This window comes from Daktulosphaira vitifoliae, unplaced genomic scaffold (assembly GCF_025091365.1).
Source record: "Daktulosphaira vitifoliae isolate Bord-2020 unplaced genomic scaffold, ASM2509136v1 Scaffold_4, whole genome shotgun sequence".
NCBI lineage: Eukaryota > Metazoa > Arthropoda > Insecta > Hemiptera > Phylloxeridae > Daktulosphaira > Daktulosphaira vitifoliae.
In genome coordinates this window covers 42101251-42229581 of record NW_026099575.1, presented here as the reverse complement: position 1 = coordinate 42229581, position 128331 = coordinate 42101251, and the positions used below count along the sequence as shown (strand labels likewise).

Sequence of the window (128331 nt, the reverse complement as noted above, 5' to 3'; positions counted from 1 at the left end):
GTATACAATATTTGTGGTATGAGTAACTTTTAAATAATATTGAAAGAGGGGTCCTCATTGGCATTTTTCATCAGGCGTCTTATTGGCTTATTAGACACATAATCGGTGTTGCAGAAAGGGATGAAAAATGGTGAATGATTTCTTGACTGTATTTGAGGAACTTTGANAATGGTGAATGATTTCTTGACTGTATTTGAGGAACTTTGAAATTGATTAAATATAAAATAAATGGAGAGTCCACTTTACCATTAAGCAAATTTTCTAAAAACTTAGTATCTAATACATTACGGCGATCAGCTAGTGAATTTAGATTTAGGTGTTGAGAAATGGGTGCATATTCGTGGTCGGGATGAGGAATTTTTAATACAAAGCCAGAAAACCGCAGAAATCTACGCTATACTCTTTCAATCAAGTAGGAGTCCGTAGCTGTATGCGGATTCCAGATGATAGACCCATATTCTAAGATTGGGCGGACTAATGCGCAGTAGAGTGTTTTTATCATATCTTTAAGCTTAAAGTCCGATGATACCCTCATAATAAAACCAAGAACTTTAAACGCCTTACAACAAATCATCTCGATATGGGGCTTAGGATCTAGAGAAGTATTAAATTTGAAGCCAAGGTCAAGAATGGTTTCATTAACACGTGTAATTTTGGTATTGCCGATAAAGTAACAATGTACTATGGGAGATTGAGAGCGTGTAAAAGATATGACTTGGCATTTGGAAATATTTAATGATAAACCCAGCACTTCAAACCAGATTTTAAATCGGTTTAAATCGTGCTGAAGATTAATACATTTTTCAGGTGAATTGATTTGCATGAAGAGTTTCATGTCGTCAGCAAAACAAATCAATTTGCAAATATCTAAGGTACGGCAGACTCCATTTACAAGAAGGGAAAATAAAAGGGGCGATAGATGCCCCCCTTGAGGAACTCCCGATGAGGCCAAAAATAAATTGGATCTAGTGCCATGTACTTTTACCCATTGATATTTATTGAGGAGATATGAGTGAAACCAAGATAAAAGAGGTTCCCCGAAACCTATAGTCTTAAGGACTGTAATCAACACGTTATAATTTATGGAGTCGAACGCCTTTTTGAAGTCAGTATATATGACATCACCCTGCGATCGCTGTTGGAATGCATTAAAAACATAATTTGTAAATACAATATTGCAGGTAGTGGTAGAAAGTCCCGGAAAAAAGCCATGTTGTTCTTCAATAATTACTTTGTTGACAGAAGTTTGAAGTTTAATTAAAATAATTCTGAACCAATGGAAAATTGAACGAAAACTTGCTCAACGTTATTGAAAGAGACATCTAAACGAAACGAGGGAATATCTTTTCTAATGCTAATGAGTACACCTCCACCGCGCAAATGAGTACTACTTTGAGTACATCTATCGAAACGAAATAAATTATAATTAATCATACCAAGTTCATTATTATGGATACCATTAGTAAACCATGTTTCAGTTAAGACAATAAACAAACAATTATAAGAAGACACATTACATTTAAAATTACTTAATTTAGATCGTAGGCCACGACAATTTTGATAAAATCCATTGACAGGTAAGTTGGTAACTGAGTTTGTTATGCTTGAGTTGCTTGTGAACGACTTACTCCGTTTTTTGGAAGCGACTTTGAAACTTTCGGTTCACCATTGACGAAGATAATTTTCAAATTTGACTCGCCATTACAAGTTCTTAAATCAAGTTCGTCATGACAGGAACGTAGGGCTTGTCGTTGCTTATGAGTTTTATCACGTAAAAAACGGAAGTTACCAAAGGAGTGTTGATCAGACCTTTTTTGAGCATTCAATTCAAAAAGAAAACGTGTTATGGTGTCTTTGGTTTATTTTCACAAATAATTTTGATAGGACGATTGGTTCCAGGGCGGGGTTTACCAAGCCGAATTATTTTAGACTTTGCAGGGATCTCCAAACCAATAGGTTGTAGAAAATTACAAATAGACTGCCTATCATTAGTAACTCTTTCGTTAATATTAGCAGACGAGGATTCTGGTACATCATATACAATAATATTAGATGAACATCTTTCACGCTCAAACAACTCTTGCAAGACTGTTCCAATAATAGTAGATGACGATTCATGAGTTTCAAGATTGCTTACTCTATTATTTAATGTCTCGATGTCTTTATTTAGCCTAACNCTATTATTTAATGTCTCGATGTCTTTATTTAGCCTAACATTTTCAATTTTAAGTTGAGTAATTTGAGCAAGATAACTTTTAAAGTCGTTTCTAAGACCCTGTATTAGCTTATCATGGCGATCAGCTATTTCTTTATTAGCTAATAAAATTTCAGATTTTAACTGTATTAATGGTTAAAATTATATCGGCATTGGATATAGATTTCGAACTCAACGCACTCTTTGTAGACCATTTTTTGACGAAGGAATGGGTAAATCCGAATTACCAGACATCACAAAAATTAGATGGAAAAAGTAAAAGATAGAAATACTCCTCAAAAAGTATAAATACCACCAAATAAGCGTTGCTGTATACGCCCACCTTGGAGAATCGAATCAACTAGATTACTTAACTTTAAGTAAAAGCGTTTAAGTCTCCTTAAATATTGGCAAGCACTAAACTAAAACAGATGTTTCTATTCTTGATGATAAGGAGCCGAACTTACAGTTTGTTGTTGAAATGAGTAGTAGTATTATATGAATAGCGGGTATGGGCTCTCAAAGGTGCCGACAAATGACGTCATCTATTGTCCACGGGGAACAATGGGTGCACAGGTAAGATGCATTCCGTCATTGTGACGTCACACCTGACCTACTGTTACCCCCCCTGGCCTCAGCGCCCACGGGGACTGCATCCAAGTGCAGTTCGTGACGACATCCCCCTGGTTGACGACGTCACATCATTGACCAAAGGGGTAAGCCGCTGTGACGTCATACCTGAACCTACTACAGATGGACCGTTAAACACACAATCCCTATGACGACGTCACGCTAACGTAACTTTGTGCTATGATAATGTGAGCCCTAGATGCCCTATCACGTCGTGATTGTGTTGTGCGCAATGACGCTTGTGCCCGACCGATGCGAACGCGCTCCACCGTCGGATATATACGTGTCCTAACAAGTTTTATCATGTTTATATATTTTTTTTTTATCACACTAATGTATTTATTGATGAATCATCATGATTCAACAACATTCCCATGTTGTTGAAGTCGTAGACGACCGTTAGAAATCTCACTATCTAGTGATAGTGTGTAGTTTCATCAGTAGTATTNCATCATGAAACATTCCCATGTTGTTGAAGTCGTAGACGACCGTTAGAAATCTCACTATCTAGTGATAGTGTGTAGTTTCATCAGTAGTATTATTCTACGACGCTTACGAGATGGATCTCTTGGAACGAATTAACATCGAGCTAGATACGATTGTCGACAACAACCCCGCGGTAGAAGTTTATCATCGACTGGCCGAGTTGCGCGGAAATTATTCCCAGTTGCTGGTATTGGCTGATAAATGTGGACGTCAAAGCGCCAATTGGCATTATGTCGGGTGTTATTGATCATCGAATTTGCACGAAATACGAATTAATGGACCACCAAATTGTATGTGTAGGATTGTGAGATGCCTGTAAAGTTATTCGAACGTCTTCAGATTATAAAATATGAATTTATGGTTAATGGTATGGTACAGCAAATTGACGATCAGTTTATCTAAGTAAATACAAATCTAAATATCAATAAAAAAATAAATAGTTTATTGTCGTTATTTATTATTACATTATGTCATTTCTATACAAAAATATCACTTAATATAAAAGTATATATTTTATGCAGATTTTTTTAAAATTTTNTATAAAAGTATATATTTTATGCAGATTTTTTTAAAATTTTATTTTGTATCCTACGATTTTTATATTTACAATTTGCGCACTTCCCCGGTGAATGCATTGTATTCCATTCGACAGTCGTGTATGATGACGCAGTAAAGCGAAGTTTTAGTTGGAAATTGCTCTGCACATTCAAAATCAATACGTAGATCCACTGTGGATGACTTGACGGTATCGTTTTGTTTTGAACAATCTATGACGAATATAAGTCCGATTTTTTTGTAGCTGATTCGATCCAAAAAAGTGTATGGGTTCATCTCTCCATAGTACATTGTTTGAAATTGTGCGTACGAATTATAAAATGTCGAGAATTGGCCTTTGTCGAAATCTGCATTTTGGTTTTCGTACGGGTACTCGTCAGCGTTCAAGTATGCCTTGATGTTACGCAGGAAATAATGATTGAATTCACCGTGTACCCGTTTATTGGCGTCTGTGACCATGGCTTCGAGTAAGTACCTAGGTTTTTCAACACCTGAGAACGTACGCACTGGCTATGTATGAGTGGTTGTTTGTGGCACAAGGGGGTATACAGCAGTGTCCCAATGTTGAAACTCTAACGGTAACCATATTTTGCTGTCGAGTATGCGAATCAGACCCAATTCTGTTTTCACATTTGGTTTAAAGCATTTCACGACCCATTTAATTTTTGTGATATTCACTTTGGTTTGTCTGATCAGCGTAATATTTTCTGCGATTAACACCGAAGCTTTTTCTGCTTCGTCTTTTGCCGGTACCAATCCTACGGCGCAGTGGTCGGCATTCGATCGGATGAGTATGAGTGTTTGCTTACAGTTGATCAGTGTACGCCGATACCGTTCGAAAAATCCCATACACATTGACAACGGACAATGAGCTACAAATTCGGAATGGTCCATAAAGTTTCCATCATCGTATAATTTATTCACGTTTTTCCACCCGGCTGGATGTAACCGTACGACATCGTTGGGCGTGAACGAACAATATCCTTTCATAGTCGTAGTCACACCAACGTTTTTTACCTTATCAATTTCTTTATTGTTGATCTCAAAACGAATTTCATCGAAAAGATTCATCATACAGTTTTGATTCATTACAATGTTACCAACTGCTCCTGTGGGTTTTGCAATACTCCCCTCTATTTGCAAGTAACTTTCACACGGTATGGTGAATTTTTCTTTGTTGCGCAACTCAATGCGAATCTCATCGTTGTTTCCGTACGAGTTGTTGTAGCTTTGGTGTTCCAGGTAATATTCTCGTTTCACGTTATCGTCTTGAGAGGATTTTTCCAAAACTTGTAGATACTCTGTCATTGTTGACGACGCGGCAGCCCAGTGATTTTAGATATGCGATATTATCTTTCGTAAGTTTCCTCGGCGTCACACGGTATGTTCGATTCGCAGTCCAAGACCGTTTGATGGAACCACCACCGTAACGTATCGACTTGGGCTTCACTGTTGTTGATGATGATGATGATGATATGGTCGTACGATTGTTGTTAAAAATCAACGGCATGTTACAACCATTCGCTACCCGGTGTGTTCAGAAAGTGAGAGATGTATCTATTTATGTCTAATGTGCAAGCGTACGGATAATTCTTCGTCTTTGAGATTTATTTGGTATCCTTCTTGATTACATAGAACGATTCGTACCGTATCCAGCACATTTGTGTTCAATGGGTAGTAAACAATTTGCCTGGGAACTTCTATAATGCGGTAGCCTGGTGGCACGCTGGGAGAAAACTCATGTAAGGTGTGTGATTGTTTTCCATTGTGGTACGAACCCACAATAATATTACAATCCACTCGAATAGACGTAATCGGTGTTATTGTCACTGGATAATCCGATACATGAGTCTTACGTGGTTCCAAATACCGAGGATTGAAACCCAATAAACGGCAAAATGATCTTTCATGTGAGAAATCGATGGGATGTTCACACATTATTTCGCAATGCATCGTCACGTGGTTCACTACGATTTTGAACGATGAGGTCACTTTTCTATCTTTAAATTTTTCAACGATTGTATATTCAAAGGAAATTTTCTCGTACTGACTGGCAATATATTTGCTCAAGTCTTCCAATTCGTACGTACCAACGGGTAGTGTTACTTTCAGCAAGGGTTCCTGACCGGGCAATCCAAAAACGATTATATTGTTAGTTTCATCAATGTTTGGCATTATGTTCCAAGTGTGTAAGCTCAACAGCCCAATTTCACAGTTATCGTCAACGTCAATGTGTGGATGAAATCGGCATTCAATTTGTGATCCCCTACCTGTCACGGTTATCGATGACGGTTTTGTGTTGGATGACATTTTTTTTGTTCTATAAGAAATTTTAAACACAAGTGTCCACAATTCGTTTCGTCGAAAGTCTGATAGTTTCTGTAGTTGTATGTGATTTTACAGCCGTTAAAATACCGTAACACTTCCAATGGCGGCGGTAAATTACCAAAACTATCAAAGTACGTAACGTGCTCACCACGTTTACTGTATGCTACCCAATGTGTTCCGCTGTTGCTCGAAACGTCCAGATTAATCACGCCCCTTTACATTTGTATGTGGTTGTGTACGTGGTAATGTGACAAAATACACCACGAAATACACGTGGATCGAGCACATGACGAGCAAAATGCTTCATTATCGTATAATGCACGATTGGGTAGCAGCGGAATTAGTTTTTTTTCACTCTCTGTTTTGAACGACGTTTTTGTGGTTTCTTCTTCTTCTTGATCCGGTAACCGGATCCGTAAGGACGAATGTACATTCCTTTACCCACGTTAACATCACTACGTCCATTGTGATTGAATTCACTTGCAACCTTTACTACGTTTGCAGCTCCGCCAGCTAGTGCTTCAAGTGCTGATAAACCGGCAAAAATTGGAATTAACGGCAACACTTCTCCGCTTTTCGGAATGTTTAATATGTGAGGTACACTTATCGGACTCTTCTTGATGATCACACGTCTAGCAGCGAGCAAAGCTTTTCGTGCAGCATTTTTCAACGATGTCGGAGACGCCGTCACTTTTTTATTATTTTTTTTTTTTAATCCCATACCGAGTTTGCGTTTGAATTTCATTGCGTTTGTCACACCCCAAACTACGGGTCGTTCTGATAATTTTGAGTCCTTTGAACGCACTCGATCCCATGCATGGTGTTCTAGATTTTCATCGGCTCGATGCCGATCCACGATAGAATTACTTTTGAAATACGCGATATCGTGTTCACGGCATGCTGTGTCCAATAGATTGATACCACGGTCTCCACGTGCTAAACATTTCTGTAATTTAGTTCCAGGACCAGCAAACTGGTAACCAGGCACGTGGGCTTCAAAAGGAATGTTGTTTATGTAGTATAATTATTAACACATGTACTAAATATCACATATATATGAATAAAGCCAAAAATCATCTAAGGAATGTTTCCCTTTTAGGGTAATAAAAATAACAATTTATCAACACATGTTTCAAACCAGTCCCCTACAANGAAATTAATTGTTTTAAAATTATTACTGATTTTGATTTTTAATATATTGAAAGTAATCATTTTGAACATACTTTTTTTTTCTTTAAAGTGAAAGTTTTAATAAAAAAAAAAAATGAATTTGTTACCATAACTTATAGTTCAACTTGCAAGTTTGAAATTGACATTATTAAATAGAAAAAAAAATGAAATTTTTAAGATTAATATGCAATTAGGAAATTTTATTATTACTATATTATACAGTATATTTATCAGGAAAATTCGATTTTTTTGCATTTTTATTATAATACATAATTGAAATAGAAATAATAGTAATCATTTCCTAATAATTTTTGGTGTTTAAAAAGATTCTGTAATTGAAATATTCAGAACATAATTAATTTTTATGATTTACTTTAACTCATTTAGTTAAAGTAAATGTTAAATTAGTTAAATTGGTTCATTTAACCAATCAAAACAAAGTTGTTAAAAAGATTTATTCAATTGAGCGTATTATAATTGTAAAAGTCCATCGTTAAATTCAAGTGAAACTAAAAATAATTTTTTTTTAATTTATGATTTTTATAGCAACATGTCAAAAAAATATTATAGACTGTTAGTAGCACACACAAAAAGAGTTAAAAAATTAATAAATTACAAAGTAAAATTATTTACTTTTGTAGTTGAATACTATTATCATATCAAATATCATATCGACAATAAATACTTTAAGAATATTAGAAATTCATGATTTTAATTGTATGTATGAAAAAAGCTGGTTAAGCTACTTTTTATTTGAATAAGGAATATTTTTTTGATTTTTAAGAGTAATAACTTAAACTAAATACGAATTGTAATCATTAGACGTATCGTTGAAAAAAGTAGGTCTAGGTTGGAAAAATAAATCGTAGCCACAAAAAAAAACTACATGGTAAAATAATATTAATATGAATATAAATCTCACAAGGGGAGAAAAGTTAGTTTTTATAAAAATGTTGCCATTTTAAATCCCCCCTATGAGCAGAATAATTGTTAGATTTTCAAAAAAAATGATATCAAATGAAAAGAAATTACCTAAGGTTTCAATATAAAAAAATATTATTTTGATTTGTTAATATTTGAAAAAGTTATGGCAGTTTTAAGTACAAAAAACATATCGATAAAAGGTGATTTTTATCACAAATATTATATTATAATATTTTTAAGTTGAAAATTTAAAATCAAAAATTTTAACACAAAAATAGCGTTTTTTAACTGCGGCAGCCTTTTGTACGTAGAAGATAAAATGTCGAAACAAATTTATTTTTTTTATTTTATAGTTCATAGAGTAAGCTTTAATTTGATATAAGTTTAAAGGACGCAGTATTTCCGGAACATTTTCAAAAATTAATTTGAAAAATTTAGTTTTTGTAAAAAAGTTGCTATTTTAAATCCCCTCAATGAGCAGGTTAAGTGTTAGATTTTCAAAAAAATTATATCAAATAAAAGGAAAATATCTTAGGTTTTAGTATAAAAAAAAATTATGTTGATTTGTTTAATTTTGAAAAACTTATAGAAGTTTTAAGAAAAAAAAAGAAAAAAATTACAGATAACTTAATATGTAATTTTTTTTGGATATTTCCCCCATTTGCGGGAAACAAGGGAAAATTTTTCAATTTTTAAGGATAATGTCTTCAACTAGATACGATTTGTGATCTTTTGACAAAGTTTCTAAACTTAATTTAAGAATTTAAGTTAGGAAATTTGTTTTAAGCAAAGCTTCCTACAATTTACAATATTAATGTGTATTACCGTTACAAAAATGGTCAACAATATGACAACGACAATGTTGAACAGGAATATTAAAATAACAATTTTAGTTTAAGAATGACGAAAAGTAGCGAAAACGTAAACTTCGACAAGTGGACAGCTAAGCGATCCAAAAAAAGAGAGTAATTTTTCAAACGCATAACCGCTACCTCGACAGATTAACTTGACCAGTAATAAGATTGGTATGACTTAAAATGGTATAAAATTGGGTGACCAATAAGTGTAACCACGAATTAAAGATAGAATTTGCTAGGCGCTAACATTATGGTTTTTATAAAATATTACATTTTATAAAAGCTTTTTTGTATAAATTATACCCAAAATATTTTATGAAATATTCTTTGAGTTCTAATAAAATTATTATGTTATACAACTTATGATATAATAATTATTATTGATATAAACATTCAAATAACATTAATTGTGTATTAAATATGTATTAAAATATCAGAAATACTCATTTTTTTTTTTTTTGGAATAACCTGTTAATATTCGATTGAATGTCCTGTGTTTAATTTGTTATAAATCATTGATAACAAGGGAAGAACCGATAACACTAATTACAATTCATTGAATATTTTGTGCTAACTGATAAAAATCAAACAATTCTAGTTAGTGTATCATAGATTAAGTCAAATAGGTATTTCTTCAGCAACTTTAAAATTTACCTTTTATTGTATAATATTACAATATTTTTATTATTTGAATTAATTGTCTGAACATTAGATGGTTGTCATATATGCAGTAAGTGTGTAGTATATTCCCATTATAAAATAACTAATACACAAGTCAAACAGTGTGTCTCCAATATTGTTGTAATCTTCTCAATATACCCGTTCCAAGTTGGCACTACAGCCACCCAACGTTATTACCACCGGCCACTACATGACTGCAACATGAAAAGGGTTTCTCACTACTAGACAACCTAGGTGAAACGACGTCAATTGTTTTTTGATGTGTTTTCCATGGTAAAAACCATTTTATTTTTTGGCTGTAACCAACAACACTTTATTTTTGTGAAACAAAACGTTGAAAAATGATGGTGGAGGCACTAACTATGACTGGTGGTGGGGTGGCACGTTAGGAAAAATGTTAATTGAAAGTAACCTCCAATTAACTGAGCCCTTTTATTATTATTTTTTGTCTTTATAATGTGTTTTTATTTTAATCTGATCATGTGCACGTAATTTTTTTTACATATCTATATCCTTACTAACATTAATATAGAATTGTATATTATGATGATAATAGAAATGTATATTATACATGTACATTTATTTTATTTGTAATTTTAAATTCGACATAGTCATTTAAAACCTACTAGCTCCGTCAAAAATTATGTATTGTTGTTTAGCTCAGCTAGTAGGTTACTGTCTAATGTTCCCTTTAAGCAGTGGGTAATTAGTAAGCTAATACTAAGGGCCCAAATGTTAAAAATTATGAAAAGTCAGCAAACCTATGTGAAGTCACAAAATTACTTGATTTTAATAGTAATATTTTGAACGATTTATAGTTTTATTTAAATAATTTTTTACGACAATATTTTTTCTCGTAGTCATTATAGTATTAGATAAGGAAAAATAGTTTACATATAGTTTCAATAAAATTAATTTTTGATAGGATTATAATTATATTACATAATAATTATTTTAAAAATAATACACTTTTAATATGAGCTATAATGTAACCCATAACATTTCAACCTTCATTTAATAATTTTTTCAAGAACATCACATATTGTAATAAACAAAAAGATGTACAGGGGGTAGGTAGGTTGTGGTAGTCTTGTAATAAACAAAAGGTAAGTAAAAAAGGATATGTTGTGGTAGCAAAGGAATGTTGTTAAGTGTGTTTGGGGTTCGGAGTGCGAAAGGGAAGAAATGTAAAGATATGTAACACAGGTGGCCAATAAGGAAATAATAATCGTAGCGGGCGTAGTGTAAAAAGGATGGGCACCAATGGAAAGTAAAAGTGGCTATAGATACCCGGCAGTGACTACAATAAAATGAAACAGAAAGGGATCTCGGGGTGTGTATGCTTGTGTAAAGACGTCTAATGTATGAATAAGATGGAATTACAAAGAAGGGTCACTACCTAGATCCTGCACAGAAACGCGTACACTAATTTCCGGCGAGTCACAAGTATCGTATTTTTTTATAAAAATATTTTAGTTTATTCTCAATGACCTATCCTAATTGTTTATTACTAAAAAATTCTTCAGTAAAGGATTTATTATAGACTTATTATGTAAACAAATGTTTCACTTACCTATGACTATCCTGATATTCTCTTGAGATGAATGATGTTGTTGATGTAACAGTTATCGATGTATACGTATACGCATTAATGTACGCAATTATATTTATACGGTTTATATTGTTATTAACTCGCGTGTAACTACTTTTCTAGTACAATTCTATATTAAATCTACCCAAGGTGAAGTCTAAGTTTATTATAACTCTGTCTTTTTGTAAAAACCTTTTGTATATTTATGTAGTATAGTTCTTAACCTTGTATATGGTGTTTTACCTTAATATATTTATTATTTAATAATTTATAAAGCAAATAAATACTTATAAGCAACATAACTGTCCTGTGCAACAAACTATTTCCAAGTGGCCTTCGTCTTTTCAGTCGTCCAAAGAGTGATCTAGGGTAGATGCGAGCTCAATTTCAGTTCTTTGCACAATAGATTATACAAGTTTCCTTCACTCCGATTGCCCGCACTGTGGCTGAGATCAGACTAGCTGGTCGATAAGTGGAGAGACACTTTTAGTTGTTTAGTATAATGTTAGTTATAAATATATATTAGTAAAATATTAGTTTTTAGTATAATATTTCGACTCTGATTTATTTGTATTTCGTAGCTGGATATACCAACGCGAGATCTCAAATAATATCTTTGTCTTTATGCAAAGAACCTTATGATATGTGGCCTACTTCTTTTCAATCACCTGTAGGACGACCTAGGTTAGATGCGACTGTACTATAGATTTATGCACGATAAGTTATGTTAGTGTCCTACACTCCGATTGCCCGCACTGTGGCAGAGATCAGACTAGCTAGTCGATAAGTGGAGAGACACTATGAAGAAATCTTATGGTTAACTAAAATTCTAATTATGATATTATTGTACTATTACTCTGTCCAGCCAGGTTGTTGCCCTTCAAAAAGTAATAGATACAATTTAATCAAATTAATAATTCATTAATTTTTATGTTTTATGTTTTTATTAAAATTTTGTTTGTAAAACATTTTACTTAAGTATGTTGTATATGTTCCTATAATTGGCAATCCATTGTGATTTTTATTTTTATATATTTTTATATTTTTTAATGTTTAAAATGAATTATGTTACTTTTTTTATTGCAACTTTTACCTTGTTGAAATTCTGTTAAATTTTATTGCAATTTTAAGCCTGCTTCCACTCCGTCTGGCACTATTGTTTCAGACCTCAATTCAACGGCGCCAATGATCGTCTAAACTATTTTAGACGGGGGGATGATGTTCGCGCCGCAGAATAGGGCGACACTGTGGAAGGCTATCACATTTTTCATGTTGTCCTTTTGTGATAAAAGACTGATACCTTTTTTTTTTTATGGTTATGAATCTACATGTGTCTAGAAGAAATAGGTTCTTCTGAATAAATCCTTTTATGTGGATTTTTTGTTCTAAGCCAATTGTGGGCTACTCAGATACATGTGTTAATGGAAGAAATATGTTCTTCTGAATAAATCCCGTTGTGTGGATTTTGTTCTCGGCCAATTGTGGTTGCTCATTTATGTCGGAATGTGTGTGCCTCACAGCAACATCATCTCAAGTAAAAATTGCTAAATTAAATAAAAGAAGTCAAACCATAAATGTGTTCCTCAGCCACTTATGTATAAGTATTTATTGATGTAAATAACTTGTTCTTTTCTATTGGAAAGTTATAATAATATATTATATCTATATCTATATTTATATACATTTATAATTTTGGTGAATTGAGGTTTAAGTCATTTAATATATTCCTTGAGAAATTAAATATAAATGTTGTTAAATGTTTACTAACTGTTAAGATTATGTATAGTTTAATGTTATAATATATTTTTTTATTAATATTCATCTGTCATTATAGGAAAAATTGTTTCTGTTCTTTTACCAGTTAAGGCCTTGTGAGCCCAGTAGCCCTTTCACGGAGAATAATTACTTAATTAAAGAACTATCAGTAATAGATGTCGATTCTTTAGCAAAATAACACTGGATTTTTAAACATACATTTACAATACAACAATCGGAAAAAAGTTATAATGTGAATAAATAATTATCGCGGAACAGACATTTTTTGTCATTTTTCAACTGAAAAATGACACTGGGATTGATACTTACGCCGGATTAAAAAGACTTGCTGAAGATTGTGATAAATGGAGAGCGAAGTTAAAAACGTTTTGAAAAAAAAATGTCAGAAAATGTTAAACATTTTGAAAGTTCTCTAATTCAGGAGATTTTAAACTCACTGTTNATTAACATTCATCTGTCATTATAGGAAAAATTGTTTCTGTTCTTTTACCAGTTAAGGCCTCGTGAGCCCAGTAGCCCTTTCAGTATGTTTAATTTTAGAAAATACAATTATTTATAAAGTATGGCATTAGTCGTCTTAAAGCTATCACAAGTTTTAACACAATTTTATTCATACAACAGTTCGAACACGATTCATTAATGCTTAATTGAAACAATTCGTTGTCTACTACTAATTACACACTAACCCCACTACATTAATAACATAACAATACGGATGCGTAACACCCCCGCGTAGAATGAAAACATATTATGTTTAATATGTTTAAATATTATCTAACTGAGTACTCTGTTTTCTTGTACATTCTATTGATATTACTTAATTGTATCTCTTTTTTTATTTCTTCCTTACTTAATTGAAATTTAATATTTTTCTCTTTATTATATACTGTAATTAAGATCATTAAACTTACACTGATAAATAAAATTAATAATAGAGAAATATGAGTTTCTGTGAATGAATATTTTTGGTATGGTATTTCTATTTCTAATTGTATCTCATTTAACGTTTTAGATTACTTAGAAAAGCCAATTAAATTAGTTTTTACGTTATCATTTAAATTAATAATTTCCTCTGATATTAGTTTTTAAATTTAGTTTGTATGTCAGAATTCATGCTTAAATTAAAAGTTTGGCTAAATTCTTTGTACTTTTTTGAAGTAATATTACTTGAAGTTATTAAAATTGTTTTGTCATCAGTGTTATTTTCACAGTTATTTTTTAAACTTAAAATACCCGTTACCACATTACAGTTAATTACACTTAATTTTTTACCGAATAAAATTAATTTGAACAATTTTTTTTTGTTACCTTTAGTTACAAATCAGTTTTTATCTATGTAATGCTTTTTAAGTTCATCACTTGTGCCTTGTACCGAGTGTCAATTTTATTTTTTCAAAGAGGAACACATTTTGAAATTAATAATCATTTGAGGTTTTATTTTAATAGTGAATGACATTTTAAGTTTTAATTTATTAATAACATATAAAACTTTAAAGTTTCAAACTTTTGAGTCAATATACATGAATAATATTTGCGGAATTACAAACACAGGTAGTTAATTGTTATTTATATGACGTTGCTATTCACAGCATTTATTGTGAATTATGACTTTATCAAAAGATATACTTTAAGTGAGATCGTAAGGCCCATTGTTGTCGTATATGGTCAATTGCTTGGCATATACGTTTATAATGTAATTGATAAATTATTAATGAAAAATTTATAATCTTTATTTTATATTACTTGTAAACACACAAATAACTTATCTGCTATAACATATACACTGTTTAACACAATTCCTTATTATATATATATATATATATGTCAATTTATCCATTGTTAAATTTACTATCTCAATATAATAATCATGAAATGTATAATTAAATACAATTAACTAAAAATATCACTAAAAGCGCTGACAACAATATTCCTGTATTTGGGGTACTATCATTCCCAATAAAAAGCATTGAAAAAATTTTAGAGAAGAGAGCGATGACAACGACGAGAGTTCGAGTTCTAGTTTACATTAATAAAAAAAAAAAATTGTTAGCCACGACCCCGTGTTGTTGTTGGCTATATTTTTTATGCATCTTGCTTATACACATGTGAAAAGAATTTGTTTTAATTTTTATCTTGTGACGAAATACAAATTAGATCTCTGAGAGTATAAATATATATATATTTAAACATTTATCGAATTATATCACAAAAATTTGCAAGAAGAAATGAAGTAAGTAAATTTATGTTATCCCAATTATTTTAAGTTAAGCCTTATAAGGCATATGGCCCATATTGTATGGGATGAACTTAAAAGTCATTACATAGCTAATAATGGGTACGACTAGTAAAGTTGTATGTACCCTACGCCTGTGTTACATACCCACTCTTTATTATTATAAATCTTATAGCTCTTTGTTAATAACTTGCGCATATGTGGGTTGCCTGCTATACCTAATTTATGCAGGTCTATATTGCAGGGAGTGCTTGCTTTCCAGCACGTCTTTGTACGTCGCTTTGCGCCTAGATAAATTGTACATACAGTATAATCTCAAGAGACTCACTGATCCGTCAAAAAATAGTCGTAGTGTAGATTATCTAAGATCATGGCCGTAAAATTAATCGTCAGATCTGTGATGTTCGCAGTAAAAGTAGTGGTACGTGTTGTGTGGCCGTCTGCGAGTCTAACCACGTGTGTGGGTCCTTTGTGCTCAATTCCATATTTATGGTCTAATTGCTATAATTACGCTTGTGAGTCAAGTAATGTCACCAGAAAGCTGTTGTTAAATTCAAGTTTCACCGTGGAAGTTGTAATTTTACGCGGCCGTATTTGTTTGACAAAACTCGGATGGTTTATGGTTCGAACGGGGAGCCTGTGAACGGTTTTTCCATCGGCAATGTCAATCGAAATAACTCGGAGCAAATGGAATTTGAAGGAAATCTAGCTGACACTTATATGGAAAGTAAAATAATAAAGTAAAAATCAAGTCAGCAATGGTTTTATCACCTTAAACAAATGTTACATCGGTTAAGATCCTTACCGGGGAGCCAGATAATACGACTAACGTCGCAATAATGTAGTCGACACTGGTTTTGACGGTAGACCCGTGCGCACGTTAATTATTAACGAGCAACGACAGATTATTTTAAAAATAACCGAAAACACGAACACAATTAATTAAATTCTTCGCATAATATCTCGACACTTTCGCTGGCATCGACGACGCGATGTCCAACATGATCCTCGAACGTCAAAAAGTTAGCTGCGTTGATGACAATGGTGCGGATGGTTCGTCGAGTTCGGTCGTGCGACAATGTCCGGAGCCGGTGGAGTACATCCTCACCGTTGTCACTTTGACAGCAGGAAGAAGACTCGTATTATTTGCGACGGGTCGTCGTCGGTTGTGCGGCACTTGCTGGACCAACTACCAAGTACTTATAGAATGTCAAAGGCTGATAAAGGTGGGGTGGGTCGGGGGTGCCGTGTATCGTGAAGTGACTCGGGTCAGTATTTACCCTAATGTTGTGTTATCGACTCTTCAACATTTTTTATAAGAAATGGCTATTTCAAAATTTTAAGAAAATTAAAAATTATCTACATTTATATGAATCTGAAATAATTTTTATTTTAAAGTTAAAGTTTTATTTTTTAAATATATGTTATGTTAAAACTAGAATATCATTCGAATTTTAGAAAATTGTGCAAACTTTATCATTTTTCAATACTATTATTTTTCCTGTTGACAAAAAATTTAAAAATAAAGCAGGCTTTAAAAACATTTATGTCAATATATATAATTTAGACAATTCATTTAGATTAATATTATAATTTCAATAACGAACTAAAACAATAATTTATACAATTTTTTTAAATTTTCTTCAAATTGAAGAAAAGAGTTATAGAAAAACTTTGTCTCGGATTTAAATAAAAAATATGATTTTTGAAATTATTGACTCAATCTAATTAAAGAATCAATCTCATAATAAGTAATAAAGTTTTAGTAAAAGTTCATTGAAATTGTAGTTGGTATTAAGTAAGATAAATATTTTTCACTAAATAAAAATGATTTCTGATCAATAACATGGGGAGACGATGTAGTATGTATATTACACTTATGTAGTTCAGTCGGAAATTAATAATTAAGAATAAGGTACCTGAATTGTCGAGGTGTCTTCTACCCGTTGCTGAAGGATATAATAACTCAATTTTATCTTATTGTAATGTGAATAATAGAATATTCTGTTATAACACCTTTTCTTTTTTTTGAACTATTGCTTATGCAATTGTCATAAAAAAAAAAAAAAAATTTAGATTAACCCGCGTGTTTCTTTTCAATTAAATAATTGATAAATATACTGAGTGACTCATTAAGTATAATATACTCATTTTCTTGAAAACAGTTGAATATTTTTAATTTATTAAAAGAAAATATTGTTTGATTCAATATATATAACTTTATAATAATATAATATGTATATTAATAATTTGTTTTCATCCAATCAGGTGATAATTAGATCAACCTTTCGATAGAGTCGACTAAATCTAATTTTCGGTGAGAGTAGATTCAAATAAATTTAATTTGGGTTGTTTTGAATCATAGATGAACAAAATCGATCTAATGAGAGCTGAGCAATCTTATAGATAAATACAATAAAACATTGTATTATGGATAAACTAATACATTCTCGGCTTCAAATAAGTAATGTTGGTAAGTGTTCATAATGCTTAAACTGCCTGATAATTTTTTACCTCCTAGAATATTTTTTATTGACATACCTGGATCTGATAATAACAGCGTACTTTACAAAAAATTTACATTAAATTTTAAAATTAATTTTTAATATCAGTTTCATATTTTATTTAAATACTCTAATAAACAATAAAAAATATGTATATTTCTGTTTTATATGTATTACTCACCAAAGTGAACAAGTAAATGTTTGAAAATGAGAAATTTTTTCATTTTATAATATTTTTGTATTTAAAATGTTTAATTTAAAATACTTTATTTTTTTAAATGACATAACTGTTTTGCAATACAATATTTTTATTCAAAGTTCGTTAACAATAAATTTTACAATTTTACAAATCCTAGATCTAGTATAAAAAGAACGAATCAATCAAAATTGGTATTTTTGGATTATTAGTCTATTTTAATAAAGATATAACTTTTTATGTAACATTTATTGTATTGGAAGGAAATTTTTGTTTTTAAGAAAAATAAAAATATTTCATTAACTTCAATGAAAAATGAATATTTAATATTACACTTTTAAAAAATAAGAATTCAGTTGATACGCTTCTTTAATTGTAAATCCTCAAAATAATAATTAACCAACAAAATGAGAGAAAACTAATAAAAAAGCTAGATATTTATTACAATTGTAAAATATTATGTATAATTAGATAATCTTTATGAGGAAAATTTTCAATTTCACCATATTCTATGGTTTTTTACTATGTGTTTTCCAGACCGATAGTACTTTCAATATTACATCACCCAAGTCGTTATAATAAAGACCTAAAAAATACAAAAACATAATAGAAAAAATCCATTTTTTTTTTTTTAAATTTGTTAAATAATTACTGTTATATATGTTATATTTATTTTTCAAATTAGAGATAATTATCTGGATTTTTTTTTCGTCAACTTTTTCATCTTTTTTTGTCTAAAGTAAGCAAAATAGTTAATCATACATCTTATAAAATCACAAATTATAATTTTACACTTACAAAGAAGCATGTATTTATAGTGAGAAAGAGCAAGTAAAACACTTGCTAACACAAGTAAAGCATTGTATTCAACTAATACAAGTAATCCTTGTATTCAATTATTTAGATATCTTTTTAATAGGAGTTTGTTAGACGTTGAAGTAAACTTAGAAATGTTTCTTCGTAGATAAGACTTTGATAAATTTAGAACAACAACTTTTATTAAACTTTTGGGCTTATCAACAATATCAAACAAATATGATTTAGTGAGGATACATTTAACAAATCGTAGAACTAGTATAAAAAGAACGTATCAATCAAAATTGGTATTTTTGGATTATTAGTCTATTTTAATAAAGATATAAAATTTTTTTTATGTGAAATTATGTAACATTAATTATATTGGAAGGAAATTTTTGTTTTTAAGGACGCGTTCATGAGTTATTGGCATACAGAAAAATCGTTATTTTTCGTCAAAATTTGATGAAAATCAAACGCTCGTAGCGGCATGAGTTTTGGTGGAATCTCGGATTTTCGGATTTTTGGCGCTTACTTAACACGTACAGAACGCCGTGGTATGATTGCGAATCGTAAAAAAAATCGTTTTCATGTCGTAAAGTGTCGCAAGACTTTCGGGCAGCGCACCCTGTCGTCTCGAGCGCATGAAAAAAAAAAAGGTTATACAATGGTGAAAAATTAACGGATTTTCATTATATCTCAGGAATGTCATTGGGCGAGTCTGATGAAAATTTCAAACTTCAAGTCGTAAAACGCTGGCGTAAGCGAACGTTTTTCTCGAAGACGGTCGAAATTTTAAAAGGCTCGCGGTTGGGCGGCAAACATTTTCGGACCTTCACCAATCATTTTTCTTGAGTCTAATGACCGAGTACTTTCGTTGAAAAAAAAAATTTTGAAAATCCAAGCACGCTAAGTAATTTTTCTAGAAAAGCGTTTTTTTTCTTGTTCTATTATATAATAAGATAACACGGCCCTCGGGGATTGACAGCCAGTTATAGCGAGTGTACCGGAAATCGTGTGAAAAAAAGAGGCAAGGTACGGGTTAAGAACCCGTGACCCAAGGCGACTTATAGACAAACCTTACCACTAGGCCACCGCGCACTCATCATTAGGTCCCGATACACTTTCATTTAGGTTGATAACGGTGATGTGTGGCTGAGGGAAACAGGGTACCGTGTCATTTATTATATTTATTAACAATTTTATTGTTTGATTTTCGATTACAAGTAATTCAATTACTGTATTATGACACGACTTACGTTGAAATTATGTAGTCGACACTGGTTTTGATGGTAGAGACTAGGCGTTAAGTATTCAACAACAGCATGTTATTTATAAACAATCAAACCGAAAAAACGAAACACAGTTAATAATTATTTTCGCACAATAACGCGGCACTTTCGCTGGCGTCGGCGACGCAGTGTCTTCAAGCATCAAAAAGTTAGCAGCCTTGACAGAAACAGTGCGGATCGGTTCGTTGAGTCCGGTCGTACAGCGTATATCCTCGACGTTGTCACCTTGACAACGGGAAGAAGACTCTCTCTATCATTTGCAATGGGTCGTCGTCAACCGTGCGGCACTTGCTGGACTTTGTACCGTAGCGTAAGACACGCGGTATTGATCAGTCAAATACTCATAGCAGAGTGACTACTGATAAAGGTACACGAATCGCGGGGAATCGTGTATCACGAAGCGATACGGGACCGAGTCAGTTAAAAGTAATATATCTAAAATCATTGTAATTAGAAAATCAATTTTTTACAAACTGTAATCATGACTATTATTCTTTAACTCATATTTTGTAACCATTTATTTTTAATTTGTTCAAAAATTAAACAAATAATAGAGATAAATGAAATCTAATTAGACTTTAATAAGTTCTAAAGTATTTGTCCGTAAGTTGTTAAGTTATTCGAATAAGAAACTAAGCGGAAAAGGGAAGAATAAAAGACAGTCAAATGCATTATACATTTTATAAGTAATAAATTGTACTTCCCTTAATATTTTCGTTAACGAAAAAAATAACTTAATTCAAGTTCAAAATATATACATAGTGATTTTTTTATCATAACCCACTCATTTACTTACAGAGTAATAATAATTTAAACATTTTTTTTTTTGGTTATCTTTAGTTGTACATTATTCTTGAATTATTAACTATGTAATACTTTTTAAGTTCATCCCTTATGCCTTATAAGGGTGACAACTTTGTTTTTTTAAATGGGAACACATAATTTGAATGAAATAAAATGTTTGAGATTTTAATTTAATAGTAAATGACATTTGAATTTTTAGTATTACTTTATTTGTTTATTAGATATAAACAATTAAAGTTTCAACTTTTAGAGTTAATATAAAAGTATAACACACAAGGGTTTACAAATACAGGTAGCTAATTGTTTTTTTATAACATCAATTTAGCAAGTATACAGCATTGTTATTATCAATGGTAGTAAGGTACATTGTTGTGAGTTTACAAATACACTAACTGACAATACAAAAAGTATATCTATTGATAGTTATAATTGATAATAAACAATCCGTGACTGTGACAGCAATGTCATAAAAATCTAATTAGCTATCTGTATTTATAATCCCTTGTGTATTATACATGTGTATTGACACTACTTACGTCGCGAAAATGTGGTCGACACAGGTTTTGAGGATAGAGATCCGTGGGCCGTTAATTAAATGAGCGACAACAGATTATTTTAACAAAAATAAAACAAATCGAAAAGATAAACACAGTAATAATAATCTTCGCAGTATTAACTCAAACATTTTAAACTTTAAATGTTTATATCTAATAAACTAATAAAGTTATACTAAAAATTCAAATGCCATTTACTATTGAATTGAAAATCCAAACATTTCATTAAATTAAAAATATGTGTTTCCATTTAAAAAAACAAAGTTGACACCCCTACAAGGCATAAGGAATGAACATAAAAAGTTTTAGATAGTTAATAATTCAAGAATAATGTGTAACTAAAGAAAACCAAAAAAAAAAAAAAAAAAATGTTTAAATTATGTATATTCTGCAAGTAATTAAGTGAGTGGGCTATGATAAGAAAATCACTCTGTATATTACGAAATAAATTTTTTTTCTGTTTATTTAACATAAAAACTTTTATATTTTCTAAAACATAAACAGGACATATTTCTATCCTTTTAATTCTGTTTTCAAATATTTTTTTTTAGAAATTTATTTGTTGCTGCAAAACAAAATTACAATTATTTCTTATGACAGTTTATCAACAAATCGACAAAATGTTGTGTATTTTATATTTTTTTAGATAAACTGATGAATTTAACTAAAACGTTGTAAGTACTGTCGTAAGACAAAAGACAAGTTTTTACCCCGGAGGCAGCTTTCCATAGGTAGCCTCTTATGTACCCACACCACTGTCCCATAAGCTAATAAACAAAGGATCGAATAGTTAAAAAATTAATCGTGAGCGAAATGAGCGGCTTTGTGAAATTATTGGCGTATATTATTAAAGAGTCTTTAGCAATAAGTGATTAAATTTGTAACTTTTAGTTGTTGGCCCTTCTTTATTTTTTTATTACCATAAAAAAATAAATTAAGAAAAATTTTGGTAAAATTGCCCGAACCGTTTCCGTTTTCGAACTCCAGGGTTGAAAACAGTAGAAATAGGATACCTTAACAGGTTTTCTAAATTTATTCGAAAAAGATAAGACTTGTCATAAAAATGTACTGAATTATTATTACAGGAAACGTTATTTTCTATGAACATAATAAATATAATAGTTTTCATAAATCTATTATTTTCCAAAATTAATAGTATAACGTAATTTCGTTACATTATTATTCATACATATTTAGTATTAAAAAGTATTTAAATAATAAACTATTACTAATTTAATTCATTTTTATGCTCATTTATATATTTTAATGGTTATATTCTTAAATACTATTAATATAAAACGGCGCACTCAAAGTTTTCTTCGTATGTAGATAATTACGAATAATTTTAATAAATTTATAATTACCTCGCTAAAATAGCTGAGGAGACAGGTTCCAATCAATTGAACGCATTGACTGATATCAATAAGACCAAAATTGTTCTTGTCTAAATCACGGAATTTATTTGCAATTATATTGAAGTTTTTTTGAGTCAGTTTTACTACCTGAAGAATGTAAAATAATTCATTAAATGAAACAAATAAAAAAAAACTAAATTAATATGAATGTCATTTTACATTTTTCGCATCATCACCACACTTTTCAACATTAACTAAAAATTTCAGTAACTTGTAAAGCCTTATTTGTACTCGATCTATAAAATATTAGTACCTTAAATAGAATATGATAAAAATGTTGCACAATTTTTCTCAACAATTTAAAAAACATAAAACATTTTTCCAAATAAATATTTTGGTCAAAACTTATTTAGTTCAATTTTGTTATCACGTATTTAACCCTTATGCAGGCGCGTACCTATTTATAACGTTTACAGTCGCGTGGGGGTCTATTAGACCCCATTTATAAAAAAAGTATAAATTATGTATAAAAAAGTTCCTTTTTTTTAATTCAAAGACATTATTTGTTACCATATGATATATAAATATGGATAACAATTAAAAAATAAATAAATTACAAAATTATGTGCATTACTAAAAATTATATTACGAAAAAAAAAAAAAATTAATTTTCAAAATTTCATTAAAAAATTTTGGTTTGTAAAAAAATTATTTTAACTGCAAAGTCTTATTTTTAAGACGGCAAAAAAAAAACTTTTACTTTTACAAAATGTATTTTTATTAATTTTTCTTGTATTTCTTTGAGCTCAAACATGGCTTATATTTACTAGTTTTATGTGTATTTACATTTACATAATCATTTTTCTGAATTGAATTTTTTTATTATTAATATTACAATACAATTTAATTATTATAATACATGTAGGGTCAGGAGGGGTAAATGTGAATAGTGGTAATTGTAAATGAGGTACCGATAATCAATGTGTCCACATTGCGACGGGATGTATTTATTACATGTTTAGTTCATATTTATTCCGTATCATCAAGTAGTGGAAATTTTCAATAGATTATTTATTTTTAAAACTTAATTGCACAGACGGTGGCAGATCCACATAATCTCAATTCCACAATATTATATCGATTATAACATTGAATTTACGATAAAACGATATTTTAAAAAAATACAAGTCCAAAAAAAAATTATAATGTTCATAGTCGCATGGGGGTCAATATGACCCATTTCAACTTTGATGGATATTTTAAGTCATACATTTTTTTTTCGAAGGTACTTATTTATGAAAATCTATTCAATATTACTATAAAAACTATCTTTTANCTATTCAATATTACTATAAAAACTATCTTTTAAATTTAAATCTATGTACACCTTTTATGCAATATAATACATCCGTTTTTATTTATGTGAGAGTATGCTAGACCCCCACGCGACTGTTTAAGGGTTAAAAAAAAAAAATTTAAGGAGTTAACTTCATAAAAATAATTTGACGAGTACCGCGTTTCCCTCACCACACATCGCGTTATCAACCTATATGGAAATGTATCATGATCTGAATCAGAATTACACAATAGCCTAATGATAAGTGTCGGCAAACATAGAGGCAGGTAGTCCGGACCGGTTGACCAACTGCCTAGCGTGACAGAAGGGATCGGTGCTACCTGCCGGATTGGGAGGGTATGAGGGTTGCCTGTAGTCTCAACAACAGCCAGTGTTTAAGAACCAAGCAAAGGAAGAAGGACGTAGCAGTTATTCTTTTCTATATTCCATATTTATTTATTTGTTGTTGTTTTTTTTTTATTAGTTATTTTTCTTAATAAAGCGATTTATTTTGTGTTTGATCATTCACTATAAGTAAGTTTGTTATTTTATTGCATAGAATAAATATGTCTACCATAGACAAGTTTATAAATATCACAATAGTATTGATAGTAATATTAAGAGCAATTCTAAATACAATACTAACTGCATGAGTCCACCTGCGTGCAGCTACTTTAGGCATAATTCACGTAATCGAAAATGAGTGATTAAAGGATGGTGTCGTCACCTCGCGGGGTACCTTAACTATATTTTAATTATTTCCGTTTCAGGGGCGTCATTTGGGGAGGGTCAGGTTGTGCAACCGCACCCCTTAATTTAAAAACAGTCCCAATTGGCCTGCGCATTAATAATGCGACAATTTTTTATACATCAATTAAAATTTCAAAAATATTGTATTTATTTATTTATAAATTTAACGGGCTCAGCCTTTTTTACAATATCAGATTATTTAACAATTTCATAAAATAATATCAGTATAAATACAATTCACAACGATTCAATAGAATATTTTAAATAATATATTTAAAAAAATTACCGTTATAAAGTACAAAATAAGAAAAAGGAAATGGTTAACAAGATAACATATATGGACCCATATTGGCACTATTTAAAATTCTTCTAATCGTCTCATTTTGTAAGTAATTTGTTGAACTAATTTGGATGAAGAAAGGAAAATGGGAACGAGAATTTCTCTAAGGAACTTTAAAATTAATTAAGTGCGAAAGATACATCGAGTCAATAATATTATCCAGCAATTCATTTAAAACTTAATACCTACAGCAATTCTGCGATCCGCCAAAGACATCAAATTAAGTTTGCTTGCCACTGGAGAATAATTATGAGGATCATGCTGGATACCCAAAACAAATCCAACATGCCTCAAAAATCTCCGTTGCACCCTTTCAATCCAATGAAGAATGAGGATTCCAAACAATAGAACTATATTCACTAATTGGCCGGACCAATGAAGAATATAAAATTCTTAAGGAAGAATTTAGTTTTAATTTAGCTGCTAATCTAATTACAAACCCGAACTTTTTAAACGCTTTACAGCACACCATTTCTATATGAGATTCAGGGTCCAATGTTTTACTGAAATTTATTATTATGGTTCAATAAACAAATATTCTAGTAACAATTAATTAAGTAAACAATAAATATATTATACTAAACTATTGATATGCATACCGGACGCAAGATTTTGATATTGATATTGATGATCGTAATAGTTTTAGCTTCGATGCGAATCTGAGAAGGTATTTTTTAAACTTTTTTTACCTTTATATATGTATATATACTTAAAAGTATTAACTTAACTATGATGTGTTTTTTTTTTGTGTCTGTCATTACTTTTTCCATACTACTGTATATTTTCTTTATCTTTAAATATCGGCTCCACAATACTATTCTCCCATTAATTTGAAATTTTCTCTTCTAATAAGATTTTATTAAAAAGATTCTTCAACCTCCTTATGCCAATATCACCTAATATTTTCCATACTTCTACTGAAACTTCATCTGGCCCTACTGCTTTATTCTTTTTCATTGATACCACAGTCTCCTATAACTCTTTCTCACTAATTAAATCTTCTAGTCCCTCATTTCACATTAAGTATAATTATAGATATATTTTGATTTTTTTACGTCCTTAAAGTTAAGAAAAGTGACTTAAAATTTATGAAAACTTGAAAATTTGTATAAAAAGTAGAACTTTTTCAACTTAACTTTTGAAAATGTTCCGGGAATACAACCTTTTTTAAATATATGTGTAAAATAAAGCTTGTTTTATGTACTAAAGTTTCAAAAAAAAAAAAATTTGCAACAACCCCACTGTGTGCTGGGTTGGTTTTTTTTTATTACTTAAGTAGGTATATCTATCTTTATGTGGCCTGATAAAATTTCAAAATGGCCTACATGAAATCTTGCACATCCAAAAAAAAATCTGAAATGACGGCCCTGTTCCGTTTTACAGTCATCGTTGTCGGCTCACTGCGGTGATCGATTGACGTCTAGGGTACTTGTACAAGGCGGTACTCTACTGTTATGTGCCATGGGTACTCTGCAGATACCACAACATGTTAAGGGCTATTTACACAATATTCACAGATTGAGCTACACTCGTGCAGTTAGGTTATAACGACATTTCACATATTTTACACATGTGAGAGTATCACACTTTGGTTATAATATTTTATAATTACAGTCCATTCACGATTATTAACAATAAGCTAAGTCTCTAAGATGCTTTACGTTGTATGTTCTAATCTTGTACCGTGTGAGGCACGTTTTCATCATTTTCACATGATTTTCGATACACTTTTAATGATTGACCATCAATACTCGGTGGGTTGGGTTTTAAAACTCTATTACTTACTATTAATTTAAAAAATAATATTACATAAAATATATCTGATTTAAATGTTATTCTTGTACCAACTGATCTCAAAATTTATAACAAAATCGCGTAAATATTTTTTACATATTTTGAAAAAAATTATACTATCATTAGTGCTAATTCCATAATAAACATATTTTAGGAACAACGTTATCTATTAGTGTTGCTTTCACCTAGTCGATTGATGAATATGTGTCAATCGACTAGGTGAAAAAATGAATACAATTTTCTAGTAATTTTTGTATCTACTGAGTTATGAAATGTTTTATATATTTTTAATATTAAATAAATATTAATAATTAATATCTTATTTTGTAAAACACAAAATTTTTTTTTGTGTTTTCGTTAACATTTAGTATTTAATGTTTTATTTTTTTAAATAAAATATTAAAGTTGTATATTTTAATTAAAATTTCATTTTAACATCTATAAATTCTTTAAGTTTCGTAGAAATTATAATAATTGGTATTATAATTACTATAAATTTGCATCAGTTTTAACTATTTATTACCATAAATAAAGAAAAACAATTTTTTTATACCAAAATATATTAATCAAAGCTTCTTTTTTTTACTAAATAAAAAAAAAGACAGAAGTGGTCAGGTTTGTATAAGAAGTGCTAAAAATAATGATTCATCATAATTAATAATAAACACATTCAACTATTATATCTAAAGGTATAAAGTATTTTTACTGATGGATATATAAAAATATCTTGGTAAAAATAATTGAAGCTAAAAATTAAACCAATTATAAATTACCTTTATTGTTATAATCGTTGTATATCTCTTTTATACCATTTTCCTTTAAAATACTTTTAATGAATTCAAGATCTGTGTAATCGTATATCAACCTTTGATAATATTTTATTTGGATCTCATTAAGTCCCTTGCTCTTTAAATATTTCAATATAATAATTAATAAAAATAAAAATCAATAAATTAATAATTATTTACTTCTGTATTGTTAAAAAAACCTACTAAACAAAAAATAAATACAGTTTTTAAATACATGACAATAAATTTTCTATTTAAGAAACCAAAAATTTAAAAAATAACTATTTAAATGTTTAAGTTTTATCTAAATAACTTAACGTATGTTTTGCAATTTATACTAAAATAGTGTAAATAGAATTATTTATTTCAAAATCATGTTATTTACAAAAAAGAAAAAGTATAGATTATAATATATTTAACATTATCACTGTCACACTTTAAAAGAATCATTTTTAATATCATATAATTAAACAATAAAGTTTATTGTAATAAAAATTATTTCTAAGGGTGAATTTTAGAAGTAATATTAAATACTTTGTTTGTTATATTGTTTACCACATTTGTGTTCTGGACTTAAATGTTGGTTTATAAATTCAAAATCTCAGAAAACTGTAATCGATAGTTGGATACAATATAAATTATTAAAATTATAACAGAAGTTTAAAATATATACTGACAATAAAATTCGCGTGTCAAATTTTTCTTGATAACTACCGTAATAAATAATTTATGGCCAATCATAACATATTATTGCCGTTACGTTGGCAGCAATAATACCTGATTGACTACCACCTTCATTAAAAAACAAAATCAATGATGAATTTTTACTTGACTTCTAAATCTTTAAATAAATGCGAAACCAAAACGGTTGATCGGATAAAAAAAATTGCAAGAACAATGTTATTTGTAGTTCTTTTTTTTTATCGTATTATAAAGTTAAAAATAAGGATTCCTTTTTAAGAAAATTATAAATAAGGATTTTTGTTCCTAGTGAGACGAAAAAAATTATTTAACTACAAAATTATTGTAGAGTTTTTTGAATCTGACATTTTTTTTGCTACAAAATTTTAAAACTTTCAAAAATTTCTGAGTAAAATGTCTTACGACATTTAATCATATGTATAGTAAAAATATACAAAGTAATCGGTTTATCATAAACAACTCCATTACTCTCAAAATAAATACAATATTAGAAAATCAAATTTTGATTTCTTTTATTTACATATATTTTTTGATTTATCAGTTAATAATTACTATTTAGAATCATCCCAAATAACTTACAGTGAATTTATTTTTTTTAACGGGAACATTCATATTTAACTACCTTATAAAATGTGTAATAATCAACTTATGAAATTTAGTGGTGGATAACAACTTTTGAACCAGTATTATGAAGTTTTTAAAAATTTAGACTATTTATAGATTATAGGGTTAGTTAAATATAAAAAAAATAATTTTTTGAAACGAATTTTCTTTTTTTGTTCATCTTTTAAAGCTGTGAGAGTACGTGAGTATTATAAATTATAATTATAATTCCTATAGGAACTCACAATTGCTCGAGGAAATATTTAACGTTACTACCCCGCTTGTCCTTTTGTTTAAATCTACAAGTGATAATATATTAAAAAATATTATTCAAAACTAGGTGCTTATTATTTCATCTATTTATGAAGCACTCAAATGCGTCATTGGTGTTGTTTGATGATAAATAATCANCGTCATTGGTGACAGATTTATTTTATTATAATTTTTATTTCATTATTGTTCATCAATAAAATTGTATTTCTCCCGAATTATGATAAATAGTTATGTATATTATTTATAGAAAAAAATGTATTCACTAATATTAAAAACTTATACCTTTTTAAAAAATAAAGCATAAGTTTGAGAGGTGACTGCTTTGGCCACGCAACGGATTGTGGAGTCGCCACCCTCATGGCTCCCTTGCAAAAGTAAATCGGGTCGCCAACCACTTAGGCGAGGGTCTTGATCATAAGAAGAAACAAAACCCGGACCATAAGTGGATTTAAAAAAAATAATAAGAAAACCAATAATATTAAATAAAATAATGTACACTTTGATGAAACAAAGTGGATTAAAAAAAAATTATATATACATATACTAAAATNTGCTTTGGCCACGCAACGGATTGTGGAGTCGCCACCCTCATGGCTCCCTTGCAAAAGTAAATGGGGTCGCCAACCACTTAGGCGAGGGTCTTGATCATAAGAAGAAACAAAACCCGGACTATAAGTGGATTTAAAAAAAATAATAAGAAAACCAATAATATTAAATAAAATAATGTACACTTTGATGAAACAAAGTGGATTAAAAAAAAATTATATATACATATACTAAAATATAAAGTGTTGTTGTAGACTATAGTACGCTGATACCTTGTAAATAAAACAGAATATGTTTATTTGATGTCACCAGTGGTGGACATACTTTAGTATGTCGAAGACCGTTACCTTAAAACTAAAGAAAATGATNGTCACTAGCTTGAAAATCATCTTTTTGATCTTTGTGTGCGATTCTTTTGTAAAAATACTTGGCTTTCTCTTTCAAAATTTCGCCGGAAATAGGTGTGTGTCGATTACGTTCTTGCAAAAACCATAAATACAAGGCATCTTCAACTTCAGGAAACTCGCCAGTTTTTAATGTTTTGCGCTTTATTTTCAAACTTTCGTTATTTTTGAAAAAAGATTTTATTTTTTCGCTATTTTTTCTTATATCGTGTATTGTAGCACGGCCTACTCCAAATTCGTTCGCAAGGTTTACTAATTTGTCACCATTTTCTAATTTATTTAAAATTTCTAGTTTCTCGACCAAGGTTAAAGTAGTATGTTTTCGTTTTTGTTGTTGCGACATGTTAATACGTAAGTGATACAACACAATATCAAACCGATACACAATGAACACGCACAACACTTCAACGTTAACTGAATAAAAATAAAATATCGAATAGGTTTATCAGGATTTAATCTGTTATTACTTAGTTTTATCTAAGAGTTTATGGCTTACGATAGTAAATTTATAAATAAATACATACAGGTTTAAAGAGCCGGATTACTGGACGTACCGGATTATCGAACGGCCGGATTACCGAGATTCTACTGTATGTTTATTTGATGTCACCAGTGGTGGACATACTTTAGTATGTCGAAGACAGTTACCTTAAAACTAAAGAAAATGATTTAAAGGGAAAAAAAATAAGATACACGTGAATATTGAAGATATTCACGCAATAAAAAGATTTTTGTTGATTAAGAAAATTAAGAGGACTTTATTAAATTATTAGTTAAGTTAATAGTGGACAAAACCCGAAGGCAAAAACCACTCTGCAAATGAAGGGACAAAAGAGAAAAAAAAACAATTATTAAGACAAAAAAAAATTTTAACCTACAACTTTTAAATATTACACATGAAGTGTCTTCCGCATCGGAACAAGTCCGTGTACTCCGGGCGCGGCGGATAATTTCTGTAATCTGGCCGGCCGGACCGTACTTGGGCACTGCGTGAATAATATGTATTAAATATACATGACACACCACTGACTAATAACCTTATAAATAGCAATGATAAAGTCCATATACAGTTCATAACAAAATAAATTTACAACAGAAAAAGGCTTAAACATTATATTAATTAAAATAAAAAATCAATATACGATATCCAGTCCCGGATGGGACTCATCCTAAGATGGGGATCTCGGCCCCGGAAATGGCCGACGTCTGATTAAATTAGTACATTATTATAATGAACGACACGCACGAAAAATAACAAAAAAATGTTTGCTGTACGCACACAGCCAAAATAACACGACGTTGTTTTAAAGANACCACGACGTTGTTTTTCTAGAAGAAACTCTCTAGAAGAGAGCACAAATTTTTCTTACACACCGGGCGAGACATAATGACGACGACGATTACGTTTGGGTATCGGCTTAACAATTTACAAAATATAAAACGGATAAAAATATGAACAATATTAAAATTATACAGGTATTGACAGTGGTGGCCAGTGTATGTGTCATATAGGGAACGATTATTAAACTGATAAAGAATATTGTGTGTACAGCCCTTCCCGTGGTTGGCGCGTAAACGAAAAATCGGTCGGCTCGTTCTCATATGTATGAGTGCGCGGAATATGTTCGTCTTGCCAACCCGTGCTACAACGGAAGTGTAGCGACGCTTGTCCGTACGACCATCTCAGGTTGCGGGCTTCTTGTGCTTCGATGTCCGCGAGGCGCTCGTGTAATGTTGCGTCGTGTCGCTCCCGATGGACCGAATGTAACGCGATGCGCGTCCGATCGTCGACTATCGTTTCGTTCGACGTTAACTTGACGAATAGTCGGTTGGACAGCAACGTGTGGGGACGGCAGCATATTTTGACTGATTCACTCCAGCATGTTTGAAATCTGTCGCTGTTCCATTGACATACGCGAGAGCGACCTTTCTAATTCAGTCATCCGTGCCTCGATCCGCGCGTTATTCGAAATGTCGCGAATGTTCTGTCGGATCGCCCCGACTTGTTCTGCCGCGTGCGTTATCGAGCGAGCAACGTATACGTAATTTCCCCCGGTTGATCGACATCAGACTCGTCATCTGATGTGTGTAGCGCGAGGTTCACCGGATGTTCCTCCGGTAATGTTGCTACGCCGGGCCGCTGATTATTCGCGTCGAGTTCACAGATACGGTCCGTGGAGTTGTATAAAACCCCTACTTCGGGTTCGCGGACCGGAATTTCGCTATCGAGTGGCGTACGGCGCGGTAAAATTTCGGTAGCTGGATTCCTCCCTTCACTACGTATGTTTTCCTCTAGCATAATTAGCATGTTGGGTTTCGTCGCGTAGCACGGTAGCTGTCTAAAAACGCATTCGCGACGTAATTCAGCGCAATTCATTTGTGCTAATGATTTCCCCGACATATTGACCGTGAATACTATGTTTATTTACAAACCCTAATAATCAAATGTATGCTACGTTAATAGCGGAGATAAACAATATCTCCGTTTACGGTCAAATTTGCTACTGCTGTAGGAAACAAGTGTTATTATTATTGCTATTGTTGTTATAAAGTACCGCGATAAGATGGTACGGGGCCGCCGTATATGATATAGCAGCGAGTGGACAATAATAATAACGGTTACCTGGAAATCGGCCGCTTTGACAAGGTCAGACGAAAATATACTAATTTTATTTACCAAAAGACTGTAACTATCGGCCGGAAATTCACTATTTGTCGATATCAATAAGGTCTTTATAACAAACTTTGTAACCAACACTTTTCAATGACAATACTTACGGTGGATTATATTAGATAAACTGCTCTAACTTTATATTTATAAAAAAAAAATTTTCCCAGNTAGATAAACTGCTCTAACTTTATATTTATAAAAAAAAAATTTTCCCAGAGACCACGCTAAATCTACTTCGGCTAACAAGTAACTGTGAATAACCCAGGTAAAAATTCACTGCTGTCACCAGTGAAATCCGTTCAAATAACTATATGAACAATAAAATTTTTAAGGGAGACTTCACCGTTCCAAGTTAAAACTAAAATCTAATATAATAAGAAATAAAACTGAATCGGCTCAAAGCCTATTACCTTTACTTCATTCGGCCGGTTTGAATTCCTGTTCGGGGAGCCAGTTGTCGCGTATCCAGTATACGGTTAAGCGTGTACAAAATGTACCGATAAATAAATATTAATATATATATATATATATATAGCTCTAGCGGGTACTAAATAAATAACACCAACACTTATGTCGCAGCACAATTGCAGGCTGAGAGTATCCGCACAAGGTGCTGGAAAAAGGCCACAGTAACAGACGTCGAAAAACGTTATAGAAACGAGCCAAAAGGCTGAAGAAAAAATAACACAGAACAGACGGGGCAACCAGTTAAGATATACGTCGGAAACGCAACAGAACGCAATATCCGTTTCATATTCGGCGGCAGCCTTATCTCGGTGTCAAAGGCGGGGAGAAANCGGCAGCCTTATTTCGGTGTCAAGGGCGGGGAGACAACCGATTGTCATATTAATAGCTGGACGGCTGATATCGAGAGAGACATGGGTGAGCGCCAGCCTAGCGCAAAGGGCGGTGCCGTGTCAATCATCAACCGCTAAAGAGGGTTGAAAGTGATGATAAAACCACCAGAGCCATGAGAGCGAGAGCACTTTTACGAGAAAAAAATGGATTTTTATATGCCGGATGAAGTAACCAGCGATCTTTTACGTCAACTGCCTACACTTTACCAAGAGGTAATTTGGCATAGTCCCTTATGTATGGCGGGTACACGCGCAGAAGATATTTCCAAGATGTAGTTTCCTATCTTACGGACTATATATTTGAAAATGAACTCTACCTGGACTACTAGCTCTAGAACTGGCTTGTCGACGGACTTCAAAAATACTCTTCTTATACGTTTAGTACTACTCTGTACCTCAAATGCCTACACTTTACCGAGAGGTAATTTGGCAGAGTTCCTTATGACTGGCGAGTTCACAGGTATAAAGTACTACTACTAAAACTAATTAATAATAATCACAAATTATGCTTCTTCATTCAAGGCTGTTCATAAATGAAGGGTACCATAAGCTTTATTATGAATATACGATAATGTATAAGGCTATTATGCCTATATAAGTAAAATTACGCTTTTTCACTGTTTTAGGCTCATTTGAGGCTGTCCAGAAATAAAGGGCACAATAATATTTAAAACCTTGATATAAAAATAGAAATTATATTTATTTGTCGTGATGGCATTAGGTGATAATAAAAATAAATAAAACTTGTTCCTGGGTAAAATATTAATAAATCATCTAAAACAATGTGTCACCCCTTAGGATGATATATATAAAAAAAAAATTAAGTCACAGGGACAAAATATTTACTTATACTGACGCAGATTCCATGTAAGAGAATATTGACCATCAACCGCTAAAGAGGGATGAGTGTGATAATAGAGCCCCCAGAGCCACGAGAGCGAGAGCACTNGATTCCATGTAAGAGAATATTGACCATCAACCGCTAAAGAGGGATGAGTGTGATAATAGAGCCCCCAGAGCCACGAGAGCGATAGCACTTTTACGAGAAAAAAATGGCTTTTTATACGCCGGATAAAGTAAGCCAGCGATCTCTATTGAAATTCCTAAGATGTTGGATAATTATTTGTGTTTGGTTAATTGTGATAGAAAACCTGGCGTGGGCGTATTAATGAATTGTAGGGGACTGGTTTGAAACATGTGTTGATAAATAGTTATTTTCATTACCCTAAAAGGGAAACATTCCTTAGATGATTCTTGCTTTATTCATATATATGTGATATTTAGTACATGTGTTAATATATATACTACATATAATAGTTATCGCATATCATAAACGCTACAATTAGTTACTTGTATTTATAGTGCTGGTTATTTAATACACGTATATAATCTCGAAAAATCGAAATTTTATAGTGGTGTTGCCTATGAGCAGCACAGAGTCCACAATATAAATACAACTAGATTTAGATTTAGAACTTAAAGCAATAATTATAATTTAATACAATAAATGAGTAAATTTAGATATTAAAAATTTGATAATTTTAGAATATTTCAAGTTTTAGCTAAATATTGTGAGTGTCTAAAGATGAATTGATATTTTGATACATAGCATTCCAGTAAAAAACACCATCTTCAAGTTTTCCAAAAGCGGTATTTTTTAATTGCGTCCTTTGAAATAAGACTCTGAATAATATTTCAGCTAAATTGAAGATCAAAGTAGCTAAAAGAAATACAATAATATTAAAGAAAAAAAAGATTTTTTCAATAGTTTGTTAAATAATTACAGTCATTATTAATATATTTCTTAAAATTAAGCAGAGCTTCATTGCTACTTTCATCGTCAATTTTATTCAATGTCTCAGTCTAAAGTACACAAAATAATTTATAGTAATACGTTTAAGTACAAGAGTAAATTCACAGCTAGTGGCAGTCAAATGGGTCAGAATCAGGGTTATAGTTGAATAGTGGGGTTCTAAATTAATATAATTATATGCTACCATAATGTAACGTGTTACTATTTTTTCTTAAAAATTATACATAAAAAAATTCAAAACTCTTTAGTATACATTAGTTTGAATAAGAATATCAATTAAATAAATGTTTCAATTCATAATTTATTTTTTGTCATAACTAGGGTAAAATTAAATAAATTGATTATCCATATAAGTTGACGTTAACTTTAATTTTCTGGTAATGAGGATTAATAAAAATCGAGAAACAAAATATATAATTATTACAGAGAATTACTAAATTGTTTGTTTATAATTCTACTGAATATACTTCTATTAATTCAATAATTAATTTTTCAAAATCACTCTGAACTATTATTTTTGTATTAGAAGGACAAACATTTTGAGCGATGTAACTTCTATGTAAATAAATTTATAATTACGCTTCCAATAAGATTATTGTAGCCAATCAAATCAATCAATGTATGGCATTGACTCTTATCGATTACACCTTCTCCTTTATTGTCAACCTTAAGGAATTCAATTGAGATTTTTTCAACGTCAATTTCATTCAGTTTCTCTACCTACACAATGTAAAATAATTTACTTATTAATTCATATAAAACAAATATTAAACTAATTAATCTATTATTTTACCTCTTCGGAATCGCCACGCTTGTCAATTTCAACTAAAAAACTCAGAATCTTGTTGACTCTTACGTGGAATGGATCTATAAAATATTAATTCCTTAAATAAAGGGTGACCAAAATTTCATGTTAAATATTTTTCCTCGAAAATGAATGAAAATATAAAAAGATGTTCCAGTAAATAGTTTTTATCATAACTTATTACATTCAATTTTGTTAACTTTTAATATTAAAAAATGTTTCTATTAAAGCTATTAAGGAGTTAACTTTGAAAAATCAAATGAATTTATACTATTGTTTTAGTATAATATTTAAAGCAATTTTGTATTATAAATATTAACGTTGAAAAACGTGACTTTAAAAATAATTTTTGAGCTATAACTTTTTAAATTTGAATTAAGATTTAATTTTATATTATAATTTCAGAATATTATACAATTTCAGGTAGACAGTGTAACATATGTAAATTTTTGTTGCTCGGCATTACTTAATGCCGTATAAACAGTATAGATAAAAATCAAGGTATAAAAAATATAGTATAATAATATAAATGAATACCAGTTCTGGGGTAAATATATTGTAAAGACACCAACAATCTTACGGAACGTAGTTAAGCGTAATAATGAAATTGACCCTGTCTACTTCNGGGTAAATATATTGTAAAGACACCAACAATCTTACGGAACGTAGTTAAGCGTAATAATGAAATTGACCCTGTCTACTTTTCTTTTATTTGCTCCAATACAAATTTAATACAAAATAAAATTTAAAAAAATAATTTACATGTATAATATTATACATGATTATTTTCGTCAATTTTTTAAAATAAATATGGATATAGAAGTAAATTAAGTTACTTATAAGTTAATTTGTAAAACATCATCGTACTGTATGTAATGATATACTATTTATAAAATACAGCTTATTATAAAAAAATTAAAAATTATTTGAATTTCATAATTTTTAATTATAATGAAAAATTGTTAATACTTATTAAACAAAATTTGTCGACTTATTAAAGATATCGGATATAATCAATTGAATTAAAAATTTTATTTGAAAAATCAGTAACTTTGAATTAAATCACCATGTTTTGTATTTTTTTGTTGCGCTATGTCATGTAAGTTTGTTTTAAAATCGGCATATATCGTTTGGATACGATTAAGTTGCAGCACAAATTATAGTGTTATACAGGGTGTTAGTAAATGCTATGTCACGAGTAATAGGGTTATATTCATTAGGACCTAAAAATAGCCAAATCGAAAACTAAAATTTCCTATCTCCAAAATTGGGGGTTTTCCGGTTCCCCCACTTTAAATTTTTTTGTAATAAAAAATAAACATCACAATGGTATTTACCACAAAATTCTCATATAAATTGAGTGGTCAATCGATTTTCGCAACTTTCGTGCCCTCCCATGAACTTAGGGTTCAAAGTTGAAAAAAAATTTCACTTTAGTGTGACCTATCAATTTGTATTGAAATTTTACTGGGAGTTCTGTGATGCAGTTTATTTTTAGTTTAAATGATTACATAACGAGAAAAACTGGAAAAAGCCACAGATAATGTGATATTTTTTTAATTTCACAAGTTTATTTTGTCTTTTATTATTTATTCAAACCGATTATAATTTTTATCATTAAAGCTATTATAAAATTATCATTTTTTTCTTTTTAGATCGCCTCCGATTTGCTGATGATGTCCAAAAATAGTCTTGCTGTGTTTTAGTATTTTAATAGCGGGACGATAAACTAGTGGTATTTTTTTCTCGATGTACTGTCTTTTAAATAAAAAAAAAACACTGTTTATAAGATTAGTCTACTTAAATTTTCATAACAAAAGACTTGAAATAAATGGTGGTTTTGAAAATGAAAAAGTTTAAATTTAAATTACATTATTAAGCAAGTGAAGCACATTAAAAATGTTTTACAATACAGGCTATTTGTTTACTTTAGGTTATTCGTTTTTACTGCAATTAATGTATTTTAAAATAAAATTTAAAGTGGGGGAACCGGAAAACCCCCAATTTTGGAGATAGGAAATTTTAGTTTTCGATTTGGCTATTTTTAGGTCCTACTAAATATCACCCTACTACTCGTGATATACCATTTACTAAAACCTTGTACATGTATAGTAGTGTGTATTTGTATGTGTTGGAATGCGACAAACGTTTGCCGTTGCCCGTGGTAAAGATTTTTTGTAATTTATTCTTAATTCTTTTGAAGTGAAAATTATGTTCTTCAATAATCCACCAATTTTTTAAAATTAAACACTAACTACAGATTTTTATCGAAGCGTTTCTTATGGTAGTAATTTTAATCATTGTCAAATATCTATACTATTCCAACTATGTCACGTTCTTACTATGTCGCGACCCCACTGTGCTACCGTTTTTTTTTTTACGTATATCTCAACCAAACCTAGGTCTTATGGCCAGTTAACAATAATTACCAAAATAAATTTGTAACAATTTTAACCAATTATTACTGTGAAAATATACAATTTTTTATTTGTTTTATAACTGTATTTATCATATTATTAAAATGGAAATAAATAAGTTTGGAGCAAATGATAAAACAATTTATTTTCTGTTCAATAAATGAGTATAAAGTTAATATTAATTGAAGGCAACTAATGTAAAAAATATTCAAATATAAAAGCCCTAAGCATATTTTTATAGTTTTTAAAATTGAGTATTTTATATATAATTTTACGAATTGTAAATTACCTTGTCTGTTATAATCTTTGTAGTTCTCTTTGATATCAAATATATTTAAAATTAGTTGTACTGTTTCAGGACTAGCAGTAGTATACCATGACGAAATATTTATAACGTGCCATAATTGACATGCTGTAAGTCCCTTACTCTTTAAAGAGTTATATATTATTTAAAAATGTAAGTAAAAAAATGAATAAATGCTTACCATTGTGCCAGTAAAAAAACATACTAAACAAATGATAAGTATAATTTTTAAATGCATGACAATGATTTTTCTTTTGAAGAATCCAGCGATTTACAAAATAACTATTCAAATTTTTAAATTTCATATAATTAATATTACATATGTTTTTCAATTTATACTAAAATTATTTTTGTAAAATAGTGTAAATATTCTAAAATTATTCTAAAATGATATTATTCATAAAAAAAAATTATTTTTGTGTATTTATCATTAATACTGTTAGACTTCATTACAATTGTTTTTATAATGACATCATCTACATTAAAAATTTTCTATTTAAAATTACGCCACGCCATGTCATCACTCTAGCACAATTTAGTAATTTTTTTCATACACAAGGATAAAAATTCATAAAAGGAGGCGACATCAATGCAAAAAACACACACTGGAGCTGTCGTACGAACAACTCTCGGGGAATAACTCTCAATCTATTTACTCAAACTCAATACTACAAAATTCATACTCCTCCCTCATTTACTTACTGGCCTACCACACTCAGGAAAATACCAGATATTCTTGGTTTTTTTTGTGTCTAAAATACTAAATGGTCTACACACCTTGACAACTTGTAACGCAACAAAAAGTATCTATTTATTTTTGTTGTCTATTTGTATATATACATATTTGTGTTTAGCCAAATGCGTACTTCAACGGCGTTTGTCAGTAAATAATCATGATAAGATGTTGTGATTTGTTTGTACACGTGTGATAGTCAGCTGTGAATATTTTTATATTTTCTAAAGTTCTTTTCAAAAAATTTCATTTGTTTTAATAATTTAATAATTTAATATATCATATTTTATAGATAAAAAATACTTAGATTAAAAAGAATTTTAGGGGGTTATAAAATGATGATATGACATAAATTCAAATATTATTTATTTATTTTTACATGAATTATTTAATAATATGTTGCAAATTTTACTGAATTTCATATAGCATGACTCAGATCTAACTAATAACATATATCTAATATATTAGGAAAAGATGCAGTTTTGGGATTATTATGACCTTTCTCTCTATCACATAGAAATTTTTCCAACACGAGTTACATGTGCATAGTCCTACAGTGTCACCAACATACAAATGTTAGATTTTTCGGGTTTAAATTATAAAACAATTATGTTCGTCAAGGGAAACACGGATGAAAATGGATACATGGATTAAATGGGTCAGCTAGTAATGTATAAGCGTTACAGTTACATCTGAGACACTTTTATACAAAGAAAAAGCCCTTATATGGGCCTTTTTTTACCATAAAGCTAAATTTTGAGTGTATTGATCAATTTTATCTGAATCAATAGAGGATTCTTTAATTTGTTATATTAATTAATACAAATAAATATATGAGTTTAATTTTTGAAATAAGTAAAATTAGAATTAATATCACAGTTTTGAATTTATCATTGTTAAAAATAAAAGTTACCGAAAATTTTTATATTTATGTTAATTATTGATAATTAATAATTATTGGGGTAAGAATTATTTTTTATCAATTGTTTTAGAATTCACATGTCAAATTTTTTCGTCTTTGAATAAAATTTGTGAAATTTGATATGAAGAATATTTAAGTAAATAATCTAGTATTAATGTGAGATGAGTTAAAATAATACTTTCTGTGGTAGAATAGATTGAGCCATAATCTACAAAGGTGTTTATACATTTTTGAATAAGATGTGTATTTCGTATGTTAATAATGAGGCGAAGAGTAGAAACTCAAAGATTATCTCAGAGATAAATCATTAAATGATGATGAGTGAAAATTTTTGTTTTTTAATTGAAAAGTTACTTTTGTAAATNGTGAAAATTGTTGTTTTTTAATTGAAAAGTTACTTTTGTAAATTTTTCTACCCAAATAAGATTTTGTTTCGTAAAATAAAAATTATTTTATTATAAAAATATAAATAATTTGGCTAAATTTCTGAAGGAAATTTCTAATTATATTTCCTAGTTCCCCATCCTACATCTACAACCCTAATTCCTCCGATTATTTTGACCGCCATTAGCTGTTAATTTACTCTTCTACTTAAGCGTATTACAATAAATTATTTTATGTACTTTAGGTAGAACACTGAACAAAAATACCGATGAAAGTAGCAATAAAGCTTTGCTTAATTTTAAGAAAGATATAGATATCTTCAAGTTACAACACTCCAGCCAGCATTTTCAAACCGTGTATGATCATTCGGAGAAAACGTGACGTATCCTTTTATTTTAAACATTATTCCAGGCATACGCGATCTACCTATTTTATCGAGTTTAATAAATATCTTTAAACTGTTATACATAATTTATGTATTAATTATTAATTTAATCGATGTTTTTTTTTTCAAATTCTTATATTAAAACATTTAAAATAACTCTAAAAAAAACTTAGAAAATCACTGAAAACAGACTATAATTTTTATTTTTTGTTTGAAATTTGAACCAATTTATTCACGTAGAATCATAGAAAATGTATACTAGTCTGTTTGTAGTAAAAAACAATACGGTCTTCATTTCAATTTAAATTAATTTTTTTTTTAGTAACATAAAATATACATTATTAAAAGCTATAATTAATTAAGCTCAGTGATAATTAAGATATTAATTTGGTTATTATAGTAAGAAACTAGCACATACACGCGGTAGTTTTTTCTTTAGGATTATATCATATAATCCTAGTCACAAAATTTATACATTTGAGTTTTTGTCATTATAAAAAGCTTTTGCGGTAACAGTTATGAATAGAATTCCAAATACTAGAGGTGTTATTTGGTAGAACGCTGGTCAGCTATATACGATCCAACTATAGGGAAATTAAAATATATTGTCCGTCTAATTATAGACTTATGTTAAATAATTAACAATGTTTTAGACTTAAGCTGTCGCAGTAATTTTTTCATCCTGTAGTATATTTTTTTATGGGTGTCCTACTCTAAACTAAAGTAATTGACGAATGAAACTTACTACCAATACAATTTTGTATCACTTCGCACACACGGCGTATTGGATAGGCAATACAGTAGCATTTGTGTTCAACCTTATATCGACTTTTTAAACTGATGTAATAGTCTTCTTTTTTTTTACAATGATATAAGCGTTGTTAAAAAATATTCAGTTTAAACTGATTATTATTATTTTTTGTATACATTTATAGACATACGTGAGATATATATGCAAAATATATATATGACAAATATATATATATATGCATAATTGACATTTCATATAATTATATATTCATATAATTTTTTATTTTAACTTTTTGTGGATAGTAATTATATCACGATTACAAGTTTTATGATTTAAAGTGTAATATATGAATAAATATTTATTACAGCAATTAAATATAGAATGAAATTGATATTTAATAATTTAGTATTGTAATTTTTACAGAGAAATTATAAAAAATTATAAAGCAGTTATTTTAATTTTATGGCAAACGTATATAAAAGTTAAAAGTCATTATGCAATACTTAAAAAAATAAAGTCGCTTATTTATAAATAAATTTACTGGTCTACAAGGAATTTTCGTCCGAGACCAAAATATAATTTTCTAAACACATTTTTGCGACGATTTCAAGTTTACAATTAGAGTTTCACATATGGCCTAAATAATAACAAAATCCTTCTAATTAATATAACAAATATTTATGTTTGATTTAGATTACGTGTATTCATACGCATAACTATATTAATAAATATATTTTAATTAAAAATAATTTGAAAAGGTTCTACTTTTTATACGAATTTTTAAATTTTTAACCACCCCTGTATAGAAATGGTTCGATTTAAAAAAAAAATATATCGAATGAGTAACGTATATAAATAGAAGTTATCATAAAAAATTGAAATGATCCATAAATTTTTCAAATTTTTATGGGAGTTTTAAGTAAAAAAATTGAAAAAAAAAACAGTAGCACAGTGAGGTCACGGCATAGTATGGACGTGGTATAGTTGGGACAAGAATAAATGATATCTGATAGTGATTAAAACCACTATCATAAGAAACGCTTCGATGCATATCTGTAGATATTGTTTAATTTTAAGAAATTGGTATATTATTTCAAAAACAACAATAACTCTTATTCCCTTAATTTTTATCCAAATATAAATATTATAATATATTTAATATTTGATTTATAATTATTATATATGAATAAATAATAATTTGAGTAATTAAATATAGTATGAAATTGATATTCAATAATTTTATATTGTAATTTTTGTGGAGATATTATAAAAATAATAAAGTAGTTGTATATTTCTTTACTTTTAATGCGTATAAAATTTAAAGAGCTTCACGCAATACTTTTCAATAAAAAATATTTTACAAGGAACTTTCATCAAAAACAAAAGCGTACTTTTCTAAATCAACTTTTCACGATGTTTTCAGAAAGTTCTATTTTTTTCTATGCATTTTTATGTTTTGAACTTCCCCTGTATTAAGGAAAATGGTCTGATTTAAAAAACAAGTATGTCGAATTAAAGAGGTAAATAAATATTAATTCTTATAAACAAATTGTATTGGTCCATACATTTTTCAAAGATTTATAGCGTTATAAAGTTAAAAATATGAAAAAGAATTTTCTTACAAAAATCGTATTTTTTTAATTAATTTTGATGACTGTTTTCACCATTAAAACAAAATAAAGTCCAATTTTTTTTTTTTTTAATATTAAAGTATATTACATAAGATTTAATTTAAGATATAAATAAAAGTGTCAGTATTTCCGGAACACTTTCAAAAATTAAGTTCAAAAAGTTCTACTTTCTATATGCACTTTTAAGTTTTGAACCTCCCCTGTATTAAGGAAAATGGTCCGATTTAAAAAAAAAAGTATGTCGAATGATTGAGGTATATTGACACGGCCTCGCGTCGTTTCGTTATACACGATGCCTCGCGACTCGTGTTGCCTTTATTAGCCGTAACGACTGTAGCGCAAGTCATACCAACGATATGTTGGTCACCGTGGGGAGGGGAATACGGCAGAAACGGTCTACCCGCTTATGTCAATTAACACCGTCGGCGAACACACCGTTTCAACGCACCCGTTCGAACCGCTAACCACTTGAGTTCTGCCGCACAAACAGGTCCGTGTAAAATTACTATTCCCGCCGTGGAGCTGAAATTTGACAACGGCTTTGTGACTTGACTCATAAGCGCAAAAATCGTATACCACTCGAGTAATAGCTCACAAATTTGGAATTGTGCAAAACGGACAATCACCCCCGGTTAGGTTAGCTGACGGTCACACAACAGACACGGCCGGCACAGCTACCTTTACAACGAAAATTGCGGATCTATAAGTAGAATTCACCGCTGTTATCTTAGATAATCTGTACTGTGACGTACTCCTGGCACACGACTTTCTATCTACACTGGAAGTCTCCTGGGACTACGCTGCAGGTACAATTCACTTCGGGGCAACGCGACGCACTACAGCTTGTTGGAAAGCGAGTACTCGACACACGCTACCTGACGTAGATCTCTCAACACTAGATATAGCAGGCGCCTACATACGCACGAATTATTATCACAGAGAGTGAACAATTGCGTTACGGCTTTAATGAAACGGTGGGACGCACAACAACACTCATTAAACACACATCATGTTACCATCCGACCACAAAGCACGGACCAACTACACACTCACTTTACTAGTGCCAGCCCGTGAACAGAGGCAGACGCCACCATCCTTAGCATCAAACATGGAGGAGACATCGTTTTTAACAACAGTAACAGCAGCAATAGCACAATAGTGGTGATAACGATAAATAATAAGTATATTACATGAGCTTTAATTTAAGATATATATAAAAGTGTCAGTATTTCCAGAACACTATTAAAAATTAAATTGAAAATGTTCTAGTTATAACACGCATGTTTAAAGTTTTGACCCACTTGTATAAAGGGATATGATCCGATTTAAAAAAAAAGTATGTCAGATGAAAGAGGTTTATAAAAATTATTTATAAAAAACTTTCATAACATTTTAATATATTTATTTCAAATTTTTTGACAATGTTTGACGGGTTACAAATATTTTCCATGAAACAAATTCTGCATAATTTTGTTTTTAAATATTAAAATTAACTGGAAAACTTTTTGATACATTTAAATCTGTTAAATTAATTTTTTAATAATTTTAATAAAAATATTATAACACTCATGTTTTCATTTTAGTACTCGAGAAACAATGTTTTTGGTAACAAAAATTATAGTTATAAAGAGTTTTTTTTTCATTTTGCTTAATGCAGTAATGTGTCAGGGCTTCACATTCATACGTAGTGTGAAATGAATCTTCTTTTTCTGTCCCTCACTGCTTGCACATTAGTGATTCTGTGATTTGTGTAAAGATTTTTAATGAAATGACCGTCTCCTATCAGTAATCCAGTCAAATTATTTAATTTTGTAGTTGAAACCTATTATCATATCAAATCTAATTGAAAAAAAAACCGGAACTTGGGTCNCATATCAAACCTAATTGAAAAAAAAACCGGAACTTGGGTCAAGAAGGATTAAACTAAATTTTTGGAGATAATGAGATAAATGGCCTATCCTATAAAATTTTATACATATTTTTTGTGCTAGAAGGGCGTATCTTGGTCAATAAAACTACAAGAAATAGAGAGGCCAATGTTATAAATAAAAATTGTAATGCTATATCAAAAATGACCAATGGTAGTTTAGCCGTTATTGTATTTAATTTCCATGAAACTAAACGAGTCTAATAAAGACTTAAGTCAAATTTCATGAATAAAATAAATAAATGCATTATTTTATAATTGGCCTTATTTAGTTGGATTGATAGTGTAATCAATATTTTTATCAAGCTGCACCTATGAAAAACTTTTTCTTGTAAGGATACGCTATTCCGGAGATTAATATTTAATAATGTTACTATAACATTAATATAATTTAAAGTCTAGTCTGTTACAATGAGTAAGAGATCGAAACTGATGGTTACAATGTGCCAAAATGCAAATAAAGGTATGAAGATGCTTTATTGATCACATTAGAAATATTACATTTATCAGTATATTTTGATCTAAAATGTACAATCGAATCTGAATCCTAAATGTTCTGTTATAAATTCAAAAGGTGGTGGTAGAAAAAAGTTAGATGGTGAAGAAAACGCAAGAAAAATCCGGAAGGTTGGATCAAAAACATCAGGAAGAATATAAAGATGCAAGTAAAAAATTATACAATATTAAAAGGTAAATTAATTCCTGCAAAAACGTTGAAACCCCCATGTTCCTGTAAACGCAAATGCTCTGAAAAAATTGATGCACAACAAATGTGTATTATTTTTAATAATATTTATAAGTTTATATCTGAAGGATAAAACCAGTTCATACCTAATTATATAGAGGAGTACCCAAAAAACTGAATGCGTTAAGCGAAACTCCACACTCAGTAGAAGACAATTTTCAAGAAAATACTTTCTCTCTAATAATAACAATATACAAAATGAAGTATGTAAGGTTATGTTTATTAACACATTGAGTATAACCTTGAAAAAATAAGAGTTGTTATTGAAAAAAAAAGTTAACAGGTGTAGGTATATGTTTAACAATTGGTAGAGAACACCAATTAAATCATTTACAATCATCTGATCATGATAAATATATTATAAGTGACCACATTAAAATGTTTCCATTCAAAGAAAGCCATTATTCTAGAAACAAAACCAATAAAAAGTATTTTTTANGTCTTCTTTTTCTGTCCCTCACTGCTTGCACATTAGTGATTCTGTCACCCCATCGTGTAAAGATTTTTAATGAAATGACCGTCTCCTATCAGTAATCCAGTCAAATTATTTAATTTTGTAGTTGAAACCTATTATCATATCAAACCTAATTGAAAAAAAAACCGGAACTTGGGTCAAGAAGGATTAAACTAAATTTTTGGAGATAATGAGATAAATGGCCTATCCTATAAAATTTTATACATATTTTTTGTGCTAGAAGGGCGTATCTTGGTCAATAAAACTACAAGAAATAGAGAGGCCAATGTTATAAATAAAAATTGTAATGCTATATCAAAAATGACCAATGGTAGTTTAGCCGTTATTGTATTTAATTTCCATGAAACTAAACGAGTCTAATAAAGACTTAAGTCAAATTTTATGAATAAAATAAATAAATGCATTATTTTATAATTGGCCTTATTTAGTTGGATTGATAGTGTGATCAATATTTTTATCAAGCTGCACCTATGAAAATATTTTTCTTGTAAGGATACGCTATTCCGGAGATTAATATTTAATAATGTTACTATAACATTAATATAATTTTAAGTCTAGTCTGTTACAATGAGTAAGAGATCGAAACTGATGGTTACAATGTGCCAAAATGCAAATAAAGGTATGAAGATGCTTTATTGATCACATTAGAAATATTACATTTATCAGTATATTTTGATCTAAAATGTACAATCGAATNGGCCTTACATTACATTTATCAGTATATTTTGATCTAAAATGTACAATCGAATCTGAATCCTAAATTTTCTGTTATAAATTCAAAAGGTGGTGGTAGAAAAAAGTTAGATGGTGAAGAAAACGCAAGAAAAATCCGGAAGGTTGGATCAAAAACATCATGAAGAATATAAAGATGCAAGTAAAAAATTATACAATATTAAAAGGTAAATTAATTCCTGCAAAAACGTTGAAACCCCCATGTTCCTGTAAACGCAAATGCTCTGAAAAAATTGATGCACAACAAATGTGTATTATTTTTAATAATATTTATAAGTTTATATCTGAAGGATAAAACCAGTTCATACCTAATTATATAGAGGAGTACCCAAAAAACCTGAATGCGTTAAGCGAAACTCCACACTCAGTAGAAGAAAATTTTCAAGAAAATACTTTCTCTCTAATAATAACAATATACAAAATGAAGTATGTAAGGTTATGTTTATTAACACATTGAGTATAACCTTGAAAAAATAAGAGTTGTTATTGAAAAAAATAGTTAACAGGTGTAGGTATATGTTTAACAAATGGTAGAGAACACCAATTAAATCATTTACAATCATCTGATCATGATAAAGATATTATAAGTGACCACATTAAAATGTTTCCATTCAAAGAAAGCCATTATTCTAGAAACAAAACCAATAAAAAGTATTTTTTAAATCCAGATCTTTCTATTAGTAGAATGTATAATCTATATAAAAAACATTGTACAGAAAATACTCTAAGTGAATTTATGTATAGGAAAATTGTTGTAGAGGAATTAAATTTGGCTATCAAAAAGCCAAGTAATGATACTGATCAATTATGCGATAAATTTGAAACTATTTTAAAATGTTCCTCGGTAAATGAAGAAATACAAAATACAACCAAAGAAAAAAATGAACATTTACAAATGGCAGATCTGGCTTATGAGGAGAAAAAATAAGATAAAGCTGTAAATAAATTAAATAGCGAAATACTTACCGTGTCATTTGACTTACAAAAATGATGAGCCACTCCATTGTTATCTAGTGGTCTTTCTTTCTACAAAAGGTAATCATGGAATTTTAATTTAACTATGTATGAGACAATGGTAACAAAAGTAATGGATATTGTAATTTATGGGATGAAGCTATAGCAAATCGTGGTGGTCAGGAAATAGCATCTTGTATTTATAAATGCATAAATGATAAACTTGATAAATGTGTTAATATAAAAGAAATAATTTTCTATAGTGATTGCTGCCCAGGACAGAATAGAAATATTTATAGGACTGTAATATTTTCATACTTGGTTGGTTGCTTGAAAGAAAAAGGAAGAAATCTTATTATTCATCACAAATTTTTATTACACAGACATAGACACATGGAAGCTGATACAATTCATGCAGCCATTGAAAGACAAAAAAAACGTACATTGATAGATGTATAACTGCCAAGAGACTGGGCTATTCTTATAAGTTCAGTTCCAAGAAAATCCCCAATAATTGTGATTCAAATGCAGCAAAACAACTTTTTAAATTTTAAAGATTTAATTGGCAAAGTATTTGTTCATAAAAAATGTAACACTGATGGTGAAACTGTGGGTTGGAATAAGATAAGATAGATGCAATGCATGACCAGTAGTTTTAGAAAGGTTTTATACAGACATTCCCTCTCCTGTGATGGTAATAAAAATAATACATTTAAAATATTGGACTTGGAAAAAAAAACAAGAATGTCTTGTGAATTAATTGAATTAAATGCTCTACACACAAATCCTCTATCTATTGAGGCAAAAAAGTTGAAGGACATACAGTCTTTATTACCATTTATTAATGAATCAAGTCGACCATTTTACAATAAATTGATACATAACTCTCAAGTTATTTCTAGATCTAGTGAAGAAGAAAGTTACAAATATATAAATATAATAATATTAAAATATACCAAATTTTCATACAGATTAGTAATTTGTTTGAATTATTTTTTTTATAATAATTAAGGTTCTAGTTTGTGATATTGAAACAAGTTCAAGGCTGAATTTCTTTAAAAATTGTAAAGTTTTTTGTTTTTTTGTTAAAAATGTTTAACCGAAATAGTTTTTATAATTTTAATTAGTATTAATTGTAATTATCCTAAAAATATGTTTTGGGTACTACTATCTAACAAATATTATTAATTTAGTGCAAAAGAATATTCTATTATAATAATATTATATTATAATATGAAAGGTTACAAATATAAAAAAAAATCAAACTAATTGGCCGCAACGAAAATTTGTAACTTTCATGGCACATTGAAAAGAAAGAGTCGCCAACCCACTGGGCGAAACACTGTATTGTCGGACCACAGTAGGATTTAAAAAAAATTAATTATTGTACATTAAAAGCAATTTAAGATAAAAAAAATATAAAAGTAATAAAGATTAAAGTTGAGGTGCGTTGATAGTTGATGTACACCAAAACCTCGTGACATTTGTCACACAACCATATAGATCAGGGTTGATCTTATACAAGGCCGTTGCCCGTACCTTATAAACTAGGGGAGTTGATTTTTGAAAGGAAAAAAAAATACACGAGTCCATTGAAGATGAAACACGCAAAAAAAAGAAAAATATGATAGTTAAGTTAAATTAAGAGGAATTTATTAATTAAAAAAAAAAAAAAAAAAATTTAGTTACTACGAGGCAAAAAACCGAACGGTCAAAACACCTCGTCTACAAATTAAAGGGGAACAGAGAAAAAAAAACAGATATTAATAAAAAAAAATAGTTACACTTACACTTTTAATATTAGAGAATACGATGAACGTCTTTGGGTACCCACCGGCTTATAACCGCGGCAGTACCGCTAAGCACGGCGGGTATACGTCCCAAGTAAGCGACTGGTTTTAGGCAGTTAGACTTAGCTTGCAAGACGTTGGGACACCCCGGAATAAAATGCACTACGTCACCACATTGTACTAATGATATATCCGCACCAGCCCATAAAATATAATATAAAACCTATATATACAATAATCACAAAATATATTTATATGGAACATGGTCTTGTAACACGCCTGCCATTTTGAGGGACCTAAATAATAAAAAAAAAAAAATTGCTAAAGAAAACTGGAGACAGGTTCATCCGACGCCAACAAACAAAGAATTTATATTATAAAAAAAATAGCGGACACCTGTAATAAACAAAAAAAAAGGTAAATGGCTGTGGGTAGGTAGTGGTAGTGGTAGTCTTGTAATAAACAAAAAGATAAACAGGCGGTAGCGGCAAAGGAATGTTGTTAAATGTGTTTGGGGCTCGGAGTGTGAAAGGGAAGAAATGTAACACAGGTGGCCAATAAGGAAATAATAATCGTAGCAGGCGTAGTGTAAAAAGGATGGGTACCAATGGAAAGTAAAAGTGGCTATAGATACCCGGTAGTGACTACAATAAAATGAAATAGAAAGGGATCTCGGGGTATGTATGCTTGTGTAAAAACGTCTAATGTATGAATAAGATGGAATTACAAGGAAGGGTCACTACCTAGCTCCTGCACAGAAACGCGCACACTAATATACGGCGAGTCACAAGTATCGTGTTTTTTATAAAAATATTTTAGTTTACTCTCAATGACCTAATTACCTCTGACTATCCTGATATTCTCTTGAGATGAATGATGTTGTTGATGTAACAATTATCGATGTATACGTTTACGCATTAATGCACGCAATTATATTTATACGGTTTATATTATTATTAACTCGCATGTAACTACTTTTCTAGTACAATTCTATATTAAATCTACCCAAGGTGAAGTCTAAGTTTATTATAACTCTGTCTTTTTGAAAAACCTTTTGTATATTTATGTAGTATAGTTCTTAACCTTGTATATGGTGTTTTACCTTAATATATTTATTATTTAATAATTTATAAAGCAAATAAATAACTTCTAAGCAACATAACTGTCCTGTGCAACAAACTATTTCCAAGTGGCCTATGTCTTTTCAGTCGTCCAAAGAGTGATCTAGGGTAGATGCGAGCTCAATTTTGGTCCTTTGCACAATAGATTATACAAGTGTCCTACACTCCGATTGCCCGCACTGTGGCTGAGATCAGACTAGCTAGTCGATAAGTGGAGAGACACTTTTAGTTGTTTAGTATAAAATAATATCTTTATCTTTATGCAAAGAACCTTATGATATGTGGCCTACTTCTTTTCAATCACCTGTAGGACGACCTAGGTTAGATGCGACTGTACTATAGATTTATGCACGATAAGTTATGTTAGTGTCCTACACTCCGATTGCCCGCACTGTGGCAGAGATCAGACTAGCTAGTCGAAAAGTGGAGAGACACTATGAAGAAATCTTATGGTTAACTAAAATTCTAATTATGATATTGTACTATTACCCTGTCCAGCCAGGTTGTGGCCCTTCAATAAGTAATAGATACAATTTAATCAAATTAAGTACCTTAGAATATGCTTATATATATATAAATAAAAATGTAAATAAAAAGAAATAAATAAACACCAATATTTTATATGTGTTAGAATATTTATATCACCAAAAGTATTCGATCGAAAATAAGATGTATAATATTTTCAGTAATTACGAAAGAAGGTAAAATGATGCAGATTTCATATAGAATTGTAACTAAGAATGAAACATAAACTCACGCACATTCACTTTTTGTATCTTGGTTGAGTATTCCAGAGAGCCGTAGAGATGCATAGATAGAATGGCAAGGCGTCCCAGTGTCCGCTAGAGGGATGTTCAGAAACCGTACATAACCACCGTAGAGGAAACACACGGTAAAAGAACCACTGTAAGAGAAGCGAAGCGCCCGAATTTGGGGGAAATGGCCTTTTTATAGCACGCAAAACTGGTTTAGCGATCTCTGGTGAGATTCTTGAAATATTTTTAATATTTGATTGGTTAAAGTGATAGAATCTTTTACGTGGGCGTTTTATGGAATGCGTAAGAGGGTGGTTAAATCTTGTGTAAGGGTATTATTTTATTATTCATCTTATCCACGGGGGAACACTGATTTGGTGATATATTTTATTAAATATAAGTATTAATTATTACATGTATTAAAATGTGATACTACACAATCTAATAGCTTTCCACTTACTAATTAACTACTATCATAACCAAACTACATTAATACTATAATAATATGAGTTCATAAAAATATTTATATTTTAATATATAGACAGAGTAGGAGTGCGATGAAAAAATGTGAAATGATAAAAAGAGTCATACGAACAACTGACCCCTAATCTATACATATTAGTTGTTATCGATCATAACCTATATTCTTAATTAGATCATTATCTATTCAAAAAAATTCTTAAATTTAAATATCATTAAAAAAAAAAAAACGGTATCACAGTACGGACGTGCAATAGTTTAGACAAGTATAGATGATATGTGTGATATGTTTTGTTTAGAAGGTTAGGATAGAAATATGACAAAACTTATCCAGTGACGCAGCGAACAATCAATATCAATATAGTAGGTGACACTAATTGTTATAAATACTAGACTGAAAAAAGAAAAGGATAATTACAATGGCAGCGGGGTGTACTTTAGACTGTTTACTTGAGTCTTGTAGCTTAATTGTTTATCATTTTTTAATTATTAATTTGTAGTAAATAAATGTGTTTTATTGTATCTTTTTAATTGTATGTTCCTGTTTTAAATAAAAGTACATTATACTATAGATCTTTCAAGTAACTGAAAAAACAGCAATAAAGCTGTAGATTATTACAACTTGTATTCAGGATATAATTAAGGATATAGGAATTGACGTTGCTTTTGGAATAATTAACGATTTCTTATAGAATAAATACTATCTACAAACAAAGGAGTCACACTTTTTTTTTTATTTTAATTACTAAAAATAAGAATTTTATTTGGTGTCTTACTTAGGAATTATAAAAACTAAAAATAAATAAAACTATAGTATTTTTCACAAAATTCTCGTGCAAAAAGAGGAACCCTTCGATTTTTATGAATATCTATAATGGTGCAATAGCATGTAAAACCCTCTCAGCCGTCTAAGGTCGGATTCAAATCATATTCACTAACAAATGATTTTGTAGTATTTTTTAAAATATTAAATTACATTTCTGAGTAAGTTTGTTCAGTTTTACTCTCATATTAATGCGCCTAAAGAACTTTAACTTCAAAAATATTTTTAGAAAGGTCTAAGGTCTAATTATCTAAGATATAGTAAACGTGAATTTCTTATTGTACCCTCAGTTCCTTAAATAGTTAGAGCAAAATCAAACTATATCAGTAAATCTCATTAAAATTATTATATTTTACTTAAACCTGTATTTGTAAGCTCTCGTATATAAATGTATACATCTATATTAAAACTTTGAAATTTTAAAGTGTTATATCTTGACACGGCCCGCGTCGCTTCGTTATACACGATGCCCCGCGACTCGTGCCACTTTTATCAGCCGTCGCCCTACTATGAGTATTTGACTGACCAACACCGCGTGTTATACGCTACGGTGCAAAGTCCAGCAAATGCCGCACGGCCGACGACGACCCGCCGCAAATGGTGCGAGAGTCTTCCTCCCGTTGTGAAAGCGACAACGTCGACAGCCGAACCGCACCCGCGCACCGTCGCCTACAACGCTGCTACCCATTTTGCCGTCCAAGGATTACGCCGAACATCGCGTCGTCGACGCCAGCGAAAGTGCCGCGATATTATGCGAAGATTATTATTACTGTGTTAATCTTTTCGGTTTGTTTTATTTTTGTTAAAATAATCTGTTGTCGCTCATTTAATAAACGGCCCACGGGTCTCTACCCTCAAAACCAGTGTCGACCACATTTTTGCGACGTAAGTCGTGTCAATTTAATAAAATAATAAAGTAATGTTTAAAATTCAAATGCCATTTATTATTAAAATAAAACCTCAAAGATTTTATTAAATTCAAAATATGTGTTCCTATTTGAAAAACATAGTTGACATGCTTACAAGGTATATGGGATGAACTTAAAAGTTTTACATAGCTAATAATTAAAGAATAATGTGTAACTAACGGAGATAAAAAAAAAAAATGTTTACATTTTTTTTTATTGAGTAATTGAATGGATTATGATAAAAAAAACGCTCTGTATAACTTATATAAAATTTTGTATATAATTGTAAAATATATGTATTACTATTACAAAAACCCTCACGTTAACACAAGCTACATCTGCGTCTGATAAGTGGGTACATAACAAAGGTGAATACAGATAAATATAATGGTATATGTGTCACACAGCTGTGTTACATACCCACTCTATGTATTAAAATGCTTATAACTAAATAAATACATATAATTAAAAGTTGTTTTTAATGTAGTCCAAAACTGTAAAAATTATTTTTAAAAAATGCAATGCAAAATATTTACTAGTTCAAAAATGATGAAGTCAAAATATTTTGTATATATATTTAAAGAGTTTTTCATTAAGAATTGATTGAATCAGGTTTTTTTTCAACTAAATAATCGTCATTATTAACAAACATAGAAAAATTGATGAAATTACGTTATATTTTAAGAATACCAATATACTAATGTTAAAATACTGTAGGGTTACTATATTTGATTACACTATAACCCCATAATTCCATTTCCCCCAAGTCAAACAAAACAGTTCATCTCAGGCAATTTGTATCAATGCAAATTTATATGGATGTTCATTTTGTTATGGGGTTATATGATAATAGACTTATGGTAACGCGGTATCATGGGGTGATTGTGTTATGATCTCAAAAGGTTAAGGGTTTGATGTGAAGGGTTTATCGTTATATGGCTCGATGAAGGGTTTTTTTGAGGTTATGAGAAACCCTGACACGATGGGATGATTACAACCTCAGATTTCCGAACTAGAATATAAGTTTTTTTTGTGTGGTTGTGTAATTTAACACATGTTAAAAATACAACTATTTTTTAAGTTAAATGATAAACAAGTAAATGATGTACAATTTTTAAACGTACACATTTTTATCTTATCTACTATATGTGAGTGTTATATAGCATTGTATTTTTTTTTTGCAAAGTATTCTTAATTAGACTATAAATAACAAACATTTTGAATACTTATACTTCATAAATTAATTTTCAAATGTTAGCATTTAGAATAATTGTATATCCATAAAAATCCTTGAGTGTTAAAGACTATACTATACCATAGAGTGTTCAGTAAGTTAGGAAACAGTTAAATTGTTACAAACAATGAGTACAATAGAAATTCGTTTCCTTATTTACTGAACACCCTGTATGTATGTATAAATTGCATGATTTAAATTCATTAGTAATTTTCTTAGGTTAGATAAGATTTTACGANATGTATAAATTGCATGATTTAAATTCATTAGTAATTTTCTTAGGTTAGATAAGATTTTACGAAATAAATGAATATTATTTAAGGTTATTTAGGTGAATATGGTTTTTTGTAGCGTAATTTTAAAATATTTATTAAATTTCTAATACTAAGGGTTTTTTACAATTCTTGGCAACGATATGTCCAATTAGATAAAATCGAGTTCCCGTCGTGTATTGATCATTAAAATCGGCCTTAATATATAAATTAAGAGCTGAGAATTTTCATGGTCATACTCCAGTATAAACCAATTCCTTCTCATCTTCGCATCGTAGATAACAAAACATTTAAACCCAATAAAAAATTAACAATATGACCCCTTAGTTATGTCCCTGGATAATTATTAGGCTTATTTTTTTCAGTAACTGAACTAGTTCAACTAATTATAAGCAAACTATTTTAAATACAGAAATTTAATTTATAAATTATCACTATTTAATTTTATTCAAAAGTCTTCGTAGAATTCTTTTAATTTGAATAAGTCATAAAATTTAAAACACTTTTTGTACGTCATGTTTTTCTTTAGCTATTGCAATAAAAAACGTTAAGATTTGTTTATTCATATTCCAGTTATAACTTTATATTTTATAAGAACAATATAATATTTTTCTTACAAATAAGGTATACTTGTAATTTTAAACTAATAAATCTTTTTATTTAAATTATTTTCATCATTGTTTGTTTAATTTAATAACTCCACAAAAAGTTTGCAGACATTACAATATATTTTTTAATCTTAGAAAAAATCTTGTCTCAGGTATCAATTAGTCCCGCTCTCCTTTATAATAAATACTTAAACATTTTTTTTAATTTCAAGGCATATGCACATATACAAAGTAAACGTATATTCGCAGATTTTTTATATTTTTACGCGGTACACATTAAATTACAAAATCGAGCGAGGGTATATGACGTATTATATAAAAAATAAACAACAATAAATAATATACTTTTGATGAGCGTTCCATTTACCTTAACTTGTTTTCCCGCTTGCGTCCTAACAATTGGCTAATCTGTTCCCTAGCAGGATTACGTGGGTCCTATATAATTTATAACTCACTAGAAGAACCTTAGCGGTTAGATTGTTAAATTTAAAAAAAAAATGATAGAAATTTTAATATGCAAAAAAAAAAAAAATCAGAATTTACAATTTGCGACGGTTGACTAATTTTTAATTATTCTTCCAAATATTTTAAATTGAGGAGGTTTTATTAATATTTGGTAACGATATATTCAGCTGAATTAAATTTGGTTTCTTTTTACATATAGATTAACAATATCAGTTCAGAGAGAGCTAATATAATTCACGAACACATTATGATAAATACAATATGAGAAGTTATCATACAAAAGTATTTTAAACCTTCTCTATAGGAAAATTAAGTGTTGGATTTACAAACTAAAAATTAGGGTTTGTTACAGTACATACACCTGTCATTATTCAGTAGTCTATAAATCATTGTCTATAATTCATCAAATTAATTATATTATCTATGTCAATCCTTTAAACTATTCCGAGAAATATGCCTAAAAATGGATTGATACAAATCAATTGTTTAGTTGTGACAAATAATCTACTCGAGGTATTTATTGACATGACTCACAGTCAGCACAAGCTTAGATAACTTCTTATACGAGTGGGGCGTTATTGATAACTTATGTGTGATAATTAATCACAATAATTTCTACTATAAATTATTATTATAATAATAAATTTTCTAGTATAATTTTGTTTTTCTATATTTTACATCTTCTCATAAGACCCTCGTACTCATATCCCGAAAGAAAATTATATTATATCATTTTATTAAATGAATAAATAGTTACTCAAACTATCTCATGCTCATACAAGACCAACTAATAACTACTTTTATTAAATCATTTTAATCATTAAATACTACCATTTTACATTACATTTCAATTACAAGAATTGAACATAAAATTATATGTTTTAATATATGATACTTAATAATTTTTTCTAAATTTAACACAACTTATATAACTAAGAAAAAATACGAACAGTTTTAAAAATTAAAAAAAATTTAGTCGTATTTCATCAAATATTTTTGTAATAGACTGTTATTAAACATTATCAAGCAAAATAAATATGATCAGCATATTTGATCCCTTGTTATTTATTAATAAGTACAACAAAAATTGAGAAAACAAAATGAAAGTCATGCGTATTTTTACGAGTTTCAAAAGTTTAATGTTAGTTTTAATTCACTCCAAAAAAATTAATATTAGGCATTAAACTACATTTTTGAATATCAAATTACACGCTTTAAAAATTGATATTTTGCATATTTTTTCTAGCGACATAACTTAAGTATTCGAAAAAAAAATCTGCATGTTTTGTGCAATTAACACAATTTTAGTGTTTTGATTAAGGCGTAATCTATCATTGACTACTATATTCAGCTATTATTATGAACTAACAAATAAAAATTTGACGTTTAATTAATTTCATAATTTGTCATTTTAGCCTAAGTACACCAAAACGCGATGAGTTAATAAGTTATGATTATTTTATAAATATTTGAAAAATTAAAAAAAAATGTTGATATAATTTTTGCTAAACTAAACAAAAATAGTATAATTGGGGTAATAAAATATTCTATCGAATAGGAAATTAAAAATTTTACAAAATTGATATTTTGTAATTTTTCTTCTATATATGGGTGATTGACTAACTATGCCTCACGAATTATCTCTGAAAATATAAGAGTTATAAACAATTTTTTTTTTTTAATCATTATGGATCTTTGATGTGCTGTTTCACGAGATAATTTAAATTTTTACCACCATCCCTTTTGCTTAAAAATAGTGTCAACTTCATATTTTCAAATGGCAACACTATTTTTTTTTTATACCATTAGATTTAGTTTAATAAAAAAAAATGTTTTGTAAAAAAAATATTTTATTTTATTAAATATTAAGCGCTCCACGGCTCTCTAAAGTTTAGGGTTTATTAAGAAAAAATCATTACAGACGAGAACGTTATGGATCGTAAATCGATAAGCGCTACCAGTTCTTATCGGTACACTAAATAATAACGATACTAATATTTACCCGACTACTGTTTTATTTGTTAAATCCCCTAAACTTTAAATAGTAATATCTCGCTTAGAATTTATTAAAATTGATTTTTTTTTTTTGAGAACATTTTTTTTTTATTATTAACAAGATTAATAAAAAAAAAAAACTGGGTTGCTATTTGAAAAACTAAAGTTGATATTGATTTAAGGGTTGAGGGATGAAGATTGAATCTTCATTTTTCTTGTCAAGTAGCTCAACAAAGATTTATAACAAATAAAATAATTACATATACGATAATACTAATATTTTTAAAGAAAATTCGTGAGGCATAGTTAGTCAATCACCCTGTACAGTAAAAAGTATAAGAATGCTAACAATTTTTTTTAATTTTGTGGAGGCTAAATTTTTATATTGAGGTAAGGCCCCTTTTACTTCCCACCCCATCGTAAATAAGTTGCACAGAGTCCACGAAAAAAAAATTCTAGATTTAAATCAAATTAATGCAATGATTATAATTTAATTCAATAAATGAGTGGATGTGAAGTTTACAATTTTGATAGCTTTAGAATATTTTGTTTTGCTAAAAAACAAGATTGTTTTAAAATTTAAAAAAATATTACTTTTATACATCATGGATTTGTTTAACATTAAATTGTTTATTGAATTTCAGAAATAGATTACACCAGTAAATATTATCTTCATTATAGCCAAATTCTGTTTTTTTCAATTTTGTCCTGTGTAATAATACCTTGTATAAAACATCAGCTAAATTGAAATCTTTATGACCTAAAAAATACATTAATATTAAAAGAAAAATATATTTTTTACATTAATTTGTTAAATAATTACAATCATTTTTAATATCTTTCTTAAAATCAAGCAAAATATCATTGTTACTTTCATCGGCATTTTTGTCCAGTGTCTCTGCCTAAAGTACACAAAAAAATTTATTGTAATACGCTTATGTAGAAAAATAAATTAACTATTGGATTTCAAATGGGTTCTGATATAATTAGGCCTGGATACTTAATAATTCAGAAATTTATCAACATTTTATGCGTTGTTAAAAAAAAATTATTTTTTAGTAGCGAAAAAATTTTAATTAGCCTTTTCACAAATAATGATTTTTATCATAAAGGTTTTTCATCACCTCAAATAGCAAAATCATTCACCATCTCGTTAAAAAAAGAGATTATGTTATGCCACGTTTTAATTAAATAAATAATTAATAATAATTTATCACACACTTTATAAATAATTATACACTTCCACAGGTAGAAGCATAGAGAATTATTAGTTTAAAAATTAATTTTTCAAAATTAATCTAAACTATATTATTTTTGCATTATAGGGACAAAAATCATTGGCGATGTATTTTGTATATAAATAAATACGAATATTTTAAAATAAATTTAAAGTTACGTTTTTAATAAGACCACTGTATCCAATTGCATCAATCAATTCANGTTTTTAATAAGACCACTGTATCCAATTGCATCAATCAATTCAATGAATTGTTCCTTATCAATAAGACCATTTCCGTCTTTGTGAACCTTACAGAATTCAGCGTAGATATTTTCAACGTCCACTTTATTCAATTTCTCTACCTACATAATGTAATTTATTTATCTATTTATTGATACATCTAAAAAGAACAGTTGATTAATTAATATGTCATTGTACCATTTGGTTATCGCCAATCTTATCAACATCAACCAAAAACAACAGAATCTTGTTGGTTTTTACATTATTCATATCTATAAAATATTAATACCGTAAATACAGATAATCAAAATATCATTAATACTTTTTCTCGACAATTAATGAAAATATATAAAAGTTTTTATCATAATTTATTACATTCAATTCCGTTAATATATAGTATTAAAAAAAAAAAAAACAACACAGTGAGGTCACGACACAATGGTAACAAGTATAAATGATATTTGACAGTGATAAAAATCATTACCATAAAAAATCTTTCGATGAAAATCTCTAAGTAGCGTTTAATTTTAAGAAATTGGCGGATTATTCCAAAAGCAAAATTAATTCTTATTTCCTTGTTTATTTCCTGATTACACGTTTTATGATTTATTAGTATACATTATATATAAATATTATATATATTATATTACATTGTAATATATATTAAGTTTAAGTATATATATTTATTATAGCAATAAAATGCATATAATATAATATAATATATAAATATATAAAAGATATTATATATTAATGTTATATTTTTAATAAAAAATATACAGATTGTTTAGAATCTGTTACGCATAAAAATCGTAACCTTAATATAACGAAATCGTATTATTTAAAATTAAATCGGCTAAATAATTTGATTAATTATAAAACTCGCAGTGTTAAACGCATTTATAGTGAATTCAATAACTGAAAAAAAATATTAGCATCGAATTACTTCATACATTATTATATAAAATTTAAAGCAAGTACAAATTTAATCTATGCATTTAACTCACAAACAACCACTTACGTAATAAATTAGTAAAAAAGACTAGAAAATTTAAAATTTGATATTTAACATAATTTACTAATATTGTTCAACCCTCGAAATCACTGCTATTTTATCATACTCCCGTCTTAATACTATAGATAATGATGCTTTTTTTATTTATTTGACCATTACCTTAATGTGTCCACCGTTCACTAACCATTTAACCACTTATTTTAATATTTCTCCTGAATATCATTCCATCCAGATTTATTACAAACTAGTTTGTTTGTGAAAAAAAAATTTAAAAGAAGTTGATACGCACATTTTGATATTTTTGAGCTACGTACGTATTTCCCATGTCATCGACAGTAATCGAATGGTCGTCACCGTCCACCGAATCTACGGCCTACTCTCTTTTTTGTTTTTGCGTATCTCTTAACCAAAATTAAAGCAATAATAAGGTCTTCGCTATCTTCACTAATTAATAATAATTAACAAAAAAATTTTTTAAAGTTTTAATCGATTATCATTGTCAAAAACGAACACATTTTTTTTTTTTTTATAATCGAACTCTATTATTCTAATTGCTGTAATGGAAGTAAATAAGTTAGAAGCGAATAATGAAATAATTTTTTTTACTCAAAAAAATCAGCACTAGGTTTTGTAATATTATATTATCACTTATAATATTAAAATATTATATTATGTTATCTTTTGTACATGTATGTCATATATTATGAATTTACAAGATCACCAAAACAGGGTTCCCTTATTTAAAACTTAAAATAATCAATAAATTAGGCAATTAAATCTGATTATCGTACAGATTCAAAGTAACGCCTATGTGTGGGTTCTCAATTAGGTCCAGCCAATCACATTTAACTATTAATTAAGGTCTATAGTTTCTAAGATCACACTAGGGATCGCTACACGACCCTCGTCTACTATAAAAATCCATTTATTCCTATTAAAATCAGTTCTTACGGCATTTTTAAAATACACAAAATCTACGACACTCTATTCAAGATTTCACTCTCCGGGACTTAGAATATTTTTTAATTTTTAAAACACTTAGTCGTTTTTCTAATTAATTTTGACTTAGAATATTTTTCTTTAAAACTATATGACATTTAGAGATTTTAAAGTGAATTTTGTTTTGGTGAATCTTTCAATTTAATTTAATTTGTTCATTAAATAATAATGTATTATTTTATCGTGGAAATAAATGTCAATTAATATGTTAAACCTCAAACATTTTTTTTTAAAATTATTTTTATATATAATAAACCCGAATTAACTCTAATTTTTTCAGTTAATGGTAAATATTTATTATATGACTAAGTGTGTTGTAACCCTATACTTATTGGGTAGCTAATCATTGTTGGTTTAATGTCTTTGTTCTAACGAACATCGCGCCGGCAGACAGCATAGAGAAATTTACGAATATATTTTTTTTAGTATTTAATTTTTGTCTTGGTGATTATTGTGACGCATCCTTTCAAGGCGATACCGCCGGGACACATTGGGCCACCACAATTCCGCTCTGACAAATCTTTTACATAGATATAAATATTTCTGAATCTTGTTTTGGCCAGGCCAGAGGAAAATTTAAGAAATATTGGTGTCGATCTCTCAATAAAATATAATCTCATAAATAATACACTCATTCTACAAAGTCAACTAAGAATACATTATTTGATTATAATTATAAAAAAACCCAGCACAGGGGGGTCACGGCACAGTGGTGACGTGGCATATTTGGATCAAGTATAATGATATCTGACAGTGATTAAAATCACTATCAAAAATAAAGGTTTCGATGCAAATCTTTAGATAGTGTTTAATTTTAAAAAATTGGTGGATTATTCAAAAAGCTTCATAAACTGTTAGTTCCTTATTAATATCCTGATTAAGATAAAGTATGTCCAATGAAAAAGGGATTATTAAAAAATATTATTTCTCATAAAAAAATAATGTTGATCCATACAATTTTCAATATGTCATAGCATTATAAAGTTAAAAATGTAAAAAATAAAATCGAGAATTTTCACACAATAATAGCATTTGGTAGCCATTTTCACCGTGAAGATAAAATAAAGTCCGAAATTTTTTTTTCGCATAATAAAGTAAATTACATTAGCTTTAATTTAAGATATATATAAAAGTGTCAGACTTTCCGGAACACTTTCAAAATTTNCACAACGGGAGGAAGACTCTCGCACCATTTGCGGCGGGTCGTCGTCGGCCGTGCGGCATTTGCTGGACTTTGCACCGTAGCGTATAACACGCGGTGTTGGTCAGTCAAATACTCATAGTAGGGCGACGGCTGATAAAAGTGGCACGAGTCGCGGGGCATCGTGTATAACGAAGCGACGCGGGCCGTGTCAATAGGTAAAGACATCATGCATCTATAAAAAAAAATTATATTGATCCATACATCTTTCAAAAAGTTATAGAATTATAAAGTTAAAAATATAAAAAAGAATTTTTTTAAAAAAATCGTATTTTTTTTATTAATTTTGATGTCTCTTTTCACCGTGAAGATAAGANTTTTGATGTCTCTTTTCAACGTGAAGATAAGATAAAGTCCGACATTTTTTTTTTACCATTATAAAGTATATTACATTAGCTTTAATTTAATATATATATAAAAGTGTCAGACATTCCGGAACACTTTCAAAAGTGAAATTTAAAAAGTTCTACTTTCTATATGCATTTTTATGTTTTTAATCCCCCCTGTAATAAGGGAAATGGTCCGATTTAAAAAAAAAGTATGTTGAATAAAAGATCTATATAAATACTACTTCTCATAAAAATATTGTAATGATCCATACATTTTTCAAAAAGTTATAGCATAATAAAGTTAAAAATGTAAAATACAAAATCGAAAATTTTCACACAAAAATAGCATTCGGTAGCCATTTTCACCATGAAGATAAGATAAAGTACGAAATTTTTTTTTTTCATAATAAAGCATATTACATTAGCTTTAATTTAAGATATATATAAAAGTGTCAGACCTTCCGGAACATTTTCAAAATTTAAGTTAAAAAAATTAATTTTTTGTGAAAAAGTTGTCATTTTAAATCCCCCCTTGTGGGCAGGTTAAGGGTTAAATTTATGAAAAAAATATACCAAATGAAAGGTAATGATATTATAAATCTTTAAAAAAAAGAATTATATTGATATGTTCATTTTTGAAAAAGTTACGGCAGTTTTTAGTAAAAAAAATTGAAAAAATTTCGAAAATTAGCGATTTTTAAATTTGTAATTTTTTTGGAGGTTTCCCCCATTTACGGTGAACGAGGGAATTTTTTTCAATTTTTAAGGGTAATGTCTTGAACTAGATACGATTTGTGATCTTTTGACGTATCGTTGAAAGAAATCGGTTCGGTGAGAGCTGAGAAAAAGTGGTAACAGACACAAAAAAAAAAAATACATCTTACTAAAACCAATACTTCTCAGATTCGCATCGAAGCTAAAACATAGAGTGTATAGAATCTCTTGCATATAATTATACAGTCATGGATTTTGTGTAACAGTTTCGCATTATTTATATTTAAACGCCTTATTCTCAGATGGTCATATTTACTATCGAACTCGTAGTGTACAACGTGTGAAATACAGTATAAACTCATAATCAACATTGGATTGTTTGAAATAAGCTTTACATTACGTGGGATACGAGGTAAGTACAAATTTAAATTTCCGCTTCCAAATTATAAACACTCTATTACGTAATAAACCATTAAGATAGCTAATAAAGTTTTGTAGGATAATTGACTTCATTTATTCAATATTGTTCAACCCTGAGATTGGTCTATTTTTTTTGTCACAACGTTTATGTACATTCTTATTTATTTGATCATTATCCTCATGTATTTAAACTCCGTTTACTCATCGCTCTAAATTCTTCTTTATTCATTATATTTTCTTGCACCCTTACATATCTTGCCACATTTAAACATGTATTACTCCGCCCTTTATTATCTTGTTTAATCATTTTTCTATTATCATTCGCTCATACATACGCTACATTATATCTTTGAATTAACCCTCAAATTTTCTTTTGGTACAATATAAGCATTCACACCTTCATACTAAAATCCACATCACCACCATTTTTACCCTTCATTATTCGTTTCCCATAGCTACCGCCCTTTTCTTTACATTCTTGACTCCATTTCATTTTATTTCTAATCTATCTCTATCTATCTACTTTTTTCTCTTTTAGCTTCGATGCGAAGCTGAGAAGGTATTGGTTTTACTAAGATGTGTTTTTTTTTTTTTTGTGTCTGTTACCACTTTTTCTCAGCTCTCACCGAACCGATTTCTTTCAATGATACGTCAAAAGATCACAAATCGTATCTAGTCGAAGACATTACCCTTAAAAATTGAAAAAAATTCCCTCGTTCCCCGTAAATGGGGGAACCTCCAAAAAAATTACAAATTTAAAAGTCGCTAATTTTCGAAAATTTTTCAATTTTTTTTACTTAAAAGTGCCATAACTTTTTCAAAAATGAACATATCAATATAATTCTTTTTTATATAGATGCATAATATCATTACCTTTCATTTGGTATATTTTTTTCATAAATTTAACCCTTAACCTGCCCACAAGGGGGGATTTAAAATGACAACTTTTTCACAAAAAATTAATTTTTTTAACTTAAATTTTGAAAATGTTCCGGAAGGTCTGACACTTTTATATATATCTTAAATTAAAGCTAATGTAATATACTTTATAATGGTAAAAAAAAAAATGCCGGACTTTCTTATCTTCATGGTGAAAATGGCTACCGAATGCANTTTTATCTTCATGGTGAAAATGGCTACCGAATGCTATTTTTGTGTGAAAATTTTCGATTTTGTATTTTACATTTTTAACTTTATTATGCTATAACTTTTTGAAAAATGTATGGATCATTACAATATTTTTATGAGAAGTAGTATTTATATAGATCTTTCATTCAACATACTTTTTTTTTAAATCAGACACTTTCCCTTAATACAGGGGGGATTGAAAACATAAAAATGCATATAGAAAGTAGAACTTTTTCAACTTCACTTTTGAAAGTGTTCCGGAAGGTCTGACACTTTTATATATATCTTAAATTAAAGCTAATGTAATATACTTTNTTACATTTTTAACTTTATAATGCTATAACTTATTGAAAAGTGTATTGATCAATATAATTTTTTTATGGGAAATACTATTTTTTAATAATCCCTTTTTCATTCGACATACTTTATCTTAATCAGGATATTAATAAGGAACTAGCAGTTTATGAAGCTTTTGGAATAATCCACCAATTTTTTAAAATTAAACACTATCTAAAGATTTGCATCGAAGCCTTTTTTTTTTATAGTGATTTTAATCACTGTCAGATATCATTATACTTGATCCAACTATGCCACGTCACCACTGTGCCGCGACCTCCCTGTGCTGGGTTTTTTTTTATTTTCTTTTTGTTTTATTACAGTTTGTTTAAATTGGATTATAAAGTGTTAAATGTGATAATTTATATAATTAATATTAAAAACTACAAAAGCTATAAGTATATTTTTATAGTATTAGAATTATTTATATATATATATATTTTATTTTTTATTAAATATACTTTTTAATTAAAAAAAAATTAATTAAATTGAGTACTTTTATTGGGGGATATTAAAAAAAAATATATCATGGTAAAAATAACTGAAACTAAAAATGTTACAAATTATATATTACCTGTAGGGTTATAATCGTATTCCTCCTTGATACCAAATTCCTTTAAAACTTTTTGTATTACATCACGATTATTAATAAAATACCAATGCATCATCTCTTTAACGTGCGCTAATTGAGTCGCAGTGAGTCCCTTGCTCTATAAATATTTATATATCACATTGATTAAAAATATAAATTAATAAATTAATAAATACTTACCTTTGTGCTGGTAAAAAAACATATTGAAAAAAAAATTAGTGTAGTTTTTAAATGCATGTCAATAACTTTTCAATTTATGAAACCAACTGTTTAAATGATTAAATTTTATCTAAGTAATTCAACGTATGTTTTGAAATTTATACTAAAATAGTGTAAATATAAGTTATTTATTGTAAAATAACATTTTTTGTAAAACAAAAAATTATATATTTTAATGTATTTAATATTATTTCTAGTATACATCAATACAATCATCTTTGTAAAGTCATCATACACATTTTAAATTCAACATTCATAATATAATACAAATATTAAAATTAAATACCTTTTCAGCTTTACATCAAAGCTAAAAAAAATTATATAGTCGAAGATTAAAAATTTATTTTTCTTGGCTAATTAACGTAAAGCTATAGTTATATATTTTTACTATAGCAAAGAAACAAAATCTTAAATATACTCTACTTGGAAACTATATAACTTTGATACTCTTTTTAAATATTTGTAATGACTTATTTAGTTGACATGACACAAAGGCCTTAAATCCATTTATTCCCATTAACACTCGATTTATTAAGCGTTGGAACGTTGATGGGACTCCCTTGAACCCGAAGTACATCTGTTGGAATTGGTAGTACCCCTGGTTCGTAATAAAGACTGTTTTTCTTGATCTCTCGTGTGTAGTACAACCTGATGATATCCACTTGCCATGTCAAGACAGTTAAAATATTTGGCTCATCCCAAGTGGTCTAGCATTCGGGCCACTCAGGGAGGGTCAACGGTACGCCACAGTCATAAAGACCGCAATGGTTACCGTTGACCTCAAAGCCCTGGGGATCTAATGGGCGGGCACCAGGAGGACCCGAACGGGAGTCGTCTTTTTGGAGGTCCGGGGCTCGGACGCCCAGGCTGACAGCATGAAGGGCGCTCTGAAGGAACATGACGTGCGGGTCCACTGTTCGGTGATGACCGTGCCCGTCATGCTCCTCGACGTGGAGCACGGGCACGTGACGCAAGCCTGCAAGGGCCCGGACAAGTCCAAGGGGTGCTTCTCCTGCAAAAAGAAGGAGCACCAGGTTAAGGACTGTCCCGTTGCGCTGCGCTACAGTATCTCGGGAAATATAGGTTAGGTTTCGGATAAAGGAATGACCTGCAGATATGCTGGTTAGTCGCTAAATAAGCAGTCCATTCGTTTGAACTGACGAATAAGCGGTCGCAGACACAGTAACAGACATACAAAAAAAAAAACACATCATAGTAAAACCAATACCTCCTCAGCTCTGCATCGAAGCTAAAATGCAAAATATTTGCTGGTTTAAAAATTATTAAGTTAAAATATTTTGTATATATAATGAAACAGTTTTTATTAAATTATTAATAAAATCAGTTTTGTTAATTCGACTAAATAACCGTCGTTATTTATGAACAAAGCAGGATTGTTCAAATTACGTTAGTTTTTTAAACTAATTAGACTTATGGTCAAATGCTGTAGGGTTACTAAATTAGATATAAAAATAAAGTAATTAAACGTTTTTAATGGTAAATTTTAATTTTGGAAGAGTTAAAAAAATTTTAAGCATATGGTTAGTACTATAAATTTAGCATTCACAAGTGTATGTTAGTCCAAAATGTATTTATACTGAAATCAAATTACTTTTTATTTAAAAAAAAAATTTAATTGATTAGAAATACAAAAGTTTAACCTCTTTATCACAATGTTCATTTTGTTTAAATTTATAAGTGTTAATATCTCAGAAAAGAATACTTCAAGACTAGTTATATATTTATATATCTATTTATGAATTACTAAAATGCGTCAATAGTTGTTGTTTGAAGAAAAGTAATTATAAATTAATTCATGTTGCAAGTAGGCTTTTGATATTTTGGCCTGTAACAACAACGTGGTTTGCCACTTGCATAACGACTAGCTATAGTAGCAAGGGTCGCCACCACCTAGGCGAGGTGTCACACCTATCAGATATGATTACCGGACCATAGGTGGAATTTAATTTTAAGTTAATTAAAAGTATAATCTAAGTTAATATGTCGTTATATGTATAAATTACTATAACACCTCATGGTTTATTAAACACAATTATGACAATTAAAGTTGTTTGTGGTTGATATGTAAAACATATCGTAGCCCGTGTCTAGATTAAGGAATAGGATTGAAATACACGCGAGTAATTAAGTTACTCGCGCAATAAAATACATATTACAGTTGAAATTAATAAGGAAATTTAATTTAATTGTTAAAAAAAAAGAAAATTAAGTTAAACATGGACAAAAATGCGAATGCATCAAAAACCATATCTACAAATAAAGGCAATACAAATAAAATAAAATATTTTAACAAAACAAACAAATAATATTACAAACATCACGGATGGTATTGGAACACATCCGTTAATGTTAATTGGAAATTAATGAAGAACATCAGGAGCGGTCTGGACACTCGCTCCTTAGCGTTGGCTAGAAGAAAAAGGAAACACGTGCTCTCCACACATAAATAAAATTAAGTTAATTTACGATAAAATAAAAAGAAATAAAATAATTAATAAAAACAGGGTGTGTCAGTATATCAGGAAACGGGTTTCTATTGTTCTCATTGTTACAAACAATGAGAACAATAGAAACCCGTTTCCTGACTTGCTGAACACCCTGTATAGCTCATTACATAAATATAATATATAAAAGAAAACGATACACGGTCTCCGAAGAGACCCATCCGATGGTCTGGATGCTTCGCCGAAAAGACCTGGCCGTTCGCTGTTGGCGGCTCTACTCCATCATTGAAAAAAAGTGACAATAAACAATAAACGTGTGCATTCTAGCACGGTCAATGACAGAAGTAAGAATAGAGAAGAGTCAACACCGATCTAACCGCAATTTCAAATCGATAACGGCCAGTCTTTTTGGAAGGGATCAATACTGATAAACAATTTGATTTTAATTATATTTCTCTTTTATCGCCTTATCTAGCGGTCAGCGCAAAGTAATGAGTGGTTGACACCGCTGTGCCAGAAAAAGGTTCTTTCGCGCGATAAAATAAATAAGTAGACATAACAAAAAATTCATAAACGGTCCACCTTCTAATTTGTGACGTTACAGAACCCCCCTTGAGAAGGTTTGAAACAACGTGACAAATCTTCTCAAAAAGAGAAAACGAACACTCAAAGTGGACCTCAACCTTCAAGCAAAACAAGAAAAACAAAATTAAAATTGAATAAAGAGAATAAAAAAAATAAATTAATCAAATATACATTATAAAATTATTATTAAGAATTCAAAAAAAATTAAAATATAAAATAGAATTCATTTTATAGACTAGACATAGACATTGGAGACTGATTATTGAAAATAGAAGAAAAAAAAGAATCCCCATTTGAAGTGGAAATAGTATCGACGATGGGTTGGAGAGAACGACTAGCCGTCAAAATTACTGGTCGTTCTCTCTTTCATTTCCCGAAAAAGATGTATTTGGTTGATTGGGACGATTATTGAAATTTCGATTTTGATAGTTTCTTTGATTTTATCCCCTGTTATTATTACTATGAGAATTATGATTTCGCTCACGACTATTATTATTCAACGATGGTGAACGAAAGTCATTCGTATTATTTGAATTCAAGTGAAACGATTGTGTGTTTTCTATCTCAGACAATACAGAAAGTAGTTCAAATGTAGTCTTTGGACTACGACCGATTAAAGCAGTACAAATATGATCATTGTAATGTTGACATATTACATGGACTAAACGTTCAGCAGGTATAGGTGGTGTTAAAAAACGAGCTTTTGTAATCCACTGCATGGCATGAGTTGATAAGCCAGAGCTGGAAGTATAACGATATGGTTGTAAAATTTCATCATGAACGCGATTTTGTATAGTTTCAGATCAAAATTTCCGACGAAATAAATCTTTAAATTCATTATAAGTAGAAGGAAGTGGTAATAAAGCGTCAAATCAAACTCGAGCGACTTTAACAAGACGACGTTGAACACAACTAATTTTTTGTTGTTCGGTAGCTTGAATACTAGAAAAATAAATATCAACTTCATTTAAAAATAATTCAGGATGTACTTCATTAATAAAACCGGTAAATTCTGGAATAACTTGATGAAATTTTGCAAGTAACATAGATACAGATAACCGACTGATATCAGGCGTGCATGGAACGAATGTTGGTTGAACTTTCGTAGATGTTAGTACAGGATCAATTGTTGTAAAAGCAACGGTCGGATTCAATGGCTGTTTTTGAACGTCAAGTGCGGATAATTTGCGAATATCTTGATTTCATTACAAAGGTGTTGAACTTTGTTAGTAAGTTCTTTATTTTGGGTATGTAATTCGGTAACAAAAATATCAGATGCTGATTGATGATTTTGTAATTCTACTATACAATTGTCAATGTTTGAAACAGAGTACTTTGTATTAGTTATAACTTGATATAGTCCAGTAAATCGATTATCAGTAGATACTGACCGCTTATCGCATTCAAAACTAACAGACTCGATTTTAGCGCTTATAAGACGGTTATTCTCTTCACATTGGGACTTTAGTTCCCTAATGCCTTTCAATAAACTATCCAATAGCTCTGACAGTTTATTTTGAGTATTATTGAGATTATTAATATCGTTTCGCATGTCTAAAATAAATGTATAAAGTTCAGAATTAGATGGTACTTTTGTTTCAGCCATGATACAACTTGATAAAAAATCCTGTGTTGTAGATAAAATTTTCTCGTTATTAAAACTAGATATTTCAAATCCAAAACGATCAGGTGACTTGGTTATTCTTTTTCCAGCGCCTTCAGCCATAGATCAAAAGAAAAATGTAGAATGACAGATAAGCGATTATCAACAGTAAGGCTTACCGTACTGTCAAAAAAAAAAAGAAAATTTTATAAAGAAAAAAATAAAAACAAAGAACAGATGCGTTTAGTTAGGTCAAATTATGAATAATTTGATTAATCCTCATAATGGGATCGAAAAACAAACAGAATTTGAATGTAAACACTTTAAACAAAATTACAAAAAAATCAAACACAAAAGCTTGACAGCTTAAGTCAAAAATGAAATTTATAACAAAATTTAACACTGAGACGTGAAATTTTGTCAAATATCAATAACAACGAGGCAAAAAAAAAAAACTCAAGATAACAATAAAAATGAAATCCCGTTTTCGGCAGGCGTGTATGTTAATGTTTGTCGCACAAATGGATTAAATATTAAAATAATTAATTTTACTGTTAGACAATAAAATAGTTAAGGTAAGTTAAATTACTAATCGCACTAGTAGCAAATAGAAAAATACTACGGACAGTTAAAATATTAATGGAAAATATTATGTCAATAACAAAAAAAACAATCAAATTCAGCTGAATAATAAAATTATGTAAGCTTCAATATGATTACAATCTTTAATAAACATAAAAATAGAGATATTATAAAGTGAAATCCCGACGTTAATATTGATAAATTAATTAATATCAGATAATCTAAAGGCTAATTTTATGTTGGAGAATCTACTCAACTACTCGCATGTCCATCATAATTATGCATTTATTTCTATTGATCTTTTGTGAAAATAATTAAGGTTAAAAATTAAATTTAATTGATTATTAAATGAATTACTTAAATTAAACTGAACCGTAATATTTAATAAAACTTCATTTTTAATTCTTTTGTAATGTTTTGTAAACATTTTATTAATATGTTTTACACATAAGTGGGAGAAAATTTTTTTTATTTAAAGTATAATATAATTTAAATATATACAGAGTATTTCATTAAGAATAAGACTCTCATTTTCTCGAAAACTATTGAAAAAAATTCCCTGGTTCCCCGTAAATGGGGAAACCTCCAAAAAAATTACAAATTTAAAAATCACTAATTTTCGAAATTGTTTCAATTTTTTTTACTTAAAATAGCTATAACTTTTTTAAAAATAACCAATTCATTATAATTGTTTTTTATATAGATGCATGATGTCTTTATCTATCAGTTGGTATATTTTTTTTATAAATCTGACTTTTTACCTGCCTACAGGGGGGGATTAAAAATGACAACTTTTTCACAAAAAATTAATTTTTTCAACTTAATTTTTTAAAGTGTTCCGGAAAGTCTGATACTTTTATATATATCTTAAATTAAAGCTAATGTAATGCACTTTATTATGCAAAAAAAAATTTCGGACTTTATTTTGTCTTCACGGTGAAAATAGCTACTGAATGCTATTATTGTGTGAAAATTCTCGATTTTATTTTTTACATTTTTAACTTTATAATGATATAACTTATTGAAAAGTGTATGGATCAACGTAATTTTTTTATGAGAAATAATATTTTTTAATAATCCCTTTTTCATTCGACATACTTCTGAATCAGGATATTAATAACGAACTAGCAGATCATGTTGCTTTTGGTATAATCCACTAATTTTTTAAAATTAAACACTATCTAAAGATTTGCATCGAAGCGTTTTATTTTGATAGTGATTTTAATCACTGTCAGATATCATAATACTTGATCTAACTATGCCACGTCACTACTGTGCCGCGATCCCCCTGTGCTGGATATTTATTTTTTGTAAAGGAAAATATTGTTTAAATTTTAAAATATTGTTTAATTTTTTTTTCATCTCTTCAGGAATAAAAAGCCTTAACACTAATTTTCTTAAAAAAAAATTCCTTAATCGAAAAATATTTATAAACAATTTTGTTCCTTTAGTTTTTTTATCCGATCAACCGTTTCATTTTTAAAATTGTTTTAAGATATGAATTCAAAATAGAAATGTATTACTTTAAACTCCTTTAAAACCAAAACCAAACTCTTAAAAATTACATTTGAGTATAATTTTAATTGAATACGCATACTAATAGTTTGGTTGTAGGGACGTTTGTGTTAATGAGGCACTAGTAATTTTGTTAAGTGTTAATGTTGGTGAAGAACAAAAGATTCTGTGTGTAACAGGATATCGAATGGTATAATTGTAACAATATTTAACATATATTAACGAAGTTAACTATGTCCTCGGCAGCTAAAACTTTAGATACGCTGGGGCACCAGATTCTTGTTGACTATATTTTTTATATAGATCGACATATTCTAATAAATTTATTTTGAGTTTAGAGTTAAGAATATTGATATCAACTATACGGTATTTATAGAAAATATTATTAATAAAAACTTTGTATAATATGAAAATAGTTTGAAAAGCATAAAAAGAAAAATATTAATCGTAATAGACGCATGACCCATTAGAGAGAATCTTTTTAAGTTCTCATGTTATGAACGACGTATATTGTCAAGGCAATAAAAACTCTTGTGTGGCTTAAGATATCATCCCCATAAGCCTGCTAGTAGGTTACTGTCTAATGTTCCCTTTAAGCAGTGGGTAATTAGTAAGCTCATACTAATTACATACTAATGTTACATTTTTCTATTGTTTTCTGCGCCTGTGAAACGGTAGCGATGTCGTTTTACAACCCATTATGATTATGTAAAAGTAAATACATTTAAAAACGTCTTAAATAGGTTAAAATTAAATTAAATCAAATTATTTTTTTTTTTTTCACTCAATTTAATGGATAATAAAAGTTACCGTTGCCATTTGAAAATCTATAGTTGAAACATGTTATAGCATATGGGGAGGATCAGTGGTAGAAATTTAATTTTTCTTGAATAATAGTTATACGAAAAACCATTATAGTAGAAAAAAAAATATGAGAAGCTCTTATATTTTAGGAGATAACGCGTGAGTAAAAATAAACAATCACTCTGTATTTTTAAATGACCCTTGTGTTTAAACAAAAAATGTTATTGTTGTGTAAAAAAAACATCGTTTTTGGTGTTGTTATAAATTTTTACTTCAGTTTTTTGATAATTTTGTTATATCTATACTTAAGATCAACAGTAGAGACAAAATGGAATGGGAGGTACGTACCCCATTTAAACACTCCTTTTTTATAAAAAATAAATAAGATGTTTATGTTTACAATAAAATAATTCAGAGAGTACTTTCGTAGCTTTTAATGTCCATCTAATAAGTATAATAACAAGAAGATGGCTGCCCTTTCCAATGAAAAATTTCTAGCTACTAATGGCTTATAATAAATTATAATTTCAATTTTATAACTAAAAATATAATCAAAACTAACAAAGGTCAGAAAAATCGTATTAAGAAAGTTAATTTTTATAAATTCTACAGATTTGCAATGAAACATTTTAGCTTCGATGTTATTATGTTATGATAAAATTATACATCAGTATAAATTTAATTAAAAATTATGAAAACCTATGTGTAGTCACAAGTAATAGTTATATTATGAACGATTTATAGTTTTATTTAAATAATTTTTTACGATAATTTTTTTTCTTGTAGTTATAATAATATTAGAAAAGAATAAATAGTTTACATATAGTTTTTATATAATTAATTTTTGATACGTATATAATTATATTACATAATAATTATTTTAAAAATAATACACTTTTAATATGAGCTATAATTTAAGCCATAATATTTCAACCTTCATTTAATAATTTTTTCAAGAATATCACGTATTATTTGAGTTAATGCTTTATTTTTTGAAAAAGTTGTAAGTATTTAATTAAAGTGAATAATTTTTTTTATATATATAATATACACAAATATTTTTCATAATTCGGAAGAAATACAATTTTTTTGATGAACGATAATGAAATAAAAATTATAATAAAATAAATTTGGTAGAATAGAGCGGAGCAATATGACGCATTGGACAGATAATATTCTTTGATTTAAAAAAATACAGTTATGTTTGTGAATCTTTTTAAAAATCTTTTTAATTATATTTTCTAAAATCACTAAATGGGACACACAAAAAATTAAACATAAAAATAACTAATTATTCTTAATATGAGTTATGATTATTTATCATCAAACAACAACCATTGACGCACTTTAGTGCTTCATAAATAGATGAAATAATATGTACCTAGTTTTGAATAATATTTTTAAATATATTATCACTTGTAGATTTAAAAATGACGACAAGCTAGGTAGTAAGGTTAAATATTTCCACGAGCAATTTGTTATTTAAATTTTATAAGATAAACAGTAGTTTCATGAAAATTTAATTTTTGTAAAAATAAATTTTGAATATTTATGAACTTGTGAGTTACTATAGGAATTATACTTATAATTTATAATACTCACGTACTCTCACAGCCTTATAAAATGAACAAAAAAGAAAATTACTTTCAAAAAATAAATTCGTATTATACTTAACTAACCCTATAATCTATAAATTATTTAAATTTTTAATTACTTCTTGAATACTGGTTTAAAAGTTGTTATCCACCAGTAATTTTCATAAGTAGATTATTACACATTTTATAAGGTAGATAAATATGAATGTTCCCGTTAAAAAAAATTAATTCACACCACTGTAAGTTATTTGGAATGATTCTAAATAGTAATTATTAACTGATGAATCAAGAAATATATGTAACTAAAAGTTATAATACTTATTTTGCTAATACTGTATTTATTTTGAGAGTAATGAAGTTGTTTATGATAAATCGATTACTCTGTATATTGTTATTATACATATTATTAAATCTCGTAAGACACTCTTTTTCTCAGAAACTTTTGAGAATTTCAAAATTTTGTAGCAAAAAAAATGTCAGGTTCAAAAAACTCTACAATAATTTTGTAGTTAAGTAATTTTTTTTTTTAGTTCCACTCGGGACAAAAATCCTTAATTATAATTTACTTAAAAAGAAATCCTTATTTTTAACTTTATAATACGATAGAAAAAAAAGAACTACAAACAAGATTGTTCTTGCAATTTTTTTTATCCCATCAACCGTTTTGGTTTCACATTTATTTAAAGATTTGGAAGTCATGTAAAAATTCATCATTGATTTTGTTTTATAATGAAGGTGGCAGTCCATCAGTTATTATTGCTGCTAACGTATCAGCAATATGTTTTGATTGACTGGTTAACTTTTTCAACTTAACTTTCTAAAATGTTCCGAAAATACTGACACATTTATATATATCTTAAATTAAAGCTTATGTAATACACTTTATTATGAAAAAAAAAAATGTCTGGCTTTATTTTGTTTTCACAGTGAAAATGGCTACCGTATGCTATTTTTGTGTTAAAATTCTCGATTTTTTATTGTATATTTTAAACTTTAAAATGCTATAAAATTTTGAAAAATGTATGGATTGATACAATTTTTTTACGAGAAATAATATTTAATACTTTTTTTTATTCTTTTATATAGAAGGGGTTCAAAACTTAAAATATATATATAGAAAGTAGAAGTTTTTCACCTTAATTTTTGAAAGTGTTCTAGAAATACATATATATATATATATATCTAAAATTAAAATTTGTATAATACACTTTATTAGAAAAAAAAATTCCAGATTTTATTTTGTTTTCATGATGGAAACAGTCATCAAAGTTAATAGAAAAAAACTACGAATTTTGTAAAAAATTCATTTTTATATGTTTAATTTTATAATGCTATAACTTTTTGAAAAATGTATAGATCATTATATTTTTATAGCTTTGATGCGGAGCTTTTCAAAAAAAAAATTATCTCGACACTTTTTCTTCTTTGGGGAAATGACCGTTGAATTTAACGAAAAATATAATTTTTATGCAGAAATCACTTTTAACATGAAATATTTTAATAATTAAATAATATAATTTAATTGACATTGAATAAAGTTCATAAGACATAAGAAATTAAACTTATTTAATTGTTTTTGCTTTTTTAAAGTTGAATAAGTAACTTTTAAATTTAAATTAGAATAAATTGCTAATTTTATCATATGACAAAAGCGACAAACAGAAGCCGATTGGCGGTGACACTGGTGTTTTACACACTTGAGGTACGAGGTTCGCATTCGCTGTGGCAATTTACATTTTGCATTTTTTTTTTAATTTTAAAGTCATTTGAATTTTACCTCATTTAGATTCAATAACTACAATAAATATCAAGGATGCCGTCACTTTAGTCTTATGTCGTGAGAAGAAATTACTTATTCATGTTAATATTATTATACTATATGGTTTTTTTTGTAACTATCATTTAATTTCTCAGCTCTAACTTAACTTACATTTTTCAACGATACGTCAAATGATTACAATTCGTATTTAGTTGAAGATATTACCCTCCAAAATTGAAAAAATCCCCTAATTAAATAAACAAGTAGCTTAACCAGCTTTATCCATACAAACAACTAAAATCATTTATTTCCAATATTTTTAAAGTATTGTAAGGTTTCAGCCAAAAAAGAAATTTATTACTTTAAACTCCTTTAAAACCAAAACCAAACTCTTAAAAATTACATTTAAGTATAATTTTAATTGAATACGCATATTAATAGTTTGGCTGTAGGGACATTTGTGTTGATGGAGGCACTAGTTATTTTGTTAAGTGTTAATGCCACGTGACCCCTGTGCTGGGTTTTTTTTTGTAAAGTAGTCCTGATTTGGTTATAAATAACAAATTCACTGAATACTTATACTACATAAATTTATTTTCACATTAAAATATCAGCATTTAGAATAATTGTATGTACATCAAAATTCTCAAGTAGTAACACTACATTATACTGTATAAATTGCACGATTTAAATGCAATAACAATTTTTTAGGTTAGGTAAAGTCTTACAAAACTAATGAATGTTATTTAGGATTACGGTAGTATAATTTTAAGATATTTTTATAAATTTTTAAATTTGGGGTTTTTTTCGATTCTCAGCAACGATAGGCAACTAGATAAAATCGGTTTCCTATCGGATTGAAAATCATTAGAATCAGTCCTAATATATAAATTAAGAGGTGAGAATTTTCATAGATAGATATAAAANAAAAAAAAAATAGGTTTCCTATCGGATTGAAAATCATTAGAATCAGTCCTAATATATAAATTAAGAGGTGAGAATTTTCATAGATAGATATAAAAATAAAACCCACACCATCACAAAAACAATACCTTCTTAGCTTCGCATTAAAAATAACAAAATCTTTATACCCAAAAGACAAATTAACATGATATGACCCCTAAGTTTAGTCCCTGGATAATTATTATTGTCTTATTATTTTCAGTAATTTAAATACAGAAATTTCATATACAAATTTCAACCATTTCATTTTATTTAAAAGTCCCTGTATAACTCTTTTAATTCGTATAAGTCATAAAATTTAAAATACTTTTTATTGGTCATTTTTTTTTTTGAGCTATTGCAATAAAAAATGTGTTGCTTTATTTATCTACGTTCAACTTAAATAATTAAGTTTTAAAACAACAATACAATATAGTTCTTACATATAAGGTATACGTGTGATTTTAAACTAATATATTAGTATACATTTGTTCATTTAAATTATTTTCAAAAAATTTCATTATTATTTAGTTAATTTATTTTTAAATAATTTCATAAAAATTTTGCAGACTTAATCATATTTTTTTTAATTTTAGAAAAAAATCTTGTCTCAGGAATCAATTTGCCCCGCTCTCCTCTATAATAAATACCTGCACATTTTTTTGATTTCAAGGTACACATGCAAAGTAAACGTATATTTACAGATTTTTGATATTTTTACGGAGTATACGTTAAATTACAAAATCGAGTGAGAGTATATGACGTATTATATAAAAAATGAAAAACAATAAATAATTTTATATTTTTAATGAGCGTTCCATTTACCTTAACTTGTTTTCCCGCTAGGGTCCTAACAATTGGCTATGATATTCCTAAACGCTGGCCCTATATAATTTATATCTCACTAAAAGGATTATTAGCGGTTTTATGACCAATACAATTTAAACTCTCAATTATAAACGATAACAAGTGTTTATTTCTATATAAATACTATTTGCAATATTATTTACAATGGTAAATAATATACAATAGTAAAGTCTAATAAGACTGGATTTTAAAAGATGTTGGTTGCAAGGTGAGTCGACGGCGGCGAGCGTACACAGAACTTCATTAATAACAATAATAATAATAATAATAGATAATGCAAATAGCGATAAGAATTGAATTATTGAAAAAGAATGAGATATTGGAAAGTAGTAAAATATCGTGTTTTAAATCAATTAAAATAAGAATGCAATGTTCTGTTTACACCTGCGTGGCGCATACTCATAGTATACTTGTAAGGACGTCTGTGTTAATGAGGCACTAGTCATTTGTTAAGTGTTAATGTTGATGAAGAACGAAAGATTCTTTCCGTAATAGGATATCGAATGGTATTATTGTAGCAATATTGAACATATATTAACGAAGTTAAATATGTCCACGACAGCTAAGACTTTAGAAACACTAGGACATCACATTCTTGTTGACTATATTTTTAATATAGATGGACATGTTTTAATAAATTAATTTTAAGTTTAGCTGTAAGAATATTGATATCGACTATAGGGAATTCATAGAAAATATTATTAGTATAATAATATGAAAATAGTTTGAAAAGCATAAAAAAAATTATAAATCGTAATAGACTCATGACTCATTAAAGAGAATCTTTTTAAGTGCTTATTTTATAAACGATGTATATTGTCAAGCCAATAAAAGGTAATAAAATTCTAAAATGGCTTAAGGCATCATCACCATAAGCCTGTTTTATGATATCAAAGGTGTCTGACGCGGATTTCCCGAGTTTAAAGCAAAACTTCTGAGTGTAATGTTGCGCTTCATGGTGGCGCGACGAAACCAAAAAAAATCACACGACATAATAATCAACTTATTGTCCCAACGCTTGCCTGTAGTCGACTGAACTAAAGTGTGCCTGAGTGGTGGGGACCCTTCTAACGTGTCTGACCAGTGGGACTCCCATCTACTTCTCCATTGAGGCTACAGCGAACCAGACCCAATACTTATTGAACTGACCCAGTATAAGGTGACCAATCAAGTTCCGACATCTTTAATAACATTTGCACTAATGAATATTTCGCATTACTTTTTAGTATCGGTGGGAAGCTGAGAAGGTGTTAATTTATTTATAACGTGTTTTTTTTTATGTCTGTCGCTACATTTTCTCAACACCAAACCAATTTCTTTTAACGTTTATCAAAAGACATTTCCCTTAAAACTTGAAAAAAATTACTTCATTTTCTTTAAACGTTTATTTATAAAATTTAGACATTTTTTTACACTTATTTAACTATTAAGAATTACATAAGTGTAATTTAAAAATAATTAAAACGACGTTATAAGTACAGTTAAAAATTAATATTTTTAAACACTTTGAAACAAATGTAAAATTAACAAAACACTAAAAGTGCAAACTATTGTTTGGATTTATTTAAAACTGCTTGTTAATGCTGTATGTTTAGTTACAGGACAAGTTATTTGATGTTTAACTCTATTGAATAAGGTTTATTTATAATTTTTGCATAGACTTTCTACACATTTTTATTTTCAACAGTTTTATGAAATTTTCCTGTTAAAACGCTGCTTTGAGCACAAACGAATGATGAAACCAATTTCCCTTTTATTCACTTGTCTTTTGAATATTCATAAAAATATGTAAAAAACACAAATGTAGAAATGAACTTGGGACATTTAAAACATGTACAAAGAAACAGATGAAAAATTTAAATACCAATAAATTACTAGAATATAGCAAGTGAACCAAATGTGTCACAGAGTCCACTATAAAATAAAAAATTAAATTTAAATAAGCCTTAAGCAATAAAAAACTACACAACAAAGTTGGATGTAGGTGTTATAACTTTTTATAATTTTAGAATATATGATAAAATCATAGGTTTTTGAAAACTTTAACAAAATAATACGTTATACAACATACATCTATTCTTCGTGAAATGATTTAAAATCCTCTGGTTGACAACCTTTTGAAATGTTGTATAATTTATTATGAAAGGCATACAAATCTTCAAGTTTATCAAATTTTGTTTGATTAAATTTTGCTTTGTACTCTAATAATTTTAACATTACATCACTTAAGTCGTGATATACTCTGCCTAAAAAAATACAACAATATAATAAAATATAGATTATTTACAATTATTGATTTAGTAATTACTTTTTTGATCAATATCTTTCCTAAAATAAGCCAAAGTCTTTATAACATTCTTATAGTCGTGCAGTGTTACTTCCTACAAAATTAAAAATAATTATTACAATAAACTTATTTTTGAAGTTTTATATTTAATGGGTACAGAAAATATATATTTTCAATTGTATTTCAATAAATCACCTGCAAAATTTGAACTCTAATGCACTTAATTAACACGTGATGCTTTATAATCAAGTTATTATATGTTTTAATAATGATATCTCTGAGGGTATGAGTACAAGGGTTCATAAGTGTAGGCGCATTACATAAACCGATAGACCACCTGAGTTCTTAATTCAATATTTATGAAGTTCTAAACAACTATAAAGCACTTATTAATTTGATGTGAATTTTCTACAATTTTAATTTCTTATTGAAGTCAAACTATAATTATAAAATTATGAACAATTGTAATCAATATTACGAAGTAAAATCAAGATCTTGGCATTGGTTAAATGACCAAATTAATTTGTATATATACTAGTGGACTGTATATAGGATACTTTTTGATAGACAATAGCTAGATAGATAATTAAATTATAAAAAAAATTTGTTATTTTTATTCACAATTAAAAAATAATTTAATGACAACAACTAAATAAAAACATGTAGAAATAAATGATTCGCATATTATTATTTTAAGAAAATTAATAAAATCATAATTTAAATAATAAGAAAAAAACCAATACTATTACATTCTTATAATGAGTTCAACAGCAACATGAATAAATTTAAATTTACAAATAAATTAAATAACATGCTTAGATTTGTGCTATTTATATCTGAATTCAAATGCATAAATGAATAAATGACTTCTACAAATCAAGTAATTAATACATTTTTGTTTTCTAAAAATGCGAGATATTTCTTAAACTAATTAGTCAAAGAACCAATGGGAATAATTTATCAATAAAGTTTGTGATGTAAGAAACAGAAGATGATATTGACAACTAATATTCAATTTTGTGAGTTCGTTTAGTATTGTAGTAAATAGCTGAAGAAGTATTAAATAACGTCAATTTTAGTATAATATAAGTTTTACTACAGTAGTAAGTAATTATTAGATTCTTAAGTAATATAATAATGTTCATAAAAAGGGAAAGTGCAGGGTAATCAAATTAATAATGGCGGGAAAAAGATGAGATAATTGGAAATATGAAAAATATATGAGGATTAACGTTTTGACAAAGAAACGTCGAGTTACGAGTCAGGACGTTTGGTGCAAGTAACTTTTTATTTTGTACGACTTAATTTATTTTGTGATATATTTTTATATTACATTTTAACTTTGTGTTTATTGGGTTTTGTAAATAAAATAAGTATTCAAAAACCTGCACTTGAGTGTAAATACTTTATATCTACTGTGCTGTTAAAATTGTGTGTGTATATGTGCGACAAGTGTCGAGGTTTGGATTACTGATCTCTTAATCGATCTTAATAATTAATGTGCGTGCTGGCTAGTTTTTGGGCAGAACCGTCCTTTAGTAGGTATAGAGAAAAGGTAGTTGTGCTGGTGGCTGACGAGGAGCCATCAAGTCTACTACTTTTGACCTAAACCGTGCTGACGGGTCTAAAATCTACCACTTTAGTAGTTCACTAATTGGAGGGATTGAGGCTGACCAGTGTATCCAACGGTAGCATTCCAGAAGAGCTAAAAACGACGAACTCGTCGTCAAAAAAACATTAGTTAATTTGTCTACTACTTTTGTATCTACGTCAGGGTACTTGCGGACGTACGACAGTATGATTTTTAAATTATTCCAGTTCGTTTTTGAAATGACTAGATCAATTTACGTGTTGAGTGATTACAAGTGTAAATGTATACAAGAATTATGAAAATATTGAATATTAGCTTTAAAATGTTATAGAATTATTTTTATTGTATTTTTAATATACTGGAAATAGATCTCTTTGAATTTCTTTGTTTTCGTAAGTATTTAATATTTTATAACAGTGATAGCTGAAATTGAGACATGGTTGTTGTTAGTTTCATAACTAGTCATTTCCATGTAACTTTTAACTAATTAGTAAACCTGACTCAATAGTTGTTAAATTAGAAGTATTATTTTATAAAAGACGAAACTTCCGTATTAGTTTAAGTGAAATATAATAAAAATTGATCACTTGTGGCTAATTAATTAAGTAAAATTAAAACTATATTAAAAATATTATTAATTTAAAAAACTAAAAAATATTAAAAATATTAAACTCAAAGCCACAAAAAAATTAATGAAAAGTCGCGGATACGTATTTCGGAAACAATGTTACCATTATCAACGCTAAACACATAAATTATGAATTATGTGTTTAGCGTTGATAATGGTAACATTGTTTCCGAAATACGTATCCGCGACTTTTCATTAATTTTTTTGTGGCTTTGAGTTTAATATTTTTAATATTTTTTAGTTTTTTAAATTAATAATATTTTTAAGTGAAATTACTGCTCTTGTTTATTATTAAATATATTTTTGGAATCCGTTTCATTGGATCCATTAAATTTCGTAATTAATAAAAAAACTATTAGAAATTCTAGAACGGTTTATTGTACAACTTAAGACAATAAAGTTAAACAAAATTTAGTGATCAAAATGTTGAATCGATAGTCTAATTAATGGAATAAAAAATTTACAGTAAAATGTCTGTAAAATTATTTGACTGTAATAAATACTATACAATATTAAATTGGCTATAATAGACATAGGTCCCAATGTTAACAGTTATTAGATATTCCAGAATAGTATATAGGCAATAGTATTAAAATAAATTCTGCAGTTTATGATATAATAAAAGAATAATCCTTATTAATTAAAGTACAGACATTTGAAAGTAATACCACAGCGTCAAATACTAGTTAAAATATAGGAATAAATAAAATATACTTACATAGAGTGTTCAGTAAGTAGGGAAACGGGTTTCTATTGTTCTCATTTTTTGTCACAATTGACCTGTTTCCTTAATTACTGAATACTCTGTATATTTATAAATACTAATTTGTCAGTAAAATTACACAAATATTTTAATCACTCTTTATAAAATTTTTGACTTAATAAAAATAAACATAATTATAACATAGTCATATGTAAAGATTTAGGAAGGTTACCAAAAATTTGTACCAGCCCCTCAATATTTCTTAAACGTACCATATTTTAAGGACGATAAATGGACTTACAAGAGATTTTCCCTTAAAAAACCATCATATGTATCCAGTTTAAAATTTTTTTATAATTAAGTACAATTTAATGATATTAATAATATCTCTTATAAATTTGTTTAGTTCTAAATTATTTTTATTTATAATTCTTTTACAAATTTTCAACAAGTTATTAAAAAAAAAACCCCAGCACAGTTGGGTGGCGGCACAGTGGGGTCGTGGCATAGTTGGGTCCAGTATAGATGATATCTGACAGTGATTAAAATCACTATCATAATAAACGCTTCGATGCAAATCTGTATATAGTGTTTAATTAAAAAAAAAAAAATTGTTAAAAAAGTAGGTCAAATGAGAGCTGAGAAAATAAATGATAGCTAAAAAAAAAACCACCTAGTAAAATAATATTTATAATGAATTTCTTCACACGAGAGGAGATTACAGTAATGGGTTCCTTTATATTATTGAAGTTATTGAATTTAAATGAGATAAAAATCAAATGAGTTAACACATTTTTTTCTAACTCAAAAAGAATTAAGAAAAAATTCAGTGCCACAGGCGTGAAAGACCCAAGTGTTACCGTCTCAGAAACCATACGTCGCATTCGTCACTTAATAAAAATGGAAATTTAGCTAGTTCAAATTTTAAAGTTATCTCGACTTCAAAGAAACATAAAAATTTAAATATGTTTAACTGTTTATACTATGTAAATTAGATTGATATAATATTTATAAAAATTAGTGTAATCCTCTTATAATAAAATAAAATACAAAACCAAGAATTTTAGTACAAAAATAGCATATTGTTAAAAATGGTTTTATCATGAATTAAAAATTTTCATCATAAAGACAAAATAAAGTCCAAATTTTATTTTTTAATATTAAAGTGTATTACATAAGCTTTAATTTAAGATATATATAAAAGTGTCAGTATTTCCGGAATACTTTCAAAAATTAAGTTGAAAAAGTTAATTTGTTGTAAAAAAGTTGTCATTTTGAATCCACCCCTGTGGGCAGGTAAAGGTTCAGATAGTTAAAAAAAATTATTATGAATTTGTCATTTTTAAAAAAGTTTAAAAAACCAAACCCCCCTTTTATTACGGGAAATGGTCCGATTTAAAAAACAAGTATGTTCGAATTAAAGAGGTGTATAAATATTATTTCTTATATTTTAATATTTTTTGTGAAAAAGTTGTCATTTTGAATCCCCTCCTGTAGAGGGTTAAATTTATGAAAAAAAATATACCAAATGATAGGTAAAGACTACAAGTATCTATATAAAAAAATTATATTGATTTGTTCATTTTTGAAAATTAGCGATTTTTGAATTTTTTCAATTTTTCAGGGTAATGTCGTCAACTAGATACGATTTGTGATCTTTTGATGTATCGTTGAAAGAAATCGATTCAGTGAGAGCTGAGTAAAAGTGGTAACAGACACTAAAAAAAACACATCATAGTAAAACCAATACCTTCTCAGCTTCGCATTGAAGCTAAAAGAAAAATTTGTTCTGACACCGTTTCTTCAGTGGGAAAATGGCTATCAAATTTTTGGAAAAATGTAATTTTTATGCTAAAATCACTGTTTAACATAAAATATTTTCATACCTAAAAAAGCCATAACTTGAAAAATTAACAATATAAAATAACTCATTTTTCTACTGTAACCTTAGATATTTTTTTTTCATATGATATAATGTTTTTGTAAATCTGACCCTTAATCTGCCCATAGGGGAGATTCAAAATAGTATCTTCTATATAAATATTAACCTTTGTCTACTTAAGTTTTAAAAATGTTCCGAAAATAATCCGAGCTTCAAAATTTATTCAATTTTGAATAAATTTTTTTTTTCATAACTATCTCTTTTTTTTGTCTGTGACACTTTTTTTTTTTAAATCAGATCATTTTCCCTTATGAAGGGGTTTCAAAACTTGAAACATATGTATAAAAAGTAGAACTTGACTTTTGAAAATGTTCCGGAAATATTAAGTCTTTTAAAATTATGTTAATTAAAGCTTTTAATTAACATAACATAGTTAATTACGAACTTTAAGTTGAAAAAAAAGTTTGTTCCGGCGATATTTCTTCTATGAACACAACTTTGCAATCGCAATATGTAGTCGACACTGATTTTGAGGGTTTATTATTTAACAACAACAGGTAATTTAAAAAAAAACAAACAAACCGAAAAGGCGATCATAGTTAATTATAATCTTCGCATAATATCGCTGCGCTTTCACTGGCGTCGTCGATGCGATGTCCTTTGAGTAAAAAAGTTAGCAGCGTTGATGGTGACGGTGCGCGGGTACGGATTGGTTCGTCGAGTCCGGTCGTGTGGCACGTCTGGAGCCGTTGGCGTACGTCCTCGACGTTGTCACTTTTACAACGGGAAGAAGACTCTCTCTATCATTTGAGGTGGGTCGTCGTCAACCGTGCGGCACTTCTTGGACTTTGCCCCGTGGCGTATGGCTCGCGTTGTTGGTCAGACAAATACTCATAATAGGGCTACGGCTGATAAAGGAGACACGAATCGCGTGTCATCGTGTATAGCGAAGCGTCGCGGGAGGGGGGAGTGTCTGAACTAATAGCTACTGTTATTTAGTAAGTTAAACATATTTAGAATATTTTACCTACTTTACGTTATCAAAAACGATTTTTGTACTAGATTTAATTGTTATTTTTAGCACTACTATACATTCTTTCACACTTGAGGTACAAGCTTTGAACCCTACCCGTCATTTTCTTTTTTTTTTGAAAAAAATAGCACATCATAGTGCATATCAATTTTTCAACCATAATAACTCATCTAGTAGTGTGCAATAGAATATTATGTAAGCGAATTCATGTAACATTAGTAGGAACGCTTTTAAGTGACTAAAAATAGCCTTATGATTGGTTCTAATACAGTTATTAACATAGAATAGATATGAATAATTACTTTTTGATTCGTAGTGTTGTCAATCGACAAAAAATTAATCTCAGTTTATATTGGTTGTCTTTATATAAAACGTGATATCTTTAGTAAATAAAATCATTGAAATTATTTGAAAAGAGAATCTACAAAGTATAATTTATTAATTATATTATTTTTTGAGATATTAGCATTTGATGATTTAGAAAAAAATGAGGGGTGAAGTAGTGTTTAGTGACAATCTATTTTAAAATAACCCACATAAATTAATTTGTCTACGCTGTGCACACCGCTTGGCTATAACTAAAAATTTTAACGACTCAAAAAGTAATAATACAATATTGGTTATCGACCTGCCTATAATTTTATTAAGACTACTCTCCAATTAAAAGTAAAAAAAAAAATAGGTTACTTTTTAACTCATAAAATTTTCTCCTTAATTCTACCTATAGGAATAATTTTTCTTTACAATAAACTTGATATTTTTAATGGTTTATAAAAATTAATTAAATTTTGCATTTTTATGAAATTATCATTATTTAACGAATAATTGAGATTATTATAATCCCAATTTCTTAATAAATCGCACTGTATAAAATAAACTTTATGGTATTCAAACTTGTTTTTTGCAATAATTTTCGTAAAGTTTACGAAGTAGCTAAACCACTAAAGTTGACGTTACTTTAAATTTCTGGTAGTTAGAGTTAATAAAAATCGAGATAAAATAAATGAAAAATTATTGTGAAAAACATTGAAATTTTTTGGTTATAATTCATGTGAATATATTTCTATGATTTAATTAATTATTCTATCGAAATCACTCCAAGTTCTATTAATTTTGTCTAGATAGAAAAACTCTTGGGCGATGTATCACGTATTTAAATGATTATCAATATTTTATACTAAATTTATAATTACGTTTCCAATTAAATCGCGAAGCTCATAACCATAAATGAATTCTTTGAATTCTGTATTATTTAAAGCACCATCATTGTCTATGTCAAAATTTCTGAATTTAGTTGAGATGTTTTCAACCTCATTTATATCCAGTTTTTCCACCTAAAGAATGCAAAATAATTTAATAATGATTTAAGTAAAAAGCATAATAAACTAATTAATATGTAATTTTACTTTTTTTTTATCACCCCACTTGTCAACTTTAACCATACAATTCAGGATCTTGATGAGTCTTTGTTCTAATTTACGTTAAATACAGATTAATTAAAATTTTATGCTACATAATTTTTTTCAAAAATTAAAACAAAAAGTGTTTAAAAAACAATTTTTGAAGCCTAATTTGAAATAAAATGTAATTTTCCAGAATATAATATTAATTCAGTTCGAAGATTTAACATTTATAACAATTTGTGTTTCAAAGTTTCTTATGTCGTAATAAACAGTAAAATCTGTTAAAAAATTACAAAATTAAAATCTTACCTAATACAATAGCATAATTCCCAGTAGCAGATCTGAAGTTAATTTTTATGAATAGGTACCAAATATTAAAGAGGTGTAGATAAGTGTATTGATCCTAACTATTTCTTATTATTGTGCTCCAGTATAAATTTTAAACGAAATAAAATTTAAAAAACAACAGCACAGTGGGGTTTGTGGCACAGTGTGGATAGATGATATCTGACAGTGATTGAAATCCCTATCATAAGAAACGCTTTTTGAACAGACTAAGACTACAAAGTTAATAGCTTAAATAATAATCACTTCAAATATGGATGGGGCCGAACACTCAAAGCGTGTAAAGGTATGAAATCTCGAGTGAACCAAACCACAACAGGATGTGCTAAACAATAGAATAAAATATATAGCACAGATACAAACGGAGGCACTTGTTATGGTTAAAAGAACCGACAATAATTTGGGGGCGTGCAACTATCACTTACGGAACCATTCAACGTAATGAGTCTTTCGCACAACCGTTGGTGGTAGTGCGAGTGGCGTTATCAGTCATAACAAAATTACTGAAAAGTTGCGGACATGTATTTTGAAAACAATGTTACCATTATCGACGCTAAAAAAAACGGTAGCACAGTGATGGAAGGGAGGCAAAGATGGGACAAGTATAGATGATATCTGACAGTGATTAAAATCACTATCATAAGAAACGCTTCGATGCAAATCTGTAGATAGTGTTTCCTTTAGAGAAATTGGTGAAATATTTTAAAAGCAACATGAACTCTTATTTCTTTAATTATATCCTGATTAGCAGTTCTTTGATTTTAAAATATAATATATGAATAAATACTAATTATAGTTTTTAAATTCAGTATGAAATTTAAAGGCCAGCTATGATGTATGGTTCATAGTGTTAGGCGGTTGATAATAAAGTAGAGCAGAGAATAAGTGTAGCAGAGATGAGAATGCTTAGTTGGATGAGTGGAGTGACTAGAGAAGATAGGATAAGGAACGAGCATATAAGAGGAAGTATAGGTGTTGCGTCAATCGTGGATAAGATGACAGAAAATAGACTTAGATTGTTTAGCCATGCTATGATGAGAGAAGAATCGGAAGCTATAAGAACATTTATAGAAATGAATGTTGAAGGAAGAAGAGATAGAGGAAGACCAAAAAAGAGATGGAGGGATGCTATTGAATGCGATTTGAGGACAGCTGATGTGAGCGTAGAAGATGTGGGAGATCGTGTCAAGTGGAATCTTAGGATAAGTGTGGCTGACCCCAAGTAGTTGGGATTAAGACAAAGTAAAAGAAAAAGATTACCAGAAATACCGGTGGCAATTGACATAATATGATTGTTGTTTGGGAATGTACAATTTAGTGTTTAATTGGGTTTAAACAATATAGTGTCAAATCAATTACCCACACTATCGGTTGTATCTTAATAAACACTACACTTAAATGATACTATAAATAAATAAACTCACACATACATACATATGCATTTATAACATTGTGTCTAATGTAAGTATAACATGATAAAAAGTAACCGTAAAATGAAAAAAATGGAATATAAATTTTATTACTCATATTAAATGTAATGTAACTCGAAAAATATTTGTTTAAATGAAAAAATATAAGATTATTTTTTTATTTATAATTGTTTTTTAAACAACTTTTGTACGAACATTTTTTTTGTAAGTTAAATTTTTTTTTTTTGAGAAAATTAAGAAAGCTCATATTTTTGAACTTTTGCGAGGCTGTAAAAAAAAGCTCAATTTCAATCAATGAGGACTATTAGTATGTTATTATACATATTTTAATTCAAATATTAATAAAACAAAATTTGGTTGGGAATTTTTAAGAAATTTTTCCTTTGTTGACTGGCCTAGATGTCAGTTTTAAACTTATAATTGAGCTAAAAGTTATGGTAATATATTAAATTTTTTTTAATATAAACTTTCATAAATCTTTATCAAAAATTTTTCATCAACTTTAAAGAACCAAAAAAATAGGTTAAAATGAAAATTTGGACTGATTAATTTTAACATATTAAAAATCAAATCAGTAATAATTTGAAAACAATTTTTTTTTCTTTTAATGATTTTATATATGTAATTAGTAATAATATAAAAAATTAGAACTGATAGATAAAGTCTAATTGCAAATTTGAAAACAACGCGAAAATTTGATTTAGAAAAGTATATTTTTGCTTCTGATGAAAGTTCCTTGAANTTTGATTTAGAAAAGTATATTTTTGCTTCTGATGAAAGTTCTTTGAACTCCAGTGCATTTTTTATAATAACAAACAGTTTTTATTGATAATTATTGTATCAAGCCCTTTAAATTTTTATACACTTAAAAGTAAAGCAATTTATAACTTCTTTATTATTTTTTGGCCAACCGAAGCCAAGAAGCAAAATTGTTAAGGATATGAATGGACAACTGATGTTAGATGAAGGTGGAATAGTGACGAGATGGAAAGAGTACATAGAAGATTTGTATAAAGGTTGTATAGGAGAAAATGACATAAATATTGAAAATATAAGTGAGTCAAACAGAGAAGACATAGGGCCAAATATAACAAAAAGCGAATTTATTAAAGCACTAAGTGAATTGAAACAAGGTAAAGCGACAGGAGTAGATGACATCCCAGCAGAACTATTAAAAAACGTCGGAAAAGATACCGAAAATAAGCTATATGAAATGATTGAGGAAATGTATAGGGATGGCAACATTCCGGAGGACTTTGCCAAAAGCAAAATTGTACTTATCCCTAAAAAAGGGAATTCCACAGAATGCAAGAATTACAGAACAATAAATCTCTTAACACATGCGTCCAAAATACTTCTTATCATCATAAAAAATAGGATAAGGACAAAAACTGAAGAGGAGCTTGATGAAGACCAATTCGGGTTTAGACAGGGAGTTGGTACAAGAGAAGCAATTTTAGTTCTAAGGGTACTCACCGAAAGAAGGTTAAATGTAAATAGAAATACATTTATAACTTTTATAGATCTAGAAAAAACCTTTGACACAGTTAACTGGGCTTTATTGATGAACTCTATGAAAAGAACTCGAATAGATTGGAGGGACAGAAGAGTAATAATGTTACTATACAAGAAACAAGAGACCTTACTAGAGGTAGGAGAACATAGTGCAACAGCAAAAATTAGAAGAGGGGTAAGACAAGGTTGTTCCTTATCACCTTATCTGTTCAATTTATTTGTAGAAGAAATCATAGACAAGTATAAGAGAAACTCTAAAGGAATAAGCATAAATGGAGAAAAGATACATTGTATACGATTTGCAGATGATATTGCTTTAGTGTCTGAATCGGAAAAAGACATGCAAAAATCTCTAACCACCCTCACTAAAATATTGCAGGAGTATCAAATGAAAATAAATGCAAATAAAACAAAGTCAATGGTGGTGACTAAAGCAAAAGAAATTCCTTTAGTGAGGTTGGAAATAGATAATAACTTAATTGAGCAGGTTCAACAATTTAAGTATCTAGGAAGTACGATTACTAGCGATGGTAGATGCTCAATAGAAATTAGACAAAGAATAGCTATGGCAAAGAGAGCATTTATGCAAAAACGGCAGCTACTTACAAACAAAAAACTCAATATAAAAATGAGAAAAAATTTTGTCAAATGCTATGTATGGAGCGTACTACTATATGGCTGTGAAACATGGACCATCAATGGACAAGACAAGAAGAAGTTGGAAGCTATGGAAATGTGGACATGGAGAAGGTTGCTGAAAGTCAGCTGGACAGAAATGAAAAGTAACGTAGATGTATTAAACCAAGTAGGGGAAAAAAGAATTCTGTTAAACGTCATAAAAGAAAGAAGTGGAAAAATGTTCGGTCACCTATTAAGGCACAATTCGTTTATAACAAATATATTTGAAGGGCGAATAAATGGACACAAAGGTAGAGGTAGACCGAGGAAAGCATATATAGAAGAAATGATAAGACAAGCTGACTGTAGTCGATACATAGACATGAAAAGACTGGCTTTTAACAGAAAAGAATGGAGATCCAGATTTGCAACGACAAGGCAAGGCCTTTAGTAGAGAAGAGAAGAAGATTATTTTTATAATTTTTCCGTTTAAATTACAATATTAAATTATTAAATATCAATTTCATACTAAATTTAAAAACTATTTTACAATTAGTAACAATTTAACAATTAGTATTTATTCATATATTATATTTTAAAATCAAAGAACTACTAATCAGGATATAATTAAAGAAATAAGAGTTGATGTTGCTTTTGGAATAATCCACCAATTGCCTAATTAAAACAATGTTATTTTTAAGATTAATATGCAGTCAGGAAATTTTATAATTACTATTTACAGTATATTTATCAGAAAAACTCATTATTTTTTTGCATTTTTATCGTAATAGAACACTTAAATAGAAATCATAATATCATTTCTAAGTAATTTTTGGTAATTAAAATGATTCTACAATTAAAATATCCTGAACAATTACTATTTATAGTATATTTATCAGAGTAACAAATATTTTTTTGCTATTTTATGGTAATAGATAACTTAAATGGAAGTAATAGTAATAATTTCCTAGTAACTTTTGTTGTTTGAAAAGATTCTACAATTGAAATATTGAGAACATAATTAATTTTAATGATTTACTTTAACTAAATGAACCAATCAAAACAGAGTTGTTTAAAAGGTTTACTCAATTGAGTGTATTATAAAATTTGATTATATTTGTAAAAATCAATTGTTAATTCAGGAGAAAAAACAATCATTTTTTTTAGAAATGATTTATATAGCAACATGTTACAAAAATAATTGTAATATTATAGTCTAGTAGTAGCACACACAAATAGAGTAAAAAAATTATTAAATTACAAAGTAAAATGATTTAATTTTGTAGTTGAAACCTATCATATCAAACTTCATTCGTTAATAAATATTTTGAAAACATTAGAAATTAATGATTTTAATTGTCTTTATGGAGACGATGTAATAACTAACTGTTTAATTGATAAATTAGAATTTTTTTTTCAATTTTTGAGAGTAATATCTTCAACTAGATACGAATTGTAGTCATTTGACGTATCGTTGAAAAAAGTAGGTCAAGTTAGAGCAGATAAAATAAATGATAGTCACAAAAAAATATCTTCTCAGCTTTGTATCGAAGGTAAAACTTAAAATATAGTAAAATAATTTTAATACGAATAAGAAATTTCTTCTAACAAGGGGCGACTAAAGTGATGGGATCCTTGATCTTCATTGAAGTTATTGAATTTAAATGAGATAAAAATCAAACGAGTTAAAAATTTAAAAAAACTTAAAAAGAATTAAGAAAAATTGCAAAAAATTCATTGTCATACGCGGGTTGTAACCTCGTACCCCAAGCGTGTAAAACATAATTTTTAACAACTCAGCAACCGTACATGGATACCCACGATTGAAAAAATTGATTATTTAAGCTAGTTTAAATTTCAAAGTTATTTTTCTCAACTTAAAAGAAGCAAACAAATTTAAATAAGTTTAAATTTCTATGCTATATTAATTTTTCATTTATATAATATTTATGAAAATCTGTACTCCCCTTGTCAGGTATTTTAAAATAAAATAAAATACAAAACCCAGAATTTTAACACAAAAATAGCATATTTTTGAACACGGAAGTCATTTTTACCATGAAGACAAATCCAGATTTACAAAAAAAGCGTGCCAGATGAAAGGGGTATATAAATATTTATTATAAAAAAATAATAATATTGATCCATACATTTTTCCAAAAGTTATATAAAATATAAATTAAATAATATAACATATAAAATCGAGATTTTTTTCACGGAAATCGTACGTTTTTCTTTAACTTTGATGTCCGTTTTCACCACGAAGACAAGTCCAGAGGTCAAATTTTTTTTTTTCAAATTAAAGTATATTACATAAGCTTTAATTTAAGATATATATAAAAGTGTCAGTATTTCCGGAATACTTTCAAAAATTAAATTGAAAATATCGTAGTAACAATACGCATGTTTAAAGTTTTGACCCCCCTTGTTAAAGGGGTATGATCCGATTTACAAAAAAAGCGTGCCAGATGAAAGGGGTATATAAATATTTATTATAAAAAAATAATAATATTGATCCATACATTTTTCCAAAAGTTATATAAAATATAAATTAAATAATATAACATATAAAATCGAGATTTTTTTCACGGAAATCGTACGTTTTTCTTTAACTTTGATGTCCATTTTCACCATGAAGACAAGTCCAGAGGTCAAATTTTTTTTTTTCAAATCAAAGTATATTACATTAACTTTAATTTAAAATATATATATATAAGTGTTAGTCTTTCCGGAACATTTTCAAAAGTTTAGTTGAAAAAGTTAATTTTTTGTAAAAAAGTTACCATTTTGAAACCCTTTCTGTGGGCTGTTAAAGGGTCAAATGTTCACAAAAATATATAATATGATAGGTAAATATCTAAGGTATTTATAAAAAAAAAGATATATTGATTCGATTATTTTTAAAAAAGTTATGGCACTTTTAAGTAAAAAAAATTGAAAAAATATCGAAAATTAGCGATTTTTAAATTTGTAATTTTTTGGGGGATTTCCCCCGTTTACGGGGAACGAGGGAATTTTTTTCAATTTTTGAGGGTAATGTCTTCGACTAGATACGATTTGTGATCTTTTGAAATATTGTTCATCAAAATCAGTCCAGCGAGAGCTGAGATTGAGCGTTCAAAGATACAAAAACAAAAAAATAAAAACAAAACACATTATAGTAAAATTAATACCTTCTCAGCTTCGCATCGAAGCTAAAAATATGTAACTAAACTCCAATATCATAATTAACTCTTATTTCATTCATTATTCCTAATTGGCAGTTCTATGATTTATAAGTATAATTATAATATTAACATATAATATGATGTTATCATTTGTACATGAATGTCACATATTATGATTATACAAGATCACCAAAACAGGGTTCTCTTATTTAAAATACAAAATAACCCTTTAATTATACGATAAAATCTCCCTCTTGTAGAAATTATTAAGTAACGTCTACACTAGGGTGGCTAAAAAAAAATCGATCTTCGTAATGTTTATGAGATACCTCATAAATGTATTATATACATTAAAATAAACATTTTATGAAAATTTGAGATTAAAAAAAAAATTTTTACAGGTCGCTCAACGCGTTTTAAGAAAATTGACCAAAAATACTCAAAAAAACATAAAATGTCATTATTTATTCAATTTTTGTTCAAATTTCTTACTTAGTACATCTAAATTGTTCGTTTTTTAATGCCGAATAATAATAATTAGAAAAAAAAATTGTAAGTCCAAAACTGATTGCGTAAAGTCCATAAAAAGCTCAAAAATATGGTTAAGTTCAACGAACACTTAAGTAAACCAAAAAATTTTTTTTTTTCATTTTTTTTTTTTAATTTGATTAATATTTGTGTGTATATTAAGAGGAAAAAATTTTTTCCACTAATGTTTAAAACTACTACCTTTTTTTTAGATTATAACGTACGCTAGAATATACGATGTACAAAAATATAAATGAAAATATCGTCAAATTTTACTTTTTCCTTTTTACATTTTTTGTGGCAATGTTTAATATATCTTTATATTTAAGTTTAATTATTGTTTGATTGATTATAGTCTTAAGAATTAAAAACGTAAAAATATAATGTTAATAATTTTTTTGCTAATATAAAATTTTATGTACACGAAGTTATAAATTTAGGGTCAAATGCGTATATTTCATAAGTATTACAACAAAACCAAGTTTAATTATGACAATAATCGCGATCACGACGATAAGATACCATAAACGATGTTTTGGCATTATATTTATATCCAGTACTTTTCTTGTATGGGTTTGTACTGATTGTTATACTCACTATCTTTTTGATGGTATCCGACTAATATTTGTTAGTTGTACACAACAAACTTTTCTTAAAAGTTATAGTTCAATATACATTTAATTTGATTTTTTAAATTAATTTTTAGTTAAATTCTATTTTTTAAATAATTTTTTAGTTAAATTCTATTTTTTAAATTAATTTTTAGTTAAATTCTATTTAATAAATTAATTTTTTTCTCGTGGTTATTAATTAAAGGGTAAGAAAAATAGCTCATATATATTTTTATTAGAATATAAGTTTAATAAATTTACTTTGAATTATCACCATTACAATACAATTTGTAATTGAATTCATACATTTCATATTAATTTTTCTAAATAAATCCACCATTACTTTATATTTTAGTTTTAATTGCAAATAAAAAAATACTTTTACAATAATAAATAATTTTATTACTCTTTTATTCATTACGATTTTTATTAATTCTTATTTTAGTTTATAATGGTTAGTATAACAAAATCTCATCGTCTAAATATTGCTCCTCAAAAATACATGCTCGGTAAACAGCTACCTACAAAACGCAATGTCCTCGGTCATTTCATTTATTTGCATAATGTCGAGAAGAAAACAATAGCAGACACTGCTATTGATTGTTCTAAACATATAATTCAGGTGTGGTCGAAAACCGAATTTCCCATTAAGCTCAAGTGTAATATAATTTCAAAAATAAAATTATTATATACGCAATGGATAAATTTAAAAAAGAATCAAAATAGAAATACTATTTCACAAAATAATAAAGAAATTAAGTTTTTGGATTCATTAAATGATATTTTTGACATTTCGTATAGTAATATTTTTCAATCCAACGACTCAAATAAAGAATTTCATATTCCTCAACTAACTCCTGGATGTTCTAGCACCACAAATCCAGAATTAAAAATAGTTCCCGCTAGAACTACGCGATCGAACATAAACACTAAAGATGTAGACTTTGTAGAACTTGAACGTCGAACGCGAAAAAAGTTTGAGAGTCTTTCTAGCGCTGACGATAGTTCACAAGATACTAGTCTGTCAGATTTTGAATGTCATCTTGATCAGCCCACAACTAGTAAAATGAGAAACAATATCTTAAACACACAATTAACTTCAGCGTTAGACAGAACAAACGTATCTAGCCGAAAAGCCACGTATATTTTGGCGTCTGCTTTAACTTCGTGTGATAAAAATATTAAAGATTATTCCATAAGTAAAGATTCAATTCGAAGAGCTCGCAATTTTAATAGAAAAATTATAAATAATGAAATAATAAAATATTTTAAACCAAACACTGCTTTAATGGTTCACTGGGACGGTAAAATGTTGCCGTCTCAAAACAAAAAAAATTACACTGAACGTTTAGCGGTATTAGTATCTGGTGATGGCAAAACTAAACTTTTGGGAGTGCCTAAACTTTTAAATTCTACAGGCCAATCGCAAGCTGATGCTGTTATTAAGCTTTTGATTGATTGGAATTTGGTTAATCAAACAAATATGATGTGTTTTGACACTACTGCCTCCAACACTGGAAAACTAAATGGTGCATGTATTTTAATCGAAAAACAATTAGGTAAGGAATTATTGAGTTTTGCTTGTAGGCACCATATACATGAAATAATAATTAGTAGAGTTTTTGATAAACTAATGCCTCCGTCAACTGGCCCAGACATAGCTCTCTTCAAAAGATTTTTTAATAGCTGGGAAAATATAGATAAAAAACTATACTGTAATATGTTGACAGATGATGTTGTATTAAATATATTAGCACCAGATATAGACATAATTTCTAAGTTTTGTGAAAATAAATTAAATTTAAATCATCCTCGGGATGATTATAAAGAGTTATTGGAACTTTGTTTGCTATTCATCGGAAAAGAGAATGAAAAAATTAAAATTCATCCACCAGGAGCACTTCACAGAGCGAGATGGATGGCTAAAATTATATATTGTTTAAAAATTTATATGTTCCGTTCTCAATTTAAACTGACATCTTCTGAATTAAATAATATTCAGCAGTTTAATGTATTTGTTTTAAAAGTGTATATTAAGTATTGGTTTGAGAGCTCTTATGCAACAAAAGCTCCAAATAATGATTTAAATTTAATAAAAGAGTTGAAAAATTACAGTTCTATAAATAAATCTATTAGTGAAGTTGCTATAAAAGTCTTTTCTGGACATTTATGGTATCTAAATGATATACTTTCAGGACTGTCATTTTTTGATGAAGGCATATCAATACAGAACAAAAAAATAATGGTTCAAGCTTTAAATAAAAAAGGAGAAATAAATTCAAAAAAAAGAATAGATATAAAAACAGTAAAAGAAAATGAAGGAGTAAACCAGTTTATATCAGAAAATACTAAAAAATTATTTTCTACCCTTGGCATAAACCAAGAATTTTTAAAGGATCAACCAAACACTTGGGCTCAAAATTCGAACTACATTCAGGCTAAAAATAAAGTAGAATCATTATTCGTAATAAATGACCCAGCAGAACGCGGAGTCGCTTTAATGACGAGTTTTAATAACTGTCTAACAAATGACGAAGAGCAAAGGCAATATTTAATACAAGTTGTGGAAAGACACCGCAATGAGTACCCCGATTGTAAAAAAGCTACATTGGTGACAAAAAAATAAAAAATTATTTTTATTTTTATTTTTATAATTTTAAATATATATGTATTTTATATAGCTAATGCCATATTTTAAAATAAAAAAATGTAAAAAGGAAAAAGTAAAATTTGACGATATTTTCATTTATATTTTTGTACATCGTATATTCTAGCGTACGTTATAATCTAAAAAAAAGGTAGTAGTTTTAAACATTAGTGGAAAAAATTTTTTCCTCTTAATATACACACAAATATTAATCAAATTAAAAAAAAAAAATGAAAAAAAAAAATTTTTTGGTTTACTTAAGTGTTCGTTGAACTTAACCATATTTTTGAGCTTTTTATGGACTTTACGCAATCAGTTTTGGACTTACAATTTTTTTTTCTAATTATTATTATTCGGCATTAAAAAACGAACAATTTAGATGTACTAAGTAAGAAATTTGAACAAAAATTGAATAAATAATGACATTTTATGTTTTTTTGAGTATTTTTGGTCAATTTTCTTAAAACGCGTTGAGCGACCTGTAAAAATTTTTTTTTTAATCTCAAATTTTCATAAAATGTTTATTTTAATGTATATAATACATTTATGAGGTATCTCATAAACATTACGAAGATCGATTTTTTTTGAGCCACCCTAGTCTACACGCAGTGGCCCCATTATAATTAACCAATTAGAATACAAAGCCTCAACTTCCAGGATCACGGTAGAGATCGCTGGGCTACCCCCTTCAGACTATAAAAAGCCATTTTTCCCTATCTAAACCAGTTTTTTTGATGATTTTTAAATACACAAAATCTTCGACGTTTTACCCAAGATTTCACTCTACGGGACTTAGTCATATTTTAATTAATTTGGACTTAGAATATTTTTCTTTAAAACTAAATGACACTTAGAAATTTTAAAGTGAATTTTGTTTTTGCCTGTAAAAAATCAGCTCATGTATAGCTCGAATATTGAGCTTTTACTTATCATTTACAAATTCATTAAACTTCAATTTTTATCATACAATTATGTATAATAATAGATTAGTACCGCTGCTTATGATCTAAGTAACTATGAAAATCTTCTATAGATTTTGTAAAAACATCAACAATAATATAAAAACATAAACATTCTGGGCAGTTTTCCGAGTTTGATCTGTGCTCAGCTTTTTCTGTTCGCAACCCATCACAGTTTTGTTAGCTATATGTTTTAGTACATTATATCTTATATCTCTTTACCGTGTCATCCGGACAGGCAAAGAGACCGTCTTAGCCATATCGACTATAATTTTTTAATCAAACTTTATAAATCAAAGCGCTGATATGGAAACTAATAAGTTTAAAACAAATTATAAAACAATATTTTTTGCTGAAAGATCTGATTGTCTGATCTAATTGAGTTTGGTTAAAAATATTAATTTACAGTAATTAATATTAAAAACACCTAACTATAAAAAGCTATAAATACATTTTTATACTATTTCAAATTAAGTATTTTTTAATTTTTCTCTAGTTTAAATAAATGTTTAAGTAAGCAAAGTGTGTTACTTGACCAATATATAAAATAAGTCATGTCAAAATAATTATATAAGAGTTAAAAATTACTTTTAGATATGACGTCATTTATATTGATTTCTTCCAAAGTACAATCATTGTAATTCTCTGCGATACCAATACATGAGAAACCATGTTTTACTGTTTTTATTTCATGATACTCCCATACCAGATTTTGAAAGTAAGATAATTGTTTTGCATTAAGTCCCTGGCTCTTTAAATATTTATATATTATATTGATTAATAAATAAATAAACTATCGAATAGACACTTACCATTGTGCCGGTAAAAAAACATATTGAACTAAAGATTAGTATAGTTTTTAAATGCATGTTAATGATTTATATATTAATGAAACCAAAAATTTAAAAAACAATTATTTAAATGTTTAAATTTTAAGTTAATAATCTTAGGTACGTTGTTTTGTAATTTATACTAAAATAATGCAAATATTAATTATATATTCTATAATGATGTATTTGTAAAAAAAAAAAATAGATTTTAATGTAGTTTACATTATTATAGTTAGACGTCATAACTCACAAACTCATACTTCGAATTATTTACATAATGATATCATTTAGTGTTTGAATTTAACACCAAATATGTAAAAAATACATTGAAAACAATATACAATTTTATGTGGTTAAAATTTATTTTATTTATGACACTTTTCTGCAGTAGGCTCGCATAACAATTAATATAAATTTTACTATCTAAAATCCTTTAAAGAGTGAATAATCCACAATTATAAAAAAATATTTCGGATGTATAAAAAAAATAAAAATATCATATGTTCCTAAAAATTATTTGAATTTTTATCATTGATTTGTATAAAAATATCAGCCAAAACGTTACCAAATTACCTAAAATATGGCAAATATGAATTTTTATAGAGCGATACATTCCTTAAAAAATTACAGTGAAATCAAACCGTATTACCAAATGTTATTAAAATTATCAATAAAAAAAGAAAAACAATACTCAAAAATACAAAATACACTATCATTAGGCTACTACTATCATCATAGTAATACTTAATAAATTTTTTAGTAATTCAAAAAGAAAGAATGAAATAATTAAATATGATTTTGTGTGGGTGTTGAGCAACTACTTTCATTGTATTAATAATATTATTACTCGGGGTATGAGTACGAGAGTCTATAAAAAAGATAGAAGATTATAGTAAAATAAAGTGATCTTTATTAACACGCTTATATTAGTTTCACGTGTATGTTGTTTGTAAGTCTCCACGTAACACGTGTTATTATTCTTGTGTATATCGCCGTAGTCTATAGCCTTGAAACTAGACTGTCGTTTGCATTCACCCCATCCCACTTATCATAAAAAAATAGAGAGTGAAAAATAAATATAGTTTTTTTCAGTCTTTTTAGACTGAAAAACACGATTTTTTTAACTATATTTTTAATATGAGATTTATTGTGATTAATTGTCAATTCTTTCATATCAATAATTTCACGAGTTTTGACGGTTATCGATAATAGGTGAGTTTGAGTCACTTCGTGTGTCACCCAGAGTGGTATGGACCTATAGTAATATATATGAACCTCCAGCCTCAAAGATATAACTCTGCTAAATAGCTCCGTACAAACATTAATGAATTTATTAAATTTTACGCCATTTCCCTGATCGCGAATCAAGACAGGGTCCATATATCATTCTTCATATTTTCCTTTCAAAAACTCTCAGTTTAGACTCATCACTTTTCCTTATAGTCCAACATTGCACTCCATATAGTACTATAGATCTTTTTAGCATGATGTATAGCTGGACTTTTAATTTCTTTATGTGTTCTTGATTTATTTAAGTTTCCCAAAGTTAAATAACATTTGTTGCCCATTTTAATCGTTTTTAATATCTCATGCTCCATATGTTATGATTGCCCAAAACTATAGGGTTACTACATTAGAATGAATTTATTATAAGTTTGTTGTTAGCTTTAAAATAAAATAATTTTATTTTTTTAGAGGTAAAAATAATTTTTTTGTAGTTCTTGAACAAAATTTTAAGAGTATGGATAGAATTATAAATAATAATTATAATTATTATAGGAAATTTTAGTTCTTATAGGAATTAATTAGTGTAAATCTGTATGAAATTAATTTTTACTGAATAAAATTTTCATTTAATTCTTTCAAACAATAATTGAAATATATTTGAAGTAGAAAGTTTATGTTTCATACTATAGATTGAATTTCCGGGGCGATAATAGAAAAATTGGTGGTCTTAGCCTATGCTCACTACCCTACTTTTCATCTTGTTTATATTTATAAGCGCCAATTGCTCAACAAGTCATACTTCATGAATATATTAGTTTATCTATTTCTGAAACTTTAAAAAGTGTTCATGTTTGTTGTTTGATAAAAAATAATTATAAATCATTTTAACAAAATAAATAATGTTTAAGCTAAAATGATAAATGAGTGATTCAATTTTCAAATATACATATTTCATCTTATTATTAAATTTTCTGACTAATATAACAACTTATGAAATACGTTCAAATATTTTTCGATTTTCTAATGTTATTTTTTATTTCTTTTATAATTTTTTGCGAGAATTTTTTAATTGTGCTCTACCTAGGTGAGACACAGTATTTTGAGTGGGCTGTAGGTTGTAATATTAATTAAAGTAACACTTAACTTGACGAATATTTACAATAATTTTATTCACCATGTATTTTCCTAATAATATGTTTTTCAGATTTCCCGTTGGTTCACTAATCATTATTTAAAATAAGGGACTGAAAAATACATTTTGGTTTTGATTAACGTTTGATAGTTAAAACATACTTGGTTTATTTTGTTTTACGGTTTGTGGTATTGAAACGTCTAAATTGGGATAATTTTCCTATTTGTATCATTTTCTTACTAGAGGTTTTAATTGGCTAGAGAAAGGGTAAAATTCTACTAACGCCTATGATTCCAATTGTTTTTCGGAGTGTATAACATATAATCATAACATTACGAAAACGGTTCAAATTATTTTTGGAGTTGTAGGAGACTAAACCTACCACATTAGATTGAATTTATTATAAGTCTGTTGTTAGCTTTAAAATAAAATTATTTAATTATTTTTTGTAGTACTTAATCAAAATTTTAAGAGTATATACGGAATTATAAATTATATTTATAATAATTATAGGAACTAATATTATTCAAGTTTTTATAGGAATTTAAAAGAAAAGTTTTTCATCTAACTCCTTTTAACAATAAACAAAATATATTGAAAGTGGAAAAGACTATCCTCACTACTATAGATTGGATTTCTAGGGCGATAAAAATAAAATTGTCTTATTCCCCAAACCTTCTCCATAGCTCTGCCTATACTCACTAATCTGATTTTATCTTGTTTATATCTATAAGCGCTGGTATCTCCAAAAATAATACTTAAAAAATAGTTCTATATGTGTTCATCTACTTATGAACCTTTAGAATATGTAAATGGTTGTTGTTTGAAGAAAAATGATTATAAGTCATGTTAATAAAATCAATTTTTATATGTTAAATGATAAACAAGTAATAAATTTTTTAAATATACATATTTCATCTTATTAATAAATTTTCTGACTAATATAACATCTTGTGAAATACGTTCAAATATTTTTCAATTTTCTAAACCTATTTTTAATTTTATATTGGTATTGGTTCGCATTTACTAAAAGTGCCCCCAGGGAAAACATTGTCACAAGGTGTAGTTTGAAAAAAAAATGCGGGAACTTAAATTCTTTTATATCCATTCTTCATCTATTTTTATATTATATTTCTCAAGAATTTTCTAAATTTTTAAATTGGCTAATTTTGTTTTTTAATATTGTTCTAATTTTTTTTCTTGCTTAATTAGAAATATATATTATTAAATATTTTTTCAAAGAAATTTGCAAAATTATTATTTATGTTATCATTACTTAATTTTATACGTTATGTATAAGGGAGAAGTTAGTTCAGTTAGTAAGTTTGTACTATTATCTCACAAGCCGGCTAGTTATCACATGGGATAGGGTAGTGGACAGTGTTACCATAGCGATAATTGACCGTTGACAGATATGGTAGTATTTAGGATAAGGATATGAATATTTTGTATTATTAAGTAATAACTCGTTAAAATCGTAAAATCAATTATGTGTGTAAATATATATTTAAAAATAATAGCAACTAATATTCAAATGCAATATCTTTTCATTTTGTATACCGTACCAATCCGGTCACAACACTACGTTTAAAGAATATTTTTTACTATCCATCACTATGTAATATTCTCCTTTGGAATATTAATAAAATCAATACCTCTTGTATTTCTAATACCACAGAAAAGAATATGCTAACACGATTATACTTATGGTATTGACTTTTGGCAACTACGAAGTAGCCATGAGTCATTGTCTGTCCAGCATCTTCTAGGCACCACAAAAAGCATTAAATAAGGGAAGGTGATAAAAAGTAACTGTCTTGTTTTGATTGTAAAGTATGACTCAATCAGACGTTTCATCATGTTTATGTTTTTCGTGGTATGTTATATAAGGGCTGGAGACTGCTGTTGACAGTCAGTCAATCTTTCATTTTTCTTGTTCACTTCTCTCACTACAATGTCAAGTTAATCAATTTAAAATATAATTCCAAACATACTTGTGCGTATTCTTTTCTGCTGTTTGTTTTTAGACTTAACTTTTTATACTAAATTTAAAATATACATTTGCCAAAATAATTAACACTTTCTATAATAATAAATACGCTTCTGCTAACCAAGTTCGATTCTCATTTATTGACACACTTACTATAGTTTTAAATGTATTTTTAACAACCATAGATCTACACTCAAGATTTAATCATTATCAGTGAATATCAGGTAAGAGTAGTTTTAATACATTAACTACACTAATAAAGTAATAACTAGAAACAAAGTACTTGTATCTATTATGTCTTTACAGATGATGTCATTATTATTCTTCTTTATTAATACCACCCCCAACAACTTAATTTATAGTTCTTTTAACTAATAACAAAATAAAGGATTTTATTTTTTTCAAAATTTTAAAATAACTGTATTTCAGATTTCTTATTATAAAAAAATGTTGAGAACATGTACTCACTGAGTTACAAGCATTTTAATACATCTATTGTGTCCCATATAGGATGAGACACAGTAACGTGTTGGCGTGGAATGTCGTTTGTAATGTGAAATAAAAGTACACTTAAATTGATCAAAAAATACAACAGTATGTTAAATTTTAGAAAATACAATTATTTATAAAGTATGGCATTAATCGTCTTAAAGCGATCACTTTAAGTTATAACACAATTTTATTCATACAACAGTTCGAACACGATTCATTAATGCTTAATTGAAACAATTCGTTGTCTACTACTAATTACACACTAACCCCACTACATTAATAACATAACAATACGGATGCATAACACGCCGCGTAGAATGAAAACATATTATGTTTAATATGTTTAAATATAATCTAACCTAGTACTCTGTTTTCTTGTACATTTTATTGATATTACTTAATTGTATCTCTTTTTTTATGTCTTCCTTACCTTATTGAAATTTACTATTTTTCTCTTTATTATATACTATAATTAAGATCATTAAACTTACACTGATAAATAAAATTAATAATAGAGAAATATGAGTTTCTGTGAATGAATATTTTTGGTATGGTATTTCTATTTCTAATTGTATCTCATTTAACGTTTTAGATTACTTAGAAAAGCCAATTAAATTAGTTTTTACGTTATCATTTAAATTAATAATTTCCTCTGATATTAGTTTTTAAATTTAGTTTGTATGTCAGAATTCATGCTTAAATTAAAAGTTTGGCTAAATTCTTTGTACTTTTTTGAAGTAATATTACTTGAAGTTATTAAAATTGTTTTGTCATCAGTGTTATTTTCACAGTTATTTTTTAAACTTAAAATACCCGTTACCACATTACAGTTAATTACACTTATTTTTTTACAGAATAAAATTAATTTGAACAATTTTTTTTTGTTACCTTTAATTACATATCAGTTTTTATCTATGTAATGCTTTTTAAGTTCATCACTTGTGCCATGTAAGGGTGTCAATTTTATTTTTTCAAAGAGGAACACATTTTGAAATTAATAATAATTTGAGGTTTTATTTTAATAGTGAATGACATTTTAAGTTTTAATTTATTAATAACATATAAAACTTTAAAGTTACAAATTTTTGAGTCAATATACATGAATAATATTTGCGGAATTACAAACACAGGTAGTTAATTGTTATTTATATGACGTTGCTATTCACAGCATTTATTGTGAATTATGACTTTATCAAAAGATATACTTTAAGTGAGATCGTAAGGCCCATTGTTGTCGTATATGGTCAATTGCTTGGCATATACGTTTATAATGTAATTGATAAATTATTAATGAAAAATTTATAATCTTTATTTTATATTACTTGTAAACACACAAATAACTTATCTGCTATAACATATACACTGTTTAACACAATTCCTTATTATATATATATATATATATGTCAATTTATCCATTGTTAAATTTACTATCTCAATATAATAATCATGAAATGTATAATTAAATACAATTAACTAAAAATATCACTAAAAGCGCTGACAACAATATTCCTGTATTTGGGGTACTATCATTCCCAATAAAAAGCATTGAAAAAATTTTAGAGAAGAGAGCGATGACAACGACGAGAGTTCGAGTTCTAGTTTACATTAATAAAAAAAAAAAATTGTTAGCCACGACCCCGTGTTGTTGTTGGCTATATTTTTTATGCATCTTGCTTATACACATGTGAAAAGAATTTGTTTTAATTTTTATCTTGTGATGAAATACAAATTAGATCTCTGAGAGTATAAATATATATATATTTAAACATTTATCGAATTATATCACAAAAATTTGCAAGAAGAAATGAAGTAAGTAAATTTATGTTATCCCAATTATTTTGAGTTAAGCCTTATAAGGCATATGGCCCATATTGTATGGGATGAACTTAAAAGTCATTACATAGCTAATAATGGGTACGACTAGTAAAGTTGTATGTACCCTACGCCTGTGTTACATACCCACTCTTTATTATTATAAAGCTTATAGCTCTTTGTTAATAACTTGCGCATATGTGGGTTGCCTGCTATACCTAATTTATGCAGGTCTATATTGCAGGGAGTGCTTGCTTTCCAGCACGTCTTTGTACGTCGCTTTGCGCCTAGATAAATTGTACATACAGTATAATCTCAAGAGACTCACTGATCCGTCAAAAAATAGTCGTAGTGTAGATTATCTAAGATCATGGCCGTAAAATTAATCGTCAGATCTGTGATGTTCGCAGTAAAAGTAGTGGTACGTGTTGTGTGGCCGTCTGCGAGTCTAACCACGTGTGTGGGTCCTTTGTGCTCAATTCCATATTTATGGTCTAATTGCTATAATTACGCTTGTGAGTCAAGTAATGTCACCAGAAAGCTGTTGTTAAATTCAAGTTTCACCGTGGAAGTTGTAATTTTACGCGGCCGTATTTGTTTGACAAAACTCGGATGGTTTATGGTTCGAACGGGGAGCCTGTGAACGGTTTTTCCATCGGCAATGTCAATCGAAATAACTCGGAGCAAATGGAATTTGAAGGAAATCTAGCTGACACTTATATGGAAAGTAAAATAATAAAGTAAAAATCAAGTCAGCAATGGTTTTATCACCTTAAACAAATGTTACATCGGTTAGGATCCTTACCGGGGAGCCAGATAATACGACTAACGTCGCAATAATGTAGTCGACACTGGTTTTGACGGTAGACCCGTGCGCACGTTAATTATTAACGAGCAACGACAGATTATTTTAAAAATAACCGAAAACACGAACACAATTAATTAAATTCTTCGCATAATATCTCGACACTTTCGCTGGCATCGACGACGCGATGTCCAACATGATCCTCGAACGTCAAAAAGTTAGCTGCGTTGATGACAATGGTGCGGATGGTTCGTCGAGTTCGGTCGTGCGACAATGTCCGGAGCCGGTGGACTACATCCTCACCGTTGTCACTTTGACAGCAGGAAGAAGTCTCGTATTATTTGCAACGGGTCGTCGTCGGTTGGGCGGCACTAGCTGGACCAACTACCAAGTACCTATAGTATGGCAAAGGCTGATAAAGGTGGGGTGGGTCGGGAGTGCCGGATATTGCGAAGTGACTCAGGTCAGTATTTACCCTAATATTTATATGAATCTGAAATAATTTTTATTTTAAAGTTAAAATTTTATTTTTTAAATATATGTTATGTCACCACTAGAATATCATTCGAATTTTAGAAAATTGTGCAAACTTTATTATTTTTCAATACAATTATTTTTCCTGTTGACAAAAAATTTAAAAATAAAGCAGGCTTTAAAAACATTTATGTCAATATATACAATTTAGACAATTCATTTAGATTAACATTATAATTTCAATAACGAACTAAAACAATAATTTAAACAATTTTTTAAATTTTCTTCAAATTGAAAAAAAGAGTAATAGAAAAACTCTGTCTCGGATTTAAATAAAAAATATGATTTTTGAAATTATTGACTCAATCTAATTAAAGAATCAATCTCACAATAAGTAATAAATTTTTATTAAAATTTTATTGAAATTGTAGTTGGTATTAAGTAAGATAAATCTTTTTCACTAAATAAAAATGATTTCTGATCAATAACATGGGGGGGCGATGTAGTATGTGTATTACACTTATGTAGTTCAGTCGGAAATTAGTAATTAAGAATAAGTTACCTGAATTGTCGAGGTGTCTTCTACCCGTTGCGGAAGGAGATAACAACTCAATTTTATCTTATTGTAATGTGAATAATAGAATATTCTGTTATAACACCTTTTCTTTTTTTTGAACTATTGCTTATGCAATTGTCATAAAAAAAAAAAAAAAATTAAGATTAACCCGCGTGTTTCTTTTCAATTAAATAATCGATAAATATACTGAGTGACTCAGTAAGTATAATATACTCATTTTCTTGAAAACAATTGAATATTTTTAATTTATTAAAAGAAAATATTGTTCGATTCAATATATACAGGGTGTTCAGTAAGTCAGGAAACGGGTTTCTATTGTTCTCATTGTTTGTAACAATGAGAACAATAGATACCCGTTTCCTGACTTACTGAACACCCTGTATAACTCTACAATAATATAATATATATATTAATAATTTGTTTTCATCCAATCAGGAGATAATTAGATCAACCTTTCGATAGAGTCGACTAAATCTAATTTTCGGTGACAGTAGGTTCAAATAAATTTAATTTGGGCTGTTTTGAATCATAGATGAACAAAATCAGCCTAATGAGCTAAACAATCTCATAGATAAACACAATAAAACATTGTATTATGGATAAACTAATAAACTCTCGGTTTCAAATAAGTAGTGATGGCAAACGTTCATAATGTTTAAACTACCTGATAATTTTTTACCTCCTAGAATGTTTTTTATTGACATACCTAGATCTGATCATAACAACGTACTTTACAAAAAATTTACATTAAATTTTAAAATTAATTTTATGATGTCAGTTTCATATTTTATTGAAATACTCTTATAAATAATAAAAAATGTGTATATTTCTGTTTTATATGTATTACTCACCAAAGTGAACAAGGAAATGTTGTGACCTTTTGTTTGAAAATGAGAAAGTTTTTCATTTTATAATATTTTTGTATTTAAAATGTTTAATTTAAAATACTTTATTTTTTTTAAATAACATAACTGTTTTGCAATACAATATTTTTATTCGAAGATCGTTGACAATACATTTTACAATTTTACAAATAGTAGATCTAGTATAAAAAGAACGTATCAATCAAAATTGGTATTTTTGGATTATTAGTCTATTTTAATAAAGATATAAAATTTTTTTTTATGTGAAATCATGTAACATTAATTATATTGGAAGGAAATTTTTGTTTTTAAGAAAAATAAAAATATTTCATTAGCTTCAATGAAAAATGAGAATTTAATATTGCTCTCTTAAAAAATAAGAATTCAGTTGATACGCTTCTTTAATCGTAAATCCTCAAAATAATAATTAACTAACAAAATGAGAGAAAACTAATAAAAAAGTTAGAAATTTTTTACAATTGTAAAATATTATGTATATAATTATATAATTAGATGATCGTTGTGAGGAAAATCTTCAATTTCACCGTATTCTATGGTTTTTTTACTATGTGTTTTCCAGGCCGATAGTACTTTCAATATTACATCACCTAAGTCGTTATAATGAGCACCTAAAAAATACAAAAACATAATAGAAAAAATCGATTTTTTTTTTTTAATTTGTTAAATAATTACTGTTACCGTTGTTATATTTATATCTCAAGTTAGAGATAATTATCTGGATTTTTTTTTTGTCAACTTTTTCGTCAACTTCTTCGTCAATATTTTCGTCAACTTTTTCGTCTTTTTTCGTCTAAAGTAAGCAAAATAGTTTATTATACATTTTATAAAATCACAATTAATAATTGTACACTTACAAAGATGTGTGTATTTATGGTGCGAAAGAGTAAGTAAAACACCTTCCCACCACCGAAATCATGAGCGAGAAGTGATTTGCTTATGAAAGTTATGAAAACATAAATTTTATTGTTTTATCAACTAAAAAAAATGTATTTCAAGTAACTAGTATTATATTAATTTACTAGGCTTCGCCGTAAGCCTCTTAGGGCCATCATCATAAGTAGGCCACTGATTCCGGTTGGAGTACCCGACTACTCCCAGGCTCGATAAGTGTTTTATAGATAAAATATTACATCAGAATCAGTGTAACAAAAATATATTAAAAATTTAATTATTTATATCAGGAAAATTCAAAAAGAGAAAATAGTAAAATGTATTGAGTTTAAGGTTGACGTTTGTTACTTGGGGCGTATTCAGAAATCATTGTAAATGGGTATTAATTTACATTCATACATTTACAATACTAATAGTATACTTAATTTACCAAATAAGTAAATGTAACAGTATAACATAATAACAGAAAAAAAAAAGTTATAGAAATGGTAGTTAATAATAAATATATATATATATATATATGAACTATAACATATATTAAAAATAAAATTAATAGAAAATAAAGTCTACTAAAAATATCCTTTAAACTCAAATTAAAAGTCACAAAATACATATGCGCAAAAATAAATAAACACCCTTATTAAAAACATGCACATGTACTTAAAAAAAAAAAAAAAAATTTAAATATCCGAGGAGGCTAAGTAATTTTTCCTGAAAAGCGTTTTTTTCTTTGTTCTATTATATAATAAGATATAATAGGACGCGTCCATGTGTTATGGCATACAGAAAAATCGTTATTTTTCGTTAAAATTGGATAAATTTCAAACGCTTGTAGCAGCCAGAGTTTTGGTGGGATCTCGGATTTTCGGATTTTTGGCGCTTCCTTGACACGTATAGGATGCCGTGGTATGATTGTGAATAGTAAAAAAATCGTTTTCATGACGTAAAGTGTCGCAAAAATTTAGGGTGGCGCGCCCTGACGTCTTGAGCGTATGAAAAAAAAACTTGTAAAATGGTGAAAAATTAATGGATTTTCATTATATCTCAGGAATGTCATTGGGCGAGTCTGATAAAAATTTCAAACTTAAAGTCGTAAAACGCTGGCGTCAGATTTTTCCAGAAAAGCGTTTTATTCCTTGTTCTATTATATAATACATAACACCGAAAAAGATAAAAAATATAACACGGACACATAATTTGAATTAAATAAAATGTTTGAATTTTTAATTTAATAGTAAATTTTCCATAAGACCAGGCTAAATCTAATCCGGCTAATACATAACTGTGAATAAACCAGGTAAAAATTCACTGCTGTCACCAGTGAAATCTGTTCAAATAACTATATGAACAATAAAATTTGTATGGGAGACTTCACCGTTCCAAGTTAAAACTAAAATCTAATATAATAAGAAATAAAACTGAATCGGCTCAAAGCCTATTACCTTAACTTCACTCGGCCGGTTTGAATTCCTGTTCGGGGAGCCAGTTGTCACATATCCAGTATACGGTTAAGCGTATACAAAATGTACCGATAAATAAATATTAATATATATATATATATATAGCTCTAGCGGGTACTAAATAAATAACACCAACACTTATGTCGCAGCACAATTGTAGGCTGAGAGTATCCGCACAAGGTGCAGAAGTCGGAAACGCAACAGAACGCAATATCCATAATCCATATTCGGCGGTGGACTTATCTCGGTTTCAAGGGTAGGGAGACAACCGATGATAGTAAGGTACATTGTTGTGAGTTTATAAATACACTAACTGATAATACAGAAAGTATATCTGAAGAGTGAATGTGTCAAACGTTCTATGTGCCAAAAAATTGAAAAATTGTTTTATTTCTGATTTATGTTCTATGAGCCAAAGGTCACAATCTTGTATGTGTTTCAAGTGTCAATTAAATTTTTTACTTGTACAAAATTGCGTTCATAGATTGTATTTGTTCTGTGATACATTACCTTTGTTACCTGTACGTTCTAAGTGCCTTGGGCGAATATAATAGTTTGATGATTACAATATTATAATATAGTCCGTTGTATTTCAAAATAACTAATACTGGTGTTGTTGTATTCGTTAAGTTTTCTTTTTCATTTGTTTAATTGTGTTATTATGGGTACTGAAAGTATACATATTTTACGAAGTGGTAAAAAAAGAAGAAATGATCAGACTAAAAAAAGAATTAGTGGAAAATCGTATGCGACCAGGAAAAGCAATAATACAATTCAGGAAAGCGTCAACTTAGTTGTTATAACTTTGGAATACATCTCGGTGACAGCAATACAGCCTTTATGTATATGTGGGATGAAAGTATTGCTTCTCGTGAAAGCTCAAAAATCGCTTCTTGTCTTTTTCAAGTTATTAACAAAAACGAAAATACGATAAATCGCAAAAAACTAATTATATGGTCAGACAACTGTGCTGGCCAAAATAAAAATAAAACGTTAGTAGTTTTGATGTTATATTTAATAAATATGGGGATATTTGATGAGATTATACAAAAATTTTTTATAAGTGGTCACTCTCTCTTGGCTATTATCGAAAAGAAACGTAGAGTTTTTCAAAATTTCACTCCTTCTGATTTATAAGCAATGGTTAGAGCGTCGAAGTTGACAAATCCATTTCGAGTTATTCCGATGGATGAAAACAACTTTTTCTCATTTAAAGACATTGCTAACAATTTTCTTAACACAACCAAGTTTCCAATGTTCGATGATTAAAGTTTCATCTCTAACTCTCAAAAAAATCTATTATAAAAAAACATTTTCAGATGAAGAACTTTGGAAATATTTTAACGTTTTTAAAAGAAATGCTACTATAGACCAACTTAAAAATCAGACATTTATACCTATACCGAAACCCACATTGTCGTCAGAGAAGAAAAAAGATTTGTTGGCCATGATTCCATTTTTACCTGATAAACACAGAAACTTCTATAAAAATATAACGTCATGAATTAATTTCTTTTGCTATTTATTATAATGTTGCTATGTTCTAATTATGTTTAATCTAGAGTTTTTTTAAAATTATTATTAGGTTTGTTAATTAATTTTTCAATTTATGATACTCAAGAAAGTTACTGTTTTCTTTTCTTGTTACATTTTTATATGAAGAAACAATTTTTTTTACGTTTTGAGATTTACTGACAATGTCATGTTAGATTAAGAGTATTTTTTATTTAAGTTTGTACATTTATTTTTCAATTTGTGATACTCAAAAAAAGTGTTGATTTTTTTACATATTTTATAAAAATATATATGAAGTCTTAATAAAATAAAGAATGATTTTCTGTTATCTATAATAAAATATTGGTACTTGGAACGATAATATTATCACATTATTTGGAACTTGGAACTTTAATATTATTATACTTGGCACTTGGAACTGTCATTAGCAAATGTTTAATTTATACTAATATGAAATGACAAAATAAAATAATAGAAATTTACGAGGCAATTCATATAGTGTAAATATAACATAACATATATTTTTATACAAAATTATAAGAAAAGTTTTAATTTGTGATGTTTTTTGTGTTTTCTGAACAAATATTTTTTTGGTACATAGAACGTATGACACATTCACTCTTCATCTATTGTCATGTATCCAAAAACATTCGACGACATAATTTATATATATATATATATATATACCAGTAAAGATTTTACGATCGCCAGCCAGTGAACATGAGAACAAGGAAGAACATCAAAAAAACTAATCACCACAGAAACTATACGGAGTATAGTTATATGTTATAAAAATCCAATTACCTTTCTGTATTTATAATCCCTTGTGTATTATACATGTATATATCAAATACATGTATATAAAAATGTTTATGTCTAATAAACTAATAAAGTAATATTAAAAATTCAAATGCCATTTACAATTGAATTAAAAATCCAAACATTTTATTAAATTAAAAATATGTGTTCCCATTAAAAAAAAACAAGTTGACACCCTTACAAAGCATAATGGATGAATATAAAAATTTTTAAATAGTTAATAATTCAAGAATAATGTGTAACTAAAGAAAACAAAAAAAAAAAAAAATGTTTAAATTAAATATATTCTGCAAGTAATTGAGTGAGTGAATTATGTTAAAAAAACCTAGCACAGGTGGCTCGAGGCACAGTGGTGACGTGGCATAGTTGGATCAAGTATAATGATATCTGACAATGATTAAAAGCACTATACGTAAAAAAAACGCTTCGATGCAAATCTTTAGATAGTGTTTAATTTTAAAAAATTGGTGGATTATTCCAAAAGCTTCATAATCTGCTAGTTCCTTATTAATACCCTCATTAAGATAATGAATGCCGAATGAAAATGGGATTATTAAAAAATATTATTTCCCATAAAAAAATTATATTGATCAATACACTTTTCAATAAGTTATAGCATTATAAAGTTAAAAATGTAAAAAATAAAATTGAGAATTTTCACACAATAATAGCATTTGGTCGACATTTTCACCGTGAAGACAAAATAAAGTCCGAAATTTTTTTTTTACATAATAAAGTAGATTACATTAGCTTTAATTTAATATATATAGAAAAGTGTCAGATTTTCCGGAACATTTCAAAATTTAAGTGGAAAAAGTCAATTTTTTGTGAAAAAGTTGTCATTTTGAAATTTGTATTTTTTTGGAGGTTTCCCCCATTTACCGGAAACGAGGGAAATTTTTTCAATTTTTGAGGGTAATATCTTCGACTAGATACGATTTTTGATCTTTTGACGTATCATTGAAAGTGTTTGGTTCGGTAAGAGCTGAGATAAAATGGTAACAGATTCATAAAAAAAAAAAAAAAAACACATTATAGTAAAAACAATATCTTCTCATCTTCCTATCGAAGCTAAATTCACCCTTTATATTACGAAATAATTTTTTTTCTGTTTATTTAACTTAACAACTTTTATATTTTCTAAAACATAAACAAAACAATTTCCTATTCTTTTAATTCTATTTTCAACAATATTTTATTGAGTGTATAAGCCTTTATTAAATTTTTTTTTTTTGAAATTTATCTGTTGCTGCAAAACAAAATTACATTTATTTCTTACAATTATTTGTTTATCAACAAATCGACAAAATGTTGTGTATTCTATAATTTTTTAGATTAACTAATGAATTTAACATAAACGATGTAAGTACTGTCGTAGGACAAAAGACAATTTTTTACCCCAGGGGCAGCTTTCTCTAGGTAGCCTCTAATATACCCGCACTACTGTCCCGTAAGCTAATAAACAGATGATTAAATGTTAAATTAAATCAAATTATTGGCCTATATTATCAAACAGTCTTTAGCAATAAGTAATTAAATGTGTAACTTTTAGTTGTTGGTCCTTCTTTATTTTTTTATAACCATAAAAAAATTAATTAAGAAAAGTTTTGGTAAAATTACCCGAACCGTTTCCGTTTTCGAACGCCAGGGTTAAAAACAGTTGAAATAGGGTACCTTAACAGGTTTTCTTAATTTATTCGAAAAATATAAGACTTGTCATAAAAATGTACTGAACTATTATTACAGGAAACGTTATTTTCTATGAACATAATAAATATAATAGTTTTTATAAATCTATTATTTTACAATATTAATAGTATAACGTAATTTCGTTACGTTATTATTCATAAATATTTAGTATTAAAAAGTATTTAAATAATAAACCTTATTGCTAAATTAATTAATATTTCCACATTTCTAAATTTTAATGTTTATATTCTTATTCTTAAATACTATTATTATAAAACGGTGCACCTAAAGTTTTCTTCATATGTAGATAATTACGAATAATTTTAATAAATTTATAATTACGCTTCTAATAAGAATAGTGCTGAGATACGAATCAATCAAATTAATGCGTTGACTGATTTCAATAACACCTAAGTTGAATTCGTCTAATTCACAGAATTTAGTTGAGATTATATTGAAGTCATCTTGATCCAGTTTTACTACCTGAAGAATGTAAATTAATTAATTAAATGAAACATATAAAAAAAAAACTAAATTAATAATAATGTTATTTTACATTTGCCTCATCATCGCCACATTTTTCAACATTAACCAAAAATTTCAGTAATTTGTATAGCCTTATTGCTTCTCGATCTATAAAATATTAATACCTTAAATCAGAGCCGGATTTAGGAGAGGGCTGAGTGGGCTGTAGCCCAGGGTCCCCCACAATTGTATAATATTTAAATTAGGATACAGAAAAAATGTTTTATCTATATTTACACATACTTAATGATATAATATTTAATTTATTTGGAAATTAAAAAATTTAATTTTTATTAACTAATAATAGATGTATTCGCGTTTGTTGACAATAAAGAATCTAGTTAAGATAGGTTTTTATTCCATCTGTGATCGGTATGCACTGTCGATTGTAATAATATTAGTAAATTTGTTTCAAAGTATACACACGTGGGTCTGGAATTATAGTCAAAACGTCATCGTAAATACGATGGTTAACGAAAATAATTCACCGTCAGAATGGTGAGATTATTTTTCGGTAATATCATTTATAATACAAATTACAGACTATTCGTCAATAGGTATATTATCGTAATTTGTTCGTTGCTTTTATTGCACATCTGTTAATAAAAGTTGTGTATACACTAGTTGATATTCCACCGACTCAAATACACTTATTGGTCGGGGTACCCAGTATTTTCGCCCAAGTGGACACGACTTGCTTTTACTTCACTAAAGGAAACAATATTCTTTGACAACACAAATGTAAATTTTATTATTATTAAATACCACAATACATAAATTAATCTACCATTAGTGCACAACTATAGTTAAATGGTTTATATGCAACCTGGTTACTTCAGTTCTTCGTAGACCAAGACCAGACACGTTTCCTTACACCATAAACTCGTGGATGGGCATCCAAATCCACCTTTGATATTGAATTGATGATCACGGATCTCTAGGTTGTNGTGACGATCACGGATCTCTAGGTTGTGGGCTCTCAAGTTGAGGCACTCACCGTCCGTCATAGGATCGTCCCAGCATAGGTGCCAAACACATACTCGCCGTACGCCACGACGCGCAACAATTTCGATCGCGTTTTACCGGTTGTATACAAGTGGCGCTACAAATGATCGGCGGCCAAACACTACTTACAGACTATAATTGTTTTTTATAAATATTATCCAATGAATAGTATTATAATTTAAACAAAAACTAAGTACAGAAATGGTTTGAAAAAGCCAACGCATACAGAAAATTAAATTTCTACTTCAATTTTTGAAAATGTTTCGAATAGTCTGAGAAAATTTTAACCTTCACCAAATTAAAAATTATAATGTGAATTACAATATTAAAGTACCCAGCACAGTGAGGACGTAGCATAGTTGGGTCCAGTATAGATTTAATCGGACAGTGATTAAAATCACTATCATAACAAACTCTTCTATGCAAATCTGTAACAATGTTTAATTCTAAGAAATTGATGGATAATTACAAAAGCAAAATCAACTAATTCCTGTATTATATCCAGATTAGTAAAAATTATAAAAAAGTGAAAAAAATGACAAAATTTACCGATTTCAAAAATTGTAATTTTTTCGGAGATTTCCCACATTTGCGTCTAACGAGGGAAAAATTTTCAATTTTTAAGGATAATATCTTCAACTAGATATAATTTGTGATCTTTTGACGTATTTTTGAAAGAAATCGGTCCAGTAAGAGCTGAGAAAAAGTGGCAACAGATATAAAAAAAAAAAACACATCATGGTAAAATTAACACCTTCTCAACTTCGCATCGAAGCTAAAATTTAAAAATGGAAGAAGATCGTAATAAATTTAAGCGATTTTATATAAGTGGCGCTGAAAAACGTAAATTGGCAAAAGAAAAAGATAAAAAAAATACGGAAATAATTTCAAATCTAGGCGAATGACAGAATTTATCATAACTAAGCCAAACACAACTTCTTCTAAGGTTAGTACAGTTTTACAATTACTATACGAAGTATAAATATTACTTAAAATAATATATTTTTTATACTATTATATACATTGTATAATAGCATATAATAATATGTATACAAGTTAGGTAATTTAAATAATAAACATTTCAATTAGGTATAAATTTTAAATATTTTTTTTATTTCAGTCATATCAAACTGCGCTACTGCCTCCACCAGTAACTATCGCCGAAACCCCTCCACCCTAAAATAATGTTGAAGAAACAAATGAAGGCTTAAATTTAGATATAGGATTATGGTTTGAAAGTATGACAGGATTAATAGATTATTGGGCAAAAGTTGGAAGTTCAAATCTACAAAATTGTTATGAAGAATTATTTATACAAAAATCAAAAAAACAGTTTGATGTGAAATTTACTTGTAATTGTAATATATTATTGTTTAAGTAAAAAACTGCCCACGGAGAAATAATTAAGCGTTCATGGTTATGTATTTCACCATTCAATGGTAGTATTTTTTGTTTTGTTTGTAAATTAATGTCCAAAACACTCAGTCAATTTACTCATGGTGGTTTCTGTGACTGGAAACATGCAGATAATTGATTAATAAGTCATGAAACTTACAAAGATCATTTAAATTTTGTGATAAATTTAGCTGTTCGTTCAAAAGAATTAGGACGTATTGACGTTTAACTTGTCAAACAAAGAGATGAGGTAAAGAGTTACTGGCATAATATAAACAAGAGACTCGTAAGTGTTATTACAATTAAATGTAAACGAGGTTTAGCATAACGTGGTAAAAATGAAATTGACGGTTCGCCTAAAATTATTGAAAACAATTTTCCAAATTAAATATTTTTGTGAAAACTTATACAATTCAATTTTGTTAACACGTATTTAAAAAAACGGTAGCACAGTGGGGTCACGGCATAGTGGAGACATTGCATAGTTGGATCCAGTATAGATTTAATCTGACAGTGATTAAAATCACTATCATAAGAAACGCTTCGATGCAAATCTGTAGATAGTGTTTAATTTTAAAAAATTGATGGATAATTGCAAAAGCAACATCAACTTCTATTAAAATAAAATACAAAACCCATAATTTTAATACAAAAATAGCATATTTTTGAATACGGCAGTCATTTGCGTATAGAAAATAGGTCGTCGGGACAATTTTTTTTTTTCATTTTGTAGTACATAAAATAAGTTTTAATTTTATATATGTTTAAAGGACGCAGTATTTCCGGAACATTTTCAAAAATTAAGTTGAAAAAGTTATTGTTTGTAAAAAAGTTACTATTTTAAATCCCCCCAGTGAACAGAATAAGTGGTAGATTTTCAAAAAAAATTATATCAAATGAAAGGGAAATATCTAAGGTTTCAATACAAAAAAATATTATTTTTATTTGTTAATTTTTGAAAAAGTTATGGCAGTTTTAAGCACAAAAAAAAACCCGATAAAAGGTAATTTTTATCGCAAACATTACATTTTTTTTTAATTTTCGACAGCCATTTGCACATAGAAGATAGATAGTAGGGACAAATTTTTTTTTTTATTTTATAGTACATATATTAAGCTTTAATTTTATATATGTTTAAAGGACGCAGTATTTCCGGAACACTTTCAAAAGTTAAGTTTAAAAAGTTCTATGTTTTATACAATATTTCAAGTTTTGAACGCCCCCTATATATGAGGAAGTTGTCCAATTTTAATAAAAAGTATGTCAAATGAAATATGTACTTATAATATATTTAGAAAAAAAAATTTGTGCTGATAATTACATTTTTCGAAAAGTTATAGCACTTTTAAGTTGAAAATTAAAAATCGAAAATCGAAAATTTTAACGCAAAAATAGCGTTTTTTTAACTACGGCAGCCGTTTAAATGTAGAAGAAAAAGTGTCGGGACAAATTTTTTTTTTTCATTTTGTAGTACATAAAATAAGCTTTAATTTGATATATGTTTAAAGGACGCAGTCTTTCCGGAACATTTTCAAAAATTAAGTTGAAAAAATTAATTTTTGTAAAAAAGTTGCCATTTTAAATCCCCCCCAATGAGCAGGTTAAGTGATAGATTTTCAAAAAAATGATATCAAATGAAAGGTAAATATCTAAGGTTTTAGTATAAAAAAAAATTATGTTGATTTGTTGATTTTTCAAAAAGTTATGGAAGTTTTAAGAAAAAAAAGTGAAAAAATTTCGAAAATTAGCGATTTTTAAATTTGTAATTTTTTTGGATATTTCCCCCATTTGCGGGGAACGAGGGAATTTTTTTCAATTTTTAAGGGTAATGTCTTCAACTAGATACAATTTGTGATCTTTTGACGTATTTTTGAAAGAAATCGGTCCAGTGAGAGCTGAGAAAAAGTGGCAACCATCGATATTCCAAAAATTTGGGTTAGGTATGACGATGATATTTTTGCAGTTATAAATAAAGATTTTAATATGGGGGTTTTCATACAACATTTAAATTCTTTTTACCCATCGATTAAATTTACATATGAACAAGAAATAGAGGGAAAATTGCCTTTTTTGGATTTATTAGTTAAAAGAACAGAGGGGGAACTAAATTTTGAAATTTATCGGAAAAACACACACACGTTCAGATACATTCCGAACACATCGAACCACACCTGGCAACACAAATTGTCAGCTTTTAATAGTATGGTTTACAGATTAATTAATATTCCGATGAATAAAATAGATTATGATAAAGAATTGGTGGTTATAAAAGAAATAGCTAAATTTAATGGGTATAACGAAAACATAATTTTGAAATTAGTCCGAAAACAAAAGTGGAAAAAAGAAAGGAGGGCAGCTAGTACACTCTCCAGCGAGGGGGAACAAAAAGTAATTAGATCACCAATTTTATTTTATCCGGGCATCTCAAATGGATTAACTAAAATATTTAAGAATTTTGGTATTACTTTGGTAACATCTAAGAGTAATAATTTAAGAGATTTATTAGGTAACCCTAAAGATAAGGTAGATGAAGGGGGGAAATCAGGCATTTATAAAATACAATGTGAAAGTTGTAATAAATGTTACGTAGGACAAACAAAAAGAAATATAGGGGTCAGGTTTAAAGAGCACTTAAGAAATATTAAAAATCAAGAAATTGAGAAATCTCCAGTGGCTGAACATTTATTGACACATAATCACTCTATTAAAACCATAAAACTAATTAAAAACGTAAATAATTACAAAGAACTTAATATCAGAGAAGCAATAGAAATGTTTAAAAATAAAAACAATTTAATTAATTGGGATCTTGGCCCACTGAAAAATTCATTATTAAACTTGTGTAAACTGGCAAAATGTGATAATATTACTTAGTGATAACGTCACTAGGTGATAAGGTCACTAGGGGTATATAAGGGAGTTTTTTCTAGTCGGGGTGTCAGTATGTGTTTAGCGTTGATAATGGTAACATTGTTTCCGAAATACGTATCCGCGACTTTTCATTAATTTTTTTGTGGCTTTTGAGTTTAATATTTTTAATATTTTTTAGTTTTTTTAAATTAATAATATTTTTAATATAGTTTTAATTTTACTTAAAATATTAAAGTTGTATATTTTAATTAAAGTTTTTTTTTTAACATCTATAAATTCTTTAAGTTTCGTAGAAGTTATAATAATTGGTATTATAATTACTATAAATTTGCATCAGTTTTAAATAATTATTACCATAAAAAAAAAACAATTTTTTTAATACCAAAATATATTTATCAAAGCTTCTTTTTTTTTACTAAATAAAAAAAAATACAAAAGTGGTCAGGTTTGTATAAAAAGTGTTAAAAATAATGATTCATCATAATGAATAATAAAAACATTCAAGTATTATACCCTAAAGGTATATTATTATAAAATTGTTCTCATTGTTTGTAAAAATGAGAACAATAGAAACCCGTTTCCTGACTTACTGAACAACCTGTATATATATATATTTATTTTAAAGCAGGTAAAGTGTTTTTACTGATGAATATATAAAAATATCTTGGTAAAAATAATTGAAGCTAAAAATTATACCAATTATAAATTACCTTTATTGTTATAATCGTTGTATATCTCTTTGATACCATTTTCCTTTAAAATACCTTTAATGAATTCAAGATCTGTATTACCGTATATCAACCTTTGATAATATTTTATTTGGGTCTCATTAAGTCCCTTGCTCTTTAAATATTTCAATATAATAATTAATAAAAATAAAAATCAATAAATTAATAATTATTTACCTCTGTATTGTTAAAAAAACCTACTAAACAAAAAATAAATACAGTTTTTAAATACATGACAATAACTTTTCTATTTAAGAAGCCAAAAATTTAAATGTTCAAGTTTTATCTAAATCGCTTAACTTATGTTTTGCAATTTATACTAAAATAGTGTAAATATAATTATTTATTTAAAAGTAATGTTATTTATAACAAAGCAAAAATATAGATTATAATATATTTAACATTATCACTGTCACACTTTAAAAGAATCATTTTTAATATCATATGATTAAACAATAAAGTTTATTGTAATAAAAATTATTTCTAAGGGTGAATTCTAGAATTAATACCAAATACTTTGTAATATTGTTTACCACATTTGTGTTGTGGACTTAAATGTTGGTTTATAAATCCAAAATCTCAGCAAACTGTAATCGATAGTTGGATACAATATAACTTATTAAAATTATAACTTTACGTAATTTATATATACAGGGTAATCAAAATTTGGTAAGACACTCATTTTCCCAGAATCTATTAAGAGTTTTAAATTTTGGTAACGAGGAATAATATCAGGTTCAAAAAACTGTACAGTATTATGTCCCTAAATTATTTTCTTCGTCCTAATTTAAATTTCTTAAATAAGAATGCATATTTTTAATTTTATAATATAATAGATTGAAAAATTATAAACAACTATTCTTACAAAGTTTTTTTCAATTAACTGTTTGTCTGTTACAACTAGTTATAGTTAATTGAATTAATGCTAAATTACAGATACATACAAATATTTTTTAGCTTCGATGCGAAGCTGAGAAGGTATTGGTTTTACTAAGATGTGTTTTTTTTTTTTTTTGTCTGTTACCACTTTTTCTCAGCTCTCACCGAACCGATTTCTTTCAATGATACGTCAAAAGATCACAAATATTATCTAATCGAAGACATTACCCTCAAAAATTGAAAAAAATTCCCTCGTTCCCCGTAAATGGAGGAAACCTCCAAAAAAATTACAAATTTAAAAATCGCTAATTTTCGAAATTTTTTCAATTTTTTATTATCTACTTTATTGTGAAAAAAAAAAATGTCGGACTTTATTTTATCTTCAGGGTGAAAATGGCTACCTAATGCTATTTTTGTGTGAAAATTTTCGATTTTGTATTTTACATATTAACTTTATTATGCTATAACTTTTTGAAAAATGTATGGATCATTATAATTTTTTTATGAGAAGTAGTATTTATATAGATCTTTCATTCAACATACTTTTTTTTTAAATCGGGCCATTTCCCTTAATACAGGGGGGATTCAAAACATGAAAATGCATATAGAAAGTAGAACTTTTTCAACTTAACTTTTGAAAGTGTTCCGGAACGTCTGACACTTTTCTATATATATTAAATTAAAGCTAATGTAATCTACTTTATTATGTAAAAAAAAAATTTCGGACTTTATTTTGTCTTCATGGTGAAAATAGACATTAAACTTAATAAAAAAATACGGTTTTTGTAAAAAAATTATTTTTTTTATTTTTAACACGCTTTTATTAGTTTCACATGTATTTTGTATGTTGTTTGTATTTTGTTTGTATGTTGTAAGTTTGTAACTCCACGCGGCACGTGTTATTATGTCGCGTATGCCGTCGTCTATGACCTTGAGACTAGACCGTCGTAACGCATTCACCCCACCCCGCTCACCCGTCGGCGCTTAGACTATTTTTTTCTGTATAATTTTGAATATTTGACTGACCAACACCGCGCGTTATACGCCGCGGTGCAAAGTCCAGCAAGTGCCGCACGGCCGACGACGTACCGCCACTAATGATACCGTAGTATTCTTCCTGTCGTCAAAGTGGCAACGTCAATAAACCGATCTCCACTCGCGCACCGTCGCCATCAACGCTGCTAACCTTTTGACGCCCGAGGATCACGCCGGACATCGCGTCGTCGACGCCAACGAAAGTGCCACGATATTATGCGAAGATTATATATTCTTACCATCGCCGCTAATATTAATATATATATACATATATATATTATTATTTATATATACGTATATGTTAATATTCATTTATATATCCCTACAGCCGACGCCGCTGCCGCCATATATGCCTCGCGCCCCGCCCGCCAACAAAACACAGCTATACCTCGTGCATGATACGTTTACGTACTTAAGTCGCTTTACATATATATATATATATATATATATTCTAATTACTATTAAAACTTATATATTAATACGCTTTATTCTCATTAAGAGATATATAGGGTATTTATTCCGATTACAAAGGATGATTCCCGTATCGTCATTTTACGTCACTACCTCCACGTTGCGCGCCTGCTGCTTTCCATGGATGTGGTAGCCGTTTCTCAGACTCCCTCTCCGGAATCGAACCCTGATTCCCCTTTACCCATTACAACCATGATATTGATAGTAACTGCTATCATAACATGTAACTAAAAAGTTAAAAATAATTTTTAGTTCGATGTTCTTTAAAAGCGTGTTTTTTAGTTTTTTTAAACTATATTTATTAACTTTATAATGCTATAACTTTTTCAAAGATGTATGGATCAATATAATTCTTTTTTTTGTAGATGCATGATGTCTTTACCTATCATCTGGTATATTTTTTTTATAAATCTGACTTTTTACCTGCCTACAGGGGGGAATTCAAAATGACAACTTTTTCACAAAAAATTGACTTTTTCAACTTAAATTTTGAAAGTGTTCCGGAAAGTCTGACACTTTTATATATATATTAAATTAAAGCTAATGTAATCTACTTTATTATGTAAAAAAAAAATTTCGGACTTTATTTTGTCTTCACGGTGAAAATGGCTACCAAATGCTATTATTGTGTGAAAATTCTCAATTTTATTTTTTACATTTTTAACTTTATAATGCTATAACTTATTGAAAAGTGTATTGATCAATATAATTTTTTTATGGGAAATACTATTTTTTAATAATCCCTTTTTCATTCGACATACTTTATCTTAATCAGGATATTAATAAGGAACTAGCAGTTTATGAAGCTTTTGGAATAATCCACCAATTTTTTAAAATTAAACACTATCTAAAGATTTGCATCGAAGCGTTTTTTTTACGTATAGTGCTTTTAATCATTGTCAGATATCATTATACTTGATCCAACTATGCCACG

General features: G+C 28.3%; 5 protein-coding genes across 11 annotated transcripts; 1 reads left to right on the top strand and 4 right to left on the bottom strand.

Moving 5' to 3' along the window:
• Positions 1 to 18454: 18454 nt before the first annotated feature.
• Positions 18455 to 125290, bottom strand: LOC126905655 (uncharacterized). 4 transcript variants are annotated; one of them, XM_050685589.1, is made up of 7 exons: positions 125190 to 125290; positions 124995 to 125127; positions 119045 to 119121; positions 118831 to 118971; positions 112793 to 112904; positions 112606 to 112722; positions 18475 to 18597 (listed from the first exon to the last, which is right to left on the bottom strand). In XM_050685589.1, exons 1-7 carry the CDS (start codon positions 125244 to 125246, stop codon positions 18593 to 18595), a joined length of 642 nt encoding a protein of 213 aa, XP_050541546.1. In that variant the 5' UTR covers positions 125247 to 125290; the 3' UTR covers positions 18475 to 18592. The 4 variants fall into 4 exon arrangements, with proteins under 4 accessions (XP_050541548.1, XP_050541547.1, XP_050541546.1 ...); XM_050685591.1 differs by lacking the exons at positions 112606 to 112722; positions 112793 to 112904; positions 118831 to 118971; positions 119045 to 119121; positions 124995 to 125127 and adding exons at positions 18778 to 18859; positions 22935 to 23072; positions 23145 to 23221; positions 27919 to 28051 and having other exon boundaries at positions 18455 to 18711; positions 125190 to 125254; XM_050685590.1 differs by lacking the exons at positions 112606 to 112722; positions 112793 to 112904; positions 118831 to 118971; ... (1 more) ...; positions 124995 to 125127; positions 125190 to 125290 and adding exons at positions 18778 to 18859; positions 22935 to 23072; positions 23145 to 23221; positions 27919 to 28051; positions 28114 to 28225 and having other exon boundaries at positions 18459 to 18711.
• Positions 34943 to 39643, bottom strand: LOC126905654 (uncharacterized). Of its 2 annotated transcripts, XM_050685586.1 has the most exons (6): positions 39510 to 39643; positions 39314 to 39452; positions 36596 to 36669; positions 36382 to 36522; positions 35774 to 35852; positions 34943 to 35709 (listed from the first exon to the last, which is right to left on the bottom strand). In XM_050685586.1, the coding sequence occupies exons 1-6, from the start codon at positions 39564 to 39566 to the stop codon at positions 35552 to 35554; spliced, it is 648 nt and encodes a 215-aa protein (XP_050541543.1). In that variant the 5' UTR covers positions 39567 to 39643; the 3' UTR covers positions 34943 to 35551. The 2 variants fall into 2 exon arrangements, with proteins under 2 accessions (XP_050541543.1, XP_050541544.1); XM_050685587.1 differs by lacking the exon at positions 39314 to 39452 and having other exon boundaries at positions 39510 to 39639.
• LOC126905652 (uncharacterized) lies at positions 42979 to 67920 on the bottom strand. Of its 3 annotated transcripts, none has more exons than XM_050685583.1 (7): positions 67789 to 67920; positions 67591 to 67726; positions 61076 to 61149; positions 60859 to 60999; positions 60242 to 60320; positions 60013 to 60178; positions 42979 to 43140 (listed from the first exon to the last, which is right to left on the bottom strand). In XM_050685583.1, the coding sequence occupies exons 1-6, from the start codon at positions 67843 to 67845 to the stop codon at positions 60015 to 60017; spliced, it is 651 nt and encodes a 216-aa protein (XP_050541540.1). In that variant the 5' UTR covers positions 67846 to 67920; the 3' UTR covers positions 42979 to 43140; positions 60013 to 60014. The 3 variants fall into 3 exon arrangements, with proteins under 3 accessions (XP_050541540.1, XP_050541541.1, XP_050541539.1); XM_050685584.1 differs by lacking the exon at positions 42979 to 43140 and adding an exon at positions 43947 to 43970; XM_050685582.1 differs by lacking the exon at positions 42979 to 43140 and having other exon boundaries at positions 59480 to 60178.
• On the bottom strand, positions 82086 to 102859 carry LOC126905648 (uncharacterized). The gene is made up of 6 exons (XM_050685575.1): positions 102704 to 102859; positions 102480 to 102642; positions 90075 to 90139; positions 89862 to 90002; positions 82853 to 82925; positions 82086 to 82790 (listed from the first exon to the last, which is right to left on the bottom strand). Exons 1-6 carry the CDS (start codon positions 102758 to 102760, stop codon positions 82618 to 82620), a joined length of 672 nt encoding a protein of 223 aa, XP_050541532.1. The 5' UTR covers positions 102761 to 102859; the 3' UTR covers positions 82086 to 82617.
• Positions 96237 to 101014, top strand: LOC126905632 (uncharacterized). The gene is made up of 3 exons (XM_050685525.1): positions 96237 to 96257; positions 96630 to 98491; positions 98731 to 101014. The coding sequence occupies exon 3, from the start codon at positions 98737 to 98739 to the stop codon at positions 100909 to 100911; it is 2175 nt and encodes a 724-aa protein (XP_050541482.1). The 5' UTR covers positions 96237 to 96257; positions 96630 to 98491; positions 98731 to 98736; the 3' UTR covers positions 100912 to 101014.
• Positions 125291 to 128331: the final 3041 nt, after the last annotated feature.

Coding starts and splice junctions, on each gene's coding strand:
- LOC126905654 (XM_050685586.1), bottom strand. CDS start 39,566: ATGCATTTAAAAATTATACTTATCATTTGTTTAGTATGTTTTTTTACT. Junction 36,523..36,595: donor AGCGTGGCGATTCCGAAGAG/GTAAAATAATAG, acceptor TACATTGTGTAG/GTAGAGAAACTGAATGAAAT. Junction 35,853..36,381: donor ACAATAATCTTATTGGAAGC/GTAATTATAAAT, acceptor TGTGTACTTTAG/ACTGAGACATTGAATAAAAT.
- LOC126905652 (XM_050685583.1), bottom strand. CDS start 67,845: ATGCATTTAAAAACTACACTAATTTTTTTTTCAATATGTTTTTTTACC. Junction 67,727..67,788: donor GTTTTTTTACCAGCACAAAG/GTAAGTATTTAT, acceptor AAATATTTATAG/AGCAAGGGACTCACTGCGAC. Junction 61,150..67,590: donor ATACGATTATAACCCTACAG/GTAATATATAAT, acceptor AATATTTTATAG/ATATGAATAATGTAAAAACC.
- LOC126905632 (XM_050685525.1), top strand. CDS start 98,737: ATGGTTAGTATAACAAAATCTCATCGTCTAAATATTGCTCCTCAAAAA.
- LOC126905648 (XM_050685575.1), bottom strand. CDS start 102,760: ATGCATTTAAAAACTATACTAATCTTTAGTTCAATATGTTTTTTTACC. Junction 90,140..102,479: donor AAATGACGTCATATCTAAAA/GTAATTTTTAAC, acceptor AACGTAAATTAG/AACAAAGACTCATCAAGATC. Junction 90,003..90,074: donor AGTGGGGTGATAAAAAAAAA/GTAAAATTACAT, acceptor TGCATTCTTTAG/GTGGAAAAACTGGATATAAA.
- LOC126905655 (XM_050685588.1), bottom strand. CDS start 125,246: ATGTATTTAAAAACTGTATTTATTTTTTGTTTAGTAGGTTTTTTTAAC. Junction 125,128..125,189: donor GTTTTTTTAACAATACAGAG/GTAAATAATTAT, acceptor AAATATTTAAAG/AGCAAGGGACTTAATGAGAC. Junction 119,122..124,994: donor CAACGATTATAACAATAAAG/GTAATTTATAAT, acceptor AATATTTTATAG/ATCGAGAAGCAATAAGGCTA.